Source organism: Lithobates pipiens, unplaced genomic scaffold (genome assembly GCF_037356315.1).
Source record: "Lithobates pipiens isolate NorthernLeopardFrog02 unplaced genomic scaffold, aLitPip1_a1.2 Scaffold_16, whole genome shotgun sequence".
In the NCBI taxonomy this organism is placed as follows: domain Eukaryota; kingdom Metazoa; phylum Chordata; class Amphibia; order Anura; family Ranidae; genus Lithobates; species Lithobates pipiens.
The window spans coordinates 8,239,045-8,383,223 of record NW_027507748.1 but is presented as its reverse complement, the minus strand read 5'-3'; the positions used below and the strand labels follow the sequence as shown (position 1 = coordinate 8,383,223).

The window sequence follows — 144,179 nt, the reverse complement described above, 5'->3', positions numbered from 1 at the left end:
CTGGAGTGGGGTCCGTGATGGAGTGGGGTTTGTGATGGAGTGGGGTCTGCAATGGAGTGGGGTCCGTGTGGGAGAATGTTACCAAGTCCAAGGATGTCACCAAATGCCAAGTGGGAAAGGTCAAAGGTACAAAGGTCACACAAGTACCTCACCCCTCATGGACATAGGGAGTGGGTGCGGACATTTGCAGCCAGACAATATGGTGGGTCACACCTATGATAGAATGCCAATATATAAATAAAATTAGGGACATATACTCAACATGAGAACGCAGGGTGTATATACGGCATAAAACTATTGTCATACCTATAATCTATGTATATAGAGGATAACCACACTTAGGTGTTTAAGTATATCTGTATAATTATTTCAAAAGGAAAGAGGAAAACGACGCTCACAGACTCAGGTTTTTGATTGAGAAAAAAAAAAAGGAAGAAAAAAGCCCCACAAACTGTGCACTTGAAAAGAAAAAAAAGGAAAAAACAAATAAAAAATGAATGAATCAATAAATAAATCAGTGAGAGAAAAAACAACGAGAATATGTGAGAAAAGGGACGCTGTGTGAAAAAAGTGCCAGTGAGGAGGTGACTAGTGTATATGAAGCAACAAAACTATATGTATGCTAAGATGAATAAATGTGAGAACTGTACAAATAATGTGAAAGACAAATAGGTGGCAGAGGTGCCTAATGCCGCGTACACACGATCAAACAAGTGGGTGGAAAAGTCTGGCAAACTGAAGTCCGCCAGACAATCCCCCTCAGACAAGGGTCTGATGTGGACTTGGGGGGAACCCCACGCCGTTTTTTTTCGGCGTTGGGGTTCCCATTTAAGTCCATACCAGGCAGCGGGACCAGCGAGGTCTCCTTCGCGGGCCCCGCCTACCTGGAGACGCGCTCGAAATGAGCGGACTTTACTCCGCGTGTGTGGGCGAGTCCCTTCATTTCAAAAGTAGGGCGGATAGTACGGCGGACTTAGTACGCCGTATTAGTCCGCTGAAAAAGTGCCGTGTGTGGGCAAGTAGCCCGTTCGGAAAGTCCGAAGGACAGTCTGGCGGGAAGTCCGCCAGTGTAAGTCCGTCGGATAGACGGCTACGTGTGTACGCGGCATAAGAGGAACCAGGTGTGTGTTAATAGACGTAATGCTGACTTGTACGTAAAAATTATGTAGAAAGAAAGAAAGAGTGCTATAAAGGTAAATAACTGAAACGAACACCAACAAAAACCATGGTGGACATGCTAACCTAATTAGGTGAACAAAATCCATAATAAAAAACTGAATGAATAGGAATGGTAAAGGGTGCCCGAATGGGAAAGGGGGGGACTGTGACCAAGAACCTAGCCCAGGATAGGTAACAGACGCAGTCGCTGACTCAAATATATAGAGTCACCCAATCTATAATTTAATAAATAAATCGAGATATTATTATACAGAATTTTCAAAATAATGCATAAATATAGTGAAGGAGTAGATACGGATAAAGAAAGAAAATAGCCATGCATACCGTCCAAGAGCTAGGGGTTCCTTAGTCCTTCCTCATGTAAGAATATATGAGTGTTCACTTCTTATTGACATGAGTATTTATACTGAACCCTGGGGTTCCTCGCAGGTGTCATCCACCTGTCTAATGGCCGGTAATTGCCCCATTCTGCATGGCTGCCTAAACAGGCAAGCCGCGTGTGGCCGCCCCGGCGTCCCGGGAGGCAGCGAGCGGCCCTGAAATGACGTCACTTCCGTCGCAACTGCGTGATGTCAGTACGTCACGCGCATCCGCTAGGACGCGGGTGCGCATGAGGTACGCATCCGGAAGTGTCCAAGGCTGCCGCCGGCATGGGAATAGATGTCCCTCATGACTGGGTGGTAAGAACCCGCCCATATGACAAAGGGAGACAAATGGAGGGGCTCATGTAAACAAACAAAACCCCTCCTACCCTTGCCGGGAAGTCACGACAAGGCACCTACCTCCCTTAAAGCAAATGGCGACAGGACCATGATAGTGGGGAATGGCATTCCCCCGAGGGGGAAGAGACATGTGGTGCTGATGCTGCGGCATGCAGCATCAGTCCGCATCCCCACCATGCCCAGAAAAGGTTGGGTAGGACGGGGAGTGTGGGAGTGAAGGGATGGGGGAAAAAAAACAAAGGGGCATAGGGGGAGGACATAAACGCAACGCCAAAGCATAGCACCACATTAACGCACATTTGTTTCACCGGTCATATTATGTCACTTCATATTAATCGAATTGATTCACATATATATCATGCATTTATTGGCATGCAGATGCATGCATTACATAGAGCGCGACCACAATGAATATACAACCACAATGAATATGTAACAGCAAGGTAAATAATATTTATAAGAGATTAGCCGTATAAGGTGCAATATCTAAAAATTAGCCATATAGGGTGCAATGTCTAGAACCCAAATAAGATAACAATGGCTAAAGTGTTTCCAATGATTTAAAGAGGCATGGCCAGGAAGTATCACTAGGGGAATACTTAAAAGTGAGAGGAAGAAAGGGAACAAACGGGGAATAGCTCAACAGGTGGTCTCTACTGTGTCCTTCCAGAGGTAAACCCCTTTAAAAAAGGAGCAAAGGAGACCGACTCGTTGAGTCCTGGGAAAGAGGTGGCATCCAATTTATGTATCCACCTCTGTTCGTGTTGGAGTAGAGTCTTATTCCAGTCACCCCCCCCCCCCCCGAGCTGCAATATGTATTCGATCCAGGGCCGTGAATGTAATCTTGGGCATTCTGTAGTTGTGTACTGTCCTATTGGCAAATAATAATTGCCAATTTCCATGCTGTAGACATGTTTGGACATTCGACGATGGAATTCTTGTTTGGTTTTACCAACATAGTATGCCCCACATTCACACTCGAAGAGATGATATACCACACCCCGTGTTTGGCAATTTACCAAATGGATAGGTCGAAAAATAACCCCGTTCGGTAAACAAAACATCTTATCACATCTGATGTATTTGCAGCAAGAGCAGTGATTGCAAGGAAACGAACCGACGACCGAACAGCGTTTAGATCTTTTCATTTCATTTTTGTATTCACTATGGACCAACCTATCATATAATGAAGAGGCCCTTTTATAAGAAATGGGAGGGCATGCAGGAACAAGGCATCCAATTTTAGGGTCATCCTTTAAGATAGGCCAGTGTTTCTGAATAATGTTGCGAATGATATTATGTTGTTTAGAGAAACGCAGAGTGATCCTGGGTGGATCCAAGCTAGGGTCACCAAGCTCCTTTTTGGCGAACAGGAGATCCCGGCGAGGCAATACCACCACTTTGTTACAAGCTCTACGCAGACATGAACGACTATAACCTCGTGCGAGGAATCTAGTCTGTAACTTATAGGCCTCTTCTCTGAAAAGGCTATCGTTTGAACAATTTCTACGGAGACGCAAGTATTGACCATAAGGTATGGACCGCTTTAAGGCAATGGGGTGAAAGCTATCCGCGTGCAATACTGTGTTGCCCGCAGTACTCTTACGGTACAATGAGGTAAAAATTAGGTTCTCTGAGGTACGGCCAATCACAACGTCCAAAAACGTAATGCTCTGAGTATCATGTGTCACAGTGAACTTCAAATTGTACTTATTTATATTAATGCGGGATTTGAATTCCAATAGGGATGCCTCCGATCCCTCCCAGATGATGAGGACATCGTCGATGTACCGCCGCCACATAGAGATGTGGCGCGTGTACTCAACGAGATCCCCTTCACCCAGGAGGGACTGCTCTCACTCCCCCAGGTACAGATCGGCGTAGGCCAGAGCACAACAAGTGCCCATGGCCACGCCCTGCACCTGGAGGTAGTGGGAGTTATTGAATAGGAAAAAATTGTGGTGTAAAATATAATTCAATCCATCCACTATGAATTTGTTTACTTCATGTTTGTATCTCTTACTCTTGTTGGAGTAGACTTCGTATTACCTCGGCCCCCTTGATAAGAGGGATCGAGCTATAGAGTGCCTCCACATTGATAGCCACCAGAATCGAGTTTTCTGTCAATGTACAGTTTTCAATTGTCTGTAGTAAATGTGTAGTATCCTTCACATAGGAAGGCATACACGTAACAAATGGTTGTAGTAGTGAGTCAATGACTTTGCTGAGATTCTCAGCTATTCCTCCTTTCCCTGAAACGGCCTGGGGGTCGGGATTGGCACTTATGGATCTTCGGTAAGCTATAAAAGGTGGCTGCCCTTGGGTATTTGGTTCCAATAAAGACATACTGATCCTTTGTAATGCCACCATTAACAAAGGCTGTATCTATTAAAGCATAGAATTTATTATAAAAAGTCTGTATTGATTTGCTCGGGATGGTCTTATACCACTCTTTGTTGTCTAGTATGTCTTGACACATACGTACCTAGTCCGTGTTGTCCATAAGGACCCCCTTATCGGAGGGTTTTATTGTGATGGTAACATTTTTCATTAAAGTGTCAAAACCTTTGGTTTCATCGACACTTAAATTGTCAGGATGGAACTTCCTACATGACAACTTACGGATGTCCCTCAAAATTTGTTTTACGAATATTTCAATATTTGAATTAAGACTCAAGGGTGGAAATTTACCAGAGGGTTTTTTAAAGACAGACAGAGGAGTGCATGTGGATTTATTTGCATTGTCCAATAGCATCTCCAGATCTATCTAATCTATCAGATCCAAAGTGTTGTTTTCTTCGTATAAGAGTGTCAAATCCCGCAAGGCCTTGAATTCTCTCATACTAAACCTAGACCAATCGGTGGCATCGATATAAGTGGTATTATTTGTATGCAGGCTCTTTAGTAAGAGCCTACGTGCAAAAAGTTGTATGTCTGTAATTACCCCAAAGGCGTCAAAATTCTCCCGTGGGCAGAATGTTAGGCCGCGCGCTAGAACCTTGGTTTCGGCCGGGGACAAAGTATAGGACGAAAGGTTAATCACACTGAGGGATTCACTTGAATCCGTGTAACGAATGCGTCCAAATTTCCTACTCCCCTGTTCGATCGGGGTGAGGAAAATCCCTGCCTCGGGTTTAAAGAATTTGGACATGTTTCCAAACGAGGCACTGCATTTTCCCTTTCTATCTCAGTACGTATACCATTTCCAGGGGTGGCACAAGCCATCCCATTAGAGCGCATGTTTGAAAGATCATCCGATATGGTCACACTATGTGGATCTACCTGCGAATCCTTATGATTGTCGGGTCTCTCTGCTATGTCACTATCAGTGATACGTTTCTTAGTATTACCCTCCGGGGAGTCCTTGCTAGTGCGGTTTCTTTTGAACTTCCTGAAATTTCTGCGCTTGGGTGGATTTTACATTAGAATTAGGCGTGGCCTTAGATTTGGTTATATTTTTAGTGGTGGAATACTGTTTCCCATTGATGTTCTTCTGGGATTGTGTATTAGTATTTCATTTATATGCAGTGGGAAAAACAAAGAAAAAATTGCGCTACTGTCTATAGATACAGGGAAATTGAATCCTGTGAAATGCTGCAGTTCTATTATATAACCCAAAAATTATATATAAAAAATATTTCAAACCAAGAAGAACCACGCTCTCTAAATACACACACTTCCCACGTGATACCAATAATACAACAAATAGATTGTGCTAATAAATATATAAAAAATACAAAAAAAATAGGATTTTTATATACAGCTTACCTGTAAAATCCTTTTCTTGAGAGTACATCACGGGACACAGGAGCTTCATTACATAGTGGGTTATATAGGCACCTCTGGTGATTGGACACTGGTTGACCCAATTAAAGAGAATTCCTCCCCTATATAACCCCTCCCATTAGGGAGGCACCTCAGTTTTGTAGCAAAGCAATAAGAAACCACGTAAAACCCAAGAGGGGCGGGAGCCCTGTGTCCCGTGATGTACTCTCAAGAAAAGGATTTTACAGGTAAGCTGTATATAAAAATCCTATTTTCTTGATCATACATCACGGGACACAGGAGCTTCATTACATAGTGGGATGTCCCATAGCAATGCTCAGGTTGAGGGGAGGGAGACACAGATCATAATTCAAGACCGCCAGGGACCTGAGGACCTAAACTGCAGCCTGCAGAACACTACGCCCAAAGGCGATATCCTCCTGCCCTCTGACATCCACCTGATAGAATCTGGTGAATGTGTGGACTGATGACCAAGTCGCAGCCTTACAGATCTGAGCCAGGGAGGCCTGGTGATGCACTGCCCAAGAAGCACTTACCGCCCTAGTAGAGTGCGCTTTCACCTGAAAAGGAGGAATCTTCCCCTTTAAGTCATAGGCCTGAGAAATAACCTGTCTGATCCACCTCGAGAGAGTGGACTTTGACGCTGCCTGACCCCTCTTAGGGCCTTCTGGCAGAATAAATAAACAGTCAGTTTTCCTTATCTGAGCAGTTGCTTGAAGATAAAGACTGATTGCTCTAACCACATCTAAAGTGTGTAAGGATTCTTCCTCTGTGGACTGAGGGTTTGGAAAAAAGGATGGTAGGATTACATCCTGATTCAGGTGAAAACCTGAAACTACCTTAGGTAGAAAGGACCCGTTGGGACGCATGACCACTCGGTCCTTATGGATAATTAAATAGGGCTCTTTACAGGAAAGAGCTGCCAATTCTGATACCCTTCTAGCCGTGGATATGGCTACTAGGAACACCAGCTTCTTTGTCAGGAGAGTTAAAGAAGCCAGATGCAGAGGTTCAAATGGTTGGGCTTCTAAGGCCGAGAGAACCAAATTCAGATCCCAAGGGCATACCGGAGGTTTGACTGGCGGTCTCATCCGCATAGCCCCCTGGATAAAAGCCCGTACTAGGGAATGTGATGCAAGCGATCTTTGAAAAAAGACCGATAGGGCCGAAATCTGCACCTTGATGGTGCTTATGGCCAAATTCATTTGAAGGCCTGATTGGAGAAAGGCCAAGATTCTGCTAATGACATACCTTCTAGGATGCCATCTCCTGGGTTCACACCAGGAAACATATGCCCTCCATATCTTGTAATAGATACGCCTGGAGGCCGGTTTTCTGGCATTGACCAGAGTGGAGAGGACTGGCCCCGAAAGACCACGGCCTCTCAAAATGTGGGTCTCAGCAGCCAGACCGTCAAATTCAGACTGTGTAAAGCAGGGTGGTAAATTGGACCCTGTGAGAGCAGGTCTGGCCGGAGAGGGAGGGTCCATGACCTGCCCACTGCCAACTTCATGATTTCTGCGAACCATGGTCGCCTGGGCCAAGCCGCGGCCACTAGAAGGACCGGCTTCGTCTCCCTCTTGACCCTTCCCAAGAACCTTGATAACAGCGGGCTCGGGGGGAAGGCATAGATCAGATTGTACTGATCCCAGGGAACTGTCAGAGCATCTGACCCCTGAGCAAGTGCATCTCTTGTCCTTGACACAAAGTTGTCCAGTTTCTTGTTGAATCTGGACGCAAACAGATCTGGAGTGCCCCACTTGTGACATATGTCTTGAAACACATCGGGGTGCAGAGCCCATTCTCCTGGGCACAACTGCTGGCGGCTGAGATAATCTGCCTGCCAATTCTCCACTCCTGGGATGAAGACTGCAGAGAGGCACGGAACATGCTCTTCTGCCCAGACAAGTATGCGATTCACCTCCTTTTGGGCCACCAGACTTCTGGTACCGCCCTGGTGATTGATGTAAGCCACTGCGGTGGCATTGTCGGACTGAATCCGAACTGGGAAACCTCGCAGTCTGTGAGACCACTCTATGAGAGCCATGTAAACTGCCCGAATCTCCAAGATATTTATGGGCAGCAGACTTTCGGTCGCAGACCATTTTCCCTGCGAGCATGTTTCCTGCAACACGGCTCCCCAGCCTGTCAGGCTGGCATCCGTGGTGACAATCTTCCATGAGAGGGGAAGAAAGAGGCGACCATCTTTCCCAACAGTCTCATGTACAACCGAATGGAGGAAGATCTTCTGCCCAGAATCAGGCGCACTAGATCTCCAATGTCCAAGGCCTTTGGCTTTGGAAGGAACACCCTGCCTAGAGTGGTGTCGATAATTAGACCCAGGTAATCCAACCTGGTGGTCGGTTGTAAAGACGACTTTTCTAGGTTTATAATCCAACCTAGGCGGCCCAGATGTTCTAGCGTTTTGGTGACGCTGCGACTTAGGCATGTTGCAGTTCTCTCTACGAGAAGCAAGTCGTCTAGGTAAGCCATGACGGCTATGCCCTGAACTCTTAAGATTGCTAAGAGAGGGTCTAGAATCTTCGTGAAGACTCGAGGGGCCGTGGCTAGGCCAAACGGCAGGGCCACAAATTGAAAATGGCGCTGCTCTACCGCGAACCTCAGAAACTTCTGGTGTGCGGGAAATATTGGCACATGGAGATATGCGTCTTTGATATCTATTGATGCCATGAATTCTCCTCCTTGCAGGGAGGAGACCACAGTGCGTATTGACTGCATCCGGAAGGTCTGGATGTGTAGAAACCGGTTTAAGTCTCTCAGATCCAAGATAGGTCTGACACTTCCGTTTGGTTTTGGAACGGTGAAGAGATTCGAATAGAAACCTGAGCCCTGATCTTTCGGGCTCACTTCTACTATCACACCCTGGGATAGTAATTGATCTAAGGCCAGAAATAGCGGTTTCTGCTTTATCGGATCCCTGGGGATCCTTGACCTTAGAAAACGGGAAGGTGGAATCTCCTGAAACTCTAGCTTGTAGCCCAGAGACACTGAAGAGATCACCCATTTGTCCTGAATCTCTTCCCGCCAGGCGCCTGCAAACCGCAGGAGCCTTCCCCCCACTCGGCCGAGCGGGGGCACCCCTTCACAAGGATGTCTTGGAGGTCTGCTTGGCAGGCTTCCGCCCCCAAGTCTTCTTCTGTCCCTGGGCTCGGCCCTGAGGCTTTCCAGCTGAGGAGGGCTGAGAAGGCCGTCGCCACTGTTTAGAGCTTGACGCCTCGGGAGAGAGAGTACGCCTGAATGAAGGACGTTTACTCTTCTTGACTGGAAGGAGTGTAGATTTACCTCCCGAAATATTTTGGACGAATTTATCTAATTCCTCTCCAAACAACCGTTCCCCTTTAAATGGGAACCCAGCCAAATGCTTCTTGCATGACATCTCAGCAGCCCAATTTTTTAGCCATAGAGCCCTACGCATGTGTACCAACATGAGGGATAAACGTGATGCTTGTTGGACAGAATCCAAAATCGCATCAATTATGAAACATAGGATGTGAGGCATCTCTGCATATTTCTCTACTTCCTCACTGGGAAGGAGTTCAAACATCTGTTTAACCTGTTCCTTAAGGAACTGACACAACCCCACGGCTGCGACTGTAGGTTGCACCACAGCGCCGGCCATGGAAAAGGAGGCTTTTAACAAGGTTTCCAGCCTTTTGTCAGCTGGATCCTTAAATACCTGCGCATTATCCAAAGGACAAGTTAGGTTTTTATTCACACAAGAGATAGCCGCATCCACAGATGGGGCCCCCCATTTCTTGGTGAAACTTTCCTCCACGGGATAATACATAGAAAACCTCTTGGGAGGAGTAAACAGTTTATCGGGATGTCCCCAGTCCTTATACATCAAGTCAGCCATTAAAGGATGAATTGGGAAGGAACAAGCAGTCTGTGGGGCTTTCCTGACTCCCAGGGAAGAGACAGAGGATGTGGCGACTTCAGCAGCTGGCATTCTGAACGTGGTACGCACCAATTCAGTGTAATACTGCACCTGCTTTCTGAGTGCCTGGGAGGAGGGGACTGACTCCTCATCCTCTGACTGATCCGACTGCTCATGATCCCTTTCCAAAGATAGGGATCTCTCCTCATTTTCAGAGCAGCTGTCTGAGAGAGGGATTTCAGCAGAGGGAGGGGATCTACCCCTTTTCTTGCTATCTTTTAGGGAAGCAGAAATAAAATTCATTATCCTCCCTTCAAAACTCTCCAATGAAGCCCTAAGGGAGTCCTCAGTGACATAGACCGGGGCTGCGACATTTGGAGAGGCTGCAAAGCCTGAAAGGGGCACTGACTCGTCTTGAGATGCAGGCTCCACTCTTGCAGAGGGGGATGGTAATCTGCATGCACTCTTGGAACCCCTGGACCCAGGCGGTGGCCTGCCAGTGCTTTTGTTACCTGCCCCTGAAACCCTCTTACGAGGAGACATAGTACTGAGCTACAAAGCAGAGTTACTAGTGTAAAATGCAATCACTTTGTTGTGCTTAAAGTCTCACAATAAATCAAAATAAGCTTAACTGCACAATATGATGCCGAGTAGGTGTCTTAAGGTTCGCCTGGATCCAATCCCACGGATGCTTACAGCCCACAGCTCCTGTGTCTCACCTTACAGTCCCCTGACGCTCTGGGCTTTTTAAAAACGGCCGTTTTGGCGCCTGCATTGCAGTCTGGAGCACTTGATTGTGCACAGCTGGCAACCACACCCCCCCCCTTTCCCTATTAGGCCGGGAGCGCGCCCGGCGCGCGTGCACGCGCCCGCGCGCGTGCACGAGGACCGCGGGATCCGGGGGGGGGGGGGGAACCCAAAAGGAGTGACCTGGGACCCCCTGATCTGCGTGGGACCCCTCCTTTTTACTTATATTGTGGCAGGGACTGCAAGGAAACGTGAATAGCTGGGAGAACCAGGCATTTCACTGAGCGTGTTTGTTTGAAAGGCATGTAAGTATGCATCAGGCTTGCTCTTACTCCCTCAAGTGGTGGAAACCAGGTAAGACATACAACTACTCACAATGAAGAAATCCATTCATATATTAAATATATAGGATGACTTCCCATACCTGTTCCCCGCCGCAGGAATTGCTGATTTCAGACCAATTCCAGCCTTCACCCATCACGGCAGGTATTGTTAGCCAACCTTCAGGCGTATCTGGGGTTCTTACGAAAAGATCCTCCTACCTGGGCCTTGTAAAAAACTCTGCCAGAAACTTACGGGCGCATGAGTAAACAGTACCCAAAGTCTGGTTGTCCCAGAGTCCAGTCTTCCAATGGAGAGGACTTACAGGCAAAACCTCGTGTCTTCGGCAGACGAGGCCCGGGTACCATACCATCTTGGGAGTCAATTATCGGCCCGAGGTATGGATCCGGTTTGTTGTAGCCCTTCGGCCCTCGCCGGGACCCGCATAGAGCTAAGTTTTACGTGACCATCGACCAGACACTGGCGAAAAAACTGAGGTGCCTCCCTAATGGGAGGGGTTATATAGGGGAGGAATTCTCTTTAATTGGGACAACCAGTGTCCAATCACCAGAGGTGCCTATATAACCCACTATGTAATGAAGCTCCTGTGTCCCGTGATGTATGATCAAGAAAATATTGTGCACAAGTGTTTTTAAATAATCATAGTGAACATAATTACCATTAACCCATGAATACAATTATGAATCACATATAAACTTGCATATTGATAGTCTAAAAGCTAAAATTGAAAAAGATGCATATATGAGAAATGAATCAAAAAAAGATCCTCCTTAACGGCTGAGTATATCCTCATATGATAGTCCTCAAAAAACAAGTCTGACTTGTGAAGTCAATTATTGACAAATAAAAAAAAACACGTGTTGGTTATAGTGACCAAAAATTCTGATTCCTTGCTTCATAAACCGTGAGACATGACGTAGTGCACCACCACCAAATCAAGATGGGCTCCTTACCAGATGTCAAAAAATGATTCACACATCAAAGGATCAGATCCTGCTACACATGTTCCTCAGTTCTCCAGAACTCCACCCTCTTCCGAGATCATGGTACAAAAAGGTCATACACATGTTTCTGTAGTCCTTATGCCCCAGACACACTATCAGTTTTTCTGTTGAGTTTTTCCATCAGGTTTACCAAAACCATGTAGTACAAGGGCCTGCCTGATTGCATACATGTGGTGTTTTATTTGTCAAGAATTGACTTCACAAGTCAGACTTGTTTTTTGAGGACTATCATATGAGGATATACTCAGCCGTTAAGGAGGATCTTTTTTCGATTAATTTCTCATATATGCATCTTTTTCAATTTTAGCTTTTAGACTATCAATATGCAAGTTTATATGTGATTCATAATTGTATTCATGGGTTAATGGTAATTATGTTCACTATGATTATTTAAAAAACACTTGTGCACAATATTTTTTTGTATTTTTTATATATTTATTAGCACGATCTATTTGTTGGATTATTGGTATCACGTGGGAAGTGTGTGTATTTAGAGAGCGCGGTTCTTCTTGGTTTGAAACATTTATATGCAGTGACCCAGGAAGATCACTTTCTCTTGGCAGTATTGTAGCTTATCTTTGCTAACTTTGTTGTTACTGTTGTAGAGAAACATGAGAAGGCTTAGGGCCGGTTCACACTGCAGGCGATGCGAGGCGACACCGACTTGCCTCGCCGCGACCTGCCGAGACCTCAGCGGCGACTTGCAGATGACTTCTGTAGAAAGGGAAAAAAAGGCGCCCCGAGGTCGCCCGAAAGTAGTACAGGAACCTTTTTTCTGAGTCGGAGCGACTCGAGTCGCTCCTCTCAGAACGGTTCCATTGTACAGAACGGCGGCGACTTGTCAGATCGAGGCGAGGCAAGTCGTGTCGCCTCGCATCGCCCACAGTGTGAACCGGCTCTTACTGTTTCTCTGCTACAAATGTCTTTTGTATCAGAACAAATAAGCAAATTGTCTATGTACTGAAGCAAGACTGTGTTTGGGGGTGAGGGGGACCATTGGTCCAATACCTGCTTTAACGCAGTATTATATTCAGAGGGGCTACTCACACAGCCTTGGGGCAATCTTGTCCAAGCTAATTTTTGGGCATCATTGGTAAAAGAAAAAATATGCCAGCAATCTGGGTGCAGGGGCACCAAAAAGAAAGCATTTGCAAGATCAATCACTGTAAAGCAGGTGCTGGAGGCAGGTATTCCACTTAGTAAAGTGTGGGAATTGGGCACAATCGGGGTATCTGCCTCAATTATATTGTTAATGGCTCTCAAATCATGCGCCATGCGGTATGTCACCTGCCCACCCTTCTTGTCTGGCTTCTTTACAATTGGGAACAGGGGTGTATTGACTTGGGACTTAATTGGTACAAAAACCCATTGCTGCTTTCAGCTGAGTGATTTGATCCTTTATCCCCTCAATCTGAGCAATACTCAGTGGGTACTGTTTAATCTGAGGGAGATGGGCTCCTGGTTTAATTTTTATCATGACTGGGGTGCAATCCAGCAGACCTACATCATATTTGCTGGTGGCCCATAATTCAGCAGGAATCACTTTCAATTCTGGTGGAAATGGCAGAGTGGAGTCTTGAATTAAAAATACTCCACACGCAGTATTTAAAACTTCTCCTGACAGACTACTGACCACTTGGACTCCTGTAGGAGTGTAGTCTATGTTTGCTAAAATTTGGTTCAAAATGTCAGCTCCTAAAAGATTTACACTTTAGTGACAATTTCTGTTTGCTGTCCTAGCCTGAGGTTAAGTGGCTTGGACTCAACCAAATCAGTAGAGGTCCCGGGTTAGGCCAACACCAGAGATAACATTTGTAGATAATAATCCTGGAGGTAAGTCCTCTATATTAAAAACACTTCGGCTTGCACCAGTATCTATTAAACAGGTTAATTCTGTTTCTCCTCCAGGATAGGGGAGTTCTCCTAAAAATACTTTTACTCTGGCCTCGGGACCATTGTCTCCCCTATTTAACATGATTGATACTGGCATGCCATTTTCCTATGTCTGATCCACTGCTTTTGGCAGAGAACTGGGATCAGCATGAGGTGCCTCTAAAGCCCCGTACACACTATCAGATTGTCTGCTGAGTTTTTCCTTCAGATTTATCAAAACCATATAATATGAGGTCAAACCTTAGGAGTTTCAATGTGTATGCAATCAGGCAGGCCCTTCTACTACATGGTTTTGGTAAATCTGAAGGAAAAACTCAGCAGACAAGCTGATAGTGTGTACGGTGCTTAAGCTCTTTTCCAGTCTACGGTCAGGAAGATGGCAGAATTTGGCTATGTGTCCTTCCCCATCACAATTGTAGCATATGATTGGTCCCCGATTGCCACGATTTCTGAAATTGCCTTTGCCTCTTCCTCTACCTCTACCTCTCTGCTTCCCCACATACATAACCTTGGGTTTGCTGTCTTTTTGGTTAATCCTGTTTTCTATGGATAACAGGATAGGCAGGACGTCTCGAATAGACATACTGCCTGCCTCAGGCCTTGCTGTGAACAACTTTTCTTTCAACTGGGGTATTAAACCATCAAGAAACCTTTGTTTCACCAGTTGTGTAGATGGACTTGCAATTTCTCCCACCTTCTCTTCCTCCATTTTAGTGCCTGCTTCCTCAGCCATATCACTTAACCTCCTCCAATAAGCCCCTGATGCCTCCTCTTTCCCTTGCTTAGCATTCATAAATTCAGCATGTCTGGTTTGTCCATATATTTGGGGCAATTTTTCCTTCAATTTCTCACAAACCTCCCATCCACTAACCATCTTACCTAGATTTTTGATGTCTACACCACATTCTTTAAGTATATAACCAGACATGTTACTTCCCACTGCTTTAATAAGAAGCTGATGAATGTCAGTAGCAGAAGCCTCATATGCTTCCTGTGCAGCGCTAAGTTTGTTTGCAAACCCAATTGGATTCTTTCTAGGGTCTCCCAATCCCTCTAATATGGATTTCATATCTTAGGAACTAAAAGGTACATGCCATTTGATTTGAGACTTACTGTCAACAGCATTACCTTCAAAAACTAATTGGGTTCTGACAGGATAAACTGCAACAGATTGATCTATGACCGGGGCAGAAGGGGTGGCATCTCCCTTCTTTCTCTCTTCATCTTTCTGCCAAATTTGAAAATGATGGTTTGCTCTGGAAGTTCAGACTCTATCTCTCTTTCTCTGGTCAAAGCCTTAAGTTCAGAGAGATCTAGTTTTGCATATGTGCCTTTGGATTTATGCCAATCATCTGTTTCTAGGATATGAGCCAAATCCCTCTTTGTAGGTTGATATGGGGCTGTTAAACCTCTGCTCTCTACTATATTGCCCAGCTCATCTTTTGTGTGTTCCATGTAATCTAATTCTTTTTCTTTTGTGCGTGGACCCCTTAAAGCCAAACTGGCAGCCACATAAGGTGGGGGGTCCTCCTCCATAGAGTCTTCTGGCCAAACGTAGTAAATTTGTGCAGTACTTTTATTAAACATCTCCACAGGACTGGTGCAAGGATTTTGGACGCCCTAGGCGAAACCTCATTTTGTTGCCCCACCCCTGACCTCACCCCCTTTGCCCTGCCCATATGACAGGAGGTGGTGCTTTACAGGAAGCATCGGCTCTGCTGCCTCTAGCGCTGGCTCCAGTGCTGCACCACTAATTACACTACTGGTCGGACAGAGCAGCTGCCTGAGACTGATTTAGTTACATGCTGCAGCCTGAAGAGCATGCAGAAACACAGAGGGAAACCAGTGGCCGGGAGCCCCTAGGCAGCAGTGCACCCTAGGCGGTTGCCTAGTTTGCCTAGTGGTAGCACCGGCCCTGCATCTCCATCAAGCCAGTTTGATTTGCTACTTTAGCTTCTGTCTCCCATGTGCAAGCTATTCTCCACGTTCCTTCACTGTACAGTAGTGGGCCATAATTGTGCAGAAAAGTTTGCTATACTTGTAAATCAAAAGTCCCTTCAGATTTTAAAGGTTTAGCTGTTCCCTTTGTCCATTCTTCCCATTTATCTAGGGGCTCAGTATAGGCGGAACCGTACCTTCGGTTCATATATTCTCTAGCGCTCATCTTGCGCTGGGCATTTTCTGAAGGCCTCTCTCCCTTCATTCCCTTAATTAATTTAATGCCCATAATGACTGGCCAGTCTTCTCTACGTGTGCCTATACACTGTTGCCTCTAAAACAAATAGTACAGCAAATCTGCAGATTTACAAGAAAAGTCTCCACTTATCTATGTGGATAGAAGAGGTTTATGACAATAGACAAAACACTCATTAAGAGATCCTCCTCGTCTCTTCTCTTCTCTGTGAGTTTTATCTGACCCTACCATGCGCCTCTGACCCATATTGCCGACAAGGAGTCAACGCAGGGAACTGCAGAGGATTCTCCCTATCCACACACAGTCCAACCCGTGAAGGGGGACACAAACACATTCACACACACACATTACCCAACCAGAAAGGTCAGAGAGTGGTCTGGTTTCCTTGAGAACCGACAGATAGGATACATAGGAAAGGCAGAAATATAGCAAGCTTTAAGGACAGCTTACCTAGCCGGCATTTAGATGTCTGCGTTCCCGTTGATCCCGATCAAAGCGCGGTTCCTTCTGGAAACTCTGCCAAACTCCTGGCTGGCTCGCCAAAATGTTATGACTGATTTCTGATTGGGACTCTAAAACAAAGTTAATACTGCAGCTGCAGGAACAGATTCACAGGACTCAATCTCTGTGTTTAAAATGTCCGTTCAGTGACGAAATTTATTATTACATGTTATTTTATACATAGATAAGAAAGGGGTGGTGTGAGATGTTATTAAAAACTAACAAATAGAAATATATTATTAAAAGCTAACTAATAGAAATATATTATTAAAAGCTAGCGAATAGAACAATTGCAAAGGTAAAACATTGAGAAGGGAGGGGGGAGTAGAGAGCGTTTAGTAGAAGATGTGTCTGTGTGTTAGGTGAAGGTTACAGAACACATTTCAGCAGCGAGGACAAAATGGAGTCTCTTGTGCTTAAATGAACAGTACAGTGAACGTCCATGTCACTAACAAATGTCATACTTGCAAAATTGTGTTTAAGCATTAAGATTTGTTTTAGCTTTAGGTGTGAAGGGGTATAAATGTAAGGCCATATGGTCCTAAGTATTGTATATATTTATAATAATAAAAATGTATATATTTTTATATTTTGGTCTCCGTGTGGCACCAGTAAACTCCACCTCAAAAATTCTGGTTGATAAGGTAATGTGATCATACTGCCAGAGTTGTGGGTGCTGTTCAGTAAATGTTTCTTCAGCAGGGACAGGGAAGCTGATCAGAGTTGATTAAAAAATGGATGGAGACAAATACAGGACAATCTTAGAAGAGAACGTCTGTTTGATGACGAAACACGTCTGGGAGGACGTGCAGTGACGTCACTGCATTGTCTAGGAAGGAGGAAGGGCTCCTTGAATGCCAGCCTGCGTTTTGTTTTTAATGTTCGCTTACATTTGATACATTGTGAGTATTATTTTAATTTTAATAAAATTTGTTTTCAGTACGGTATCACGCTGTGGTCCTCTGTTTTATCTATATGGTCCATGCTGCTACGTACTACATGAATTATTGAAACCAAGGTCTTATACCTACCGTGAGGAGGCTGCCGTGAAGGTTCCTTTTTCCTGTGGTTGACGAACCTTGGCTGGGCGCAAATGAATGTTATTTCCATCTGGTAAGTGGCTTTTGTATCGGTGACGGGATTCACTATTTGTGTGGAGCACAGCGCTGGTCCAATAAGGACATTGGCATATGAAGAGTTTGTTCGTTCAAGCTCCACATCACCTTCCTTTTACACTTATGAACTGAAATTATTATAGTGGAATCATTATTTATTGTTTATTGTTTATTTCAATACTAACAAGTTACTAACATTTTCACTGGACTGCACAGGATTCATTTCTACATGTACACAATTTTTGAGTATTTGTATCTATCACTATTTTGTTAGTTTTTTTGTGGTGCAGTTTTCTTTGTTGCTATTTCCTCTGTGTTTATCCCACAATTCTGCTGCCTATTTTTATTTTTTATTTTATTTTATTACTATTATTTTTTTGCTAAGATCATCTCCTTTGGTCAGTGCGTTTGTTTTTTCTATAATATATTAGAAGAAAACCTGTTACAGTCTGCAAAAGACTTGAGACCGGGGCGGAGGTTCACCTTCCAGCAGGACAACGACCCGAAACATCCAGCCAGAGCTACAATGGAATGGTTTACATCAAAGCATATTCATGTGTTAGAATGGCCCAGTCACAGTCCAGACCTAAATCCCATTGAGAATCTGTGGCAAGACTTGAAAATTTGCTGATCACAGACGCTCTCCATCCAATCTGACAGAGCTTGAGATATTTAGCAAAGAAGAAGAATGGGCAGAAATGTCCTCTCTAGATGGGCAAAGCTGGTAGAGACACCCCCAAAAAGTAGAGAAAGGGGGTTCTACAAAGTATTGACTCCGGGGGGCACCATACAAATGCCCCTCCCCCCACACTTTTCACATCTTTATTTGTATCATTTATCATTTTCCTTCCATTTCACAATTATGTGACACTTTGTGTTGGTCCATCACATAAAATCGCAATAAAATACATTTACGTTTTTAGCACTAACCCCCGAAGGAGCTGCTGGTTTGATTGGGCTTTCCGTTACCTTCTTCTCCTCGATTTATGTCTATGGGTTTCGCGTGGTAGATGGCCCAGTAACTTTAGAGACTGACGACAGATCCACATAAAGGGATTTTTATTTGCAAAAACGTAGACAATGAACAGTCTTATAAAATGGGATCTGAGGGTTAGGAGGGAAGTTCAGGTACTCTTATGCCGCGTACACATGGGCGGACTTTTCGAGGGATTAAGTCTGAGGCCGCGTACACACGCGCGGACTGTTCGCCCAACTTTGTCCGTCCAACAGTTTGGGCGGACAGTCCGCTCAAACTTAGCATGGGCGGACAAGCCCACACACGACGAACGAACAGTTTGCTGAAACCGTGCGCGATGACGTTTCGACGCGTACGACGGGACGAAAATTTCGACGTACAATACACTTCAATGCAACTTTCCGACGTGGAAATCCGTTCTGAGCATGCGCGGGACTTAGTTTGTCGAACAAGCCTACACACGGGCGGACTGTTCGCTCAAACAAGGTTTCAGCGGACAGTTTTTCGGAATTTCCGAAAAACCTTGTTCGTCCAACTGTCCGCTGAAACTGTCCGCTGAAGCCCCACACACGAGCGGACTGTCCGCCCAAACACTGTTCAGCGGACAAAGTTGGGCGAACAGTCCGCCCGTGTGTACGCGGCCTGTCAGACTTCCGACGGAGTTCTGCCGGAGTTCCGACAGAGTTCTGACGGACTTTTCGAATGAGCAGACTTGGCCACACACAATCACACCAAACTCCGACGGATTCGAACGTGATGACGTACGACTGGACTCGAATAAGGAAGTTCATAGCCAGTAGCCAATAGCTGCCCTAGCGTCGGTTTTAGTCCGTCGGAATAGCATACACACGAGCGAACTTTTCGTTAGGAACTGGGTCCGGCGGAGTTCCGTCGGAAAAATTTGAAGCATGTTCCATTTTCTAAAGTCCGTCAGACTTTTGCGAATCAAAAGTCCGTTGCAGCCCCACACACGATCGAATAGTCTGAAGGAATCATTCCGTCGGACTTTGGATGTTGAAAAGTCCGCTCGTGTGTACGGGGCTTTAGTGTCAAAGTCAATAATGAAGAACTTGCTTACTTTGACTGCGTCCAGAGAATAGCCAATCACAACTGGATGATCACTCAAATTGGACAGTCCTTCTCTCACAAGGCCTAGCAGCCAACAAAGTGCTTAACTCAGGAACAAGTCTCTGCCACAGATGTTGTTGTAGAACTTCAGGAAACTAACACTTGTGGAACACTCGTGTGATACCTGGATCTTTCAGCCAGTTCGGCGATACCCACGAGACCGGATTCACTTAGGTACTTCAGCCCCTCCAGGCTCTTGCTAAGAAGCCAACCCGTACGTGGCCTTCTTCTGAAGAGTCCTCTCCTGGATAGCTACGAAGTTGCTGGGCCTCTCCAACTACTGGAGACGACACCGGACCACCTCAGAATCCTTCTTTAGTTTCCTTGCCTCGGGCTAGCCAGCCCCGAGACAATAAGTTGGGTGGATCTGCACCCCATGCCATAGCCTTCCTGGGGGCTGGTCAGGAGGACCAGGACCATGGAGTCAGAACATACTTCTGGACCGGAATCCCAAACCATGTGACATCCGCATCTTAAGTACCCTCTCCCAGAAATCACAGCAAGAGAGACACTCCCACTGGGCGGCTCAGAGAGAGAGAGAAGCGTCCAACCAGACTGTAGTTCCACGCCTGCCAGAAGATACAGTGCCCCTTGTGGCCAGGCTGAACATCCTATAGTCCAGTCAGACTGATGCTGAGATCCCAATTTAGAACAATTGTACCCAAACCAAACTGCAGTTCAGGTGTAACCGTAACATTAAAAAAAAAAAACAGCGCGTGCCCTTCAGGAGCCGGCGCTACACGTTTTTGGTTGTAACGTGACAACATGTGGGGAATTTCAAGGGGTATGAATACTTTTTCAGAGCTGTGCCAAGAGCACGTGCCCTGCACGCTCCTGTCACAGTTATCGGCCGCAAAGCTCCTGGTCTCTACTTGCGATTGGGAGCTTCCCGATCCTGTGACAGCCAATCATACGATCAGAAACCCTGCCAAACAAATCTTTTTTTGTGTGTATAATTCTCCTTTAAGGGGGTGTGGCGGGGCGTGTCCTATGCCTACATACTTTTGCCAATATTGTCCCTCATTCCCATCTCAAAACGTTGGGAGGTGTGTTGGTCCTCCAGCAGCTCTGTCTGCTCCTTCTTCCTCCGCGTGACCCCTTAGCAAGCCAGGTGCACACATCCTCCTGAGCTGGGCTCTGTGCGATCATAGACGCACACAGTGCTGCTAAGCCACTCCCCTGTTTCCTCCATTACAGCAGTTTGACTAAGAGCAGTGGGAGCCTATGGATCCCATTGCCCTCCGTGTCTTCTGCGAGAGCGGGACTTTAGAGGAGCGGTGCTGCAGCTGGGAAAGTGCCGGAATGGTGAGATGTGCAGGTAAGTGTTTAAGGGTGTAGGTAGGATAGGTAGTGGGGCATTTTTTACCTTCTCATAGAATAAATAAGAGCTTTTAAAGCATTGCTTATGGAAAACTTTGGGCACTAAGCTTGTTGCCGTTCAACGGCACATGCAATTTACACTACTTCCCACTTGGCCTATAGTCAAAAGATGGCCGAGCAGGAGCACTGTTATTCCAGAAGGACACCCTATGATACCCTCCCAGTCATGTGCCTCATACGCCCTAGGGGCCACACTGCGGCATGATCTGTCACTGTCACCCATAATGTAATATCAAACAGTGCCTTCCAGGACAGTATATGCAATAAACCTACATACACTTTATTGTCAAAAGTATTGGGACACCTGCCTTTACATTAACTTTAATGAGATCCCAGTCTTAGTCCCGTAGGGCTCAATATTCGGTTGGCCCACTCTTTGAATCTATAACAGCTTCACCTCTTCTGGGAAGGCCGTCCACAAGGTTTAGGAGTGTTTCTATGGGAATGTTTGACCATTCTTCCAGAAGAGCATTTGTGAGGTCAGGCACTGATGTTGGATTAGGAGGCCTGGCTCGCAGAAAAGTGTCCCTTTAGTTCCAGTGAAGGGAACTCTTAAGGCGTCAGCATTCCAAGACATTTTGGACAATTTCATGCTCCCAACTTTGTGTGAACAGTTTGGTGATGGCTCCTTCCTGTTCCAACATGACTGCTCACCAGAGAACAAAGCAAGGTCCATAAAGACATGGATGAGATATGGGAATATCCTTGATAACTAGATTAGATAATTACTAATGGACAAAACTCAATTCCTCTAGGGTTGGCGATTCTTCTTCTTCTTCTTCTCCATCTTCTTCTTCTCCATCTTCTTCTTCTTCTCCATCTTCTTCTTCTTCTCCATCTTCTTCTTCTTCTCCATCTTCTTCTTCTTCTTCTTCTTCTTCTCCATCTTCTTCTTCTCCATCTTCTTCTTCTTCTCCATCTTCTTCTTCTTCTCCATCTTCTTCTTCCTCTCCATCTTCTTCTTCCTCTCCATCTTCTCCTTTTGGTGTGTTTCACACTATAATGTTTTCACCATGGATCATACCTTGAAGCCTATAGGGCTAGAACCAAATGTAAACCAGGCTGTTTCCAGGCCACCTAGGGAGAGCCGAGATTCTGCTAAACTGAACAATATCGAGGACTAACCAAAGGCTTAGCAGGTACCTCTGTTTTTCACACCTTCATAACAGAAGGTAGGGCGTCCCCGCTTCTACCGATGCAGCTAGACCCAAAGAGGGTGAAGGGATCTCACCGCTCCAGGAGCACACATGCAGGCTGTAAACTGTTCTCTTCGGCAGGTGCTGGCTATTACCACTAGAAACAGACGAAAAACAAGCTCTGGACTGCAGCACTCTTCAGAAGACCACTTTCTTTAATTGGAAAATCCCATCACAGCTCAACAAACACAGTGAACAATTTAAAATTGAATTCATAGAATAAGCACTACAACTAGTGTGAAACATCAGCAATTTTTCCTTGTTAGTTGTGTTTGTTGAGCTGTGATGTGATTTTCCAATTAAAGAAAGTGGTCTTCTGAAGAGTGCTGCAGTCCAGAGCTTGTTTTTCGTCTGTTTCTAGTGGTAATAGCCAGCACCTGCCGAAGAGAACAGTTTACAGCCTGCGTGTGTGCTCCTGGAGCGGCGAGATCCCTTCACCCTCTTTGGGTCTAGAGTGTGGCAGTCCAGTGCTTGTTTTTAGACCCAAAGAGGGTGTTGGTGGTCGAGAGCCCACATCTCTCCCCAAATGCATTTCTCGCATTTCTGACTTGAATGTACTTTTAATGTTATCCGAATTTACTGTATTTTTTTTTTTTTTCTATCTGGAAATCAATAAAATACTTTGACATAAGACATGAATGAGAAAGTTTGGGGTGGAAGAACTTGGCTGACCTGCACAGAGTCCTGACCTCAACCCGATCCCAAACACCTTTGGGATAAATTATAGCAAAGACTGCCAGGCCTTCTTGTCCAACATCAGTGCCTGACCTCAAAAGCTGAAAATTTGGCCTGGGCAGGAAGGGGGTGAAAGTGCCCGGTAAGCAAGTGGTTAATTATACGTGATTCTGCACAGAACGGTCGCCCAGCAGCAGTAAATTTGCTTCAGGACGGTCTTTAGCTGGTTAAATAATATACACAGATTTGGGTTATTTTCACCAAAGAAATGTAGCGGAATACATGTTGTCCTAAATTTATGAATAAGGGCCGGTTCACACTGCAGGCGAGGCGAGGCGACTCCGACTTGCCTCGCCGCGACCTGCCGCGACCTCAGCGGCAACTTGCAGATGACTTCTGTATAGAAGTCAATGCAAGTCGCCCCCGAAGTCGCCCAAAAGTAGTACAGGAACCTTTTTTCTGAGTCGGAGCGACTCGAGTCGCTCCTCTCAGAACGGATCCATTGTACAGAACGGGGGCGACTTGCGAGAGCGAGGCGAGGCGAGTCGTGTCGCCTCGCATCGCCCGCTGTGCGAACCGGCTCTAAAGATCATTTGCAAAATTTTATTACAGAAACTAAGAAAATGTGTTTCTCTCAAAAATGTTTTTTTTTTTTGTTTTATATACCGAAAAAATAAAACCCCCCAGTGGTGATTAAATACCCCCAAAAGAAAGCTCTATTTGTGTGAAGAAAAAATAAATATTAAAATATTATTCAAGTATAGTGTTACAAAACCGAGTAATTGTCATTCAAAATGTGAAAGTGACCAAAAGCTGAAAATTAGCCTGGGCAGGAAGGGGGTGTTTAGAATTGAAGTGGTTAAGGCATATCGGGGAATCTGTTTACTCAGCACAACCTCATCTCTTATACCCCCCCCAAAAAAAAAAAAATAGATAATAATATCATGTTTGTGTGTATTAAAACTAACCTTAATTGTTTTTTTTCTTTACTGAAAATTTGAGCTTGATAAACCAATGCGCTAATATTGTGCCACATAGAAAATTGAAACGGCTACCATTTTATTCTCCAAAGTATTTGTTTTCAGATATATAAAATTTAGTGAATTTAACTAATCTTAAGGCCTAATTTTATTTTATTTTTTTAACATATGTGCCAAAAAAAAAATTATTTGGTTTTTGGATGCACATCTGCTTAAAAAAAAAATGTACTAACTGGTTATTAACATAGCATAATACAATGAAAAACAAAAAAAAATCAGAGATCAAACAATGAAACAACAGATCAGCAACACAGATACAATGTAACACAAATGGCAGATTTCACACAGCAATGGTAAAAAAAAGTGTCAAATAATGAAAGCTCCGACGCCCCTCACTATACAGGACCAGGGGAGGGCAACCTCTGATCTCCTTATATCACCCTGTGTCTTATTTCCAGTTGTCTTTTCTAATCACCAGAACACTAGAAGAAAGGAAAAAATAAAATTCATTAAATAAATAAACATTGATGTTTATCACCTTAGAGAGTATTTATATGTAAAAAAAAATTGAAGTACATAAAAATCCTACTAAATATGCTGGAATATTGCTTGCAGAAGTGAGATTTTACTAAATGGAAAATAATATTATAGGGAGAAAAAGGCACAGAGACACAGAAGATTATAAGGAGGAAAAGGTTTAGAAACTCAAGGGGTTATAGGGAGGAAAAGGCTAAGAATCTCAAGTGGTTATAAGGAGGAAAGGCTCAGAAACACAAGGGGTTATAGGGAGGAAAGGGTTTAGAAACTCAAGGGGTCAGAGGGAGCAAAGGCTCAGAAACTCAAGGGGTTATAGGGAGGAAAAGGTTCAGAATCTCAAGGGGTTAAACGGAGGAAAGGATTTAGAAACGCAAGGGGTTATAGGGGGGAAAGGCTCAGAATCTCAAGGGGTTATTGGGAGGAAAGGTTCAGAAACTTAAGGAGTTATAGGGAGGAAAAGGCTTGGAAACTCAAGGGGTTATAGGGAGGAAAAGGCTCAGAAATGCAAGGGGTTATAGGGAGGAAAGGGTTTAGAATCTCAAGGGGTTATAGGGAGGAAAGGCTCAGAAACTTAAGGGGTTATAGGGAGGAAAGGCTCAGAAACGTAAGGGGTTATAGGGAGGAAAGGCTCAGAAACTCAAGGGGTTATAGGGAGGAAAAGGTTTAGAAACGCAAGGGGTTATAGGGAGGAAAAGGCTCAGAAACGTAAGGGGTTATAGGGAGGAAAAGGTTTAGAAACTCAAGGGGTTATAGGGAGGAAAGGCTCAGAAACGCAAGAGGTTATAGGGAGGAAAAGGCTCAGAAACGTAAGGGGTTATAGGGAGGAAAGGCTCAGAAACTCAAGGGGCTATAGGGAGGAAAGGCTCAGAAACTCAAGGGGTTATAGGGAGGAAAGGCTCAGAAACTCAAGGGGTTATAGGGAGGAAAAGGCTCGGAAACTCAAGGGGTTATAGGGAGGAAAACGCTAAGAATCTCAAGGGGTTATAGGGAGGAAAAGGCTCAGAAATGCAAGGGGTTATAGGGAGGAAAGGGTTTAGAATCTCAAGGGGTTATAGGGAGGAAAGGCTCAGAAACTTAAGGGGTTATAGGGAGGAAAGGCTCAGAAACGTAAGGGGTTATAGGGAGGAAAGGCTCAAAAACTCAAGGGGTTATAGGGAGGAAAAGGTTTAGAAACGCAAGGGGTTATAGGGAGGAAAAGGCTCAGAAACATACGGGGTTATAGGGAGGAAAAGGTTTAGAAACTCAAGGGGTTATAGGGAGGAAAGGCTCAGAAACGCAAGAGGTTATAGGGAGGAAAAGGCTCAGAAACGTAAGGGGTTATAGGGAGGAAAGGCTCAGAAACTCAAGGGGTTATAGGGAGGAAAGGCTCAGAAACTCAAGGGGTCATAGGGAGCAAAGGCTCAGAAACTCAAGGGGTTATAGGGAGGAAAAGGTTCAGAATCTCAAGGGGTTATAGGGAGGAAAGGCTCAGAAACTCAAGGGGTTAAACGGAGGAAAGGATTTAGAAACGCAAGGGGTTATAGGGAGGAAAGGGTTTAGAATCTCAAGGGGTTATAGGGAGGAAAAGGCTCAGAAACGTAAGGGGTTATAGGGAGGAAAACGCTAAGAATCTCAAGGGGTTATAGGGAGGAAAAGGCTCAGAAATGCAAGGGGTTATAGGGAGGAAAGGGTTTAGAATCTCAAGGGGTTATAGGGAGGAAAGGCTCAGAAACTTAAGGGGTTATAGGGAGGAAAGGCTCAGAAACTCAAGGGGTTATAGGGAGGAAAGGCTCAGAAACTTAAGGGGTTATAGGGAGGAAAGGCTCAGAAACTTAAGGGGTTATAGGGAGGAAAAGGTTTAGAAATGCAAGGGGTTATAGGGAGGAAAAGGCTCATAAACGTAAGGGGTTATAGGGAGGAAAAGGTATAGAAACTCAAGGGGTGATTGACGAAGTGCAGCGTGTGAGCCCGGAACCATGGCGGACAAACCTGTAGTACCCAGCGATTTATTCCCTCATATACTGCGCTTTCTGCGGGACAACCAGTTCGTAGGCGCCGCCAAAGAGTTCAGCAAGGCCACAGGACTGAAAGATAAGGACAACAGCCCCGCCAGTCTTGTGGATATATACAGCGATTGGCTAAAATCCCCTGCTCCTAAGAAAAGAAAACTTCTTGCTAATAGCTTGCCCACTAAAAAACCTGCTAAGGAATCCAGCAGCGAAGACAGTTCTAGTGAAGATGAAGAGCCACCTGCTAAAAAAAAACAATACCGGCAGCAGCCAAAAAGCCAGTGACTAAAGTGCCTCCACAAAAGAAAGCGGAAAGCAGCAGTGAAGATTCTGACTCTGAAGAGGAAACAAAGCCACCTCCTAAAAAGACTACACCCCTGGCAAAGGTGGCAAATGTGAAAGCTCCACCTCAAAAGAAAGCTACAAAAGATTCAAGTTCAGACTCCAGCAGTTCAGAAGATGAACCTCCCAAGAAAAAACAGGCTCTTCCTGCCAAGTCCCCTGTGGCAAAGTCCCCAGCACAGCCGTCAAAAACAACTCCAGCAGCAAAAACTACTCCAGCCTCAAAAACCCGGAAATCGGATACCAGTAGCAGTGAAGAGTCAGATGACAGCACACCAGCAAAGTCTATTATAAAAACTCCTCCTGCCAAAGCTGCTGCTGCTCCTGCAGTGAAATCCCCTGCAGTGTCCAAACCTGCAGTGAAGAAGTTGGCAGGCAGCAAGGAAAAAGGCTCCAGCAGTGATGACTCTTCAGACAGTTCTGAGGATGAGAAACCCACAGCAAAACCTAAACCAAAGCCAGGTGCATACAGTGCTGTACCTCCGCCTGCATTCCACAAGAAAGTGGCCACTCCAAAGGCTACTCCCAAGACACAAGCTAAAAAAGCAGAAGGCAGCAGTGATTCCTCAGATAGTGAGGAGGAACAGTCGGCAAAAAAAGCCAAGGTCACTCCAGGAAAGGCCCCTACATCATCTAAACCTGTGGCAAATAAAGCCAAAGCAGAGTCCAGTGATTCAGATTCGAGTGATGATGAGGGTGAGAAGACCACTAAACCAGGAGTGAAAACCCCAGCTGGCAAGACTACTACAGTGAAAAAAACTGTACCTCCTAAGGGTGCTGTTAAAGCGAAAAAGGATTCCAGCTCTTCTGACAGTTCTGACTCAAGTGATGATGAGAAAAAGACCCCGGCTAAACCCCCAGCAAAAACGCCGCCAACAAAACCTGCTGCCAAAGAGACACCATCCAAAACTCCCAAACCGGCACCAGCCAAAGCTGCTGCTGCCAAAAAGGATGCTAGTAGTTCTGACAGTTCCGAATCCAGTGATGATGAACAGGAGAAAAAGACACCAGCTAAACCATCAGTGAAAACTCCACCTTCAAAGCCTGCCGCAAAAGCGGCCCCCGCAACCAAAAAGGACAGCAGCTCTGACAGTTCTGACTCTGACAGCGAGGAAGATTCCACTAAGAAGACTGCCAGTAAGCCCACTCCAAAACAAGCTGCTGCAGCAAAACCAGCACCGGCTAAGCAGATAGAGGCTGCTAAAAAGACCCCAACTAAAGCTTTGACCCCGAAGTCTACAGGAGCAGTAAAAAACAAGGTAGCTAAACAGAGCAGCTCCGATTCTGACAGCTCAAGCAGCGAAGAGGAAAAAAATGCTAAAACGGTTAAGTCACTGGCAGTTACACCATCTGCCAAGAAACCGATTCCTGTGAATAAAACAAAAGCCAGTAGCAGCTCTTCATCAGACAGCTCCAGCGATGAAGAGGAGAAACCTAAACAAGCAGCTGTGAAAAAAGGAACAAAGTCCGTCCCAAAGAAAAAAGAAAGTAGCTCTGAAGAGAGCAGCTCAGAAGAGGATAACTCTAAGAAATCTGCTACCTCAAAGTCCCCTTCAGCAGCTAAACCTGCCACCACTCCAAAGAGTGCAAAGTCCACACCAAAATCTTCAGCCAAGAAAGGCGAAGAGAGTTCAGAGGAAAGCTCCTCCAGTGAGGAAGAAGTTAAAGTGAATGGTAATTCTGGAAAAAGGAAAAGGGAAGGTGATCAGGGGCTGACACCAGACAATAAAAAAATTCAAGTGAAAACTCCAAATACGTTCCCCAAGGCTAACAAGAAGGATGGTCAGAAAAATGTTCCATTCCGAAGAGTAGTTGAAGAGGAAGTTGAAGTTGACCCTCGAGTTTGTAATAATTCATTTGAAGCAAAGAAAGGAGCACAAGGAGACTGGGGTGAGCGAGCCAATAACGTTTTAAAATTCACTAAAGGAAAATCTTTTCGTCATGAAAAGACTAAGAAAAAGCGGGGCAGTTATTGCGGTGGTGCCATTTCTACAACTGTGAACTCCATCAAGTTTGACAGTGAATGAACTTTTTTTTTTTTTTTTTTTTTCAAACCATGAACTTCTTTCCAGATGCCTGTAGTTTAGAACTTTTTGTGCAGTACTTGACTTCGTCAGCGTGCGAGTTTATCTGCCCAGGATTTGTCGACGACCGAATGATCATTTTCTGTGTATCTTTAAGAAAAGCAGAACTTTTTTTTATGCCATTCAAGAAAAGAAAATACATTTTAGGAAGATGCTTTGTTCTTATTTTTGCAGAATTTAAGATTAAATTGCCATGTTTTGTTTTTACAACTTTATTTTTAAACGTTTCATCCTGATGTTTAGATTCAAAATTGAGAATTTGAGGATAACCATCTTAAAAAGTGGACCTGCCAAGACAGCTTAAATGTAGTCAGTATAGATATAGTATCAAAGGACATTTGTTAATATAAAAAGATGACTTGTTCAGAGGCAGTATTGAAGCTGCTATTGTAGACCTTTTTTTGTAAATACTTATTGCTGATCTATAGATTCGGTGGATATGGTACTCATTCTTTGACCCAGAGTAAGTATATGCAGCAGATCAGTGTTCTGACTCACCCTTTTGCTTGAGCATCAGTAAAGTCAGTGTTGACCTCTTAAAAAAAAAAAAAAAAAAAAAAAAGAAACTCAAGAGGTTATAGGGAGGAAAAGGCTCAGAAACGTAAGGGGTTATAGGGAGGAAAGGCTCAGAAACGTAAGGGGTTATAGGGAGGAAAGGCTCAGAAACGTAAGGGGTTATAGGGAGGAAAGGCTCAGAAACGTAAGGGGTTATAGGGAGGAAAGGCTCAGAAATGTAAGGGGTTATAGGGAGGAAAGGCTCAGAAACTCAAGGGGTTATAGGGAGGAAAGGCTCAGAAACTCAAGGGGTTATAGGGAGGAAAGGCTCAGAAACTCAAGGGGTTATAGGGAGGAAAAGGTTTATAAACTCAAAGAGTTGCAGGGTATCAAAAAATCTGCTCTTTGGTGATCTGTGAAATGTGGCGAGAAACTCATTTTAAAATCGCCTATTGAGCGGATCTCCCGTTTCGCCACAGTGAAATTGTCTCCTCTCTCTCCGCACGCCCTTAGTGCACAACTCCTAGACCATCCTTTTTCCACAGATTATGGACCTGTCAAGCAATCTCCACCTTTTGGGACCAGGTGTTGAAATACATTGATAATTCTCAGCATACTTCTACCTAAGGACCCTTTCTTATGCCTTTTTCAGCTGTGATACCTTGCAGGCTTCCTCGTCAATGCCTACCTGTGACTCTTCCCCCTCAATGGGTCCATACAGTACCTGTCCGCAGTAATGTGTTTCTAGCGCTGGTTCTCGGCGACAGGTTACTGTACATCACGCGCTGGCTGCAATAGGAAAAACACATTTTCCTATCGCAGCGAGCACAAGAGGAAAGTCCCCTCCAAGAGCATACCAGGCCATTAGGTCTGATATGGATTTGAAGGGAAGCCCCCTACACCAAAAAAAGGCATGGGGGTTCCCCCCAAAATCCATACCAGACCCTTATCTGAGTACGCAGCCTGGCCGGTCAGGAAGGGGGGTGGGGACAAGCGAGTGCCCCCTTCTGAACCGTACCAGGCCGCATGCCCTCAACATGGGAGGGTGGGTGCTTTGAGGAAGGGGGAGCCCTGCGACCCCCCCACCCCAAAGCACCTTGTCCCCATGTTGATGAGGACAAGGGCCTCTTCCCGACAACCCCGGCCGTTGGTTGTCAGGGTCTGCGGGCGGGGGCTTATCGGAATCTGGGAGCCCCCTTTAATGAGGGGGCCCCCAGATCCTGGCCCCCCACCTTATGTGAATGAGTATGGGGTACATCGTACCCCTACCCATTCACCTGGGGGGAAAGTGTCAATAAAAATACACACTAGACAGGTTTTTAAAGTAATTTGTTAGGCAGTTCCAGGGGTCTTCTTAGGATTTCGGGGGTCTCTTCCAACTTCTCCTCCTTCTCCGGGTTCTTCTCCCAGTGTCTGGTTCTTCTCCTGCTCTCCAGCCTCTTCTCCAGGTCTCCGCTTCTTCTCCCGGGCTCCTCGGCTATCTTCTGCTCTTTTGCTAGCGGTGGCCCGGTCTTCTCCGTCGTCTTGAACCCTCTTCTCTTCTTCCGATGTTGACATGACGCTCTCTCCCGCTGTAATTCCATGTGCGAGGTGCGCAACGAATTATATAAGCATGGGGCGTGGTCACTGGGTGATGTCACCCGGTGACCCCACCCCTAATGACATCACAGTCCCAGGGCAGTACTCCTTTAAAACGAAGGCCGCATGCACGCAGTTGGAATTTCCGCCAGCAAAAGTCCAATGTGAGCTTTTTGGCGGAAATTCCGACCATATGTAGGCTCCATTGGACTTTTGCTGTCGGAATTTCCACCAGCAAAAGATTGAGAGCTGGTTCTCAATTTTTCAGACGGAAAAAAATTCCTATCGGAAAATCTGATTGTCTGTAGCAATTCCAATGCGCAAATCCGACGCATGCTCGGAAACAATTTGACGCATGCTCGGAAACAATTCAACGCATGCTCGGAAGCGTTGAACTTCATTTTCCCGGCTCAACGTAGTGTTGTACGTCACCACGTTCTTGACGGACGAAAGTTCAGAGAACTTTTGTGTGACCGTGTGTATGCCAACCAAGCTAGAGCGGAATCCCGTCGGAAAAACCATCCAGGGCTTTTCCGATGAGAATTCCGATCGTGTGTGTACGCGCCATAAGAGAAGGTAAAATCCAAAAGGAAGACCTACAGACCAAGAGAAACAAATCAGTGTTGAGCTGGCGCCCATCTGACTACAGCTCAGGGAAATCAGGGATATCGGATAATATTTTATTCATCTTACCGACTCCTGTAGGTGGTGGTACACATGGAAGAACATCGGGCTTAGTAATAATATAATGAGCAGAAGAACCCGAACAGGAAACAACTGCTGGTATAGGAAGATCCCGGGATCTGTGTGAGAAACTGACAGTACAGGGAAATATGAATACTTTTTTCTTTTAAATATCACCAACATATTCTGTAGTGCTGTACAGAGAACACTGAGCCAGTCACATCGGTCTCTGTACCAGAGGAGCTTACACTCTAATGTTCCCTCCCCCACAGTCACATCGGTCTCTGTACCAGAGGGGCTTACACTCTAATGTTCCCTCCCCCACAGTCACATCGGTCTCTGTACCAGAGGAGCTTACACTCTAATGTTCCCTCCCCCACAGTCACATCAGTCTCTGTACCAGAGGAGCTTACACTCTAATGTCCCCTCCCCCCACAGTCACATCGGTCTCTGTACCAGAGGAGCTTATACTCTAATGTTCCCTCCCCCACAGTCACATCAGTCTCTGTACCAGAGGAGCTTACACTCTAATGTCCCCTCCCCCCACAGTCACATCGGTCTCTGTACCAGAGGGGCTTACATTCTAATGTCCCCTCCCCCCATAGTCACATCAGTCTCTGTACCAGAGGGGCTTACATTCTAATGTCCCCTCCCCCCATAGTCACATCGGTCTCTGTACCAGAGGAGTTTACATTCTAATGTTCCCTCCCCCACAGTCACATCAGTCTCTGTACAGAGGAGCTTACACTCTAATGTCCCCTCCCCCCACAGTCACATCAGTCTCTGTACCAGAGGGGCTTACACTCTAATGTCCCCTCCCCCCACAGTCACATCAGTCTCTGTACCAGAGGGGCTTACACTCTAATGTCCCCTCCCCCACAGTCACATCAGTCTCTGTATCAGAGGGGCTTACACTCTAATGTTCCCTCCCCCACAGTCACATCGATCTCTGTACAGAGGAGCTTACACTCTAATTTTCCCTCCCCCACAGTCACATCGGTCTCTGTACAGAGGAGCTTACACTCTAATGTTCCCTCCCCCACAGTCACATCAGTCTCTGTACCAGAGGAGCTTACACTCTAATGTCCCCTCCCCTACAGTCACATCAGTCTCTGTACAGAGGGGCTTACACTCTAATGTCCCCTCCCCCCACAGTCACATCAGTCTCTGTACAGAGGAGCTTACACTCTAATGTTCCCTCCCCCACAGTCACATCGGTCTCTATACCAGAGGAGCTTACACTCTAATGTTCCCTCCCCCACAGTCACATCGGTCTCTGTACCAGAGGAGCTTACACTCTAATGTTCCCTCCCCCACAGTCACATCAGTCTCTGTACAGAGGGGCTTACACTCTAATGTCCCCTCCCCCCACAGTCACATCAGTCTCTGTACCAGAGGAGCTTACACTCTAATGTTCCCTCCCCCACAGTCACATCAGTCTCTGTACCAGAGGAGCTTACACTCTAATGTCCCCTCCCCCCACAGTCACATCGGTCTCTGTACAGAGGAGCTTACAGTCTAATGTTCCCTCCCCCACAGTCACATCAGTCTCTGTACAGAGGAGCTTACACTCTAATGTCCCTTCCCCCACAGTCACATCGGTCTCTGTACCAGAGGAGCTTACACTCTAATGTCCCCTCCCCCCACAGTCACATCAGTCTCTGTACCAGAGGAGCTTACACTCTAATGTCCCCTCCCCCCACAGTCACATCGGTCTCTGTACCAGAGGGGCTTACAATCTAATGTTCCCTCCCCCACAACTTCACATCGGTCTCTGTACTAGAGGAGCTTACACTCTAATGTCCCCTCCCCCACAGTCACATCGGTCTCTGTACCAGAGGAGCTTACACTCTAATGTCCCCTCCCCCCACAGTCACATCAGTCCCTGTACCAGAGGGGCTTACACTCTAATGTCCCCTCCCCCCACAGTCACATCAGTCTCTGTACAGAGGAGCTTACACTCTAATGTCCCCTCCCCCCACAGTCACATCAGTCTCTGTACCAGAGGAGCTTACACTCTAATGTCCCCTCCCCCCACAGTCACATCAGTCTCTGTACCAGAGGAGCTTACACTCTAATGTCCCCTCCCCCACAGTCACACACTAGATTTATATAGCTCTGACATATACCGCAGTGTGCAGGCTTCTCTCCTGGACTGAAATTACATACTCTACTTTAACTGCACACTGTGAGCTCTCTTGAGGCGCATTGTCAGATAGAGCCCACCTCATTTCCTGGCTGGAGGATGTCCAGCATCATCTAGCCATTTCCTCCCCAGAGAGGGTCTGATAAGGAGCTGAGGAGCTTGGGAGTGTTCCATTGTAACTAGCAGACCCCCCTGGAGCTTATATGCATGTTATTGGCCATAAAAGGGTCATGGGGGTCCAGGTACTACCCTGGGGGACATGTATCAATGATTTTTTTTATTTTTTTTTTATTTTTAACGATCGTTTTTAAAAGAGCCGTGAATTTAATGATGCTTAAAGTGAAGCAATAAAAATGAAAAATCTGCTTACATATAGTGCCTGGGGGTCCCCTTAGTCTGCCTGTAAAGTGGCACATCTGTACCCTGTATAGAACCTGCTGCAGCAAAACTGACATATATAAAGACATTTCAGGAAATACAAAAATGTTAAAAACGGTGGTTGTGGGGGTCTGCGGGCAGGGGAATTACCATAATCTGGATACCCCCTTTTAACAAGGGGGCCTCCAGATTCGCCCCCCCCCATGTGAATGAGTATAGGGGAACATTGTACCCCTACTCATTCACAAGAAAAAGTGTAAAAAATAAAATCACACACACAGTTTTTGACAATTATTTTATAAAAAAAAATAAAACAAAAAAAGTCCCGATGTAGATCCATCATCAATCGTGACACCCTGCACCCGAAAAAAAAAAATCTCTGCCTGCCACCTGCCTGTTCCACGATCTGACAATTCTTAAAGAGGAACTGCTCACATAATTTGTAATTAAAACATCTTTGCCATTCTGAAGCTTCTCTCCAACCATTTTGCATACTATTTTATATATACTGTGATTTTGTACTGGCCAAATATGCTGCAGAAATCTCCCTCCACTGAGTCTGGCTGCAGCCATTTTAACTGTGGGCAGCTGAAGCTGCTGCCTTTTCACTTCCTGGATTTACACAGACACACAGAGGCCAACCTCCAGCTCTGCAGCCCCGCAGCTCTCATTAGCCCTTTTAGGACTTATCCCCCTCCCTTCCTGGCAAACTCTCAGGATAGTGAGAGAGAGAGAGAGAGCTGAGCATGATGTCATAAGCCTAGGCTAATGACCAGACAAGAAACAGGAAGTGGGCTGTATAAGGGATTTACTGGGCGAAAAAAAAAAGGTTTTACTATACAAAGTTAAAACAACAACAACAAGGGCAGAAGATTTAATAGATGGAAAGATGAAAAAATTACAGAAGTTCCACTTTAATGTGTAAGGGGCGGGGCCACCCGGAGACATCACCTGGTTGCACTGCCCCCCTTGTGACATCATCGACCCAGCATGCATCGGCATGAATTTGTTTCCAGCTTGATTGCTGCGATTGCTGTGGTACTTTATATCTGAGGAAGCCTGTCGCGGGTGAAACATGTCAAGATTGCTACACCATGATGATCTACAGGAGAGCTGCTTTTGGGGATACTCTGATTTCAAAGTAGTTTTATGAATAATGTTTTTATGTAATTTTATTAGAGTATTTTAATGTTGATATGGAATAAATACAATTCATCAGTTTTTATCTTGTGTTGTAATACATTTATTGGCACCTTAACCACTTCAGCCCCGGACCAATTGTCAGCCTAAGGACCAGAGGTATTTTTACAATTTCGCACTGCACTGCTTTAACTGGTAATTGCGCGGTCATGCAATGTTGTACCCAAACGAAATTTGCGTCCTTTTCTTCCCACAAATAGAGCTTTCTTTTGATGGTATTTGATTGCCTCTGCGATATTTATTTTTTACGCTATAAAAGGAAAAAGACTGAAAATTAAAAAAAATGATATTTTCTACTTTTTGTTATACGAAAAATCGAATAAACTAAATTTTAGTCATACATTGAGGGCAAAATTTATTCAGCCACATGTCTTTAGTAAAAAAAAATGTCAATAAGCGTATATTTATTGGTTTGCGCAAAAGTTATAGCGTCTACAAACTAGAGTACATTTTCTGGAATTTACACAGCTTTTAATTTATGACTGCTTATCTCATTTCTTGAGGTGCTAAAATGGCAGAGCAGTACAAACCCCCCAAATGACCCCATTTTGGAAAGTAGACACCCCAAGGAAATTGCTGAGGGGCATGTTGAGCCCATTGAATATTTTTTTTTTTTTGTCCCAAGTGATTGAATAATGACACAAAAAAAAAAAAAGTTTACAAAAAGTTGTCACTAAATGATATATTGCTCACACATGCCATGGTTATATGTGGAATTGCACCCCAAAATACATTCTGCTGCTTCTCCTGAGTACGGGGATACCACATGTGTGGGACTTTTTGGGAGTCTAGCCACGTACGGCACCCCAAAAACCAATCACTGCCTTCAGGATTTCTAAGGGTGCAAATTTTTGATTTCACTCGTCACTACCTATCACAGTTTCGAAGGCCATACAATGCCAAAATAGCACAAACCCCCCCCAAATTACCCCATTTTGGAAAGTAGACACCCCAAGCTATTTACTGAGAGGCATGTTGAGTCCATGAAATATTTTATATTTTGCCACAAGGTGCAGGAATATTACAATTTTTTTTTTTGCACAAAGTTGTCACTAAATGATATATTGCTCACACATGCTATGGGCATAAGTGAAATTACACCCCAAAATAAATTCTGCTGCTTCTCCTGAGTACGGGGATACCACATGTGGGGGACTTTTTGGGAGCCTAGCCACGTACGTGACCCCGAAAACCAAGCACTGCCTTCCGGATTTAAATATAAAATGCTACCAAAAAAAACTGTTAGCGATGGCAGGGATCAGGCCTGACTCTGCGATCGCTGCAGTTATGTGTTTAGTGTTTTGTAAGTGACAGTGATCGATCGATACTGCACTTGGGTGGGCTGGGCGGAGGGGCATAACGCAGGTGCCAGCAGGTATCTGGACTGATCCCGCTAACAATGCGTTTTTTTGGAACCCTAAACTGCTGGGGACGCTAGTATAGATCTGATCAGATAAGATATTGATCTGTTCAGATTCTATACCACTACGGGAGGTTTATGCTTTGCGTGTGGGTGTTAGCGGTACTGGCACTAACCTAGCGCTGCCTGGGGCGACGCAGACCCTGACCCTAAAACCTAATTGATATCACCCGCCGGGTGATCAGGGGGTTAAAACTTTATTGGGTAATAAATGGTGGGTGCCCTGATGCTATAAAAAGCAAACTAACCAGAGTCACCTGTAACACTTATACGGTGATCACTGGTGAAAGGGTTGAGTAGGGGCAATCAGGGGGTTAAAATTTTTATTAGGTAGTATATGGGGGTCCCTGGCGCTATATAAAAACCTGACGGGGAACCTAAATAACTAACTGGCTAACCAGCGTCACCAGTGACACTTATACTGTGATCGCTGGTGAAAGGGTTAACTAGAGGCAATCAGGGGGTTAAAACCATTATTGGGTAGTATATCGGGGTACCTAGCGCTATAAAAACCTGGCGGTGAACCTAAAAAAATAACTAGCTACCTAGTGACACTAGCGACACTAATGCAGCGATCAGAAAAATGATCGCTTAGTGACACTGGCAAAAGGGGGTGAAAGGGTTAACTCTAGGGGCAATAAGGGGGTTAAACCTTTATTGGGGGGTAGGGGGCTACCCTGGACCTAACACTAACTGCCCTGACACTTTTTACTGTCACAACTGACACTAAATGCAGTGATCAGTAAATAAATGATCACTGCAATCAGTGACACTGTGACTGGGAGGGGGGGGGGGGGGGGCGGGGGGGGATTTGTGTGCCTACATGTCAGTGTAGTGTTTGGTGCACTTACTATCTCTGCTCTCCTCGTAGTCCGGTCAAAAAGACCGCCCGAGGAGAATGACGTCACTTCCTCCCTGCCTGTGTATACAATACACAGCGGGGGAAGCTTCTCATTGGCCAGGATCGATCGAGGGGGGATGGCCAGAAACCAACGGCCATCCCCTCATCCCGGATCGCTCCTGCAGCGAAACGGACCGCCGAATCCAGTGGGAGGGGGTCCGATCGGACCCCCCACTCACTGGAAGGCAAGCACGTACATGTACGTGCTTGTGCCTGTCGGTGCCATTGTGCCGACGTACATTGCCATACGGCGGTCCTTAAGTGGTTAAAAACCCCAGCTCTGTGGAGTATTTCTTCCTATGTTTTAATATACAGTGAATACTTCACCACCGGTGAATGTTTGGTAAGCGGTTGATTTACAAGTACTGCACAGTGCACACCCACAGCGCAATTTCCTGTATTTTGTACCTTTTATGCCTTTATGTTGGCAGTCAGATGGTTACTCGGATGTGGTGAAGGGCTGAGCTGAGGTAACCCATAGAAAGAGTTTATTTTTTTTCGCACTTATGTTTCTGCAGATTAGTACATTGAACCATTTTCTCTCTTTTATTTTATTTTTTTTGCTGCCAGGTTCCCTTTAACCAAAAACAAAAGTTGGGCTTTTGCTAAAGTGGTTTGTATTTTGGGGTTTTCATTTATTCTGGGGGTGTACTGCATTGGTTATTATTTTATGTTGATGGGGGTCTTTATTGTAGGTTAAACTTCTTTTTTTTTTAATGCAAGGCTTCCCTTTAAAAAAAGTGGTCTTTGTTTCAGAGGTGTTTTATTTTTTATTTTTTGTTTTTTATTTCTGTTACCCCTGTTTCCCCAAAAATAAGACCTAGCGTGATTGTCGGGGATGGCTGCAATATAAGCCCTACCCCCCCCCAAATAAGCCCTAGTTAAAGTCTTTGTAGGTCTTATTTTCAGGGTAGGGCTTATTTTCAGGGAAACATGGTAGGGCTTATTTTTTGGGGGTGGGGCATATATTGCAGCCATCACCGACAATCACGCTAGGTCTTATTTTCGGGGAAACAGGGTATGTTTTATTTATGTTAATGAGGCTTTTTTTTTTTTTAAGTGGTATTAAAGAGTTACTAAACCCAGGAGCCTCCATCCACGGTACACAGAACACGGAAATGCAATTATTTTAGTAAATATAAACTGCTAAATTCCTTTTCTCATCAGCAGTGTATAGCCATCTTGTGACTTCTATTGGTGTCTGGTTAAAGCTTGTAGGAGGAGTTTTCATTCCCTTCTGGCTGTCCTATGAGGCTGCATGACCCCTGATTTTCTGTATGGACAGTGCTGATTGGCCCTGTGCTGATCACATGCTCCCTCCCAAGAAGAAAAAAAAACAAGAAAAAAAAAAACTCTCCAGCAATACACGCCAAACTGAGCATGTGCAGAGTGCCCCCCAAGGCTTTGTTCTATCAGCAGATTGATCAGGGACTGTGGAAGAAAGAGAGGTATCAGAGAAGACAGGATCAAACAGCATTTTTATACAATGCGGACAGTGCATTGGAAACCCTGATTGGCTGAAGCAATGAAAGCTTTGCCCAAACATCACTGTCAGAGCCATGATTGGATGCTGTCATTATTATTATTATTATACAGGATTTATATAGCGCCAACAGTTTACGCAGCGCTTTACAATATAAAAAGGGAGACAGTACAGTTATAATCCAATAAAATACAAGAGGATTAAGAAGGCCCCGCTCAGAAGAGCTTACGATCTAATAGGGTGGGGCGGGTGTTACAAAAGGTTGTAACTGTGGGCAGGGCGGGACAAGGGGTGGGCAGAAGGGACGGCTGCCCTGGGCACTGTGGTACCATGTGAGGTGAAGGGGGCACCGCAAGGAGATGGGGGGGGGGGGATTTTTGTTGGAAGGGGGAACTTGGAGGGTGGCAGAGGGTAAGTATTGTTCTAGGAGGGGAAATTTGTGGGGGTATGCTAAGAATGTTAATTTAGGGGGCTTTGTGTGGGGAAGGGGAATGAGAGAAAAGGATTTGTGCTGGGGGGGAGGGATTTCCAGTGGGGGGAGAGAGATGATGTATACTGGGAAGGGAAATTAGGAATTTTTAGGGTTAGAGAATTTGTGCTAGGAGAGGTGATTTTTTTTGGGGGGGGGGCATTTGTGCTGGGGGGATTTGGGGGATTGGGGGGGGGGGCAAAGATTTGTGCTGGGAGGGGGGATTTCAGAAGGGGGGTGATTTGTACTGGGAGGAGGGAAAATTATGCTTGGGGGAGTGAAAAGGATTAGTGCTCAGTTTTTTTGTTGAGGAGGATTATTGTTGCCACATAATACTCATACATCTTGGGGGGGGGGGGGGGGGCACAGTTTGACATGTTCGCCTTGGGCTCTAGAAGACCTTGTCCCAGCACTGACTGTGGGGAATGAGCTGATGGAAGTGGTAGGAGATTAGTTGGAGACGTGATCGGCTTCCCTGAAGAGATGAGTTTTCAGGGATTACCTGAAGGTAGCGAGAGTAGGGGGATAGCTGGACAGGTGGAGGTAGCGAGTTCCAGAGGATGGGAGAGGCTCTGGAGAAATCCTGGAGACGAGTATGGGAGGAGGAGATGAGAGAGCTTGAGAGTAGGAGGTCCTGAGAAGAGCGGAGAGGCCGATTTGGGTGATATCTTATATTATCATGTTGGCTCTATCCAATCATGGCTCATTGCTCTTAGTCCAGTTGTATTTGTAGTGTGATATGGGTACTAGACAGTTAAGCCTCGTACACACGGTTCGATTGTTGGCAGGGGATTGTCTGCTGACAGACTGTTGTCCTAAAATCTTACCGTTAGTACTCTCCTTTTGACAATCGTCCAACTTTCGGCCAACAAATGTTGGATGGCAGGCTAGTAAATTCTCAGTGGACAGCGGTTTGTAACGTCAGATTTTCGTAGTACACAAATCCGTCACACAAAAGACGAAAGCACAAACGCACATGCTCGGAATCACGAAATTAGCAGAAGGGGCCCAAAGGGTGGCGCTCAAGAGCTGAAATCCCTCGTAGTACGTCACTACGTTCGCGTTTGTGGCGCGACAGTTGTGTGCCGTTAGTATGCAAGACAAGATCCTGGAACACGCCCTTTTGACAAAAATCAGACGCTCGGTTGGCCAACAATCGCACCGTACGTGTGTACGAGGCTTGAGTGTGCCCTTCTATTGTCAGTGTAGAATATTATTTTAGTGTTTATCTAGGCCCTTGTACACGCGGTCGGAGATTCCGACAACCAAATCCGTCGGATTTTGTCCGAAACTGTTGCATACACACGGTCGGACGAAGTTGTCGGAAAATCCGAGCGTGCAGAACGTGATGACGTTATTTTGTTACGACGGGACTACGTTCAGGCTAGTAGCCAATAGCTTTGATGTAGGAATTTGATCTGAGCATGCGTGGCACTTTGTCCAATCGGAATTCTCTACACATGATCGGAGTATGTCCGATCGGAGCATTTTGTTGGAAAATATTTCCGGCAAGTTGGAAAATTTGGTCCGACGGATATTCCGCCGGAAACAGTCCGATGCAGACAACACACAGGCGTAATATCCGACAAAACGCTCCGATCGGACACATTCCGTCTGAATCTCCGATCGTGTGTACAAGGGCTAGAAGTAGTTCAGTGTGAGTGTAGTGCGACCGTCCTTTTTTACTTTAGTGTCATTTTATTTTGCCAGGGCAGGTTTCCTGCAGTATATTTCAATGCGTCATTGCGGGTTTACCACAGCATATTGTAGTGCGTTAGTGCACATTTAACGCAGTATATTGTGGTGCGTCAGTGAAGTGTGTCTGTGTCATTGCGGGTTTACCACAGCATATTGTAGTGCGTTAGTGCACATTTAACGCAGTATATTGTGGTGTGTCAGTGAAGTGTGTCTGTGTCATCGCGGGTTTACCACAGCATATTGTAGTGCGTTAGTGCACATTTAACGCAGTATATTGTGGTGCGTCAGTGAAGTGTGTCTGTGTCATCGCGGGTTTACCACAGCATATTGTAGTGCGTTAGTGCACATTTAACGCAGTATATTGTGGTGCGTCAGTGAAGTGTGTCTGTGTCATCGCGGGTTTACCACAGCATATTGTAGTGCGTTAATGCACATTTAACGCAGTATATTGTGGTGCGTCAGTGAAGTGTGTCTGTGTCATCGCGGGTTTACCACAGCATATTGTAGTGCGTTAGTGCACATTTAACGCAGTATATTGTGGTGCGTCAGTGAAGTGTGTCTGTGTCATCGCGGGTTTACCACAGCATATTGTAGTGCGTTAGTGCACATTTAACGCAGTATATTGTGGTGCGTCAGTGAAGTGTGTCTGTGTCATCGCGGGTTTACCACAGCATATTGTAGTGCGTTAGTGCACATTTAACGCAGTATATTGTGGTGCGTCAGTGAAGTGTGTCTGTGTCATTGCGGGTTTACCACAGCATATTGTAGTGCGTTAGTGCACATTTAACGCAGTATATTGTGGTGCGTCAGTGAAGTGTGTCTGTGTCATTGCGGGTTTACCACAGCATATTGTAGTGCGTTAGTGCACATTTAACGCAGTATATTGTGGTGCGTCAGTGGAGTGTGTCTGTGTCATCGCGGGTTTACCACAGCATATTGTAGTGCGTTAGTGCACATTTAACGCAGTATATTGTGGTGCGTCAGTGGAGTGTGTCTGTGTAGTGTGAGTGCTCAAGGTAAAGGTCACCAAACACCACTTTACATTGATTAAAGTGCATCTACGTACGTACACATTTCCACATCTTTATTACATTTTGTTAGTAAGGCCCCCCACCCCCCCATCATGTCTGGGAGGTCAACAAGGAGGAGCAGACATTCCCTTGGCACTGTGAGGGGGTCAGCAGCGTAGGTGTCCACAGGCAAAGGTGGACGTGGTAGTCAGTCCTCATTCAGGGCATCATTTGCTTTGTTTAATGATGTTGCCCGTGCTATCCAGCCACAGCATGCAGAGGAGGTGGTGGACTGGCTTACTAAACCTTCCTCATCCTCCTCATCCTCCTCATCCTCTATCACGCAAGCAGAGACAAGTGTGCTGTCCCCTTGCAGCTGCCAGAGTGGAAAAACTTGCCTCCTTGTCCACATCTATTCCTGCCATAGCCCCACCATCAGGCATGGAGGAGTCAGCTGAGTTATTTGACCACAGTGCCAGCCACTTCCTCCTTGATGATGCCCGGCCATTACTTCATTCACCAACTCTATAGGGTTATGGTGTGAAGGCCCCACCAACACCCAAAGACCAATTTTTCCCGCACCTGTTACTTCTATCTAAAGCAGGGGGGTCTCAAACCGGCGGCCCTCCAGCTGTTGCGAAAACTACAAGTCCCATGAGGCATTGCAAGGCTGACAGTTACATGCATAACTTCCCATAGGCAGAGGCACGATGGGACTTGTAGTTTCGCAACAGCTGGAGGGGTCGCCAGTTTGAGACCCCCTGATCTAATGCCTGTGAAATACACACCAGAATGTATCCAAAAAAATCTCTAATCTTGTTCTCCGTGTATTACATCGTGGCCTCATCATACAGACTGGCTACAAAATAAAGAAAGCTTGCAGTGAAAATTGTATTTTTTATTTTTTTGGACTTTATAAATGCAATTATTGCTGCAGCAGCTTCTATACACATTACAGATGTACTACATTGCAGGCAGACTAAGGGGACCCCCCAGGCACTATATTGAAAGGAATTTTCATTTTAATTGTTATTTCTCATTTTTATGGTTTCACTTTAAGCATCCATAAATCACTGCTCATTTAAAAAAAAAAAACTTTTTTTCATTGATACATGTCCCCCAGGGCAGTACCCGGACCCCCATAGCCATTGCATGCCCAACTTCTTGCATATAAGCCTTTAAAGTGGGGTGCCCCTAAAAAAAAAAAAAAAAAATTAAAGTCAGCAGCTACAAATACTGCAGCTGCTGACTTTTAATAAATCGGACACTCACCTGTCCCGGGGTCCAGCGATGCGGGGGAACGAAGCCCCCCCCCCCCCCCTCGTTCCCCGCTCCGCTCGCGGCGCCGTCATTCGTACTGTGGGCACCCGGCCGTGCCTGCACAGCCGGGCACCCACTGCGGATGCGCGAGTGGCGCAGGGCGCCGTGATACGCCCGCACAGACACCTGGGACACGTGACAGGTCCCAGATGACTGTGCGGCCTGAGGGGAAGTGATGTCACCAGCCCGGGCAAGGAAGAAGGCAGACTACGAGGGACCCCCTAGCAACAGGTATGTAGAGGTGAGTAAAAATGATATTTTTTTGATTTTTTTTAAAGAATTTTAAACAATTTTTGATTTTTTGGTGGCAACACCACTTTAAAATGGACACTTTTTGATTTTTCCAGTTCGGGCCCCATAGACTTGAATGGGATTCATTATTCGGTTCTGAACTTTTCCGATGTTTGAAAGTTCTGCCGCAAACCGAACCAGTGGTTGTTCGGCTCATGTCTACTCAAAACATGTCAAGCTACATCGCGCTAATGTGATATAGGTCAAGTCAATTTTGGTTTGCGGTTTGCGTTTCCCAGCTGTTACATTGGGGTCCGCCCGGCCCATGCTAAACTAATAATCGCAAGCTTGATGTTTGTTCATCATTTTAACCACATGCCGACCCCGCCCGCCTTCGAATTGACGGTGGCTGAATGGCACTCCTGCGTGAATCGCCGTAGCTGTACGGCAGGCGCTTTAGGGAGTATAGGGGGCTGATGCGCGCCACATCGCTAAGGGGGCGATGCGCGCGCCCGGCGGTCGCTCCTGAGAGCGAGAACGTGGATTTGTGTCGCCGTTCTGTCAGGGGTGAGGATACAGATCTGTTGTTCCTAATTCTTAGGAACAACAATCAGTCTCCTCCCCCAGTCAGTGCCCCCCCCCCCCCCCCACAGTTAGAATCACTCCCTAGGAAACACATTTATGAGAATAAGGGGGAATTGGGACTTTAAATGAAGCACAATTAAGTGCCTCCATCCCGGTAATAGGTAGATACAAAAGGTAGATTGGGACTTTAACCGGATCCCGACCAGCGCACGCCGATGTACATTGGCAGAATGGCACGGGCAGGCAAATGGGCGTACCTGTAAGTCCCTTTAAATTTGCTGCCCTGCCATCGCGAGCGCGCTGCCAGCGGCGCGCATGCGTGCTGGTCGGGACCCCCGTGAGTTCGGTCGCGGGTCCTGCGGACTCGATCGCCGCGGGCATACCTGCGAACGTCTCACGGGGCGGCTGAACGGAGAAATACCATTGTAAACAGCATCTCCCCGTTCTGCCTAGCAACTAGTGACACTGATTTCTGCTCCATGTGATTGGAGCAGAGATCAGTGTTCACTAAATGAAAGCCCAGCCCCCAATAGTTAGTAACACACCCCTAGGAACACTTAACCCCTACACTGCCACCCACTGGTTAACCCCTTCACTGCCAGTGTCATTTACACAGGAATCACTGCATTTATATAGCACTGATTGCTGTATAAATGACAATGGTCCCAAAAATGTGTTAAAATTGTCCGATGGGTCCCCCACAATGTCGCAGTCACAATAAAAATCGCTGATTGCCGCCATTACTAGTAAAAAAAAAATTATTAATAAAAATGCCATAAAACTATCCCCTATTTTGTAAACGCTATAACTTTTGCGCAAACCAATCAATAATCGCTTATTGTGATTTTTTTTTATACCAAAAATATGTAGAAGAATACGTATCGACCTAAACTGAGGGAAAAATTTTATTTTTTTTATATTTTTGGGGGATATTTATTATAACAAAAAGTAAAAAAGAATGCGTTTTTTTCAAAATTGTCGCATTATTTTTGTTTATAGCGCAAAAAATAAAAACCGCAGAGGTGATCAAATACCACCAAAAGAAAGCTCTATTTGTGGGAAAAAAAGGACGTCAATTGTGTTTGGGAGCCACGTCACACGACCGCGCAATTGTCAGTTAAAGCGACGCAGTGCCGAATCGCAAAAAGTGGTCCAGCAAAATGGTCCGGGGCTGAAGTGGTTAAATGAAGCAATTGGATAGTGGAGGTAAATTTAACCATGTTTAGATTTCAACATGGAATGTTTAATTGTTGACATGAATATACAGACAGTAAAAAAATTTATTTTAATTTCATGTACATATAAGAAGTGTGCACAAGGCAATGTCAAAAAAAAATGTCATATATAGCAGTACGTGATTCTGATGGTAAATAGATTGAATAGTATAGCATGGAAATGGCAACGGCAATACCGGTACCGACAAATGTACCCACGCGGTAAGTACGCATCCACTGAATATTATCGAAGTAGCATAATTGAGTATATTAGACAGGAGTTGGATAAGTATGATTCTGTATAACATGTAGCTGGGGCATCAAAACAAAGCTCGACGCGTTTCGTGGATGTGTCCACTCATCAGGAGCCGATGCGACCAAAATTCCAACTCAGACAGAGAGTGCAGTGCGCAGTGGTGGGCGCAAAGTGGGCTAGGAGCATGACCTCTCCATGGGAGCTGAGGCGGCATATATATATATATATATATATATATATATATATATATATATGGATGCGACACCGGACAGATTGGGGAAGTTAAAAAAATGTGTGACGGAGGTCTCCGTAAACAAAAGTAAAGCGTAGTTCTCAAAGCAGGCGTATCCTAAAGTCGCACCAAAGCAAGACATGTAGCTGGTGTGCGGTAACCCCAGAAGGAGACTAGCCGTGTACAGAGCTTGCTCCAAGTAGGGGGGGGGAGGGGGTGTAGATATATGCCCCCAATGCCACATGAGTGAACCAATGGAGGAAGGAGAACCGCACCTGAACTGAGCGTGTACTCAGCAACTGGCGCAAATTTTTGTGTCTATGCCTTGTGCACACTTCTTATGTACATGAAATTTATTTTTTTACAGTCTCTATATTCATGTCAACAATTAAACATTCCATGGTGAAATCTAAACATGGTTTAATCTTCCTTTTGTATCTAAGAAACACATTTAGCCCCTTGATCGCCCCTACTGTTAACCCCTTCCCTGCCAGTGACATTTATACAGTTACCAGTGGCTATTTTTAGCTCCGATCGCCGTATAAATGTCAATGGTCGCAAAAATGTGTCAAAAGCGTCCGATGTGTCCACCGCAGTGTCGCAGTCCCGATGAAGATCGCAGATCGCCACCATTACTAGTAAAAAAATTGAAAAAAATAATAAAAATGACATAAATGACCTATTTTGTAGACACTATGGGGGGGGGTTATTTACGAAAAAGGCAAATCCACTTGCAAGTGCACTTGGACGTGCGGTCGCTGTAGATCTGAGGGGTAGATCTGAAATGAGGGGAAGCTCTGCTGATTTTAATCATCCAATCATGTGCAAGCTAAAATTATGTTTTTTTTTTATTTTCCTAGCATGTCCCCTTCAGATCTACAGCGACTTTCCTTCCAAGTGCACTTGCAGTGCAAAACGGATTTTCCTTTAGTAAATAACCCCCTATAACTTTTGCGCAAACCAAATCAATATACGCTTATTGGGTTTTTTTTTACAAAAAATATGTAGAAGAATAGATATCGGCCTAAACTGATGAAGAAATATATATATTTTTTTTTTTAGAATTTTTTTTTAGAAAATTTGTGGATATTTAGTATAGCAAAAAGTAAAAAAAAAAATATTTTTTTTTTCAAAATCGTCGCTCTTCTTTTGTTTATAATGCAAAAAAAATTATAACCGCAGAGGTGATCAAATACCACCAAAAGAAAGCTCTATTTGTGGGAAAAAAAGGACGCAAATTTTGTTTGGGTACAACGTCAGTTAAAGCGACGCAGTGCCGTATCGCAAAAAAAATAAAAATAAATGGCCTGGTCATTAAGGGGGTAAATCCTTCCGGGGCTGAAGTGGTTAATATTGTTTTATCTTAGTATGTTTTTACATACAATTTGTTATAAAAAAAATTATATTTATTTTTAACTTATCTGGGGCGATTAATGCCTTAAACGTCCATGCTTTCCAATCGCTCGTTTTTATTCTGGCAATTACTAGTGTAGCGATACCTCTAAAGGACCCGCCGGATTTCGGGCCTATTTCCCCCGTTCACCACCCACTGCCAGGCAAATGTCATTTTTACATGCTCCCAGATGGCTCAATAAACAGTTTAGGTTGGGATGAGGAATGGGGGTGCATGGGATACCCCAAACTGAAGAAATACTGTAGAACTATGTACATAGAGTTGAGGACCTGCTCAGTCTCCGGCTACTCTAATTCAGGAAGACAGATGTGGGTGTAGTAGTGCAAAAGCAGTAGTAGTAGCAGCTCCAAAAAAAGCTGTATTGAAGACACAGCACCTGGCTGTATTGCAGGGCACCTGGCTGCTCTAGTCCCAAGGTTGGAGAAATGCTTGACTCCTGGCTGTCTGGCTCTGCGCTTGAGCTACACTCTGCCCTAGACACGTGAGATATTGCACTTCACTGTCCCCTCCCTCCCTTAGGGTTAATGGCTGGTTTGTTACTCACTCCCCTGAGGATCCTCATAGGGAACTCCCAGGATCCCTGCTGTCTAATGCCGTGTACACACGATCGGAATTCTCGTCGGAAAAAGCTCTGATGGTTTTCCCGTTGGAATTCTCGTCGGAAAAAGTTCTGATGGTTTTCCCATTGCAATTCCGTCGGAAAAAGCTCTGATGGTTTTCCCGTTGCAATTCTCGTCAGAAAAAATTCTGATGGTTTTCCCGTTGGGAATCCCGTCAGAAAAAGCTCTGCTGGTTTTCCGTTGGAATTCTCGTCTGAAAAAGTTCTTATGGTTTTCCCGTTGGAATTCCATCAGAAAAAGCTATGATGGTTTTCCCCGTTGGAATTCCGTCAGAAAAAGCTCTGATGGTTTTCCCGTTTGGAAAAAGCTCCGACGGTTTTCCCGTTGGAATTCCGTCGGAAAAAGTTCTGATGGTTTTCCCATTGAGCAATTCCGTTGGAAAAAGCTCTGATGGTTTTCCCGTTGGAATTCCGTCGGAAAAAGCTCTGATGGTTTTCCCGTTGGAATTCCGTCAGAAAAAGCTCTGATGGTTTTCCCGTTGGAATTCCGTCAGAAAAAGCTCTGATGGTTTTCCCGTTGGAATTCCGTCGGAAAAAGCTCTGATGGTTTTCCCGTTGGAATTCCGTCGAAAAAAGCTATGATGGTTTTCCCGTTGGAATTCCGTCAGAAAAAGCTCTGATGGTTTTCCCGTTGGAAAAATCTCCGATGGGTTTCCCGTTGGAAAAATCTCCGATGGTTTTCCCGTTGGAATTCCGTCGGAAAAAACTCTGATAGTTTTTCCGTTGGAATTTCCGACAGAATTCGGCTCAAGCTGTCTTGCCCACACATGGTCGCACCAAATTCCGATAGTTTAGAACGCAATTGACGTACAACACGTACGGCAGGACTAGAAAAAGGAAGTTCAATAGCCAGTAGCAAATAGCTTCTGTCTTCCGTAGTTAAATCTGAGCAATGCGTGATTTTTGGCGTGTCAGAATTGCATACACGCGATCGTAATTTCCGACAGAAGTTTTTCCGTCGGGGCAAATTGAGAACATGCTATCAAATTTTTGGCTTGTGGAAATTCGGACAGCTAAATTCCCGATGGAGCGTACACATGGTCGCATTTTCCAATGCAAAAGCTCTCCTCTGTCTTTTACTGGCCAGAATTCCGATCGGGTGTACGCGGCATTAGCCTCCACTGGACAGGCTGCTTCTGGCTTGGCTGTGAGTCATAGGCTTAGCTGAGACCTAAGCTGGATAAATTCCTGGAGCTCTACTGTTCCTCTTCTCTCTCTTTGCTTCTTCTCCTCTCTGCCCCAGCCCACGGATCCCTCCAAATGAGTGGACTCGGCTCCCAGACTGCCAGGCTTCAGCATATTTATGGGCTGCTTCCCCACCTTCTGGGCTCTGCTCCCAGACTACCAGGCTTCAGCATATTTATGGGTTGCTTCCCCACCTTCTGGGCTCTGCTCCCAGACTACCAGGCTTCAGCATATTTATGGGTTGCTTCCCCACCTTCTGGGCCCACCACATCAAGGGATTGGTGCAAGTCCCATGGATATTCAGGCCACAGCTTCTGTTCCCCCCCACCCACTATGTTCTGGAAACCTCCAGTGAGTTTCAGAATGCAAGGGGGGGGGGGTAACAAAACCACAGCCTGTGGAGCACTGCACAGCTTCCTAACCAATGAAACCTGCCTATGGAGGAGCCAAACTAAACTTGCCTACACTCCAGCATCCTAGGAAGGTGCTACAATAGCTAAAAGAGGACTTGTTTCTGTCTAATAAACCTTCGTCGCGCCATGACTCTATTCTCAAAACCCATCCTAACGGGAGCCAATTACTTCTCACCTTTGTTATTGTTTTAGTTGCAATTCTCCACCTGACTTTAATCTATTTAATAAATCATACAGTATATCAGAAGCATAATAATTCAGGCTAAAGCAGAAAAAGTAGGGCGCAGAAACTTTCTACCTTATGTGACTTCATCAAAACACTGGAGTTCACTACCAACTTTCCCATCAGCCATGGAGCAATACCAATGCTTCCCACAACAGCAGGAGAGTGAGTGGCTATCTCACAGACCACTCATGGATAAGAGACCAGCAATTAGGCAACTGTCCCCTTATGCTACGCCTCTGATGACGTCAACTGTGACGAAACGCGCAAGCTGGGACCTCCGACGTATGACGTCAGAGCACGCTGGATGCTGCGGCCATCTTAATGGTTGGAAACAAATGGGTTTTACTTTTGCGACATGTTAGTTGAATACTTTAATAAAGAGATTTTTTTTTTTTTTCATGTTCAAATAAAATCAAACACAGGAGTTCTCACGTAAAAAACCCATACTCCTCCTCTATTGATAGCTAGCCACAATAAACCGCTATCCCAAATCCAAATGTTTTATCACCAACCGAGCAACAGGCCCAATAAAGTGTTAGCTGCACAGCCTAATCATCAATGGTGCAGTGGTCCAGGGAATTTGAAAGCCACGGCCATCTTCTAGGATGGGTCAGAGTAATTCCAATTGGTCACATGCTTCCCCTTCTTTCCTGACCAAAGAAAAGAAGGGGAAGAGTACCAGGGCTTTCAAATCCCCGGACCACTTCACCGGCTGAACGGGCAGAGAAGGGAGCGGGGGCATGGCTTTACTGGTGCTGTGTGTGTCTATAGATGAACGCAGCCCGGCTTGAGAGAGCATGTTCCCAAGTCCCGCTACAAATCAAAGGGAGATCGAAGATTTGCAGTCCAAGGACCACAGCTATGGAATGCTCTACCCACTAACATCCGCATGGAAGAAAACCATCGGGCCTTCAGAAAGAAAACTCAAGACCCACCTCTTCTAGAGAAGCAGGACAACACAGGATGGATCAAGGAGGTGATTCCTCCCCTCCTCTCTCTCTCTCTCTTCTTCCTCTCTCTCTCTCTCCCTCCCCTCTTCTCTCTCCCTCCCCTCCTTTCTCTATCTTCCCCTCCTCTCTCTATCTCTCCTTCCCCTCCTCTCTCCCCTCCCCTTTCTCTCTCCCCCTCCCCTCCTCTCTCATACTCCCCTCCTCTCTCTCCCCTCCCCCTCTCTCTCTCTCCCCCTCCTCTCTCTCTACTCCCCTCTTCTCTTCTCTGTCTCCTCCCCATCCTCTCTCTCTCTCCTTCCCCTTCTCCTCTCTCCTTCCTCCCCCTCTCTCTCTCCCCTCTCTTCTCACCCCCTCTTTTTTTTTCCTTCCATCTGTCCTCCCCCTCTTCTCTCTCTACCCCTCTTCTCTATCCTCCCCCTCTTCTCTCTCCTCCCTCTTCTCTCTCTTTCTCTTTCTCCCTCCCCTTCTCTCTCTCTTTCCCTCCCCTCCTCTCTCTCTCTCCCTCCCCTCCTCTCTCTCTCTCCCTCCCCTCTCTCTCTCCCTCCCCTCCTCTTTCTTTCTCCCTCCGCTCCTCTTTCTTTCTCCCTCCCCTCCTCTCTCTCCTCCCCCTCTTCTCTCTCTCCCCCTCTTCTCTCTCCTCCCCCTCTTCTCTCTCCTCCCCTCTTCTCTCTCCTCCCCCTCTTCTCTCTCCTCCTCTCTCTCCCTCCCCTCCTCTCTCTCTTTCCCTCCCCTCCTCTCTCTCTCTCCCTCCCCTCCTCTATCTCTCCCCTCCTCTCTATCTTCCCCTCCTCTGTCTATCTCTCCTTCACCTCCTCTCTCCCCTCCCCTTTCTCTCTCTCCCCTCCCCCCTCTCTCTCCCCCTCCTCTCTCTCTACTCCCATCTTCTCTCTCTCTACTCCCCTCTCTCTCTCTCTCTCTCTCCCTCCCCTCTCTCTTCTCTCTTTCTCTCCCCCTCCTCTCTCTCCTTCCCCTCCTCTCTCTCTCTCCCCTCCTCTCTCTCACCCCCTATTCTCTTTCCTTCCTCTCTTCTCTCTCTTTCCCCTCCTCTCTCTCCCTCCCCTCCTCTCTTCTCTCTCCTCCCCCTCTTCTCTCTCCCTCCCCTACTCTCTCTCTTTCCCTCCCCTCCTCTCTCTCTTTCCCTCCCCTCCTCTCTCTCTTTCCCTCCCCTCCTCTCTCTTTCTCCCTCCGCTCCTCTCTCTCCCTCCCCTCCTCTCTCTCCCTCCCCTCCTCTCTCTCCCTCCCCTCCTCTCTCTCTTTCTCCCTCCCCTCCCCTCTCTCTCCCTCCCCCCTCTCTCACTCTCCCTCCCCCTCTCTCTCTTTCTCCCTCCCCCTCTCTCTCTCCCTACCCCCTCCCCCCTCTCTCTCTCTCTCCCTCCCTCCCCCTCTCTCTCTCTCTCTCCCTCCCCCCCTCTCTCTCTTCCTCTCCCTCCCCCTCTCTCTCTTCCTCCCTCCCCCTCTCTCTCTCCCTCCCCCTCTCTCTCTCCCCTCCCCCTCTCTCCCTCCCTCCCCCATCCCCCCTCTCTATCTCCCTCTCTCTCTGATCCCTCCACTCTACTTCCTCTGTGGATGTGGAGCCACTCAGTGACATCCCCCCCACCATTCTCCCAAGACACAGGAAATTCTTAGAGGGGTTGCCACCTTGCTGGGTCCCAGATGTTTTATTGGCTGCATATGTCTGATGGGCGTGAGTGGGGCCTCATGTGTAAGTTTCGCCTAAGGCCTCACAAAGCCTAGAGCCGCCTCTGTGCCCGGGGGCCTCCTTAACACCCAGAATGCTAAAGGAAGGAGGAGAGGACAGAGCTTGCAAGGGGACTGCCAGATAATGATGGAAGTAACCTTTCTGAACAAAGGCCGTCCTCATCTTTTCAGGCTCTTCCATCAGGTACGTGACATATTCTCCCACCACATAGACTTTACTGATCATCAGAATATGATTTGGTACTTTAGGTTTAGAGATCCCATTTACTTTGCACCTCTTCATACAACCTGGAAAACGCATCATACAGATAAATCTGTGTTTTTACCTACTATGTCTTTATTTGCCCCCTCTCCGTTGCGGTAGGGCGTGGTGCTCAGTGTGGTGTGATTCACATTGCAAGCCACCATCTGTCCTTGCATGGTCTCTGTGAGGGTCAGTTTAGACATCTTGGTGAAGGTTCCATCTTGGTTCTCGGTCAGTTCTTCTTTAACCTGGTCGGTGCTCGGGGAGATGCTCCAGTAAATGTCCAAATCTTGAGGATAAAACCTCTCTGCTTTACAGATTAGGAGATAATGCTGAGTGTCCTCCACCAGGGTCACCACAGGACTCGCTGGGAAATACATAAATAATCTGTTAATGAAGACAAAGGGAGAAATAACCTGGACAGTCACACTCCAAAATAAATGTTGCCTTTTTATTGAAAAATCAGGATCACTGCATACAAGCTACAGCAAAGCGACGCGTTTCACACTACAACCAGTGCTTACTCATAGCTAAGATAAACCATCTGTTAATGCAGGAGATGGGCACTCTACAAAGAAGTGGTCAAAAACAGTGGTGGCCCCCCCATCGTTACTGCTCAAACCAGCTGCGCTTTTACCACCAGTCGCCAGTGCTCAAACCAGAAGTGCTCTTACCACCAGTCGCCACTGCTCAAACCAGCAGCTCTCTTACCACCAGTCACCACTGCTCAAACCAGCAGCGCTCTTACCTCCAGTCGCCACTGCTCAACCCAGCAGCGCTCTTACCACCAGTCGCCACTGCTCCAACCAGCAGCTCTCTTACCACCAGTCACCACTGCTCAAACCAGCAGCTCTCTTACCACCAGTCACCACTGCTCAAACCAGCAGCGCTCTTACCACCAGTCGCCACTGCTCAAACCAGCAGCGCTCTTACCACCAGTCGCCACTGCTCCAACCAGCAGCTCTCTTACCACCAGTCACCACTGCTCAAACCAGCAGCTCTCTTACCTCCAGTCGCCACTGCTCCACCAGCAGCTCTCTTACCACCAGTCACCACTGCTCAAACCAGCAGCTCTCCTACCACCAGTCGCCACTGCTCAAACCAGCAGCTCTCTTACCTCCAGTCGCCACTGCTCCAACCAGCAGCTCTCTTACCACCAGTCACCACTGCTCAACCAGCAGCTCTCCTACCACCAGTCGCCACTGCTCAAACCAGCAGCTCTCTTACCTCCAGTCGCCACTGCTCCAACCAGCAGCTCTCTTACCACCAGTCACCACTGCTCAAACCAGCAGCTCTCCTACCACCAGGTCGCCACTGCTCAAACCAGCAGCGCTCTTACCACCAGTCGCCACTGCTCAAACCAGCAGCGCTCTTACCACCAGTCGCCACTGCTCAAACCAGCAGTTCTCTTACCACCAATCGCGACTGCTCAAACCAGCAGCGCTCTTACCACCAGTCGCCACTGCTCAAACCAGCAGCTCTCTTACCACCAGTCACCACTTCTCAAACCAGCAGCTCTCCTACCACCAGTCGCCACTGCTCAAACCAGAAGTGCTCTTACCACCAGTCGCCACTGCTCAAACCAGCAGCGCTCTTACCACCAGTCGCCAGTGCTCAAACCAGCAGGTCTCTTACCACCAGTCACCACTGCTCAAACCAGCAGCGCTCTTACCACCAGTCGCCACTGCTCAAACCAGCAGTGCTCTTACCACCAGTCACCACTTCTCAAACCAGCAGCTCTCCTACCACCAGTCGCCACTGCTCAAACCAGAAGTGCTCTTACCACCAGTCGCCACTGCTCAAACCAGCAGCGCTCTTACCACCAGTCGCCAGTGCTCAAACCAGCAGGTCTCTTACCACCAGTCGCCACTGCTCAAACCAGCAGCGCTCTTACCACCAGTCGCCACTGCTCAAACCAGCAGTGCTCTTACCACCAGTCGCCACTGCTCAAACCAGCAGTGCTCTTACCAACCAGTCGCCACTGCTCAAACCAGCAGAGCTCATACCATCAGTCGCCACTGCTGAAACCAGCAGCTCTCTTACCACCAGTTGCCACTGCTCAAGCCAGCAGCTCTCTTACCACCAGTCGCCACTGCTCAAGCCAGCAGCTCTCCTACCACCAGTCGCCACTGCTCAAACCAGCAGCGCTCTTACCACCAGTCACCACTGCTCAAACCAGCAACGCTCTAACCACCAGTCGCCACTGCTCAAACCAGCAGCGCTCTTACCATCAGTCACCACTGCTCAAACCAGCAGCGCTCTTACCACCAGTCGCCACTGCTCAAAACAAAGAGAGCAATTTTTTTATTGATATGTTGTATGTAGCGCTGAAAAATCTGCATAATGTAAGCTCACCTTTCACACCAGCCTCTTCCTCCAAGGAGTTTACAATCTAGTAGGTAAACTTAATCTAGAATTTTGTTTCATTTCAGATAAACAAATTCCAAAACAAAATAACAAATTTATGTAGCCAAGCCTCTCCAGGCTTAATAGTGACCTCCAGAGTTAGGGACAGCTGACATCCTTCTGTGTAGAGTGGGTTAGGAGGCATGGTGGGTGTAATGTAAGGACGATTAATGGGCACCATTAATGCAAAGAGATTTATTTTCTCTTAACAGAACTGTGGGAGAAGGTTAGGGCCAGGACACCCTTTCGTAGTTTCAATGTTAATTAGCAGACTCCAAGACTTCTACAGGTAGACAGCCATGCAGAGAAAGACATCCAGCCAGACACCACATCTGCATGTGTAGACACGCTGTCGCCTATGGCAACAATCTTGAACAGTTTCTGACAAAGGTTGTAATGAACTCTTTCACTTCCTCCACAATCTCCTTCTTAGATCTTCACTCAACTGAGCTCCCAGTCTATCACCCAGACCCACTGATCTACTGAGCCACTGCCACTGATCCACTGAGCCACTGCCACTGATCCACTGAGCCACTGCCACTGATCCACTGAGCCACTGCCACTGATCCACTGAGCCACTGCCACTGGATCTCCTGAGCTCTTCCAATCTTCTCACTGAGTATCTTCCTCAAGTGTCACTCCCGCATCCCTGATTGATCCCTGGCTTGGCACTCACAGATACTCCTCAAGCGTCACCCCGCTGGCCTGCTAGGTCCCCTGGCTTGACACACCAGGCTGCTCTGAATATAAACATCCCTTGTAATAGGAATATGACATGACAGGACCTATTTACAGTGAGATATGGGGGTAAATAAGATCTCACATCTCTCCTCTAGGCTGGGAAGCCTAAAATAAAAAAAAAAACAAAAAAAAAAAACAATCATGGCTTCCCAGCTGAGGCGGTGCCATTTTTTTTTAATGCAAAGGCTGGGCGTGACCTCATAACATTGCACCTGGCCTCCGACGATCATAGAGACTCCAGCAACCATCTGGACCACCAAAAATCTGTATGGTGGACATCCTGGGCCGGTAGATCCATTCTCCGACTCAGCGATCACAGAGGTGAGTCGGTAGAAGCACTGGAGGGCAGCGGGAGGGGTCCATCCGTAAGAACAATCTGGCCAGCCACTATGATCCTTCTTATGGTGTAGGAAATCGCTGGCTGAAAACACTGATATCTGAATGATGCCTGTAGCTTCAGGCATCCTTCAGATATACCACCACAAAGCCCAGGACGTCCATGGACGTCCAGCCGTCGAAAAGTGGTGAACAGTACTGTATATAAAAAAGGAGATACACTCACAAACATATTCAAGTTGAAAGTATCTCACAGTCCATAGTAGACTCACAACAACCAGGTCACTGAGACCATTCCCAACAGGTCAGAGGACCTTCCAGAAGGCTGACAAGATCACCCCTCGAAATGTGTCAGTCTTCTGGAAGGTCCTCCGACCTGTTGGGAACAGTCTCAGTGACCTGGCTGTTGTGAGTCTACTATGGACTGTGAGATACTTTCAACTTGAATATGTTTGTGAGTATATCTCCTTTTTCATATACTATTAAAGATACCACTTGGGTAGTGCACAAGTTTGGTGCGCCCTCTTTTCTTTGTTTTACAGTGGTTCCATTGGGTTCTTCCCCCCCAACCCATAGAGGGCAGCAAATCCTGTGCATTTTTGGTGAATTACCAAGAACCTGCTACATATTCATTTCAATTACACCACCCTCGAGTGTAGGAGAATACTATTGTACTGCATCAAGTTGATGCCAGTGACACAAGCTCAAAGCCCCTCCACACAGGCCCTTAGATCTCACACTGCAGACATGCAACTATAAGGCTACAGAACATGCTTGCCGAGGCACAATCACATACCAGGAAAAGCTCAGCTATTTTTCAGAAGGAATTCAAAGCAAAAGGTTGACATTCAAGGTACTGCTTAAGCTCAGTTAACAAATTTTCAATTTTTGAGTTCAGTGCGACTTAAATGGGCCCCTTAGTGATCAATGCTTTGTGCAGTGGCGTAACTAGAATCTTCAAGCCCCCCGGTATAACCATGAAAGGCCCCCCTAACCCCTGGCTGGGGCCCTTCACACTAAGCCCGGTAGCAGAATGCCAGAGCCGGTTGCAAATTCAACCTTTGTGACCCTGGTAGTTACGCCACTGGTGTCAGTCGTAGGGCCTTGCAAGAGATTTCAGAGGTCCAAACAGACCTCTGCTGTTCGACCCTTGAGACAGAGAAAGGAGATGAAAGACACAGCCCTCAATCTCCAGCTCTGCAGCCTCAGCTGCACATAATGAATGAACAGGAGCAGCTCTGTATAGAGCTTCCTGCCCCTTCACAAACTGGAATATAGGAAACACAGTTTACTGTGTTTCAGTTATGAATGGACAGAGGCAGTGACCGATACGGCCCGCTGACTCTATTCATTCAGACAAGGAAGGGGCCATGGAACGCCTGCGAGAGGGATAGGAGGAGAAGCGGGCAGTAGACATGGGCACCATCAATAAATTTGCTTCGTTCTGTTCCGTTACGGTTCGTATTAAAATAAATTCGTACTTCGTATTTCGTGTCCGAAATTCAATTTCAATTCGTACGAAATACGAATTGTCGTTAGGTTCGTTAACTTGTACGAATGTTCTTTACGATGAATTTAAAGGCAAAAATATACCTCAATATGACAGTCGATGCTGATGGAAGTTTGGTTTTTATCCGAAATACGAAATTCTGTTGAAGAATTTCCGATCTGAAATACCAATTTTCGTTAGATGAGGGGCTCCCACCATCCCTGTGCTGTGTTGACTTCCTCCTGGGGATTCGTAAACAAAAGTTTGTATATCGTACAAAATTCGGACGCATGGCAATTCGTATTTCGGATCCTCCCGAACGTACGAATTTAGGGAAATTCGTACGAATTTGAGATTCGTACGAAACAAAATCGCACATGTCTAGCGGGCAGCATATTCTGCAGGAGGTAAATGAAGAAATCTGGTCCACTATATGCAGCTGCCCCCACCGCTCCTCCTATCAAGGTGTACAGGGGTACCACACAGGCCCCCTGTAGCAGGGCCGGGACAAGGGGTGGGCAGGAGGGACGGCTGCCCCTGGCGCAATAGTTTATTCCAGGGGTAGGGGGCACCCTGACCCTAACCCTAAGGGAAAGGGGAGAGCAGTTTGGCGTCTTTGCCCTGGGCTCTGGGTGACCTTGTCCCAGCACTGCCCTGGAGCATAGGGCCGGGTCACAATTGCATCCCCTGCGACCGGTGTAGACATGCCCCTGGCTCTGTGTGTTTTTTTATAAACTCTTCTATAGGGACTCACCTGTTGCATTGAACACCTATCATTTCCAACTCATTGTTTAACACAAACTTTGAGTTGGGTATTGTATGGTGGTTTATACCTCACCTGTGACTGATATATAAGTCTCATTCCCATTATATGGATGGAGGTACTTGTCCCGCACTGAGCAAATGTAAAGGCCGGTGTCCTTAGGGGTGACAGAGGAGATGATGAGAGAGTTCGGGGTGATGGTCACCCGGGAGGAATTCTCTAGAGGACTCCCGAGTCCATTGATATACCTATGCCAGTATTGCTGCTCAATCTCTCCAGCCGTGACATTCCTGACATCACAGGACATCCGCGCAGTGTCACCGGCAGACAGGTTAATGAACGGAGGATCCTGGATTACCGTCATTGTGCCAACAGCAACAGAAAACACTGAATAACAGAGAAAAACAGAAACACAATCAGGACTCATACATGAAATGTCTGACAGAGGTCTGTGTTTCTTTCTACCAACCAATTATTGTCTTCCGTAAAAATGTCCCAGTCTTCCCAGCAATATGGCCAATTCACAGGCTCACCATACTCTCGTCTAATCTTTTTAAAATTTTTTATTTTAAGATTTGTCCTACGTAGGAGTCACTCCTTAACACTTCAATACGAAGGGCATCATATGATGCCCTTGACATTGAGTGGGGATATCTGAATGATGCCTGCAGCTACAGGCATCATTCAGATATCATTCTTTCCAGCCGGCAATTCTGTGCAGTTCTGCCGCTTGATGGTTCTTATAGGCGATGGGAGGGGACGTCCTGCTTCTCCGGGCTCTCCCGTGCCATCAGGGGCCCGGAGGAAGAATCGCCCGCTGCCGGATGAGGAGCATAGAGATTTCCGGTGACCAAATGGTCACCAGTCATCTCTATGACAGTCAGAGGCCCGGGCGCTACGTTATGACGTCACGCCCGGGTTCCTGGAAGTAAACAAAGCCGTGATCGCGGCTGTCAGCATGAGATCGGTGAATTTTTTTTCCCCGATCTCATGCTTTCCAGCCTGGAGGAGAGATGTGGGGTCTTATTGACCCCACATATCTCCATAAAGAGGACCTGTCACACACCATTCCTATTACAAGGGATGTTTACATTCCTTGTAATAGGAATAAAAGTGATCAAAATAATTTTTTTTTTTAAAGTGCAAAAATAAAAGAAAAATAAGTAAAAAAAAAATATATATATTTAAAATACTGCTCTCCCCGGTAGCTTGCGTTCAGAAGGAGCATCAGGTAGGAACTTCTGCTGGAGGTGCCTGGCAAGCTGGAATTGGGTTTTGAGTCTCACAGGGAGTGTGGTGTTCCATGCAGGGATTCTGTGCTGCAAAATCCAAGGGTCTACAGCAGAGATATGCAATTAGCGGACCTCCAGCTGTTGCAGAACTACAAGTCCCATGAGGCATAGCAAGACTGACAGCCACAAGCATGAAACCCAGAGGCAGAGGCATGATGGGTCTTGCAGTTTTGCAACAGCTGGAGGTCCGCTAATTGCATATCCCTGGTCTACAGGCTCCCCATAATATATCTTAGGGGAAGAAGAGTAAACACATTGAACTACAAATCGATTGAAAGGCAACCCTATTTTCAGTATACAGTGTAGGAAATACATCAAACTTAAAGTGACGCCAATGGGTCCCAATATGCATGTCTGTGGTTCTGCGATTTATCCATACTGATCAGATTTTCCTTGGTTGCTTTCTCTTTAGGCTCTTCATACTCTATCCCTGGGCACCTATCTGGCCATATTTGCTATGCTCTCTGGCCACCATACATTGCTCCATAGGCATATTATAAGTTTTACTACATTTCATGTTTTTATACATATTTTTATATGTGATTATTACTTTTTAATACTATTAAACTTAAAGAAAAAAAAATGAATTATTGTTTCACAATCTGTGCCTTTAAAGTCACACCATGAGGGGAAAAAGATATTACCGCTAAAGAAGAGGAGACGCAGGGGAAGCTTCCAAGGAGGAGGAGATGCAGGGGGAAGCCTCCAAGGAGGAGGAGATGCAGGGGGAAGCCTCCAAGGAGGAGAAGATGCAAGGGGAAGCCTCCAAGGAGGAGGAGACACACAGAGAAGCTGCCAATGAGGAGGACACGCAGGGGGAAGCCTCCAAGGAGGAGAAGATACAGGGGGAAGCCTCCAAGGAGGAGGAGATGCAGGGGGAAGCCTCCAAGGAGGAGGAGATGCAGGGGGAAGCCTCCAAGGAGGAGGAGATGCAGGGGGAAGCCTCCAAGGAGGAGGAGATGCAAGGGGAAGCCTCCAAGGAGGAGGAGATGCAGGGGGAAGCCTCCAAGGAGGAGAAGATGCAGGGGGAAGCCTCCAAGGAGGAGGAGACGCAGGGGGAAGCCTCCAAGGAGGAGGAGATGCAGGGGGAAGCCTCCAAGGAGGAAAAGATGCAGGTTGAAGCCTCCAAGGAGGAGGAGATGCAGGGGGAAGCCTCCAAGGAGGAGGAGAAGCTGGGGAAGCCTCCAAGGAGGAGAAGATGCAGGGGGAAGCCTCCAAGGAGGAGGAGATGCAGGGGAAAGCCTCCAAGGAGGAGGAGAAGCAGGGGAAGCCTCCAAGGAGGAGAAGATGCAGGGGGAAGCCTCCAAGGAGGAGGAGATGCAGGGGAAGCCTCCAAGGAGGAGAAGATGCAGGGGGAAGCCTCCAAGGAGGAGAAGATGTAGGGGGAAGCCTCCAAGGAGGAGGAGATGCAGGGGGAAGCCTCCAAGGAGGAGAAGATGCAGGGGGAAGCCTCCAAGGAGGAGGAGATGCAGGGGGAAGCCTCCAAGGAGAAGGAGATGCAGGGGGAAGTCTCCAAGGAGGAGGAGATGCAGGGGGAAGCCTCCAAGGAGGAGAAGATATAGGGGGAAGCCTCCAAGGAGGAGGAAATGCAAGGGGAAGCCTCCAAGGAGGAGAAGATATAGGGAGAAGCCTCCAAGGAGGATGAAATGCAAGGGGAAGCCTCCAAGGAGGAGGAGAAGCAGGGGAAGCCTCCAAGGAGGAGGAGAAGCAGGGGAAGCCTCCAAGGAGGAGGAGAAGCAGGGGAAGCCTCCAAGGAGAAGGAGAAGCAGGGGAAGCCTCCAAGGAGAAGGAGAAGCAGGGGAAGCCTCCAAGGAGGAGGAGATGCAGAGGGAATCCTCCAAGGAGGAGAGGAAGCAGGGGAAGCCTCCAAGGAGATGGAGATGCAGAGGGAAGCCGCCAAGGAGGGAGATACACACAGAGAAGCTGCCAAGGAGGAGGAGACTGTTAGAAAAGTTTTAAATGTTTATTGTGTGACTATTAGAAAAGTTATTATAAAAACAATAACCCCGAGCCTGATTTTTAAAATGACTTCTGAGCACGTTGTTGTATTAACTTGCTATATCGTTTGCTTTAACTAACTCTACAGTAAGTTGTAGGATGATTAAGCCTAACTATATATGGTAGCATAAGATTGTACAGGAAACACAAATTAGCCAAATAAAGTACCATCTTGTACCAGGCACTAGTGATGGCCGAACGGTTCGCCCGGTGGTCGTTTCGCGGCGAATTTCGGCTGTTCGCGGTCCCACCCGATCGGCGGACTATTGCTGCCGTTCGCCCGGCGGACTTCCGTGTTTTCTGTGTAAAAGAACTTTGACCTATGATGACACATCCATCATGGGGTACAGGACAGCCAATTGAGACATTACAGCACATGGACACTTGGACATTCCCCCTAACTTATAAATACACCCGATCCGACGGCCATTTTACATTCTTTCTTCTGTCACTATAGGGAGAGGTTGCTGTGTGGAGCAGGGAGAGATTACAGTGACCCAAATCGCTAGCTATTTGGTACACAAAAGTTCTTTTCAGGACTGGTATAGGTGTTAGGTGTAGTTCAGGATATAGGTTTGAGGCAGTGCTGTACTAGTGATTGTTGCAGCAGCCTGAGTGTCTTTTGTCAGTTTAGAGAAAGGGACAGGACGGGGTGTGCTGCAGGGACAGTCAGTTTAGTCGTCATCATCATCATCATCATCATCATTAGCTGTTACTATCAGGTCCACAAAAGTGCTATCCCAGTTATTGTTCCAGCAGCCTCTGTTTTGTCAGTTTATATAGGGACAGGCAGGAAGCAGTGTGTGAGGCAGTGAGGGTCAGTTTAATCAGTAGCTGTTACTATATTAGGTCCACCAAGGTTCTTTTCAGGACTGGTATCAGTGGTACGGTAATAGGCTTGTACACGTATAATATTCTTTCTTCCAAATATAGAAAGAATATTATACTTGACTGCTGCCCTTCTGCTGCAGTCTGCTAATCATTCACAACCTACTTGTTCCACAAAGCTCCTTATAAGGACTGGTAACCTGGTGTAGGGTGCTACAGTACATAGGCTTGAGTGAGGTACAGTTTGCTATTCTATAAGGACTGGTATAGGTCCACAATACATAGGGTTGAGGTGCACTACTGCTGACCGCTGCCCTATACTGCAGCAGTCCTTCATCAGTATAGGGACTGAGGTACAGTCTGCTAATCAGTCACAACCTACTAGTTCCACAAAGGTCCTTATAAGGACTGGTAAGGTATAGGGTACTACAGTACATAGGGTTGAGTGAGGTACAGTCTGCTATTCTGTAAGGACTGGTATAGGTTCACAATATATAGGGTTGAGGTGCACTACTGCTGACTGCTGCCCTTCTGCTCCTTAAGGACTGGTATAGGTGTACTATTTGGTGTGCAGTATATAGTTGTGTAATACACGTATAAAGTACTTGCACATACTTGACTTCCTCCTGGGGCTGCTTATTATGAGGGGCTCCCACCATCCCTGTGCTGTGCTGACTTCCTCCTGGGGCTGCTTATTAAGAGGGGCTCCCACCATCCCTGTGCTGTGCTGACTTCCTCCTGGGGCTGTACCTCTGCTGTGCATATTATGAGGGGCTGCCACCATCCCTGTGCTATGCTCATTATGAGGGGATCCCACCATCCCTGTGCTATGCTCATTATGAGGGGCTCCCACCATCCCTGTGCTGTGCTGACTTCCTCCTGGGTAGGGTTGCCACCTGTCCGGGATTCACCCGGACAGTACGGGTTTTGAAACATGTGCCCGGGTCTCTGACCACCTGAGACCCGGGCACATTATTCATTTCAGATCTGCCAGTGTCATTAGTGCAGTGGCGGCCGTGCCTCCTCGATTTCGGGTCCGCTCGGGCGCAGCACTGCTTGATTTATGCCAGTGCTCAGCTCTCTGAGTGCGGGACAGGAGTCAGGAGGCAGAGGTGGAGCCTCCATGGTGCTCTCCACGAATCTTCTGGCCGGCTGCAGAAGGGACAAGGAGGTGGGCGGAGCCTCCATGGTGCTCCCCTCCAATCCTCTGGCTGGCTGCAGAAGGGACAAGGAGGTGGGCGGAGCCTCCATGGTGCTCCCCTCCAATCCTCTGGCTGGCTGCAGAAGGGACAAGGAGGTGGGCGGAGCCACCCCATTCCCTGCTGCTCTGGAATGTATGCAGAGATCGCGCTGGGACTGCAGCCCAGCTTGTAAGGTAAGTTTTTTCCATGTCAGGATTACAAAGTACTCTCACCTCTGCTCCCCCCACCATACACTATACAACCCCTCTCCCCCACCATACACCATATATACACCCCCATACACTATATATACACCCCCCACCATACACTATACAACCCCTCTCCCCCACCATACACCATATATACACCCCCATACACTATATATACACCCCCCACCATACACTATACACCCCCCTCCCCCCCACCATACACTATACAACCCCTGTCCCCCCACCATACACCCCCCTCCCCCAGCATACACTATACATACACCCCCATACACTATATATACACCCCCCACCATACACTATACACCCCCCTCCCCCCCACCATACACTATACAACCCCTGGCCCCCCACCATACACCCCCCCTCCCCAGCATACACTATACATACACCCCCATACACTATATATACACCCCCCACCATACACCCCCCTCCCCCCACCATACACTATACAAACCCCTCTCCCCCCACCATACACCCCCCCTCCCCCACCATACACTATATATACACCCCCATACACTATATATAACTCCCCCCCCCACCATACACCCCCTCCCCCACCATACACCATATATACACCCCCATACACTATATATACACCCCCCACCATACACTATACACCCCCCTCCCCCCCCACCATACACTATACAACCCCTGTCCCCCCACCATACACCCCCCTCCCCCAGCATACACTATACATACACCCCCATACACTATATATACACCCCCCACCACACCCCCCTCCCCCAGCATACACTATACAACCCCTCTCCCCCCACCATACACCCCCCTCCCCCACCATACACTATATATACACCCCCATACACTATATATACACCCCCCCCCACCATACACCCCCTCCCCCACCATACACCATATATACACCCCCATACACTATATATACACCCCCCACCATACACTATACACCCCCCTCCCCCCACCATACACCCCCCTCCCCCCACCATACACTATACAACCCCTCTCCCCCCACCATACACCATATATACACCCCCATACACTATATATACACCCCCCACCATACACTATACACCCCCCTCCCCCCCACCATACACTATACAACCCCTCTCCCCCCACCATACACCATATATACACCCCCCACCATACACTATACACCCCCCTCCCCCCACCATACACTATACACCCCCCTCCCCCCCACCATACACTATACAACCCCTGTCCCCCCACCATACACCCCCCTCCCCCAGCATACACTATACATACACCCCCATACACTATATATACACCCCCCACCATACACTATACAACCCCTCTCCCCCCACCATACACCCCCCTCCCCCACCATACACTATATATACACCCCCATACACTATATATACACCCCCCACCATACACTATACACCCCCCTCCCCCCCACCATACACCATACACTATACAACCCCTCTCCCCCCACCATACACCATATATACACCCCCATACACTATATATACACCCCCCACCATACACTATACACCCCCCTCCCCCCCACCATACACTATACAACCCCTGTCCCCCCACCATACACCCCCCTCCCCCAGCATACACTATACATACACCCCCATACACTATATATACACCCCCCACCATACACCCCCCCCCCACCATACACTATACAACCCCTCTCCCCCCACCATACACCCCCCTCCCCCACCATACACTATATATACACCCCCATACACTATATATACACCCCCCCACCATACACCCCCCTCCCCCACCATACACCATATATACACCCCCATACACTATATACACCCCCCACCATACACTATACACCCCCCTCCCCCCACCATACACTATACAACCCCTCTCCCCCCACCATACACCATATATACACCCCCATACACTATATATACACCCCCCACCATACACTATACACCCCCCTCCCCCCCACCATACACTATACAACCCCTCTCCCCCCACCATACACCATATATACACCCCACACCATACACTATACACCCCCCTCCCCCCCACCATACACTATACACCCCCCTCCCCCCCACCATACACTATACAACCGCCTGTCCCCCCACCATACACCCCCCTCCCCCAGCATACACTATACATACACCCCCATACACTATATATACACCCCCCACCATACACTATACAACCCCTCTCCCCCCACCATACACCCCCCTCCCCCACCATACACTATATATACACCCCCATACACTATATATACACCCCCCACCATACACTATACACCCCCCTCCCCCCACCATACACCATACACTATACAACCCCTCTCCCCCCACCATACACCATATATACACCCCCATACACTATATATACACCCCCCACCATACACTATACACCCCCCTCCCCCCCACCATACACTATACAACCCCTGTCCCCCCACCATACACCCCCCCCCCCACCATACACTATACAACCCCTCTCCCCCCACCATACACCCCCCTCCCCCACCATACACTATATATACACCCCCATACACTATATATACACCCCCCACCATACACTATACACCCCCCCCCACCATACACCCCCCTCCCCCACCATACACCATATATACACCCCCATACACTATATATACACCCCCCACCATACACTATACACCCCCCTCCCCCCCACCATACACTATACAACCCCTCTCCCCCCACCATACACCCCCCTCCCCCACCATACACTATATATACACCCCCATACACTATATATACACCCCCCACCATACACTATACACCCCCCTCCCCCCACCATACACTATACAACCCCTCTCCCCCCACCATACACCCCCCTCCCCCACCATACACTATATATACACCCCCATACACTATATATACACACCCCACCATACACTATACACCCCCCCCCCCACCATACACCCCCCTCCCCCACCATACACTATATATACACCCCCATACACTATATATACACCCCCATACACTATATATACACCCCCCACCATACACTATACACCCCCCTCCCCCCCACCATACACTATACAACCCCTCTCCCCCCACCATACACCCCCCTCCCCCACCATACACTATATATACACCCCCCACCATACACTATACACCCCCCCCCACCATACACCCCCCTCCCCCCACCATACACTATACAACCCCTCTCCCCGCACCATACACCCCCCTCCCGCACCATACACTATATATACACCCCCCTCCCCCACCATACACTATAAATACACCCCCCCTCCCAATACACCATCCATATGTACAGTTCTCACTGGGTGACACCATCCACTGCCCTACCGACACCGTCCTCTGCCCTACCGACACCATCCTCTGCCCTACCGACACCGTCCTCTGCCCTACCGACACCGTCCTCTGCCCTACCGACACCGTCCTCTGCCCTACCGACACCGTCCTCTGCCCTACCGACACCGTCCTCTGCCCTACCGACACCGTCCACTGCTCTACCGACACCATCCACTGCTCTACTGACACCATCCACTGCCCTACCGACACCATCCACTGCTCTACTGACACCGTCCACTGCCCTACTGACACCGTCCACTGCTCTACTGACACCGTCCACTTCCTACTGACACCATCCACTGCCCTACTGACACCATCCACTGCTCTACTGACACCCACCACTGCCCTACTGACACCGTCCACTGTCCTACTGACACCATCATCTGCTCTACTGACACCATCATCTGCTCTACTGACACCGTCCACTTCTCTACTGACACCATATACTGCCCTACTGACACCATCCACTGCTCTACTGACACCATCCACTGCCCTACTGACACCATCCACTGCCCTACTGACACCATCCACTGCCCTACTGACACCATCCACTGCTCTACTGACACCATCCACTGCTCTACTGACACCATCATCTGCTTTACTGACACCATCATCTGCTTTACTGACACCATCCACTGATTTACTGACCCCATCCACTGCTCTACTGACACCATCATCTGCCCTACTGACACTGTCCAATGCTCTACTGACACCATCATCTGCTCTACTGACACCATATACTGCCCTACTGACACTGTCCACTGCCCTACTGACACCATTATCTGCCCTACTGACACCATCCACTGCTCTACTGACACCATCATCTGCCCTACTGACACCATCCACTGCTCTACCGACACCATCATCTGCCCTACCGACACCATCATCTGCCCTACCGACACCATCATCTGCCCTACCGACACCATCATCTGCCCTACCGACACCATCATCTGCCCTACCGACACCATCATCTGCTCTACTGACACCGTTCTCTTTACTGACACCATATACTGCCCTACTGACACCATATACTGCCCTACTGACACCATCCACTGCCCTACTGACACCATTCACTGCCCTATCTACAACGTCCACTGCCCTGCTGACACCGTCCACTTCTCTACTGACTCCATATACTGCCCTACTGACACCGTCCACTGCTCCACTGACTCCATTCACTGCCCTACTGACACTGTCCATTGCTCTACTGACACCATCCACTGCTCTACTGACACCATCCACTGCTCTACTGACACCATCCACTGCTCTACTGACACCATCCACTGCTCTACTGACTCCATGATCTGCTCTACTGACAACGTTTACTGCTCCACTGACACCGTCCACTTCTCTACTGACACCATATACTACCCTACTGACACCATCCACTGCTCTACTGGACACCAACATTTGCTCTACTGACACCGTCCACGTCTCAACTGACACCATATACTGCCCTACTGACACCATATACTACCCTACTGACATCATCCACTGCCCTACCGACACCATCATCTGCTCTACTGACACCATCATCTGCTCTACCGACACCATCATCTGCTCTAACGACACCATATACTGCCCTACTGACACCATAGACTGCTCTACTGACACCGTCCACTGCTCTACTGACACCGTCCACTGCTCTACTGACACCGTCCACTGCTCTACTGACACCGTCCACTGCTCTACTGACACCGTCCACTGCTCTACTGACACCGCCCACTGATCTACTGACACCGCCCACTGATCTACTGACACCGCCCACTGATCTACTGACACCGCCCACTGATCTACTGACACCGTCCACTGATCTACTGACACCACCCACTGCTCTACTGACACCATCATCTGCCCTACTGACACCATCATCTGCCCTACTGACACCATCATCTGCCCTACTGACACCTTCCACTGATCTACTGACACCGCCCACTGATCTACTGACACCGCCCACTGATCTACTGACACCGTCCACTGATCTACTGACACCGTCCACTGATCTACTGACACTGTCCACTGCTCTACTGACACCACCCACTGCTCTACTGACACCATCATCTGCCCTACTGACACCATCATCTGCCCTACTGACACCGTCCACGGCTCTACTGACACCTTCCACTGATCTACTGACACCGCCCACTGCTCTACTGACACCGCCCACTGCTCTACTGACACCGCCCACTGCTCTACTGACACCGCCCACTGCTCTACTGACACCGCCCACTGCTCTACTGACACCGTCCACGGCTCTACTGACACCGTCCACGGCTCTACTGACACCGTCCACGGCTCTACTGACACCGTCCACTGCTCTACTGACACCACCCACTGCTCTACTGACACCATCATCTGCCCTACTGACACCATCATCTGCCCTACTGACACCGTCCACGGCTCTACTGACACCGCCCACTGCTCTACTGACACCGCCCACTGCTCTACTGACACCGCCCACTGCTCTACTGACACCGCCCACTGCTCTACTGACACCGCCCACTGCTCTACTGACACCGCCCACTGCTCTACTGACACCGTCCACGGCTCTACTGACACCGTCCACGGCTCTACTGACACCGTCCACGGCTCTACTGACACCGTCCACTGATCTACTGACACCGTCCACTGCTCTACTGACACCACCCACTGCTCTACTGACACCATCATCTGCCCTACTGACACCATCATCTGCCCTACTGACACCGTCCACGGCTCTACTGACACCGCCCACTGCTCTACTGACACCGCCCACTGCTCTACTGACACCGCCCACTGCTCTACTGACACCGCCCACTGCTCTACTGACACCGCCCACTGCTCTACTGACACCGCCCACTGCTCTACTGACACCGCCCACTGCTCTACTGACACCGCCCACTGCTCTACTGACACCGTCCACGGCTCTACTGACACCGTCCACGGCTCTACTGACACCGTCCACTGATCTACTGACACCGTCCACTGATCTACTGACACCGTCCACTGCTCTACTGACACCATCCACTGCTCTACTGACACCATCATCTGCCCTACTGACACTGTCCACTGCCCTACTGACTCCATCCACTGTTCTACTAGCCGACAGTGTCCACTTTTAAGGTAAGCTATTTTCACTGACAGTTCTTTTATTAATAAAATCATATTTTATGGATACACCAATGCTTTTGTTTTATTTAACCATGCCCCTTCAGGTCCCCCCCCCCCCCCCCACTGTTAATGCAATTTGGCCACAGCCACTGTTAACCGTAGTACACCTTATTACTACTCTTTTTGGGTAACGGCAGGTATTTTACAATCCTATAACGTGTACTGCAAAAAAAATTGCTGTACGCCGCGAAAATGTTCGGGTTTGGCTTGAAGAAAAGGTGGCAACCCTACTCCTGGGGCTGCTTATTATGAGGGGCTCCCACCATCCCTGTGCTGTGCTGACTTCCTCCTGGGGCTGCTTATTATGAGGGGCTCCCACCATCCCTGTGCTATGCTGACATCCTCCTGGGGCTGCTTATTATGAGGGGCTCCCACCATCCCTGTGCTATGCTGACATCCTCCTGGGGCTGCTTATTATGAGGGGCTCCCACCATCCCTGTGCTGTGCTGACTTCCTCCTGGGGCTGTACCTCTGCTGTGCATATTATGAGGTGCTCCCACCATCCCTGTGCTATGCTCATTATGAGGGGCTTCCACCATCCCTGTGCTATGCTCATTATGAGGGGCTCCCACCATCCCTGTGCTATGCTGACTTCCTCCTGGGGCTGCTTACAGTGCAGGTGTCAGGGCTGTATATCACGGTGCTGATGTCAGTACTCTCTATCACGGTGCTGCTGTCAGTGCTGTATATCACGGTGCTGGTGTTAGTGCTTTATGTCACGCTGCTGATGTCAGTGCTCTCTATCACGGTGCTGCTGTCAGATGACTCTATCATGACGCAGGTGTCATTGCTGTATGTCACGCTGCTGATGTCAGTGCTGTATATCACGGTGCTGGTGTTAGTGCTGTATATCACGGTGCTGGTGTTAGTGCTGTATATCACGGTGCAGGTGTCATTGCTGTATGTCACGCTGCTGGTGATCATCTCCTGCACCCTCTTCTTTGCCTACCCTGACCTTCCCTCGCCTCCATTGTCTCAAGAGTCCTGAATTGTCAGAATTTCACATATAAAAAAAGAATGCTTGTAGTTGTCGATACCAGATTCACCTCATACATGTGTTATGTCATTGGCCATGTGGTGGGACTATGTTTGCACAGCTATTAATTATTTTGTGGCTGCAAATTTGACCTGTAGGTTTGCAAAGTTCGCCTCCCATTGAAGTCAATGGGGCCCGCTGTGAACGTTGCGGTTCGCGAAACGTCCCGTCGGAAGTTCGTCCATCACTAACTATAACTGCAGAACCCCTCTAGGTTATAAAGAATAGAAGAGGGGTGGGGTTCTTTAGTTCTATTTTGCTTCCGTTGCCCTGATAAAGAAAGGGGAGTGAGCAGGAAGTTTGTTAATGGCTTGATATAAATCAAGGGGGAAAGAAGCCTAAAAACATGTGATCTGCAATATGTTACATTTTTGGTTTTAGGTTTGATACACGGAGAGGTTGTGAAAAGAAACCTTTACTAATAAGTTATTGGCATGTTTTTAAAGACATCTTTGCGCAAAATAGAAAAAAGATAATAACATATATTATTATAATAATAATAATAATAAAAAATACTTTCTATCCCCATAGCCTGGACGGTGCTGTTTGGACCTACCTGAGATCACCCCCAGGAGGAGGATTCTGGGCTCCATGCCGTCTCCAGGTAGGTGAACAAATTTCTGATACAATGTGACTGATAACTCAAACTAAACTCTACATTACAAGACAGGAAACTCAACCTACTTCACAGCCACAAAACCACTGACCGGATAGAACCTTCACCTTCATGTACCCTTTATTCAGTTCTCTAATGCAGTTCAATCTTTCACTCAAGTTCCCTGTCCCAGACACATGCTACTATTATTATAATATACCTGGATATATATATATATATATATATATATATATATATATATATATATATATATATATATATATATACTGTATATACACTGCTCAAAAAAATCCAAGGAACACTTTTTACCCACTTCAATACCACTTCGAAGAGCTTTAATGGATCACCCTACTTGGAGTAAACCACGGGGATAAGTGAGACAACAGACTGCAAACTCTGCTAAGCTGTTGTAGAAGGACGCTCTCTGATAGGTAGTATATATATATATATATATATATATATATATATATATATTATACTGTATGTCTATATGTGTACAAGTGGTTGGAAGGGGTTAACAATTTAAACATAATACATTATATAGCACATATTTTAAATAATTTTAGCAAATATACTTTCTTATTAATCTGCAAAGGAAGTCATAATGTGCTAGTAACATTGTTTATAAACATTGATCAGACAGGAGATAGAGAGATACAAAGTAACATTGTTAAAAAACATTGATCAGACGGGAGATAGAGAGATACAAAGCATCATCAATGTTGTCAGTGAGAGGAATAGTGCTCCATCATTGGTGTCAGTGGGAGGAATAGTGCCCCATCATTAGTGTCAGTGGGAGGAATAGTGCTCCATCATTAGTGTCAGTTGGGGGAATAGTGCCCCATCATTGGTGTCAGTGGGAGGAATAGTGCCTCATCATTGGTGTCAGTGGGAGGAATAGTGCCCCATCATTGGTGTCAGTGGGAGGAATAGTGCCCCATCATTGGTGTCAGTGGGAGGAATAGTGCCCCACCCATCATTGGAGCACAGGTGTGTCAGGTGGAAGGTTTCTCTGCAGCTCCTCCAGGTGATCGGTGTGAGAGGGGAGTGGTGGTGAAATCTCTCCCAGCTCTCCTGGTCCCTTTCTGGGGAAACCATGGAGGCCAGCAGGGCATCTCCTGCTGGAGGTTCTCAGCCATCTCCTGGGCCGTCGGGTGACATGCCTTGGGGTTGTTGCCTATGCGGACAATGTGTCAGTGATTGTCACTGGGGCAGATGAAGCAGAGGAGGTGGTCTCTCTGACATCACGGTATTCTGAAGCATCAGGCTCCAAGATCAATCAGGAAAAGAGTGAAGTTTTCTGGATAGGAAAGGAAGGTGAGGGGTTTGATCTCCCGGACACCTTTTCAGTGCCCCAGGAAAGAATTACGATTCTAGGCATTGAATTTGGACCCGGCGATTATGGCCTCAAAAACTGGGAAGGCAGACTGGAAATTTCCAATACTAAGGTGGTCAGCTGGAAGAGATGGAAGTTATCTCTGAGGGAAAGGGTTGATCTGATTAAGACTTACCTGATTCCGATCTTCTTGTATGTCAGCTTTGTCTGCATCTTGCCAGTTTCTCTCTATGCTAGGGTCAGTAGAGTGTTCTTCCAGATGCTGTGGGGGAACAGACTGAACCCCATCAAGAAGAATGTCACCTATCTATCCAGGAGGGAAGGTGGCTTAGGTATGGTCAACCCAGTTCTTTTCTTTTCACTGCTATTTCTCAAATGTAACATTGGTAATATGCTTGCAGTGGAACCTCCTGGATGGGTAGGCATATTTAGATCTTGGTTTAGGCCTTTTCTACGACTTTGGGAAGAAGGTGGCCAAGTGAAGAATCTCAGGGGTCATCGTGGTCAGCTACCAGCCTATGTTGCTCCGTGCCTGAAGTTACTGCGGCAGTGGCGATTGTCGGCTGAAGATCTCAGATCAGTTCCGAGGAAAGTCCTTATGAGTCGAGTCTTGAGCGAAGTCTTTCATGACCCACTGGCCTTAAGGGATTGCCCAGGCCCAGTTTTGAGGGTGGGGTTAAGATTGATCAATTTGGACAGAGTACCCCTTAAATTTAGGGATCTGGCCTGGCTGTGCTTCCATGGGAGGCTCTATGTTCGGGGCAATTTGAAATTCCGCAGTGGGGTGGATCGTAGTTGTCCTCGGGAGGAGTGTGCAGGTGAGGAGGAGACTATGGACCATTTTCTGCTTCATTGCCCCTTTAACATAGAGGTGTACAAACAGGTGGGGCGGGCCCTCGGTGTCCCTTTCCTCTCCAGGCTGGGTTATGCTGAGTGGGTGTACGGAGCATTCAATACTGGGGGTGTTTTTTGTTTGGATACACTTTTTCTAGTTAGCCTAGTAGTCCGTTATTTCACCTGGAACGCACGGTGTCAGGTCAGCATTCGGCATAAAATCCTTCCTGTTGAGGTGGTGGTGTATGACATTCTGCATGAGGTGGAGAAGATTCGGGTGCTTGAGAGAGACAAGCGGAGTCGGGGGGCTGGAGAGAGACAAGCGGAGTCGGGGGGCTTGGGTGAAGGTGTGGAGGGGTTTCAAGCCTCCCTGACTGCCAGGAGTCTCTTTCCCGGGTGTGGCTGTCTGTCTCTTATCACCCGAGATTTTATAACGTATCATTCATTTTTGATAAATGGCTGTGTACATAGGTGATGGGTTGTGCCTCTTAGGCCCTCTCTGCTGCTTTATGTAAATAGTTTTCTAAACATGTTTTGCTAATGGACTATGTATATATTGTATATATTCTGGACGTTGATGTGTATTCCTTTGTTTTCTGTTATAGTTTTATAATATGGCTTTGTTTTTTACTTTTGTATAAAATTGGTCGCTTGATTCTTTTTAATAAAAGATCAATAGTGCCCCATCATTGGTATCAGTGGGAGGAATAGTGTCCCATCATTGGTGTCAGTGGGAGGAATAGTGCCCCATCATTGGTATCAGTGGGAGGAATAGTGTCCCATCATTGGTGTCAGTGGGAGGAATAGTGTCCCATCATTGGTGTCAGTGGGAGGAATAGTGCCCCATCATTGGTATCAGTGGGAGGAATAGTGTCCCATCATTGGTGTCAGTGGGAGGAATAGTGCCCCATCATTGGTATCAGTGGGAGGAATAGTGTCCCATCATTGGTGTCAGTGGGAGGAATAGTGTCCCATCATTGGTGTCAGTGGGAGGAATAGTGCCCCATCATTGGGATCAGTGGGAGGAATAGTGCCCCATAATTGTTGTCAGTGGGAGGAATAGTGTCCCATCATTGGTGTCAGTGGGAGGAATAGTGTCCCATCATTGGTGTCAGTGGGAGGAATAGTGTCCCATCATTGGTGTCAGTGGGAGGAATAGTGTCCCATCATTGGTGTCAGTGGGAGGAATAGTGCCCCATCATTGGTGTCAGTGGGAAGAATAGTGTCCCATCATTGGTGTCAGTGGGAGGAATAGTGCCCCATCATTGGTGTCAGTGGGAGGAATAGTGTCCCATCATTGGTGTCAGTGGGAGGAATAGTGCCCCATCATTGGTGTCAGTGGGAGGAATAGTGCCTCATCATTGGTATCAGTGGGAGGAATAGTGTCCCATCATTGGTGTCAGTGGGGGGAATAGTGTCCCATCATTGGTGTCAGTGGGAGGAATAGTGTCCCATCATTGGTATCAGTGGGAGGAATAGTGTCCCATCATTGGTGTCAGTGGGAGGAATAGTGCCTCATCATTGGTATCAGTGGGAGGAATAGTCCCCATCATTGGTATCAGTGGGAGGAATAGTGTCCCATCATTGGTGTCAGTGGGAGGAATAGTGCCTCATCGTTGGTATCAGTGGGAGGAATAGTGCCTCATCATTGGTATCAGTGGGAGGAATAGTGCCTCATCATTGGTATCAGTGGGAGGAATAGTGCCTCATCATTGGTATCAGTGGGAGGAATAGTGTCCCATCATTGGTGTCAGTGGGAGGAATAGTGTCCCATCATTGGTGTCAGTGGGAGGAATAGTGTCCCATCATTGGTGTCAGTGGGAGGAATAGTGCCTCATCGTTGGTATCAGTGGGAGGAATAGTGCCTCATCATTGGTGTCAGTGTCCCAGTGCCCCATCATTGGTGTTGGTCTCATTAAATAATATCAAAATAATGAAGGGGGAAAAGTCCAGCAACAAAAGAGTATAAAAAAGGTCCACATATGTTCTTTTGATGGAACCATCAGATGTATACAGGTGTTAGAAATCCATGGCTGTTCACCGTCTGTGTCTCCACAATGAAGATCTTGGCAGGCGGTGTGAGAAGAAGACGGGGCACTGAAGTATGAGATGATTCTCATGGGAACGAGGTGAGAATGGCCTGGAGGAGATCAGCTGAATAACATCATTATAAGCGCCCAATGAATACTGGGATTATAAGGTCATAGCACCAGTAGGACTACAAGATCCAGCGTGGCACCGCTCCAGGAGACAATTAAAAACGTTTATCATATTTGGTGGTAATAAAGTGAATTGTGCAGTACATGGGGGGACATTTAGTTATAAAGCAATGAGGGGAAAAAAAGGTGCAACTGGAGGACAACGAGGTCCAGAAGACACCTGGTGAAATGTGACCACGTTGCCAGTCCTCATACCAGAGTCATCCCGGATTGTTTTTTTTCAGCCAGCAATTGGCTTTTTTTTGTGGCCTTAAAGCTGCCCGATCACTTTTACAAATTCTAAAAATGCTCCGGAAGGCAAGTAGTTAAAATAAACACATTTTTCCAAAAATAATATATACACAAACTGATAAAACCAGGAATCATGTGACACTATTACCAAAAGTATTGGGACGGCTGTTTTTACACACACATAAACTTCATAAAAAAAATTTTTTTTCTTCTCACCTTCTCACCAAAGTCATAATTAGGGATGAGCCAAACACCCCCTGGTTCAGTTCACACCAGAACTTTCGAACGGATCGGAAATTTGTGCGAACTTTAGAACCCCATTGAAGTCTATGGGACTCAAACATTCAAAATAAAAAGTGCTAATTTTAATGGCTAATATGCAAGATACTGTCCTAAAAAGGGTTTGGGGACCTGGCTCCTGCCCCAGGGGACATGGGTCAATGCCTAAAATGTTTTTAAAAATGGCCGTTTTGGCGGGAGCACTGATTTTAATGACGATTAAAGTGGAAATATTCCTTTAAATATCGTGCCTGGGGGGTGTCTGTAGTATGCCTGTGAAGTGCCACGTGTTTCCCGTGTTTAGAATAGTCCCTGCACAAAATGACATTTAACGGAAAAAAAGTCATTTAAAACTGCTTGCGGTTTTAATGTTATATCTGGTTTCTGCAATATGGATGAAAATCATTGAGAAAAATGGCATGGGTAGCCCTCCCTGCCCATTACCAGCCCCTTGTGGTCTTGTACGGATATTAAGGGGAACCCCGTACCCATATTTAAAAAAAAAGGAAAGACGTGGGGCCCCCAGGCCCTATATACTCAGAACAGCAGTATACAGGCGGTGCAAACAAGACAGGGACTGTGTAGGTTTGTTGTGTTAAGTAGAATCTGTTTGTAATTTTGAACTGGTACATTATTAAAGTGTAGCTCCAGTCAAAAAATCTATTTTTAAGCTTTTAGGAAAACATAGGGAAGGGTTATCACCCCTGTATAATTTTTTTGGCCGTCTGTCTTTTTTCATCTCACTTCCTGTTGTCTCCTTCCGTTTGCAAGTAGGAAATGTTTGTAAGTTGGATGTTTGAAAGTAGGGGCCTGCCCTATATGCTCTGCAGAAATGGGGGCCTAAGGTGTTGGTGTTGCCACAACATTGTAAGCCCTCAAAGTGGCTCTTGGTGGGTGCTGGAGTGCCCTGCTGTGAACGATTATATCAAAAATTGTAATTACATGCCATTGATGAACAGTGGTAGAAAAATTGGGCCTTTGGTGGTTGTGGGGGTGGTGCCACAACACTATAAGTCCTCACAGTTACTCTCGGTGGGTGCAGGAACGGGCCCTGCTATGAAATATTATATCAAGAATTGTAATTACATGCTCCTGTTAATTTTCCAGGGGCTGAAAAATTGGGCCTTAGGCACTGCTTGCTGGTGCCACGACACTGCAACCTCTCCCATATACTCTAGTTGGAGTGCAGGAATGAGCCCTGCTGCAAAGCATTGCATCCACAATTGTATTACATTCCCCTGTTAAACAGGGGCTGAAAAATTGGGCTGGTGGCATAACCCAGAACCAAAAATGTTCTTCCAAGCTATCAGCAGGATCATTGAGGAGGAAGAGGATAGTCAGTCAACATAACAGGACAGTCACTCAGCATCAGCATAGGCAGTCTTGAAGGGATGTGAAATTAAAAAAAAAAAATGATTCGGTTAAATCAGCTTCAGGTGCTTGGTAGCTGGTGGTGATCCAAGACTAGTTCATCTTTATGAAGGTCAGTCGATCAACCGAGTCGGTGAACAGGCGCACCCTGTGATCGGTTACAAAGCCTCCAGCAGCACTGAAGGTGCGTTCCGAAAGAACGCTGGATGGTATGCAGGACAGGCCAGTAGCTCAATTGCATACTGTGCAAGCTCTGGCCAGTGATCCATCCTCAAGACCCAGTAAGCCAGAGAATTTTCAGTGGGAAAGGTGTCCAAGTCTGACCTTGCCCCTAGGTATTCCTGCACCAGGTAAATCAGACGCTGGCGATGGTTTCTGGAACCGATCATACCTTGGGGCTGCGGACTAAAAAATTGTCATACCTTGGGGCTGCGGACTAAATGCATCGGTCAGGTGGCCACCTTCTCCACCGCGCTCTCTGACCGATGCCTCAGCAACATGTTGTCCAGGACCAGGAGTTTGGAACCTCCCAGTCTCTGGGAACACGTTGCACAGACCTTTCTGCAAGGCCTCCCAGAGATGTCTCATCCTCCGCTCCCTCTGCGACGGCAAGATAAGGTCCGCAACCTTACCCTTGTACCATGGATCAAGGAGAGTGGCCAGCCAGTAATGATCCCTCTCCTTGATCCGAAGAATACGAGGATCCTTCCATAGGCTTTGCAGGATCAGGGAGGCCATGCAACGTAGGTTAGCTGAGGCATTCGGTCCGGAGTCCTCTGGGTCACTAAGGACAACATGAGCCGCAGCTACCTCCTCCCAGCCACGTACAAGTCCACGGGTTTCTTGGGACGGTAAATCATCCCTACAAAACTGCTGCTGCTGCTGATGCTGAGTGCCAGCCTCCACCTCCATGCTGACACAATCATCCTCCTCCTCCTCCTCATCCTCTTCCTGTGTGATGGGTGGCACAGGCTTTGCAGGATCAGGGAGGCCATGCAACGTAGGTTAGCTGAGGCATTCGGTCCGGAGTCCTCTGGGTCACTAAGGACAACATGATCCGCAGCCATCTCCTCCCAGCCACGTACAAGTCCACATGTTTCTTGGGACTGTAAATCATCCCTAAAAGACTGTTGCTGCTGATTCTGAGTGCCAGGCTCCACCTCCATGCTGACACAAGCCACCTCCTCCTCCTCTTCCTGTGTGATGGGTGGGACAGCAGGAAGACTGTCTGGATAAAGGGGGCCTTGAGAGCAAAGGAAGTCCTCCTCTTCCTGCCTCTGTTCTGCTTAAAGTGCCCTGTCCATTATTCCACGGAGCGTATGCTCCAAGAGGTGGACAAGAGGTACAGTGTCACTGATGCATGCACTGTCACTGCTCACCATCTTCGTGGCCTCCTCAAATGGTGACAGGACAGTGCATGCATCCCTGATCATGCCCCACTGGCGTGGTGAAAAAAAAACAAGCCTCCCTGACCCTGTCCTGGTGCCGTAGTCGCACAGGTACTTATTGATGTCCCTCTGCTGCGTGTGCAGCCGCTGCAGCATGGCCAACGTTGAATTCCACCTGGTGGGCATGTTACATATAAGGCGGTTCTTGGGCAGGTTCAACTCCTTTTGGAGCTCAGCCAGCCGAGCACAGGCATTAAATGATCGGCGGAAATGCACACAGACTTTCCTGGCCTGCTTCAGGACATCCTGTAAGCCCGGGTACTTGCCCAAGAACCGCTGCACCACCAGGTTAAGGACGTGAGCCACACAGGGCACATGGGTCAGTTGTCCCTGTCGGAGGGCAGAGAGGAGGTTGGTGCCATTGTCGTAAACCACCATTCCTGGCTTAAGCTGGCATGGCGTCAACCACCTCTCGGCCTGCCCCTGCAGAGCTGCCAAAAATAAGGACAAGCGTGTCCCATGGCCACGTGCTGATGATGATGCACCGCGTCCATGACAAGCACTGTTGTCTCTAGACACAGAGCATGCTTGCCCTCTTTTATTGGCTCGTGACTGTCTGCCTCTCCTTGTTGGCCTTCCAGACATAGTAATGGCATTGCAGGGAGATGGGAAAACCAGCAATTAGGTAGTTTATATTGTGCTGGAGGCACACAACACCCACTGTAAATGCTGCAGATGCCTGTATTAGAGAACACCAGCAATAAAGTGTAGATACAGGTGTATACTGTGCTGGAGGCACACAACACCCACTAACTCCTGCAGATGCCTGTATTAGAGAACACCAGCAATAAAGGGTATTTACGGGTGTATACTGTGCTGGAGGCACACAGCACCCACTTTAACTCCTGCAGCTGCCTGTATTAGAGAACACCAGCAATAAAGGGTAGATACAGGTGTATACTGTGCTGGAGGCACACAACACCCACTTTAACTCCTGCAGATGCCTGTATTAGAGAACACCAGCAATAAAGGGTAGATACAGGTGTATACTGTGCTGGAGGCACACAACACCCACTTTAACTCCTGCAGATGCCTGAGAAAAGAACACACTGTCCCTGCCTATCCTTCTCTCCCTGCATGCCGGAACACACTATGCAAGGTCGCCACGCTGGCGGCCTTATATAGTGTGGGGCTTGTACTAAACCCCCTGAGCTATAATTGGCCACAGGCAGGATGCTCTCCTCGCTGCCAGCGCTGTGATTGGCCAAGCATGCAGGGTCACAGTGCATGCTTGGACAATCATGAGCCAGCAATGCACTGCGATGGCGCAGCGCATTGTAGGCTGTGAGTGCCACACGAATTTGGCGCGAAGGGCCCATAAGGTTCGGTATTCACTGAATGTGCAAACAGCCGGTGTTCGAGTTGAACATGCGTTCGACTCGAACACCAAGCTCATCCCTAGTCATAATGTGCTAGTATGCACCTCATGCTAGCACATTATGTGAAACTTGCCTTAAAACAAAGTTCTTTCCTGCACCAAGATGTCGGCACTGTAGGGGCTCCCATCTTCACCTGTCTTTTTTCCGGGTTTGTGGACTGCACCTCTGTGACTGGCCAGAGCCACGATGACATCACTCCTGTGCATGCGTGCGGGATCAGCCAATTACGGCACAGGGCTTTGAAGGAATGGCCACTAGTGTCACCGGCTGCATGTAATGTAAATATCTCTTGAACGGTGCCTGTTTAGGAGGTATTTACATTACCTATAGGTAAGAGTTAGTGATCGAACTTCAATTCCACTTTATGTCTATGGGAATGTTTGACCATTCTTCCAGAAGAGCATTTGTGAGGTCAAGTACTGATGTTGGATGAGAAGGCCTGGCTCTAATTCATCCCAAAGGTTTTCTATGGGGTTGAGGTCAGGACAGGCAAGTTCCCCCACCCCAAACTCGCTCATCCATGTCTTTATAGACCTCGCTTTGTGCTCTGGTGCGCAGTCATGTTGTAACAGGAAGGGGCCGTCCCCAAACTGTTCCCACAAAGTTGGGAGCATGAAATTGTCCAAAATGTCTTGGTATGCGGACGCCTTAAGTGTTCCCTTCACTTGAACTAAGAGGCCAAGCCCAACCCCTGAAAAACAACCCCATACCATAATCCCCCCCCCCCCACACACATACCATAATACCCCCCTTCACCCCCCACACCATAATCCCCCCCCCCCTCCACCAAATGGTTTGGACCAGTGCACAAAGCAAGGTCCATAAAGACATGGATGAGTAAGTTTGGGGTGGAGGAACTTGACTGGCCTGCACAGAGTCCTGACCTCAACCCGATAGAACACCTTTGCAATCAATTACAGCAGAGACTGCGAGTCAGGCCTTCTTGTCCAACATCAATACTTGACCTCACAAATGCTCTTCTGAAAGAATGGTCAAACATTCCCATAGACACCCTCCTAAACCTTGTGGACGGTCCTTCCCAGAAGAGTTGAAGCTGTTATAGCTGCAAAGGGCGGAGCCAACTCAATACTGAACTCTACGGACTAAGACTGGGATGCCATTAGAGTTCATGTGCGTGTAAAGGCCGGTGTCACAATACTTTTGGTAATATAGTGTGTATACCCCCCCCCCCCCCTCCCCACACTTTTTTAGACACCTTACTTTAGCTGTTATAAAAATATTACACGTGTTCTGTGTATCTCTCCTTGTAGCGTCATATGATTCCCATTGTATCAGTCTGTGTAAATATTATCTTTGAACGCTGTGTTGTTTATTTATTTTTTATCTTAGGTTTCAGCAGGCACATTCTATAGAGCTTATTGTCCTGCAGGCGCTGCGCTTGTGTGCATCCATTGTAACGAGGGCGCCACATACTAATTTAAGAGAAGAAGAAGCGATTAAAAAAATTACTTTTAACCACTTCAGCTCCGGACCAATAAACACCTTAAGGACCAGAGGTCTTTTTCCAATTTCGCACTGCGCTGCTTTAACTGGTAATTGCGCGGTCATGCAATATTGCACCCAAACGAAATTTGCGTCCTTTTCTTCCCACAAATAGAGCTTTCTTTTGATGGTATTTGATTGCCTCTGCGATTTTTTTTTTTTGCGATATAAATGGAAAAAGAGCGAAAATTTTGAAAAAAAAAGATATTTTCTTCTTTTTGTTATAAGAAAAATCAAATAAACTCAATTTTAGTCATACATTGAGGGCAAAATTTATTTAGCCACATGTCTTTAGTAAAAAAAATGTCAATAAGCGTATATTTTTTGGTTTGCGCAAAAGTTATAGCGTCTACAAACTAGAGTACATTTTCTGGAATTTACACAGCTTTTAATTTATGACTGCCGATCTCATTTCTTGAGGTGCTAAAATGGCAGGGCAGTGCAAATCCCCCCCAAATGACCCCATTTTGGAAAGTAGACACCCCAAGGAAATTGCTGATGGGTATGTTGAGCCCATTGAATATTTTTTTTTTTGTCCTAAGGGATTGAATAATGACAAAAAAAAAAAAAAAAAATTTTTTTTACAAAAAGTTGTCACTAAATGATATATTGCTCACACATGCCATGGTTATATGTGGAATTGCACCCCAAAATATATTCCGCTACTTCTCCCGAGTATGGCGATACCACGTGTGTGGGACTTTTTGGGAGTCTAGTCGCGCACGGCACCCCGAAAACCAATCACCACCTTCAGGATTTCTAAGGGTGCAAATTTTTGATTTAACTCCTCACTACCTATCACAGTTTCGAAGGCCATAAAATGCCAAAATAGCACAAAACCCCCCCAAATGACCCCATTTTGGAAAGTAGACACCCCAAGCTATTTACTGAGAGGCATGTTGAGTCCATGGAATATTTTATATTTTGCCAAAAGTTGCGGGAATATTACAAACTTTTTTTTTTTTTGCACAAAGTTGTCACTAAATGATATATTGCTCACACATGCTATGTGCAGAAGTCAAATTACACCCCAAAATAAATTCTGCTGCTTCTCCCGAGTACGGGGATACCACATGTGGGGGACTTTTTGGGAGCCTAGCCACGTACGGGACCCCGAAAACCAAGCACTGCCTTCCGGATTTGAATATAAAATGCTATAAAAAACAAACTAACCAGAGTCACCCGTAACACTTATACGGTGATCAGTGGTGAAAGGGTTAACTAGGGGCAATCAGGGGGTTCACATTTTTATTAGGTAGTATATGGGGGTCCCTGGCGCTATATAAAAACCTGATGGGGAACCTAAATAACTAACTGGCTAACCAGCGTCACCAGTGACACTTATACTGTGATCGCTGGTGAAAGGGGGTGAAAGGGTTAACTAGCAGCAATCAGGGGGTTAAAACCATTATTGGGTAGTATATCGGGGTACCTAGCGCTATAAAAACCTGGCGGTGAACCTAAAAAAATAACTAGCTACCTAGCGACACATGCAGCGATCAGAAAAATGATCGCTTAGTGACACTGGCAAAAGGATCGGGGGGGGTTTGTGTGCCTGTGTGTACCTACATGTCAGTGTAGTGTTGGTGCACACTTACTTTTACTGTTCTCCTCGTAGTCCGGTCAAAAAGACCGCCCCGAGGAGAATGACATCACTTCCTCCTTCCTGTGTAAACAATACACAGGGGAGGAAGCTTCTCATTGGCCAGGAGCGATCCAGAGGGGGTGGCCGAAAACCAACGGCCATCCCCTCATCACGGAGCGCTCCTGGACCGAATCGGACCGCCGTAACCAGCGGGAGGGGGTCCGATCGGACCCCCCACCCGCTGGAAGGCAATCACGTGGATGTACGTGATTATGCCTGCCTGTGCCATTGTGCTGACGTACATTGGCAATATGGCGGTCCTCAAGTGGTTAAGTCACCCAAATAACTGAATGGTAAAAAAAAAAAAAAATACATTGTTTTATTTGTACTAAACACTAAACCACTTGAAGACCCAGCGTAATACAACACTTTTTTTACGTTCAAAAATATGTATTTTTTGCTAGAAGAATGCTTAGAGCCCCCAAACATTATAATATATATATATATATATACAAAATTGCATTTGAAAAATTGCTGCATAAATACAGTGTGACATAAAACATTGCAACAACCACCAATTTATTCTCTAGGGCCTCGGCTAAATAAAATAAAAAAAATTATATATATATATACATACAGTGCCTTGCGAAAGTATTCGGCCCCCTTGAACTTTTCAACCTTTTGCCACATTTCAGGCTTCAAACATAAAGATATAAAATTTTAATTTTTTGTTTAGAATCACCAACAAGTGGGACACAATTGTGAAGTGGAACGAAATCTATTGGATATTTTAAACTTTTTTAGCAAATAAAAAACTGAAAAGTGGTGCGTGCAAAATTATTCGGCCCCTTTACTTTCAGTGCAGCAAACTCACTCCAGAAGTTCAGCGAGGATCTCTGAATGATCCAATGTTGTCCTAAATGACTGATGGTGATAAATAGAATCCACCTGTGTGTAATCAAGTCTCTGTATAAATGCACCTGCTCTGTGATAGTCTCAGGGTTCTGTTGAAAGCACAGAGAGCATCATGAAGACCAAGGAACACACCAGGCAGGTCCGTAATACTGTTGTGGAGAAGTTTAAAGCCGGATTTGGATACAAAAAGATTTCCCAAGCTTTAAACATCCCAAGGAGCACTGTGCAAGCGATCATTTTGAAATGGAAGGAGTATCAGACCACTGCAAATCTACCAAGACCTGGCCGTCCCTCTAAACTTTCAGCTCAGACAAGGAGAAGACTGATCAGAGATGCAGCCAAGAGGCCCATGATCACTCTGGATGAACTGCAGAGAACTACAGCTGAGGTGGGAGAGTCTGTCCATAGGACAACAATCAGTCGTACACTGCACAAATCTGGCCTTTATGGAAGAGTGGCAAGAAGAAAGCCATTTCTCAAAGATATCCATAAAAAGTCTTGTCTAAAGTTTGCCACAAGCCACCTGGGAGACACACCAAACATGTGGAAGAAGGTGCTCTGGTCAGATGAAACCAAAATCACACTTTTTGCCCACAATGCAAAACGATATGTTTGGCGTAAAAGCAACACAGCTCATCACCCTCAACACACCATCCCCACTGTCACACATGGTGGTGGCAGCATCATGGTTTGGGCCTGCTTTTCTTCAGCAGGGACAGGGAAGATGGTTAAAATTGAGGGGAAGATGGATGCAGCCAAATACAGGACCATTCTGGATGAAAACCTGTTGGAGTCTGCAAAAGACCTGAAACTGGGACAGAGATTTATCTTCCAACAAGACAATGATCCCAAACATACAGCAAAATCTACAAAGGAATGGTTCACAAATAAACGTATCCAGGTGTTAGAATGGCCAAGTCAAAGTCCAGACCTGAATCCAATCGAGAATCTGTGGAAAGAGCTGAAAACTGCTGTTCACAAACGCTCTCCATCCAACCTCACTGAGCTCCAGCTGTTTTGCAAGGAAGAATGGGCAAGAATTTCAGTCTCTCGATGTGCAAAACTGATAGAGACACCCCAAGAGACTTGCAGCTGTAATCGCAGCAAAAGGTGGCTCTACAAAGTATTAACACAAGGGGGCAGAATAATTTTGCACGCCCCACTTTTCATTTTTTTATTAGTTAAAAAACTTTAAAAAATCCAATAGATTTCGTTCCACTTCACAATTGTGTCCCACTTGTTGGTGATTCTTCACAGAAAATAAATTTTTTATATCTTTATGTTTGAAGCCTGAAATGTGGCAAAAGGTTGAAAAGTTCAAGGGGGCCGAATACTTTCACAAGGCACTGTGTATATATATATATATATATAATTTTTTTTTTTTTTTTTTAGCCGAGGCCCTAGAGAATAAATTGGTGGTTGTTGCAATGTTTTATGCAGCAACTTTTCAAATGCAATTTTTTGGGGAGAAAATACACTTTAACCACTTCAGCTCCAGAAGGTTTAACGCCAAACCCCCCCACTTCATGACCAGGCCATTTTTTTGCGCGGTGCCCAAATATTATTGATGTCCTTTTTGTTTCCACAAATAGAGATTTCTTTTGGCGGCATTTGATCACCTCTGTGGTTTTTATTTTTTGTGCTATAAACAAAAAAAAGATTGAACCATTTTGAAAAAGTAAACTACATTTTTTACTTTCTGCTAAAAACATCCAATAAAATAAATTAATAAAAATAGAATTTCTTCATCAATTTAGGCCAATATGTATTCTGCTATGTGTTTTTGTTAAAAAAAAAAAAAAAAAAAAAAAAATCCCAATAAGCGTATATAAGCGAGTTTCTTTCAACAGCGAACAGATCCCAGTCAGTAATCAGTTTTCATGTGTTGCTGGCTGCTGGGAGGGTATTTAGGTCCTCCCCTATAAATCCCCTATAAGTCCCTCCTGCTCCAATGTTTTGCTTGCTGCCAGATGCTGCTAGCGGTGATCCTGCTCCGGCTCTTGCCCTGCATCCTATACCCCGAAGTCTCTTTCTTGTCCCCCATGGCATCTGATGCCAGTTTCTGATGCCCCATTGCCAATCAGTGCCCAGGCATCTGCCAATCAGTGCCCAGGCATCTGCCAATCAGTGGCCAGGCAGCTTCCAATCAGTGCCCATCCCCAATACTTGCCAGTGCCAACAGTAAAGCCTATCAGTTCCATCTATCAGTGCTGAATATCAGTGCCCATCACTGCCCAGCACTTATCAGTGCTACCCATAAGTACCCATCAGTGCAGCCTTTCAGTGCCACCTATCAATGCCCATCAGTGTTGCATATCAGTGCCACCCATCAGTGTCGCCTACCAGTGCCACTTATCAGCGCCCATCATCAGTGCCCATCAGTGCCACCTCATTGGTGCCATCTCATCTGTGCCACCTTATCAGTGCCCATCAGCGAAGGAGAAATCTTACTTAATTACAAAATTTTATAACAGAAACAAAAGAAAAACATTTTTTTTTTTTTTTTCTGTCCTTTTTTATTTGTTTAGCAAAAAAAATAAAAACGGCCAGAGGTGATCAAATACCACCAAAAGAAAGCTCTACTTGTGGGAACAAAATGACAAAAATGTCTGTTTTGGGTACAGCGTAGCACGACCGCGCAATTGTCATTTAAACAGCAACAGCGTTGAAAGCTGAAAATGGGCCTGGGCAGGAAGGTGGGGGGGGGGGGGTGCAAGTGCCCGGTCTTGAGGTGGTTAAAGCATAGACAGTCTGGTCCAAGTTTCCTGAGTGTAGCCACGCGGATCTGGCCACCCCTGCTTCCCGATTCCTGACACCGGTGGGGGTAATAGTGCCGTCGCCTCCAATGGGGAAGCAGTTGTTGCTTCGTTACCATACAAACCCCCCCACTGTGCTATTCACGTCTTATTAACACCACACATGCAGAAATTTATTCATTGTTTCCCGGAGAAGCTCCATGCTGGACCTTGTAGTCCACCTAGCACTGTGTCCTTATAATCCTGTTATTCACTGTGCAGCCAGAAAGGGGCGTAACGGCTCTGAAACGCATTGACGCCACCCCTCCCCCCCTCCTTGCCTTGATATGTTTATTCTGGTTGATCCCCTCCAGGCTGTTATCTCTCAGTTGAGTCATCAGACCCTCCAGGGCACCAGTACCCATGCCCCCTCCCGCTGCCCGCCAGTCTGAAGATCTGGGCTGTGATCTCTCTGCATTGAGACTCAAGACTAAGGCTGGCGACATCCTGAAGCTTCATTTCTCCGGCTTTTATCAAGTTTTACATGTGAGTGGATTATGTCTTCTATCTGTTATTTCATGTTGTTTGGATATCATTAACCCCCTTCTACACCCTGTTTGGTGGTGGTTTGGTCTATATTGGGCATTTTTTGGGGCACTGGGGAGGCACGGGTGCAGCGTACACGCCGATGCCCTCGGCCTGTCACAAGGTGGTTGCCCGTGGCTCCGAGCATTATGTACATTCAATGCCACGTGTGTGATGTATGCCCAAACTGCAGGAATGCCACATTCGGAGCATAATTCCCGGGAACCAATACAGCTCAAAACACAAGCGCCACTCAGGAACAGCGCACAGCCAAGTATTTCAGCCTGTCATTAATTTTGACAGGATGCTGTGCTCTGCACTAGGGATGTGCTGTGGGGTTTGGTCCAAATGCCTGTTTAACCAAACCTGGAAGCAGGGCCGGGACAAGGGCTGGGCAGGAGGGGAAGCTGCCTTGGGTGCAGTGAAGCAAATTGGCAAAGAATGGGCACAGGGTGGAACACCCATTCTATGGCATGTATTACCCTGGGCTCTGGACAACCCTGTCCCAGTACTGCCTGGAAGAAAGCTGTTAGTGACAGTCTCCAGCCCTTCCCCCAACAAACTACCTCCTGCTACAGCCAAATATTTCACATTTTGACTCATCAGTCCAGAGTACCTGCTGCCATTTTTCTGCACCCCAGTTCCTATGTTTTCCTGCAATGTCCAGCCTTGTTTCCACGTCAGAGGTTTGGCTTTTTGGCTTCCTCCAGACTTCAACAATAGATGGGTGTACCTGGGTCCCACTGGGTCCCACTGGTTTCCTCCAAACTTCTCCAGTCGGACAGTAGATGGGTGTACCTAGGGTACCTGGGTCCACTGGTTTCCTCCAGACTTCTCCAGACAGTAGATAGGGGTACCTGGGTTCCACTGGTGTCCCCCAGACTTCTTTGGACAGTAGATGGGGGTACCTGGGTCCCACTAGTTTCCTCCAGACTTCTCCAGATAGTAGATAGGGGTACCTGGGTTCCAATGGTTTCCTCCAGACTTCTTTGGACAGTAGATGGGGGTACCTGGGTTCCACTGGTTTGCTCCAGACTTCTCCAGACAGTAGATGGGTGTACCTGGGTCCCACTGGTTTCCTCCAGACTTCTCCAGTCGGACAGTAGATGGGTGTACCTGGGGTACCTGGGTCTCACTGGTTTCCTCCAGACTTCTCCAGACAGTAGATAGGGGTACCTGGGTTCCACTGGTGTCCTCCAGACTTCTTTGGACAGTAGATGGGGGTACCTGGGTCCCACTAGTTTCCTCCAGACTTCTCCAGATAGTAGATAGGGGTACCTGGGTTCCAATGGTTTCCTCCAGACTTCTTTGGACAGTAGATGGGGGTACCTGGGTTCCACTGGTTTGCTCCAGACTTCTCCAGACAGTAGATGGGTGTACCTGGGGTACCTGGGTCTCACTGGTTTCCTCCAGACTTCTCCAGACAGTAGATAGGGGTACCTGGGTCCCACTGGTTTCATCCAGACTTCTCCAAACAATAGATGGGTGTACCTGGGTCTCACTGGTTTTCTCCAGACTTCGTCAAACAATAGATAGGTGTGCTTGGGTCCCATGGGTTTCCTCCAGACTTCTCCAGACGGACAGAAGATGGGTGTACCTGGGTTCCACTGGTTTCCTCCAGACTTCTTTGGACAGTAGATGGGTCTACTTGGGTCCCACTGGTTTACCCCCCTCTTCTCGGAACAGTAGATGGGTGTACCTGGGTCCCATTGGTTTCATGCAGACTTCTCCAGATGGACAGTAGATGGGTGTACCTGGGTCCCACTGGTTTCCTCCAGACTTCATCAAACAATAGATGGGTGTACCTGGGTCCCACTGGTTTCCTCAAGACATCTACAGACAGTAGATGGGTGCACCTGGGTTCCACTGGTTTCCTTCAGACATCTACGAACAGTACATAGGTGTACCTGGGTCCCACTGGTTTCCTCCAGGCTTCATCAAACAATAGATGGGGTACCTGGGTCCCACTGGTTTCCTCCAGACTTCTCCAAACAATAGATGGGGTACCTGGGTCCCACTGGTTTCCTCCAGACTTCTCCAAACAGTAGATGGGGTACCTGGGTCCCACTGGTTTCCTCCAGACTTTTCCAAACAGTAGATGGGGTACCTGGGTCCCACTGGTTTCCTTCAGACTTCTCCAAATGGTGAATGGATGTACCTGGGTCCCACTGGTTTCCTCCAGACTTCTCCAAACAGTAGATGGGGTACCTGGGTCCCACTGGTTTCCTTCAGACTTCTCCAAATGGTGAATGGATGTACCTGGGTCCCACTGGTTTCTTCCAGACTTCTCCAAACATTAGATGGGTGTACCTGGGTCCCACTGGTTTCCTCCAGACTTCTCTGCACAGTAGATGGATGTACCTGGGTCCCACTAGTTTCCTCCAGACTTCTCTGGACAGTAGATGGATGTACCTGGGTCCGACTGGCTTCCTCCAGACTTCTCCAAACAATAGATGGATGTACCTGGGTCCCACTAGTTTCCTCCAGACTTCTCTAAACAATAGATGGGTGTACCTGGGTCCCACCGGTTTCCTCCAGACTTCTCTGCACAGTAGATGGATGTACCTGGGTCCCACTAGTTTCCTCCAGACTTCTCTGGACAGTAGATGGATGTACCTGGGTCCGACTGGCTTCCTCCAGACTTCTCCAAACAATAGATGGGTGTACCTGGGTCCCACCGGTTTCCTCCAGACTTCCCTGGACAGAAGATGGGTGTACCTGGAGAGACCCAGTTCTGTGCTGATGGCATTGCTGGACATCTTCAGATGTGGAAGGGAGTTAATCATGATGTGTCTTTCATCTGCTGCATTAAGTTTCATTGGCTGTTCCCTGCTTCTACATTCCTTAACTGCTTAGCGACCTCCCACCATAAATGTACTGATTTACTGCGGCAGGGCGGCCACTCTGCGCCAGATCACGTACCTGGTACATGACCTGACAGGTCCGGGTCTGGGCGTGTGCGGCCGGCGACCCACTCTTGCTATGATTGGACACAGCAGGCGCGAATCAGCGGGTCTGGCGGACGCAATGTCCACCGGAACCCAACGATCATTCGCGAGAAAGGCAAAACGGCAGTCTGTGAGAGGGAAATGTGCTGATCTTGTGTTCCTGCTAAGCAGAAACACGGATCTTTACATTCCCCCCAGTCAGAGCACCTCCCCCACAGCTAGCAATCACTCCTAGGGAACACATTTAACCCTTTGCTCGCCCCTGATGTTAACCCCTTCCCTGACAGTGTCGTTAGTACAGTGACAGTGCAAATTTCTAGCACTGATCACTGTATTAGTGTCACTGGTCCCCAAAAAGTGTCAAAAGTGTCAGTTAGGTGTCCGATTTGTCCGGCTATAAGTCTCTGATTGTCGCCGTTACTAGTATAAAAAATTTAAAATAAAAAAAATGAATAAAAATATCCAATAGTTTGTAGACAATATAACTTTTGAACAAAGCAATAAATATACGTATTGGGATTTTTTTCTTTTTTACCAAAAACATGTAGCAGAATACATATTGGCCTAAACTGATGAAGAAATTAGATTTTTTTTTTTATTGGATGTGTTTTTAGCAGAAAGTAAAAAAAAAAAAAAATGTGTGTATGTATATGTATGTATATATATATATATATATATATATATATATATATTACAAAATATATATGTATATAAATATATATGTAAATATATATATATTATATTTTTACAAAATTGTTGGCTTGTTTCTGTATATAGCGCAAAAAATAAAAACCGCAGAGGTGATCAAATACCACCAAAATATTTTTTTTGGGTACAGTGTCGCACACCCACGCAATTGTCAGTTAAAGTAATGCAGTCCTGTATGGCAAAAAATGGCCTGGTCATGAAGGGGGGTAAGCCTCCTGGAGCTGAAGGGGTTCAAGTTTCCCGTTTCTTTGTGCTTTTCCAAAGGAGGTTGAACACCACATCTTGAGCCCCCAATCTGCTCTGAAATCTTTGCCTGGGAGAGACCTCGCTGATGAACTGCCTTGTGTCTTGTTGCTGTGCTCAGCCTTGCCATGGTGTGTGACCTGTGACATGCAAACCTCAGTAGCAGAGTTTGGCTGTTCCTCACCCAGTTTTAACCACTTCAACCTCTGAAGATTTTACCCCCCTTCCTGACCAGAGCACTTTTTACAATTTGGCACTGCGTCAATTTAGCGGACAATTGCTCGGACGTTTGACGCTGTACCCAAAAAAAAAAATTCCCCACAATAGAGCATCAATTTTGGAAAAAAAAAAACATTATTTTTTTTTTTACTTTCTGCTATAATAAATATCCCCAAATAAAAAAAAAAACTATTTTCTTCATCAGTTTAGGCCAATATATATTCTTCTATATATTTTTGGTAAAAAAATGCAATAAGCGTATATTGATTGGTTTGTGCAAAAGTTATAGTGTCTACAGACTATGGGAAAGATTTAAGGCATTTTTATGATTTTGTTATTTTTTTTTTTTTTTTACTAGTAATGGCGGTGATATGTGATTTTTTTTTTTTCTTTTTTTAGTGGTACTGCGAAATTGCAACAGACAGATTAGACACCTTTGACACTTTTTTTGGGACCATTGGAATTTATACAGTGCTCTGATTACTGTGTAAATGTCACTGGCAGGGAAGGGATTAGGGGGAGATCAAGGGGTTAAATGTGTGTTCCCTCAGCGTGTTCTAACTGTATGTGCATAGGATGGACTAGGAGAGGAGACATAGCGTTTTTCCTACTTAGTAGGAACAAACGATATGGCTCCTCTTCTCTGACAGCACAGGAATTTGTGTGTTTACACACACAAATCCCCAAGCTGGTGCACGGCCAGTGACGACCATGCCCTCCGTCATTGGGTTACATAGTTAGTAAGGTTGAATAAAGACACCAGTCCAACCCGAGTGAGTGTCTACAATTGTCCCTATCCCTGTACATCGCACACTCACATCAGTCCCTACCCTCAAGGAGCCCACAATCCAAGGTCCCCATTCATATACTAGGGGACAATTTTTGGACAGAGGCCAATTAACCTACCTGCATGTCTTTGGAGTGTAAGAGGAAACCGGAGTACCCGGAGGAAACCCACGCAGGCACAGGGAGAGCATGCAAACTCCAGGCAGGTAGTGTCGTGGTTAGGATTTGGACCCTTCTTACTGCTAGGTGAGAGTGCTAACCACTACACCACTACACCACTGTGCCGCCCTTATACCTCTGTGCCGCCCTTGGCTGCTAAAGGAATGAACGTACCCATACGGGATTTTGCCAAGGGGAGCCATTGTGCCGCAGTATATCTGCGTGAGCCGGTCGAGAACCAGTGAAGCTTAACGTGGAAGTTCAGCCTAAAACAAACCAACGTATTTATCGGCGTATAACACGCACCCCAAGTTTAGGAGGGAATTTAAAAGAAACTTTTAGGAGGGAAGTTTAAGGAAAAAAAACTTACATTTCAATGCCCATCAATGCAGCCTTATCAGTGTCCATCTGCAGCCTTGCATTGCAGCCTTGTCAGTGTCCATCTGCAGCCTTGCATTGCAGCCTTGTCAGTGTCCATCTGCAGCCTTGCATTGCAGCCTTGTCAGTGTCCATCTGCAGCCTTGCATTGCAGCCTTGTCAGTGTCCATCTGCAGCCTTGCATTGCAGCCTTGTCAGTGTCCATCTGCAGCCTTGCATTGCAGCCTTGTCAGTGTCCATCTACAGCCTTGCAATGCAGCCTTGTCAGTGTCCATCTGCAGCCTTGTCAGTCGTTTGCAGCCTTGTCAGTTATTTGCATGCTTGTCAGTGTCTTTGCCATTTTAAAAATGGCGCTGCCGAGATACAGAGCGGATGTCCTGTGTATCATCTCTTCGTGTGCCACTCAAGCTCGGTTGATGTGAGGTGTAAGTTGGAGTTCCTCCACATCAGTTGCTGGCAGTGCTGGCAGGGGATGGAGCCCCTCCCGGGCCCCTGCAACGGCTCAAGAAAGAAAAGGGGTAAACCCTAATGCCGCACATCAATGAAATCGCTGTAGAGGTAAACAGAATGTCAACCTCTGCCTGGAATCCTACCAGGCCATGCCCCTAACGCGTTTCGCTTCCCCCCCTGGAGGTTAGTCATGGGGATCATGGAAAGTCATGGGAAGCAATTATTCTAGCCCTAGACCTCCTCTGTAACTCTAAACTTGTAACCTGTAAACATTTTTAAAGCAGCACCTATGGCAATTTTTAAATATCGAAATTTGTCGCCATTCCACGAGCGTACACAATTTTAAAATGTTAGGTATTCATTTACTCGGTGTAACATAATTCTATATTTTACCGAAAAATTACTTATGCATTGTGTTTTTTGCATTAACCGGTTCCTGACCAGCGCGCGCCAATGTAGGTCGGCAGAATGGCACGGACAGGCAAATGGGCGTACAGGTATGTCCCTTTAAATTTTGCCGCTGTGCCATCATGCACACGCTGGCTGGGACCTCCGTGAGTTGTGTCGCAGGTCCCGCGGACTCGATTGCTGCAGGGATACTCGCGATCATCTCACGGGAGGAAGAACGGGGAGATGCCGATGTAAACAAGCATCTCCCTGTTCTGCCTAGTGACAGTGTCACTGATCTCTGATCCCTGTGATTGGGAGCGCTGATCAGTGATGTGTCACATGTAGCCACGCCCCCCACAGTTAGACACACTTAACCCACACACTGCCACCTAGTGGTTAACCCCTTCACTGCCAGTGTCATTTACACAGGAATCACTGCATTTATATAGCACTGATTGCTGTATAAATGACAATGGACCCAAAAATTTCTCAAAAATGTCCGATGTGTCCGCAACAATGTCGCAGTCACGATAAAAATCGCAGATCGCCGCCATTACCAGTAAGAAAAAAAATGATTGATAAAAATGCCATCAAACTATCCCCTATTTTGTAGACGCTATAACTTTTGCGCAAACCAATCAATAAACGCTTATTGCGATTTTTATTTTTTACCAAAAATATGTAGAAGAATATGAATCAGATCTAAACTGAGAAAAAAAAATGTTTTTTTTATATATTTTTTTTTTTGGGGGGGGGGGGGGGTATTTATTATAGCAAAAAGTAAAAAAAAATTTTTTTTTTTTCAAAATCTACGCTCTTTTTTTGTTTATAGCGCAAAAAATAAAAACCGCAGAGGTGATCAAATACCACCAAAAGAAAGCTCTATTTGTGAGGAAAAAAAGACGTAAACTTTTTATTTGGGAGCCACGTCGCATCGCCGCGCAATTGTCAGTTAAAGCGATGCAGTGCCAAATCGCAAAAAGTGCTCTGGTCAGGAAGGGGAAGGGGGTAAAATCTTTCCAGGGCTGAAGCGGTTAAAATTCATTAAAGTGTATTTTTCTGTAAAGAAATTGCGCTTGGAAAACCGTTATATTGCAACCGACATAAAATGTTGCAATATAATTTTCTAGCAAAAAAAATACCGATTTTAAAATTTGTTAAAAAAAGAAAAAAAAAAAAAAAGTGCCGTAAAAGGCCTGATACGCAAGTGGACAAATACCGTACACGAAATTATAAAATGCAACATAGAAAACATGAAACAAAACAACAAATATGAAAGAGTGAGTCACGCCAAAAAAACGATCTTCTGATAAATGGAATGACAATATCCGAATACGAGATTCACTAAAACATTTCCTGTGAGAGATTGCGGCGCGCCCAGAAAAGGATAAAAATGCGTATTTACAGTCGCCGCTTTGTGCGCCCGCGGTGCAGAGTCGTTGTTATGCCAGAAATTAAACCACATTCTCTGAATGGCTTCCCTGTGTGGGAAAAATAGCTGAAATAGAGGAACTAATCCAGATAGCAGGAGACTCCTCCTTCCAAAATTCTCCCGGACCTGGGCCTGCTGGACCCACTTCTGTACCACAGGGAGATATGCCTCCTCCATGGCCTGAAAAAAGTTCGGAACCCTCCAATAGTTAATTGAGACGCCCCAATTGGCACTTTCTAGAAGAATACTCTTCTAATACGGCGCACAAAACCCTTCGCTTTCACTCAAAGGTCGATCCCGGGAGGAGACCTCTCCTAAGAGGGATCCTCTGACGAGCCCCTACGTGCATGGTGCGACCTGTGGAGACCGAGGTGATACTCTCGGAACTTCATCTCGCCCCCCCCCCCCCCCCCCCGATTTTTTTCCCCCTCCTCCTTGATCCTTTTTTTCCCCTTCCCTTCCCCTCTTTTCTTGCCTTTTACCACCCCACCGGCCCCTTCCCCCGCTGTCCCCCTTCCCCCGCCATTTCCCCCCTCTTCTGCTCTTGCCCCACCTGCCCGGACGATACCATCTCACATACACACCTTCATCTATACATTAGCCCTGGTGATCGACTGTTACCCCTACTTTCTACACCAAACTAAATGGCCAAGATGACCCCCCCCCACACACACATACACACACATACAACCTCACCCCACTTTAAGGACCCAACCCTTCCTTACTACTCAGATATAGACAGATATATACAGGTAAGCCAAGAGTTACCTCTACAATAACACCTCATAGGCTGTACAACCTCACCCCACTTTAAGGACCTAACCCTTCCTTACTACTCAGATATAGACAGATATATATAGGTAAGCCAAGAGTTACCTCTACAATAAGCCCCACACCTCATAGGCTGTGATGAGGGTGACTGTGCCCTGTTTATTTCTACTCGCAGACCCCCTGGTGACTGTGGGGATTCCTGAAATTTTGGTAATTTTATCTGTTTTGCTATGTTCTTAAAAAGGTAAAAGGTAAAGTAAAAGTAAAGTAATTCTGTATATGTTCATGATGTCCAATCACTTTCTGTTTGTATAAAAATTGCGTATTAACACTTTACTCTTAATAAAAACTTCATATGAGAAAAAAAAAAAAAAATAAATAAAAAACACATGATACATTGTATCAATATCCCCCTCCATGCACTGTGTACAGACTGCGCTGCTGTTATATAAATAGAAGATTTCTGTCCCTGGGGGTCCCTCTAGTGTCTGATGTGTGTACTGACACTGTACTGACACTGTACTGACACTGCTCCATCCTCAATGCAGAATAGAGAATCCATGGAGGAAAACACTAATGGCATGGCAGGAAATTCACTCCCCCCGCCTCTCTCTTACTGTAATGAAGTGTATGTTCAACATATTTGCACATTATAGCATGCATACAGAATCTCACAAAAGTTAGTACACCCCGCAGTCACATTTTTTGTAAATCTTTTCTTCTCTCTTTTCATGTGACAACACTGAAGAAATGACACTTGTCTACAATGTAAAGTAGTGAGTGTACAGCTTGTATAACAGTGTAAATTTCCTGTCCCCTCAAAATAACTCAACACACAGCCGTTAACCACTTAAAGTGATTATAAAGCTTTGTTTGTGTGTTTTTTTTATTTATTTTTATTTTTTAACCACTTGCTTACTGGGCACTTAACCCCCCTCCTGCCCAGACCAATTTTCAGCTTTCAACGCTGATGCACTTTGAATGACAATTACGCGGTCATGCAACACTGTACCCAAATGACATTTTTATCATTTTTTCCCCACAAATAAAGCTTTCTTTTGGTGGTGTTTAATTACAAAAAAAAGATGCAAAAAAAAAAAATCATGTTTAATAGTTTGTTATAAAATTTTGCAAACAGGTAATTTTTTTCCTTAATTTTTTCCTTCATTGAAATGCGCTGATGAGGCGGCACTGGTGGGCACTGATAGGCACAGTTAAGGCGGCACTAATAGGCACAGATAAGGTGGCACCGATAGGCACAAATAAGGCAGTACTGATGGGCAGATAAGGCGGCACTGATGGGCAAAGATGGGCACAGATAAGATGGTACTGATGGGTGGCACGGATGGGCACTGATAGGTACCACTGATAGATGGGACTGATGGGCACTGATAGGTGGCACTGCTGGGCACTGATGGGCGTCACTGATGGGCACTGGTACATGACACTGATGGGCACGGATATGTGGCACTGAGGTGCAGCACTGTGTGTGCGAGGAAGATTGTGGGCACTGATAGGTGGCACTGATGGGTGGCACTGTGGGCACTAATGGGTGGCACTATGGGCACTGATGGGTGTCACTTTTTACCATATTTTAGGTGGCACTGGCAGGGGGCAGGTGGGCACTGATGAGCTGTCCCCAGCTTACCGTGATCGGGACTGATGTCCCTCTCACGGCCGCCGGTGATCAACTTTTTTTTTTTTCTCCTTGCACTGTCAGCGCGAGGAGGAAAAATAGCCGATTACCGGCTCTGTTGTGATCACATGATCAGCTGTCATTGGCTGACAGCTGATCACGTGGTAAGGGGTCGGGATCGACCCTTTGCTCCGATCTGTGACTAGGCGAGTCTCATAGACTAGCTGATCACAGAACGTGCCGCGCGCGCCCCTCAGGGGGGGCGCGCAGGCCGCTTGTGCAACGGGACGACGTCAATAGACGTTGTCCCGGCAAAGCAAATCCGCAATGTAGCCGTCGTTCGGCTATAGCGCGGATCTCAAGAAGTTAAATAACACACGTGTCCTGTCGTTTTTGGCCCAATCGTCTTCTGGGGTCCCCGGCGGCTCTTGTGGCTCCTCCCAACATTGTATAACCCCCAAAGAGAAGCGTTCTCTCTGGGTTGTTACCTTGCGGGCGCGCTCCCGAGTCCAGCATTTGCGTCTATAGACACAGAATGCTGGACTCACCCCCCCCCCCCGTGCCGCATCATTGGATTTGATTGACAGCAGCGGGAGGCAATAGCTGCGCTGCTATCAATCCATCCAATGAAGAGCCGAGAACTCCGTGCATCCCCGCCGTGGGAAGTTCCAAGGTCAGGTAAATAAAAGGGGGGGGGGGGGGTCACTAGAAGTTTTTTTCACCTTAATGCATAGGATGTTTACAATCCCTTTAACCACTTCAGCCCGGAAGATTTTACCCCCTTTCTGACCAGAGGTCTTTTTACAATTTGGCACTGCGCTGATTTAACTGGTAATTGCGCAGTCATGCAATGTTGTACCCAAACAAAATTTGCGTCCTTTTCTTCCCACAAATAGAGCTTTCTTTTGGTGGGAGTTGATCACCTCTGCGGTTTTTATTTTTTGCAATATAAATGAGAAAATTTTGAAAAAAAAAAAAGAAAGATATTTTCTAATTTTGTTTAAAAAATCCAATAAACTCAATTTTAGCCATACATTTAGGCCAAAATGTATTCAGCCACAATGTCCTTGGTAAAAAAAAAAAATGTCAATAAGCGTATATTTATTGGTTTGCGCAAAAGTTATAGCGTCTACAAACTAGAGTACATTTTCTGGAATTTACACAGCTTTTAGTTTATGACTGCCTATCTCATTTCTTAAGGTGCTAAAATGACAGGGCAGTACAACCCCCCTCCCCCAAATGACCCCATTTTGGAAAGTAGACACCCCAAGGAAATTACTAAGGGGCATGTTGAGCCCATTGAATATTTTATTTTATTTTATTTTTGTCACAAGTGATTGAAAAATGACAAAATATATATATACACACAAACTTGTCATTGAAATGATATATTGCTCACACATGACATGGGTATATGTAAAATTATACCCCAACATAAATTCTGCTGCTTCTCCTGAGTACGGGGATATCACATGTGGGGGACTTTTTGGGAGCCTAGCCACGTACGGGACCCCGAAAACCAATCACTGCCTTCAGGATTTCTAAGGGCGTAAAATGGTGATTTCACTCCTCACTACCTATCACAGTTTCGGAGGCCATGGAATGCCCAGATGGCACAAAACCCCCCAAATGACCCCATTTTTTTTCCCGCAAAGTTGTCACTAAATGATATATTGCTCACACATGGTTATATGTGGAATTACGCCCCAAAATGCATTCTGCTTCTTCTCCTGAGTACGGGGATACCACATGTGGGGGACCTTTTGGGGACCTTTTGGGAGCTTAGCTGGGTACGGGACCCCAAAGACGATATTCCTTGCCTCAGTATTCTGAGCCATGTTTTTATTCTTTAAAACCTTGAATTGAATACATTTGTTTGCATTTTTATCAGTCTCTAATATTGCCGTTGTTGCCTGGGTAGCCACTTTTCTTTTAGGGTCCCCTCATCTGAGGTCTCCCTTATGCCGTGTACACACGACCGGACTTTTCGACAGCAAAGGTCCGACAGAACCAATCCATTCAATTTGATCGTGTGTGGGCTTCATTGGACCTTTTCTGTCAAAAAAATCTGACGGACAGAAATAAAACATGTTTCAAATCTCCGGGAACCAGTTCCTATCGAGAAAACCGCTCGCCTGTATGCAGGTCCAACGGACCAACAACGATGCTAGGGCAGCTATTGGCTACTGAACTTCCTTTTTCTAGTCCCGTCGTACGTCATTGCGTTAAACAATCAGACTTGGGTGTGATCGTGTGTAGGCAAGTCCGTTTTAGCGGAACTCCATTGCAACACCATTGAAAAGTCAGTCGAAAAGTCTTACAGTTATTATTATTACTATTACTACATTCCTCCAGCCCCCGAAGAACTCTTGGGTCAGAGTGTAACCAGACCAAAAAAGACTTGGTGAGTTTTCTAACTGCAGTAGTCCGCACTGATTTGAAGTTGCCACTTCCTGAGTCTGCATCTCTGAAGGTGCCACCCCTGGGTTCATGGCAGCCACCACAAGGTTCTCAGTCGTCCCCTGTATGCCTTCATCTCAAGGATTTGGTGTATGCGGATTGGGCTCATACCTCTAAAATGTACATAACCAAAGTCTCTAACCAGCCTCTGTTGCCTTCCAGATGGCTTTGCCAGCAGATTGTTTAGGCATGTGCTGGATAAAATATCCAAAACCCTCGTGGTTGGGTAATGCTCTAACCATCCATGGTCATACCACTCTCTAGATCAGTAATTCTCAACCAGGGTTCCGTGGAATCCTAAGGTTCCTCCAGAGGTTGCTAGGGGTTCATTCAGCATTGGGCAATTTCTGTCTCTCAGATAAGTTCCCACCGACACCATTGATCTTTTTAGCTATCTGTAAGGAGGTAATTCTTCCCAATGACCACAAGTGTGAGGACCATTCTCCCCAATGACCACAAGTGTAAGGACCATTCTTCCCACTGACCACAAGTGTAAGGACCGTTCTTCCCAATGACACAAGTGTGAGGACCGTTCTTCCCAATGACCACAATTGTAAGGACCATTCTTCCCAATGACCACAAGTGTAAGGACCATTCTTCCCAATGACCACAAGTGTAAGGACCGTCCTTCCCAATGACCACAAGTGTAAGGACCTTTCTTCCCAATGACCACAAGTGTAAGGACCGTTCTTCCCACTGACCACAAGTGTAAGGACCATTCATCCCAATGACCACAAGTGTAAGGACCATTCTTCCCACTGACCACAAGTGTAAGGACCATTCTTCCCAATGACCACAAGTGTAAGGGACCATTCATCCCCAATGACCACAAGTGTAAGGACCATTCTTCCCAATGACCACAAGTGTAAGGACCATTCTTCCCAATGACCACAAGTGTGAGGACCATTCTTCCCAATGACCACAAGTGTGAGGACCATTCTTCCCAATGACCACAAGTGTAAGGACCATTCTTCCCAATGACCACAAGTGTAAGGACCATTCTTCCCAATGACCACAAGTGTGAGGACCATTCTTCCCAATGACCACAAGTGTAAGGACCATTCTTCCCAATGACCACAAGTGTAAGGACCGTTCTTCCCAATGACCACAAGTGTGAGGACCATTCTTCCCAATGACCACAAGTGTAAGGACCATTCTTCCCAATGACCACAAGTGTAAGGACCATTCTTCCCAATGACCACAAGTGTGAGGACCATTCTTCCCAATGACCACAAGTGTGAGGACCATTCTTCCCAATGACCACAAGTGTAAGGACCATTCTTCCCAATGACCACAAGTGTAAGGACCATTCTTCCCAATGACCACAAGTGTAAGGACCGTCCTTGGATGGATGGATGGATGGATGGATAGAAGGAGAGATAGATGGATGGATGGATGGATGGATGGAAGGAGAGATAGATGGATGTATATATATATATATATATATATATATATATATATATATATATATATACGATAGATAGATAGATAGATAGATAGATAGATAGATAGATAGATAGATGGGATAGAAGGAGAGATGGATAGAAGGAGAGATAGATGGATGGATGGATAGAAGGAGAGATGGATGGATGGATAGAAGGAGAGATGGATGGATGGATAGATGGAGAGATAGATGGATGGATGGATGGATGGATGGATAGAAGGAGAGATAGATGGATGGATAGAAGGAGAGATAGATGGATGCATGGATGGATAGAAGGAGAGATAGATGGATGGATGGATAGAAGGAGAGATAGATGGATGGATGGATGGATGGATAGAAGGAGAGATGGATGGATGGATGGATGGATGTATGGATGGATAGAAGGAGAGATGGATGGATGGATGGATGGATGGATGGATAGAAGGAGAGATGGATGGATGGATGGATGGATGGATGGATGGATGGATGAAGGATAGATAGGATGGATAGATGGAGAGGATGGATGGATGGATAGAAGGAGAGATGGATGGATGGATAGAAGGGAGAGATAGATGGATGGATAGAAGGAGGATGATGGATGGATGGATGGATGGATGGATGGAGGATGGAAGGAAGGAGAGGATGGATGGGATGGATGGATGGATGGAGGAGGATGATGTGGATGATGGATGGATGGTCTAGAAGGATAGATAGGATGGATAGAAGGAGAGATGGATGGAATGGATAGAAGGATAGATAGATGGATAGTCGAAGGAGAGATGGATGGATAGAAGGAGAGATAGATGGATGGATGGATGGATGGATGGATGGATAGAAGGAGAGATAGATGGATAGAAGGAGAGATGGATGGATGGATAGAAGGAGAGATAGATGGATGGATGGATGGATGGATGGAAGGAGAGATAGATGGATGGATGGATAGAAGGAGAGATAGATGGATGGATAGAAGGAGAGATAGATGGATGGATGGATGGATGGAAGGAGAGATAGATGGATGGATGGATAGAAGGAGAGATAGATGGATGGATGGATAGAAGGATAGATAGATGGATAGAAGGAGAGATGGATGGATGGATAGAAGGAGAGATAGATGGATGGATGGATGGATGGATGGATGGATGGATGGATGGATGGATGGAAGGAGAGATAGATGGATAGAAGGAGAGATGGATGGATGGATAGAAGGAGAGATAGATGGATGGATGGATGGATGGATGGATGGATGGATGGAAGGAGAGATAGATGGATGGATGGATAGAAGGAGAGATAGATGGATGGATAGAAGGAGAGATAGATGGATGGATGGATGGAAGGAGAGATAGATGGATGGATGGATAGAAGGAGAGATAGATGGATGGATGGATAGAAGGATAGATAGATGGATAGAAGGAGAGATGGATGGATGGATAGAAGGAGAGATAGATGGATGGATGGATAGAAGGAGAGATAGATGGATGGATAGAAGGAGAGATAGATGGATGGATGGATGGATGGATGGATGGATGGATGGATGGAAGGAGAGATAGATGGATGGATGGATAGAAGGAGAGATAGATGGATGGATGGATGGATGGATGGATGGAAGGAGAGATAGATGGATGGATGGATAGAAGGAGAGATAGATGGATGGATAGAAGGAGAGATGGATGGATGGATGGATGGATGGATGGATGGATGGATGGATGGATAGAAGGAGAGATAGATGGATAGAAGGAGAGATGGATGGATGGATAGAAGGAGAGATAGGTGGATGGATGGATGGAAGGAGAGATAGATGGATGGATGGATAGAAGGAGAGATAGATGGATGGATAGAAGGAGAGATAGATGGATGGATGGATGGATGGATGGATGGATGGATGGATGGATGGATGGAAGGAGAGATAGATGGATGGATGGATAGAAGGAGAGATAGATGGATGGATGGATGGATAGAAGGAGAGAGAGATGGATGGATGGATAGAAGGAGAGATAGATGGATGGATGGATAGAAGGAGAGATAGATGGATGGATGGATAGAAGGAGAGATAGATGGATGGATGGATAGAGGAGAGATGGATGGATGGATGGATAGAAGGAGAGATGGATGGATGGATGGATGGATAGAAGGAGAGATGGATGGATGGATGGATAGAAGGAGAGATGGATGGATGGATAGAAGGATAGATAGATGGATAGAAGGAGAGGTGGATGGATGGATAGAAGGAGAGATAGATGGATGGATAGAAGGAGAGATAGATGGATGGATAGATGGATGGATGGATGGATGGATGGATGGATGGATGGAAGGAGAGATGGATGGATGGATAGAAGGAGAGATAGATGGATGGATAGAAGGAGAGATGGATGGATGGATGGGTGGATAGAAGGAGAGATAGATGGATGGATGGATAGAAGGAGAGATAGATGGATGGATAGAAGGAGAGATAGATGGATGGATGGATGGATGGATGGATGGATAGAAGGAGAGATAGATGGATGGATGGATGGATAGAAGGAGAGATAGGATGGATGGATGGATGGATGGATGGATAGAAGGAGAGATGGATGGATGGATGGATGGATAGAAGGATAGATAGATGGATGGATGGATGGATGGATAGAAGGAGAGATGGATGGATGGATGGATGGATGTATGGATGGATAGAAGGAGAGATGGATGGATGGATGGATGGATGGATAGAAGGAGGATGGATGGATGGATGGATGGATGGATAGAAGGATAGATAGATGGATAGAAGGAGAGATGGATGGATGGATAGAAGGAGAGATAGATGGATGGATAGAAGGAGAGATAGATGGATGGATAGATGGATGGATGGATGGATGGATGGATGGATGGATGGATGGATGGAAGGAGAGATGGATGGATGGATGGATGGATGGATGGATGGATAGAAGGAGAGATGGATGGATGGATGGATGGATGGATAGAAGGATAGATAGATGGATAGAAGGAGAGATGGATGGATGGATAGAAGGAGAGATAGATGGATGGATGGATAGAAGGAGAGATAGATGGATGGATAGAAGGAGAGATAGATGGATGGATGGATGGATGGGTGGATAGAAGGAGAGATAGATGGATGGATGGATAGAAGGAGAGATAGATGGATGGATGGATGGATGGATGGATGGATAGAAGGAGAGATAGATGGATGGATGGATGGATGGATGGATGGATGGATGGATAGAAGGAGAGATGGATGGATGGATAGAAGGAGAGATGGATGGATGGATGGATGGATGGATGGATGGATGGATAGAAGGATAGATAGATGGATAGAAGGAGAGATGGATGGATAGAAGGAGAGATAGATGGATGGATGGATGGATAGAAGGAGAGATAGATGGATAGAAGGAGAGATGGATGGATGGATAGAAGGAGAGATAGATGGATGGATGGATGGATGGATGGATGGATGGAAGGAGAGATAGATGGATGGATGGATAGAAGGAGAGATAGATGGATGGATAGAAGGAGAGATAGATGGATGGATGGATGGATGGATGGATGGATGGATGGAAGGAGAGATAGATGGATGGATGGATAGAAGGAGAGATAGATGGATGGATGGATAGAAGGATAGATAGATGGATAGAAGGAGAGATGGATGGATGGATAGAAGGAGAGATAGATGGATGGATGGATGGATGGATGGATGGAAGGAGAGATAGATGGATGGGTGGATAGAAGGAGAGATAGATGGATGGATAGAAGGAGAGATAGATGGATGGATGGATGGAAGGAGAGATAGATGGATGGATGGATAGAAGGAGAGATAGATGGATGGATGGATAGAAGGATAGATAGATGGATAGAAGGAGAGATGGATGGATGGATAGAAGGAGAGATAGATGGATGGATGGATGGATGGATGGATAGAAGGAGAGATAGATGGATGGATAGAAGGAGAGATAGATGGATGGATGGATGGATGGATGGATGGATGGATGGATGGAAGGAGAGATAGATGGATGGATGGATAGAAGGAGAGATAGATGGATGGATAGAAGGAGAGATAGATGGATGGATGGATGGATGGATGGATGGATGGAAGGAGAGATAGATGGATGGATGGATAGAAGGAGAGATAGATGGATGGATAGAAGGAGAGATAGATGGATGGATGGATGGATGGATGGATAGAAGGAGAGATAGATGGATAGAAGGAGAGATGGATGGATGGATAGAAGGAGAGATAGGTGGATGGATGGATGGAAGGAGAGATAGATGGATGGATGGATGGATAGAAGGAGAGATAGATGGATGGATAGAAGGAGAGATAGATGGATGGATGGTGATGGATGGATGGAAGGAGAGATAGATGGATGGATGGATAGAAGGAGAGATAGATGGATGGATGGATAGAAGGAGAGAGAGATGGATGGATGGATAGAAGGAGAGATAGATGGATGGATGGATGGATGGATAGAAGGAGAGATAGATGGATGGATGGATAGAAGGAGAGATAGATGGATGGATGGATAGAAGGAGAGATGGATGGATGGATGGATAGAAGGAGAGATGGATGGATGGATGGATAGAAGGAGAGATGGATGGATGGATGGATAGAAGGAGAGATGGATGGATGGATAGAAGGATAGATAGATGGATAGAAGGAGAGATGGATGGATGGATAGAAGGAGAGATAGATGGATGGATAGAAGGAGAGATAGATGGATGGATAGATGGATGGATGGATGGATGGATGGATGGATGGATGGAGAGATGGATGGATGGATAGAAGGAGAGATAGATGGATGGATAGAAGGAGAGATGGATGGATGGATGGATGGGTGGATAGAAGGAGAGATAGATGGATGGATGGATAGAAGGAGAGATAGATGGATGGATAGAAGGAGAGATAGATGGATGGATGGATGGATGGATGGATGGATAGAAGGAGAGATAGATGGATGGATGGATGGATAGAAGGAGAGATAGGATGGATGGATGGATGGATGGATGGATGGATGGATAGAAGGAGAGATGGATGGATGGATGGATGGATGGATGGATGGATAGAAGGATAGATAGATGGATAGAAGGAGAGATGGATGGATGGATAGAAGGAGAGATAGATGGATGGATGGATGGATGGATGGATGGATAGAAGGAGAGATAGATAGATAGATAGAGATAGATAAGGATAGATAGATAGATAGATAGATAGATAGATAGATAGATAGATAGATAGATAGATAGATAGATAGATAGATAAGGATAGATAGATAGATAGATAGATAGATAGATAGATAGATAGATAGATAGATAGATAGATAGATAGATAGATAGATAGATAGATAGATAGATAAAGATAGATAAGGATAGATGAATGGATGGGATGACGGCTATGAATATCACATATGCATCATATGGCTTGCCGACCCTAAACCACAGGGAGGTCACACCCCATCCACCCCAAACACCATACACACTCTATCTTTTTTACAGTTTTTAGTTCCTGTATCCTAGGCAAAAATAACAAAGGCGATATCTCATGCATGCGCAGACACACGCTGTGAGTCTATAGATCCTGTCAGAGACCCATGGTGTGTCTGTGCATGCATGAACTCACAAAAAAAAAACAATACATGAAGAAGGTCTCTGCCGGTCCATGGGATGTGACAGAGATCCATGGAGTATCTGACCATGTGTGGGCAGGTAGGTGGATTTCACACATGCACAGGCACGCCTCGGATCTCTTGCCAAGTCTTGTAGACCTGAAAGAGACCCGCGGCTGGTCTGAGCATGCATGGGAGATCCAAGATGGCAGCATGGAAACTGAGCCACCGAGAAGAACTCTGGCCAGGAAGGACATCACTGGACTCCACGGAGTAGTATATGGATATTTTCATTTACATACAGGAACAGTTACTAGGAAGTAAAACTAAAAGTGTAGCTGGGTGGGGTGGAGTGTCCCTTTGAGAGTCATGTTAGGCCAACAATGTGCAGATTAGCATGTGTGTACAATTTTCAGTAGGGTAAAGAAATGTTGATGAAGGTGTTGAAGGTGATGGTGATGAAAGTGAAGGTGATGGTGATGAAGGTGTTGAAGGTGATGGTGATAAAGGTGATGAAGGTGTTGAAGGTGATGGTGATGAAGGTGTTGAAGGTGATGGTGATGAAGGTGTTGAAGGTGAAGGTGATGGTAATGAAGGTGATGGTGATGAAGGTGTTGAAGGTGATGGTGATGAAGGTGATGGTGATGAAGGTGTTGAAGGTGAAGGTAATGAAGGTGATGGTGATGAAGGTGTTGAAGGTAATGGTGATGAAAGTGAAGGTGATGGTGATGAAGGTGTTGAAGGTGAAGGTGATGGTGATGAAGGTGTTGAAGGTGATGGTGATAAAGTTGATGAAGGTGTTGAAGTTGATGGTGATGAAGGTGTTGAAGGTGATGGTGATGAAGGTGTTGAAGGTGATGGTGATGAAGGTGATGGTGATGAAGGTGTTGAAGGTGAAGGTGATGGTAATGAAGGTGATGGTGATGAAGGTGTTGAAGGTGATGGTGATGAAGGTGATGGTGATGAAGGTGAAGGTGATGGTAATGAAGGTGATGGTGATGAAGGTGTTGAAGGTGAAGGTGATGGTGATAAAGGTGATGAAGGTGTTGAAGGTGATGGTGATGAAGGTGATGGTGATGAAGGTGATGGTGATGAAGGTGATGGTGATGGTGATGAAGGTGATGAAGGTATTGAAGGTGATGGTGATGAAGGTGATGATGGTGATGGTGGTGAAGGTGATGGTAATGAAGGTGATGGTAATGAAGGTGATGGTGATGAAGGTGTTGAAGGTGAAGGTGTTGAAGGTGTTGAAGGTGAAGGTGTTGAAGGTGTTGAAGGTGAAGGTGATGGTGGTGAAGGTGATGGTGATGAAGGTATTGAAGGTGAAGGTGATGGTAATGAAGGTGATGGTGATGAAGGTGTTGAAGGTGAAGGTGATGGTGATGAAGGCTTTGAAGGTGAAGGTGATGGTGATAAAGGTGATGAAGGTGTTGAAGGTGATGGTGATGAAGGTGATGGCGATGAAGGTGATGGCGATGAAGGTGATGGCGTTGATGATGGCGATGAAGGTATTGAAGGTGATGGTGATGAAGGTGATGGCGTTGGTGGCGATGAAGGTGATGGCGATGAAGGTGATGGCGTTGATGATGGCGATGAAGGTATTGAAGGTGATGGTGATGAAGGTGATGGCGTTGGTGGTGATGAAGGTGATGGCGATGAAGGTGATGGCGTTGATGATGGCGATGAAGGTATTGAAGGTGATGGTGATGAAGGTGATGAAGGTGATGGCGTTGAAGGTGATGGCGATGAAGGTGATGGCGTTGATGATGGCGATGAAGGTATTGAAGGTGATGGTGATGAAGGTGATGGCGTTGATGGTGATGAAGGTGTTGATATGGAAATATTACAGGGAGGTCACACTGTAGCTCTGCCCGGTGAACTCGGGACAAACTCAGATATTTTCCGGAGGGAGGGAGAGGTCTCATTGTTTAGATGATCTTGGCTCAGAAAGGACGAGTAGTGATAGAACTTTGGGTGAAAAAGGAATTTATGTCCATTATATGACCCCTCCCATCATTCCTAACCCCTCCCATCATCCCTAACCCCTCCCATCATTCCTAACCCCTCCCATCATTCCTAACCCCTTCCATAATTCAGCTTTTTTTAGTGACCCCCCTCCACAAATATACTTAATTTTTGTCACTGACTCACCATGTCATCATGTGACTCCCAGGCAACCTCCAGTCTGGTTAGATTGTAAGCTCTAATGAGCAAGGCCTCTGACTCCTCCTGTATTGTACTGTCTGCCCGGATGTTGTAAAGTGCTGTGCAAACTGTTGGCGCCATAAAAACCCTGATTAATAATAATAATTCCTGGACTTGTCATGATTGGTTTATCAGATCATTCATGATAAGTATTGTGCTATGAATATTATTGTTATACAGCATTGTCATCATCCTACAGGGACCAGCTGAACATCCCCATGTAAACTTTTACATTATATGTATCCATAATATAAGAATAATAATAATTGATGATAATAACAATAATAATGATAATAATACAACACAATAAAAATAGATACTACTACCCCCAGGGCTGGGGTGGGCAGAAGGAGCACCTGCCCTGGGTGCAATGGCTTACTGTAAGGATGGGGGCACCTTCATTCTGTTACAAGAAGTAGCAGTTTGGCATATTTGCCCTGGACAATGAATGACCTTGTCTCAGCACTGACTACTACTACTTCTACTACTGCCACTACTACTGCCACTACTGCTATTACTACTACTGTCTGCCACTACTACTACTACTGGCACTACTACTACTGCTATTACTACCACTGCTACTGCTACTACTAGTGCTACTAATTATACTACTACTGCTAATAATTATACTACTACTATTACTACTGCTACTACTACTACTGCTGCTACTATTACTACTGCTTCTACTGCTACTAATACTACTGCTGCTGCTACTACTACTACTACTACTACTACTGCTGCTACTACTACTACTGCTACTACTACTTCTACTGCTACTACTGCTACTATTACTATTACTAATAATAATACTATTATTTATAATAGTATAACACAATGAAAAATAAATACTATGACTACTGCTAATAATAATAATAATAATAATAATAATAAATACACAATACAAATAAATACAACTACTACTTGCTAATAATAACAAGGCTGCATTGATGAGCACTGATGAGGCGGCACTTATGGGCACTGATAGGCTGCGCTGATGGGCACTCATAGGCTGCACTGATGGGCACTGATAGGCTGCACTGATGAGGCAGCACTGATGAGCACTGATGAGGCGGCACTGATGGGCATAGATGAGGTGGCACAGATAGGCACTGATAGGCTGTGCTGATGGGCACTGGTAGGCTGTACTGATGGGCACTGATGAGGCTATACTGATGGGCACTGATAGGCAGTACTGATGGGCACTGGTAGGCAGCACTGATGGGCACTGATGAGGCTGTACTGATGGGCACTGATGAGGCTGTACTGATGGGCACTGATGAGGCTGTACAGGTGGGCACTGATAGGCTGCACTGATGAGGCAGCACTTATGAGCACTGATGAGGCAGCACTGATGGGCATAGATGAGGTGGCACAGATGGGCACTCATGAGGTGGCACTGATGGGCACTGATAGGCTGTACTGATGGGCACTGATAGGCTGTACTGATGGGCACTGATGTGGCTGTACTGATGTCCCAGAACAAGGGCTTCCCCGCTCCACCGTGATTTGTCTATACGACGGTCGGGAAGAGGTTAATATGTTTTTTTACTGAAATGTTGTTTTTCGTAGACATTTGTGGTAATTATTGTGTGACATAAAACAAATGGAACTACCGCTATTTTATTCTCTAGGGCATCTGCTTTCAGAACATATATAATGTTTTTTTTTTTTTTTTTGTGGGGGGGGGGGAGGGGGGGGTTATGTAATCTTCAGGGCTAAATAGATTTTATAAACGTGTACAAAACACGTATAAATGTCAGACAGTGATAGAGATGAAGGAGGAGTTCCCCTTCCGGAAGATATTACTTTTCTACCCCATAAGATTGGTTATTTAAAAAAAAAAAAAAAAGCCTTGAGCTCTGCAGAAACAAGTAACAGAAGTAATATATATATATAAGGATACATTGTATGTGAATAGGAATCCTCTGTAGTATATATATATATATATATAAGGATACATTGTATGTGAATAGTAATCCTCTGCAGTATATATATATATATATAAGGATACATTGTATGTGAATAGTAATCCTCTGCAGTATATATATATATATATAAGGATACATTGTATGTGAATAGTAATCCTCTGCAGTATATATATATATATATATAAGGATACATTGTATGTGAATAGTAATCATCTGCAGTATATATATATATATATATATATAAGGATACATTGTATGTGAATAGGAATCCTCTGCAGTATATATATATATATATAAGGATACATTGTATGTGAATAGGAATCCTCTGCAGTATATATATATAAGGATACATTGTATGTGAATAGGAATCCTCTGCAGTATATATATATATATATATAAGGATACATTGTATGTGAATAGGAATCCTCTGCAGTATATACAGTATATATATATATAAGGATACATTGTATGTGAATAGGAATCCTCTGCAGGGCCATTGCCTTGTATGGCGGTCGGGTCTCTGGGAGGGCAGAGAGGACAATGACCCCCCGTGTGCAGACCGCCGACCTCCTCATATACACCAAGACTTTGGACGGGAGAGTCGCCGGGACGGTGAGTGGAGCACAATGACCACAGACATCCCATAATTATCACTGGCACAAATCCCGCAGAGGGGTATTAACCCTTCACAGCTCCGTCACCCCCCCCCATGGAGGGGGCTCTGGGGTGACCCGAGTGTAATCACCCCAGTGGTCACCAACCCCTGTCCTCAGGAGGACCCACTAACAGGCCAGGCTGGCAGAATACCTGAAATCCATCCCAGGTGATACCATGTGCTGCCGGATTCCAGTCTGCATCTCCCCCAGGGTAATACATAAAACCTGCCCTGTTAGAGGGTCCTGAGGACAGGGTGAGGACCACTGATATACAGGAACCCCGGAGGGTCCTTCATTATAATCACAGGTGTGGCCCCAAAACCCAAACATATTTGTGTGTGTGCATGTATAATCAGAGCCGTGGATGGTGCCAGCAGGGGCAGAGATTGGTGTCAGTTTTGCAGAGATTGGTGTCAGCGGGGCAGATATTGGTGTCAGCGGGGCAGAGATTGGTGTCAGCGGGGCAGAGATTGGTGTCAGCGGGGCAGATATTGCTGTCAGCAGGGCAGACATTGGTGTCAGCGGGGCAGATACTGCTGTCAGCGGGGCAGATATTGGTGTCAGCAGGGCAGATATTGGTGTCAGCAGGGCAGAGATTGGTGTCAGTGGGGCAGATATTGCTGTCAGCGGGGCAGATATTGGTGTCAGCGGGGCAGAGATTGGTGTCAGCGGGGCAGAGATTGGTATCAGCGGGGCAGAGAGCGGGGCAGAGATTGGTGTCAGCGGGGCAGATATTGCTGTCAGCGGAGCAGATATTGCTGTCAGCGGGGCAGATACTGCTGTCAGCGGGGCAGAGATTGGTGTCAGCAGGGCAGATATTGGTGTCAGCAGGGCAGAGATTGGTGTCAGTGGGGCAGAGATTGGCTTCAGCGGGGCAGAGATTGGCTTCAGCGGGGCAGAGATTGGTGTCAGTGGGACAGATATTGGTGTCAGCGGGGCAGAGATTGGTGTCAGCGGGGCAGAGATTGGTGTCAGCGGGGCAGATATTGCTGTCAGCGGGGCAGAGATTGGTGTCAGTGGGGCAGAGATTGGTGTCAGCGGGGCAGAGATTGGCGTCAGTGGGGCAGAGATTGGTGTCAGCGGGGCAGATATTGCTGTCAGCGGGGCAGAGATTGGTGTCAGCGGGGCAGATATTGCTGTCAGCGGGGCAGATATTGCTGTCAGCGGGGCAGAGATTGGTGTCAGCGGGGCAGAGATTGCTGTCAGCGGGGCAGATATTGCTGTCAGCGGGGCAGAGATTGGTGTCAGCGGGGCAGAGATTGCTGTCAGCGGGGCAGGAACAGTGGACGGTGTCAGTAGTTTTTATTTTTATAATTTTTTTGCAAGTTTTTTTAGGACCCCCGTTAGGGGGCTTTGGTGAAATATCAGGGGTCTAAACAGGGGGAATCGGCATTACACAGGGGGATTAGGGTGTGCCCAGGCACACCTGTCACGCCCTGTGCGCACGCCCATGATTATAATTATGGGGCACAGTGAATTGCCAGGGTTTTCGGGGTGCTGGAGGGACATAGAGACACAGAGGAGGTCGGAGTCATTGTCACACTTTATGTACAATGTCTCCAATAATCAGAGCGCCACCCAGAGGAGGAAGTCTTCATATCATTTATTATTTGTGTCTGTAAAGTAGACTTTGTGTGTGTTTCTGGGGATCTACAGGGACCCCTTCACCATACAGGGACCCCTCCACCATACAGGGACCCCTCCACCATACAGGGACCCCTTCATCATACAGAGACCCCTTCATCATACAGAGACCCTTCCATCATACAGAGACCCCTCCATCATACAGGAACCCCTCCACTATACAGAGACCCCTCCACCATACAGGGACCCCTTCATCATACAGGGACCCCTCCACCATACAGAGACCCCTCCATCATACAGGAACCCCTCCACTATACAGAGACCCCTCCACCATACAGGGACCCCTCCACCATACAGGAACCCCTCCACTATACAGAGACCCCTCCACCATACAGGGACCCCTTCATCATACAGGGACCCCTCCACCATACAGAGACCCCTCCATCATACAGGAACCCCTCCACTATACAGAGACCCCTCCACCATACAGGGACCCCTCCACCATACAGGGACCCCTCCACCATACAGAGACCCCTCCATCATACAGGAACCCCTCCACTATACAGAGACCCCTCCACCATACAGGGACCCCTCCACCATACAGGGACCCCTTCATCATACAGAGACCCTTCCATCATACAGAGACCCCTCCATCATACAGGGACCCCTCCACTATACAGAGACCCCTCCACCATACAGGGACCCCTTCATCATACAGGGACCCCTCCACCATACAGAGACCCCTCCATCATACAGGAACCCCTCCACTATACAGAGACCCCTCCACCATACAGGGACCCCTCCACCATACAGGGACCCCTTGATCATACAGAGACCCTTCCATCATACAGAGACCCCTCCATCATACAGGAACCCCTCCACTATACAGAGACCCCTCCACCATACAGGGACCCCTCCACCATACAGGGACCCCTTCATCATACAGAGACCCTTCCATCATACAGAGACCCCTCCATCATACAGGAACCCCTCCACTATACAGAGACCCCTCCACCATACAGGGACCCCTTCATCATACAGGGACCCCTCCACCATACAGAGACCCCTCCATCATACAGAGACCCTTCCATCATACAGAGACCCCTCCATCATACAGGGACCCCTCCACTATACAGAGACCCCTCCACCATACAGGGACCCCTCCACTATACAGAGACCCCTCCACCATACAGGGACCCCTCCATCATACAGGAACCCCTCCATCATACAGGGACCCCTCCACCATACAGGGACCCCTCCACTATACAGGGACCCCTCCACTATACAGAGACCCCTCCACCATACAGGGACCCCTCCACCATACAGGGACCCCTCCACCATACAGGGACCCCTTCATCATACAGAGACCCTTCCATCATACAGAGACCCCTCCATCATACAGGAACCCCTCCACTATACAGAGACCCCTCCACCATACAGGGACCCCTCCATCATACAGGAACCCCTCCATCATACAGGGACCCCTCCACCATACAGGGACCCCTCCACTATACAGAGACCCCTCCACCATACAGGGACCCCTCCACTATACAGAGACCCCTCCACCATACAGGGACCCCTCCACTATACAGAGACCCCTCCACCATACAGGGACCCCTCCACTATACAGAGACCCCTCCACCATACAGGGACCCCTCCACTATACAGAGACCCCTCCACCATACAGGGACCCCTCCACTATACAGAGACCCCTCCACCATACAGGGACCCCTCCACTATACAGAGACCCCTCCACCATACAGGGACCCCTCCACTATACAGAGACCCCTCCACCATACAGGGACCCCTCCACTATACAGAGACCCCTCCACCATACAGGGACCCCTCCACTATACAGAGACCCCTCCACCATACAGGGACCCCTCCACTATACAGAGACCCCTCCACCATACAGGGACCCCTTCATCATACAGGGACCCCTCCACCATACAGAGACCCCTCCATCATACAGGAACCCCTCCACTATACAGAGACCCCTCCACCATACAGGGACCCCTCCACCATACAGGGACCCCTCCACCATACAGAGACCCCTCCATCATACAGGAACCCCTCCACTATACAGAGACCCCTCCACCATACAGGGACCCCTCCACCATACAGGGACCCCTCCATCATACAGGGACCCCTTCATCATACAGGGACCCCTTCATCATACAGAGACCCTTCCATCATACAGAGACCCCTCCATCATACAGGAAGCCCTCCACTATACAGAGACCCCTCCACCATACAGGGACCCCTCCATCATACAGGAACCCCTCCATCATACAGGGACCCCTCCACCATACAGGGACCCCTCCACTATACAGAGACCCCTCCACCATACAGGGACCCCTCCACTATACAGAGACCCCTCCACCATACAGGGACCCCTCCACTATACAGAGACCCCTCCACCATACAGGGACCCCTCCACTATACAGAGACCCCTCCACCATACAGGGACCCCTCCACTATACAGAGACCCCTCCACCATATAGGGGCCCCTCCACTATACATAGAACCTCCACCATACAGGGACCCCTCCACCATACAGGGACCCCTAGACCCTACAGGGACCCCTAGACCATACAGGGACCCCTCCACCATACAGGGACCAATAGACCATACAGAGACCCCTCCACCATTCAGGGACCCCTCCACCATACAGGGACCCCTCCACCATACAGGGACACCTCCAACATACAGAGACCCCTCCACCATACAGGGACCCCTAGACCATACAGGGACCCCTCCACCATACAGAGACCCCTCCACCATATAGAGACCCCTTCACCATTCAGGGACCCCTCCACCATTCAGGGACCCCTCCATCATTCAGAGACCCCTCCATCATACAGGGACCCCTCCATCATACAGGGACCCCTCCACCATTCAGGGACCCCTCCATCATACAGGGACCCCTCCACCATAAAGGGACCCCTCTTCCATTCAGGGACACCTCCACCATACAGGGACCCCTCCACCATGCAGGTACCCCATCCACCATTCAGGGACTCCTCCACCATACAGGGACCCCTAGACCATACAGGGACCCCTCCACCATACAGGGACCCCTCCACCATACAGAGACCCCTCCACCATACAGAGACCCCTCCACCATATAGAGACCCCTCTACCATACAGGGACCCCTCTACTATACAGGGACCCCTCTACCATACAGGGACCCCTCCACCATATAGGGAACCCTCCACCATTCAGGGACCCCTCCACTATACAGGGACCCCTCCACCATACAGAGACCCCTAGACCATAGAGGGACCCCTCCACCATTCAGGGGCCCCTTCCCCATACAGGGACCCCTCCATTCTACAGGGACCCCTCCACCAAACAGGGACCATGCCTTCATACAGGGACCCCTCCACTATTTAGGGACCCCTCCATTGTACAGAGACCCCTTCATTGTTTAGTAAGCCCTCTATTATACAGAGATTCCTTCACAATACAGGGACCCCCCATCATGCAGAGATTAATTATACAGGGACTTCTCCATCATACAGAGACACTTCTACCATACAAGGAACCCTCCATTCTATAGTGAGCCCTCTATTATACAGGGGCCCCTCCATCATATAAGGATCTGTCCATTGTACAGGGATCCCCCACCATGCAGGGACCCCTCCACCATGCAGGGACCCCTCCACCATGCAGGGACCCCTCCACCATACAGGGATCCCCCCACCATTCAGGGACCCTTCCACCATTCAGGGATCCCTCCACCATGCAGGGACTTTTCCATCGTACATGGAATTCACCACCATACAGGGACCCCTCCATTATACAGGGATTCTTTTTTTTTAAATAGGGACCCCTCCACCATACAAGGACCCTTCCACCATACAGGGACCCCTACACCATTCAGGGATCCTTTCTATCATACAGGGATCACTCCACCATACAGGGTCCCTTCCATCATACCGGGATCACTCGCCCACACAAGGACCCCTCCATCATTCAGGGACCCTTTCCACCATGCAGGGATCAATCCATCATACAAGGACCCTTCCTTCATACAGGGAGCTCTCCACCATTCAGGGGCTTCTCTGTCATAGAGAGACCCATTCATTATACAGGGATCCTTTTTTTAAAATAGGAATCCCTACACCATACACAGAACCCTCTATTATACATCAAGCCCTCCACCATACAGGGACCCCTCCACCATACAGGGACCCCTCCACCATACAAGGACCCTTCCTTCATACAGGGACCCATACTTTATATAGGAATCCCTCCTATAGAATGAAGGGGTATGGTGAATGAGTCCCTATATGGTGGAGGTGTCCCTATATGGTGGAGGTGTCGCTATATGGTGGAGGTGTCCCTGAATGGTGGAGGTGTCCCTGAATGGTGGAGGGGTCCCTGAATGTTGGAGGGGTCCCTGAATGGTGGAGGGCTCCTTGTTTGGTGGAGGACTCCCTGAATGGTGGAGGGCTCCCTATATTATGGAAGGGTCCTCGTATTGTGGAGGGTTCCCAGTAGTGCGAGGGGTCCTATATGATGATGGGGTATGGTGGAGGTGTCCCTATATGGTGGAGGTGTCCCTATATGGTGGAGGTGTCCCTGAATGGTGGAGGGGTCCCTGAATGTTGGAGGGGTCCCTGAATGTTGGAGGGGTCCCTGAATGGTGGAGGGCTCCTTGTTTGGTGGAGGACTCCCTGAATGGTGGAGGGCTCCCTATATTATGGAAGGGTCCTCGTATTGTGGAGGGTTCCCAGTAGTGTGAGGGGTCCTATATGATGATGGGGTATGGTGAAGGTGTCCCTCTATGGTGGAGGTGTAGGGGATCAATTCATTATACAGGCACACCTCCATCATTCAGGGACCCCTCCAGCATACAAGGACCCCATCCACCATACAAGGGACCCCTCCATCATGCATTGACCCCTCCATCATACAGGGACCCCTCCATCATACAGGGACCCCTCCATCATACAGGGACCCCTCTACCATTCAGGGACCCTTTCCATCATACAGGGATCACTTCACCATACAGGGACCCTTCCATCATACAGGGATCACTCCACCATACAAGGACCCCTCCACCATTCAGGGACCCTTCCACCATACAGGGACCCCTCCACTATACAGGGACCCCTCCATCATACAGGGACACCTCCACCATTCAGGGACCCTTTCCACCATACAGGGATCCTTTCCACCATACAGGGACCCCTCCACCAGACAGGGACCCCTCCACCATACAGGGACCCTTCCACCATACAGGGATCCCTCTCCCATACAAGGACCCCTCCACCATTCAGGGATCTTTTCCATCCTACAAGGACCCCTCCTTCATACAGGGATCACTCCACCATTCAGGGACCCCCTCCACCATACAGGGACCCCTCCACCATACAGGGACCCCTCCATCATACAGGAATCACTCTCCCATAGAAGGACCCCTCCTTCATACAAGGACCCTTCCTTCATACAGGTATCCATCCACCATTCAGGGACACCTCCACCATACAGGGACCCATACTTTATATAGGAATTCCTCCTATAGAATGGAGGGGTATGGTGGAGGTGTCCCTGAATGGTGGAGGTGTCCCTGAATGGTGGAGGTGTCCCTGTTTGGTGGAGGGGTCCCTGAATGGTGGAGGGCTCCCTATATTATGGAAGGGTCCTCATATTGTGGAGGGCTCCCAGTAGTGTGAGGGGTCCTATATGATGATGGGGTATGGTGAAGGTTTCCCTCTATGGCGGAGGTGTAGGGAATCAATTCATTATACAAGCACACCTCCATTATTCAGGGACCCCTCCACCATGCGGGGACACCTCCATCATACAGGGACCCCTCCACCATACAAGGACCCCATCCACCATTCAGGGACCCCTCCACCATTCAGGGACCCCTCCACCATGCAGGGACCCCTCCATCATACAGGGACCCCTCCATCATACAGGGACCCCTCCATCATACAGAAACCCCTCTATCATACAGGGACCCCTCCACCATACAAGGACCCCATCCCCCATTCAGGGACGCCTCCATCATACAGGGACCCCTCCACCATACAGGGACCCATCCATCATACAGGGACCCCTCCATCATACATGGACCCCTCCACCATACAAGGACCCCATCCACCATTCAGGGACCCCTCCATCATGCAGGGACCCCTCCATCATACAGGGACCCCTCCACCATACAGGGACACTTCCATCATACAGGGACAATTCCATCATACAGGGACCCCTCCACCATACAGGGACACTTCCATCATACAGGGACACTTCCATCATACAGGGACCCCTCCACCATACAGGGATACTTCCATCATACAGGGACACTTCCATCATACAGGGACCCCTCCACCATACAGGGACACTTCCATCATACAGGGACCCCTCCACCATACAAGGACCCCATCCACCATTCAGGGACCCTTTCCATCATGCAGGGATCAATCCAAAAAAGATGAAAGACTCTATTTGGAGTGGGGATTGGGATCCAGAGAATAGATGAGTGCCGCTCAGTATTAAAGGGTTCTTCTCTCTTCAGGATATTCCAGTTAGTAGAGTAGGAGGCAGTCTGTTTCCAGGTATTTACTAAGATTTCCTCCCAGTGGAGGACACTGGGCCCGTCCCGGAGGGAGGGGTGACCTGTGCGGACGGTCACCGGACTTTGCCCGGGAGGAGCAGTCTTAGGCGTCTCCATTATTTTAGGCAGCAAAACAAACTCTTCCAGCCAGGTAATGTTTAACGTAACAACATTTTCACCAACTTCTCCACAATTTCGGTTTAACCTTTTCATGCCCAGAAGTCATTGAAGTCCAGATGACCGGCTTCCATATTCATCACTTTACATGACTTTCATTCTAGGACTAAACTGCCCATTGAAACACTTTTAAAGCGTTTGTAAAGGCTGAAGGTTTTTACATTCTATGCATGAAGGTAAAAAGCCTTCTGTGAGCCCCCCCCCCCCCCAATACTCACCTGAGCTCCCTGTTGATCCAGTGATATGCACGAGAGCCTCGGCTGTCCCGTGACTCCCTTTCCTCATTGGCTGAGACAGCAGCAGGAGCCATGGGCTCCCACTGCTGTCAATCACAGATAGTTAAACAATGAAGAGAGATTGGGGGGGGGGGGGCAAGGCCGAGCTGCAGCTCTATGTGTCTTATGGACGCACAGAGCAGGGCTCAGGAGCAAGCAGCCAAATGTTTGACCATTCTTCCAGAAGTGCATTTGTGAGGTCAGGCACTGATGTTGGACGAGAAGGCCTGGCTCACAGTCTCCAATCTAATTCATCCCAAAGGTGTTCTATTGGGTTGAGGTCAGGACTCTGTGCAGGCCAGTCAAGTTCCTCCACCCCAAACTCGCTCATCCATGTCTTTATGGACCTTGCTTTGTGCACTGGTGGGCAGTCATGTTGCAACAGGAAGGGGCCATCCCCAAACTGCTCCTACAAAGTTGGGAGGATGAAATTGTCCAAAATGTCTTGGTATGCTGACGCCTTAAGATTTCCCTTCACTGGAACTAAGGGGCCAACCCCTGAAAAACAACCCCCACACCATAATCCCCCCTTCACCTAATGGTCTGGACCAGCGCACAAAGCAAGGTCCACAAAGACATGGATGAGCGAGTTTGGGGTGGAGGAACTTGACTGGCCTGCACAGAGTCCTGACCTCAACCCGATAGAACACCTTTGGGAGAGACAGTAAGAGAGATGGCTGCTGAGTTGCTGCACATGCTTCCACTTGTGACTACTGCGGACCATCTGCTAAATGTGATTGGCTGTGTAATGTCAGGTGACTCCAGAAGGTACAGTGTGTCCCTGTGATGTGATTGTTGTGCCATTTCCTAATTTTCATCAGCAAAATGCAGCGAATGTATTTTTATGTGTGAACATTCCTTCCTTCGGGATATAAAGGGCAACGGCTGGGAATTTCGTGTGGAGTCCTCAGGCATGGAATGGGGCACAAGATGGTGGAGAGTTCGGTCTGAACAGCGGGGACAATGTTCTAGCAGAACAAGATCGGGGGGTAGAGACTTGCGCTTTCGCCACCAAATTTTTGCCAACCTTGAAGCCCCTCTTACACACTGGAGAACCCAGGAAAGGCAGCAGGCGGTGGAAGTACTAAGGGCCTCCCTTCCACACCCTGTAAAAACGATTGGGTGGTTGTAGAGCCATATGGATCACTTCTACAGGAAAGCCCATCAAATTCTGATACCAGGACCTGATATAACCTTCCACTCAAAGATGTGTATGTCCTAAGGGCATGAAGTGGTTAATAAAGTACCTAGAAGAAACTAGCTGTTCTATGACCAAATCATTGTTGGCCAGTGTTATCAGAAACTCAGAAACTCTGTTTCTGTGGTATGGACGGGTCACGGGAGAGCAGAGCTTCCCCATTTGTGTCCTTCATGCTGAGTCATAGAGGGGTCAGGAAATGCCTATCTATCTGTGTGATGCAGATCTACTGCCTATCACTCTCTGAATTGTGTGCTTTTTTTCTAGGTGAAGAGTTTCCAGCTGCCCGGTGACACCATGCCGAAGATCTTGGTAAGTTCTAAACGGGGACTAGTTGAAGATATCAATGGACCTCAGTAGCATTTCCTCAGTCTCTTGATGAGATTTATGATGATGATATCATGAGATTGATGATGAGTAGGGATGAGCCGAACACCCCCCGGTTCGGTTCGCACCAGAACTTTTCGAACGGACCGTAAATTCGTACGAACGTTAGAACCCCATTGAAGTCTATGGGACTCGAACGTTCGAAATTAAAAGTGCTAATTTTAACGGCTAATATGCAAGATACTGTCCTAAAAAGGGTTTGGGGACCTGGCTCCTGCCCCAGGGGACATGGGTCAATGCCTAAAATGTTTTTAAAAACGGCCAATTTGGCGGGAGCACTGATTTTAATGATGATTAAAGTGAAAAAAAAAAGTGAAATATTCCTTTAAAAATGGTGCCTGGGGGGTGTCTGTAGTATGCCTGGGAAGTGCCACGTGTTTCCCGTGTTTAGAACAGTCCCTGCACAAAATGACATTTAACGGAAATAACATCATTTAAAACTGCTTGCGGTTTTAATGTTATATCTGGTTCCTGCAATATGGATGAAAATCATTGAGAAAAATGGCATGGGTAGCCCTCCCTGCCCATTACCAGCCTATTTGGGTCTTGTACGGATATTAAGGGGAACCCCGTACTCATATTAAAAAAAGGAAATACGTGTGGCCCCCAGGCCCTATATACTCAGAACAGCAGTATACAGGCGGTGCAAACAAGACAGGGACTGTGTAGGTTTGTTGTGTTAAGTTGAATCTGTTTGTAATTTTCAACTGGTACATTTTTAAAGTGTAGCTCCAGTCAAAAAATCTATTTTTAAGCTTTTAGGAAAACATAGGGAAGGGTTATCACCCCTGTATAATTTGTTTTGTCGTCCATCTTTTTTCATCTCACTTCCTGTTGTCTTCTTCCGTTTGCAAGTAGGAGACGTTTGTAAGTTGGATGTTTGAAAGTAGGGGCCTGCCCTATATGCTCTGCAGAAATGGCGGAACAAGGTGTTGGTGTTGCCACAACACTGTAACCCCTTAAAGTGACTCTTGGTGGGCGCTGGAGCGCCCTGCTGTCAACGATTATATCAAGAATTGTAATTACATGCCATTGTTGAACAGTGGTAGAAAAATAGGGCCTTTGGTGGTTGTGGTGGTGGTAGTGGTGCTGGTGCCACAACACTGTAAGTCCTCACAGTTACTCTAAGTGGGTGCAGGAGTGGGCCCTGCTGTGAAATATTATATCAAGAATTGTAATTACATGCCCCTGTTAAACAGGGGCTGAAAAATTGGGCCTTAGGCACTGCTTGCTGGTGCCACAACACTGCAACCTCTCCCAGATACTCTAGTTGGAGTGCAGGAATGAGCCCTGCTGCAAAGCATTGCTTGAAAAATTGTAATTACACGCCCCTGTTAAACAGGGGCTGAAAAAAAGGGCCTTAGGCACTGGTGCTGGTGCCACGACACTGCAACCTCTCCCACATACTCTATTTGTAGTGCAGGAATGAGCCCTGCTGCAAAGCATTGCATCAACAATTTTAATTACACGCCCCTGTTAAACAGGGGCTGAAAAATTGGGTTGGTGGCACTGGTGCTGGTGCCACGCCACTGCAACCTCTCCCATATACTCTATTTGTAGTGCAGGAATGAGCCCTGCTGCAAAAGCATTGCATCAAAAATTGTAATTACACGCCCCTGTTAAACAGGGGCTGAGAAATTGGGCTGGTGGCACTGGTGCTGGTGCCACGACACTGCAACCTCTCCCATATACTCTAGTTGGAGTGCGGGAATGAGTCCTGCTGCAAAGCATTGCATCAAAAATTGTAATTACACGCCCCTGTTAAACAGGGGCTGAAAAATTGGGCTGGTGGCATCACCCAGAACCAAAAATGTTCTTCCAAGATATCAGCGGAGGAGGAAGAGGATAGACAGTCAACATAACAGAACAGTCACTCAGCATCAGCATAGGCAGTCTTGAAGGGATGTGATATTTCAAAAAAATTATTCGGTTACATCAGCTTCAGGTGCTTGGTAGCTGGTGGTGATCCAAGACTGATTCATCTTTATGAAGGTCAGTCGATCAACCGAGTCGGTGGACAGGCGCACCCTGTGATCGGTTACAAAGCCACCGGCAGGACTGAAGGTGCGTTCCGAAAGAACGCTGGATGCAGGACAGGCCAGTAGCTCAATTGCATACTGTGCAAGCTCTGGCCAGTGATCCATCCTCAAGACCCAGTAAGCCAGAGGATTTTCGGTGGGAAAGGTGTCCAAGTCTGACCTTGCCCCTAGGTATTCCTGCACGATGTAAATCAGACGCTGGCGATGGTTGCTGGAACCGATCATACCTTGGGGCTGCGGACTAAAAAATTGTCTGAACCCATCAGTCAGGCGGCCACCTTCTCCACCACTCCTTCTGACCGATGCCTCAGCAACACGTTGTCCAGGACCAGGAGTTTGTAACCTCCCAGTCTCTGGGAACGCGTTGCACAGACCTTTCTGCAAGGCCTCCTGGAGATGTCTCATCCTCTGCTCCCTCTGCGATGGCAAGATAAGGTCGGCAACCTTACCCTTGTACCGTGGATCAAGGAGAGTGGCCAGCCAGTAATGGTCCCTCTCCTTGATCCAAAGAATACAAGGATCCTTCCGCAGGCTTTGCAGGATCAGGGAGGCCATGCAGCGTAGGTTAGCTGAGGCATTTGGCCCGGAGTCCTCTGGGTCACTAAGGATAACATGATCCACAGCTACCTCCTCCCAGCCGCGTACAAGTCCACGGGTTTCTTGGGACTGTAAATCATCCCTACAAGACTGCTGATGCTGAGTGCCAGGCTCCACCTCCATGCTGACACAATCATCCTCCTCCTCCTGCTCCTCCTTGTCCTCTTCCTGTGTGATGGGTGGGACAGCAGGAACACTGTCTGGATAAAGGGGGCCTTGAGAGGCAAGGAAGTCCTCCTCTTCCTGTCTCTGTTCTGCCTCAAGTGTCCTGTTCATTATTCCACCCAGTGTATGCTCCAAGAGGTGGACAAGAGGTACAGTGTCACTGATGCATGCACTGTCACTGCTCACCATCCTTGTGGCCTCCTCAAACAGTGACAGGACAGTGCATGCATCCCTGATCATGCCCCACTGGCGTGGTGAGAAAAACCAAGCTCCCCTGACCCTGTCCTGGTGCCGTAGTCGCACAGGTACTCATTGATGGCCCTCTGCTGCATGTGCAGCCGCTGCAACATGGCCAACGTTGAGTTCCACCTGGTGGGCATGTCACATATAAGGCGGTTCTTGGGCAGGTTCAACTCCTTTTGGAGCTCAGCCAGCCGAGCACAGGCATTAAATGATCGGCGGAAATGCACACAGACTTTCCTGGCCTGCTTCAGGACATCCTGTAAGCCCGGGTACCTGCTCAAGGACCGCTGCACCACCAGGTTAAGGACGTGAGCCACACAGGGCACATGGGTCAGTTGTCCCTGTCGGAGGGCGGAGAGGAGGTTGGTGCCATTGTCACAAACCACCATTCCTGGCTTAAGCTGGCGTGGCGTCAACCACCTCTCGGCCTGCCCCTGCAGAGCTGACAAAATATTTGCCCCAGTGTGGCTCCTGTCCCCCAAACAAACCAGCACAAGCACGGCATGGCATCGTTTTGCCTGCGTACTTGCATAGCCCCTTGAACGCCTACGGAGCACCACTGGTTCCGAGGACAGAGCACTGGAAGGCCATGGAGGAGGAAGAAGAGAAGGGGGTGGAGGAGAGAGGTGTGTCACAACCAGTAGTAGCATTTTGGAGGCGTGGTGGTGGAACAACCTCCAACATTACTGCACCTTGTCCTGCATCCTTCCCAGCTGCCAGAAGAGTGACTCAATGGGCCGTGAAAGACAGGTAACGTCCCTGTCCATGCCTGCTGGACCATGAGTCAGTGGTAATATGCACCTTACCACTGACCGCCCTGTCCAGCGAGGCAAGGACATTGCCTTCCACATGCCGGTAGAGAACCGAAATCGCCTTCCGTGAGAAAAAGGCGTTTGGGGACCTGCCACAGAGGAACCGCACATTGTACAAACTCACGGAAGGGGGCCGAGTCTACCAACTGAAAAGGCAGCAGTTGAAGTGCTAGCAATTTAGCCAAGCTAGCATTCAACCGCTGGGCATGTGGATGGCTGGGAGTGAACTTCTTTCGCCGGTCCAGCAGCTGGGGCAGGGACATTTGCCTGCTATAATCGGACGTGGGTGTACTGCTAGCAGAGTGCCCGGAAGCACTTGGCTGTGACAACCCTAATTCTACACCTTCATTCCTCTCAGAGCAGGTTTCAGAGAGGACTGAAGGTCTAGTGGGGTTGGAGATGCCAGCTGATGAGGAGCAAGGAGAGGTCCGCTTTGTTCTTTGGTGGGGGTCTTTGAGGTACGCTTGTCAACGAGCTGCATGGCAGGTCAACATATGTCTGGTCAAGCATGTGGTGCCCAAGCGGCTGATGTTTTGGCCACAAGAGATACGCTTGAGACATATGTTGCAAACAGCAGCGGTGCGATCTGATGCACTCGTCTCAAAAAAGGCCCACACCAAAGAACTTTTAGAATAACACACAGAGGCAGCGCCCTGCACAGGCGGAGCTCTGCGGTGTGATTCAGTCGGTGTGCTGCCCCTAAGCTGGCCCCCGGAGGGCATCCTGCCTCGTTGGAGATGTGCCTCCTTCTCCTCCTCTCTCCTACCAGGCACCCACGTGGAGTCAGTGCCCTCATCATCCCCTCCCTCTTCATCACTGGAACAAACCTGGCAGTATGCTGCAGCTTGTGGAACATGACTGCCAGATTGCTGTCCTTCTTGAGCATCCCCTCTCTCTGCACTCACGCTACTGCCTTCCTCTAGCTGAGTATCATCATCAGAGCCTTCAAAACACTGGGCATCCTCCTGGAGCATGTACCCAACACTGTGCTCAAAGAGTTCAGGAGACTCCTCAGGAGGACGTGGTGGGTCTAGGGAAGGAGTCACTGATGATGACATTGAGAGGAGGGAAGACGATGCGTTGGCAGCTGCTTTGCTAGTACCCTGAGCCTGGGTGAGAGAGGATGAGGAGGATGAAGAGGGCTTGGTCATCCACTCTACCAAGTCTTTGGCATGTTGCGGCTCAACATGTCCAGCTGCCGAAAATAAGGACAAGCGTGTCCCATGGCCACGTGCTGATGACAATGCACCGCGTCTACGACCAGCACTGTTGTCTCTAGACACAGAGCCTGCTTGCCCTCTTTTATTGGCTCGTGACTGTCTGCCTCTCCTTGTTGGCCTTCCAGACATGGTAATGGCCTGCAGGGAGATGGGAAAACCAGCAATTGGGTAGTGTATATTGTGCTGGAGGCACACAACACCCACTAACTCCTGCAGATGCCTTTATTATAAAACACCAGCAATAAAGGGTAGATATAGGTGTATACTGTGCTGTGCTGGAGGCACACAACACCCACTAACTCCTGCAGGTGGCTCAATTAGAGAAGAGCAATATAGGTAGCTACAGGTGTATACTGCGCTGGAGGCACACAACACAAACTAACTCCTGCAGATGGCAGATGGCTCAATTAGAGAACAGCAACGAAGGGTAGATACAGGTGTATTTTGCGGTGCAGGCACACAGACAACACCCAGTCGCCCACTAACTCCTGCAGATGGCAGATGGCTCAATTAGAGAACAGCAACAATGGGTAGATACAGGTGTATTCTGCAGTGCAGGCACACAGACAACACCCAGTCGCTCACTAACTCCTGCAGATTGCTGATGGCTCAATTAGAGAACACTCAGAACAGCAATGAAGGATAGATACAGATGTATTGTGCGGTGAAGGCACACAGACAACATCCACTAACTCCTGCAGATGCCGGAACACTACACAAGGCCGCCGCGCTGGCGGCCTTATATAGTGTGGGGCGTGTACTACACAGCCTGAGCTATAATTGGCCACAGGCATCCTGCTAGTGGCCAATCATGGCTCTCCTCGCTGCCGGCGCTGTGATTGGCCAAGCATGGGGGTCACAGTGCATGCTTGGCCAATCATGAGCCAGCAATGCACTGCGATGGCGCAGTGCATTGTGGGCCGTGAGCGCCACGTGAATTTGGCGCGAACGGCCCACAGAGTTCTGGCTTCGCCGAACGGGTGGACAGCCGGTGTTGGAGTCGAACATGCGTTCGACTCAAACACCAAGCTCATCCCTAATGATGAGATTGATGATGAGATATATGATGAGATGATGACGAGATAATGAGATGATGAGATGATGAGATTGATGATGAGATCATGAGATTGATGATGAGATCATGAGACTGATGATGAGATTGATGATGAGATTGATGATGAGATTGATGATGAGATCATGAGACTGATGATGAGATTGATGATGAGATTGATGATGAGATTGATGATGAGACTGATGATGAGATTGATGATGAGATTGATGATGAGATTGATGATAAGATGAAATTCATGATGAGATTGATGATGAGATTGATGATGAGATGATGAGATGATGAGATGATGAGATTGATGATGAGATTGATGATGAGATGATGAGATTTATGATGAGATTGATGATGAGATGATGAGATTTATGATGAGATGATGAGATTTATAATGAGATGATGAGATTGATGATGAGATGATGAGATGATGAGATTGATGATGAGATTGATGATGAGATGATGAGATGATGAGATGATGAGATTTATGATGAGATGATGAGATTTATAATGAGATGATGAGATTGATGATGAGATTTATGATGAGATTTATGATGAGATGATGAGATTTATGATGAGATGATGAGATTTATAATGAGATGATGAGATTGATGATGAGATTTATGATGAGATTTATGATGAGATGATGAGATTTATGATGAGATGATGAGATTTATGATGAGATGATGAGATTTATGATGAGATTTATGATGAGATGATGAGATTTATGATGAGATTGATAATGAGATTGATGATGAGATTTATGATGAGATGATGAGTTTATGATGAGATTGATGATGAGATGATGAGATTGATGATGAGATTTATGATGAGATTTATGATGAGATGATGAGATTTATGATGAGATGATGAGATTTATGATGAGATTTATGATGAGATTTATGATGAGATGATGAGATTTATGATGAGATTGATAATGAGATTTATGATGAGATTGATGATGAGATTTATGATGAGATTGATGATGAGATTTATGATGAGATTTATGATGAGATGATGAGTTTATGATGAGATTTAAGATGAGATTGATTATGAGATGATGAGATTTATGATGAGATTTATGATGAGATTTATGATGAGATGATGAGATTTATGATGAGATTTATGATGAGATGATGAGATTTATAATGAGATGATGAGATTGATGATGAGATGATGAGATGATGAGATTGATGATGAGATTTATGATGAGATGATGAGATTTATAATGAGATGATGAGATTGATGATGAGATTTATGATGAGATTTATGATGAGATGATGAGATTTATGATGAGATGATGAGATTTATAATGAGATGATGAGATTGATGATGAGATTAATGATGAGATTTATGATGAGATGATGAGATTTATGATGAGATGATGAGATTTATGATGAGATTTATGATGAGATGATGAGATTTATGATGAGATTGATAATGAGATTGATGATGAGATTTATGATGAGATGATGAGATTTATGATGAGATGATGAGATTTATGATGAGATGATGAGTTTATGATGAGATTGATGATGAGATGATGAGATTGATGATGAGATTTATGATGAGATTTATGATGAGATGATGAGATTTATGATGAGATGATGAGATTTATGATGAGATTTATGATGAGATGATGAGATTTATGATGAGATTGATAATGAGATTTATGATGAGATTGATGATGAGATTTATGATGAGATTTATGATGAGATGATGAGTTTATGATGAGATTTAAGATGAGATTGATTATGAGATGATGAGATTTATGATGAGATTTATGATGAGATTTATGATGAGATGATGAGATTTATGATGAGATTTATGATGAGATGATGAGATTTATGATGAGATTTATGATGAGATTTATGATGAGATGATGAGATTTATGATGAGATGATGAGATGATGAGATTTTTGATGAGATTTATGATGAGATTTAGGATGAGATTGATGACGAGATTGATGATGAGATTGATGATGAGATTATGAGATTGATGATGAGATGATGAGATTGATGACGAGATTGATGATGAGATGATGAGATTGATGATGAGATTGATGAGATTGATGATGAGATTGATGATGAGATTGATGACGAGATGATGAGATGATGAGATTGATGATGAGATGATGAGATTTATGATGAGATTGATGACGAGATGATGAGATGATGAAATTGATGATGAGATGATGAGATTTATGATGAGATGATGAGATTTATGATGAGATGATGAGATTGATGATGAGATGATGAGATTGATGATGAGATGATGAGATTGATGATGAGATTGATGAGATTGATGATGAGATTGATGATGAGATGATGAGATTGATGATGAGATGATGAGATTGATGATGAGATTGATGAGATTGATGATGAGATTGATGACGAGATTGATGATGAGATGATGAGATTGATGATGAGATGATGAGATTGATGATGAGATGATGAGATTGATGACGAGATTGATGATGAGATGATGAGATTGATGATGAGATTGATGAGATTGATGACGAGATGATGAGATTGATGACGAGATTGATGATGAGATGACGAGATTGATGATGAGATGATGAGATTGATGATGAGATTGATGACGAGATGATGAGATTGATGATGAGATGATGAGATTTATGATGAGATTTATGATGAGATTGATGATGAGATGATGAGATGATGAGATTGATGATGAGATTGATGGTGAGATGATGAGATTGATGATGAGATTGATGATGAGATTGATGACGAGATTGATGATGAGATGATGAGATTGATGATGAGATTGATGATGAGATTGATGACGAGATGATGAGATGATGAGATTGATGATGAGATGATGAGATTTATGATGAGATGATGAGATTTATGATGAGATGATGAGATTGATGATGAGATTGATGATGAGATGATGAGATTGATGATGAGATGATGAGATTGATGACGAGATTTATGATGAGATGATGAGATTGATGATGAGATTGATGAGATTGATGACGAGATGATGAGATTGATGACGAGATTGATGATGAGATGACGAGATTGATGATGAGATTGATGACGAGATGATGAGATTGATGATGAGATGATGAGATTTATGATGAGATTTATGATGAGATTGATGATGAGATGATGAGATGATGAGATTGATGATGAGATTGATGGTGAGATGATGAGATTGATGATGAGATTGATGACGAGATTGATGATGAGATGACGAGATTGATGATGAGATTGATGACGAGATGATGAGATTGATGATGAGATGATGAGATTTATGATGAGATTTATGATGAGATTGATGATGAGATGATGAGATGATGAGATTGATGATGAGATTGATGGTGAGATGATGAGATTGATGATGAGATTGATGATGAGATGATGAGATGATGAGATTGATAATGAGATTGATGATGAGATTGATGATGAGATGATGAGATTTATAATGAGATGACGAGATTTATGATGAGATTTATGATGAGATTGATGACGAGATGATGAGATTTATGATGAGATTGATGATGAGATGATGAGATTTATGATGAGATGATGAGATTTATGATGAGATTTATGATGAGATTTATGATGAGATTGATAATGAGATTGATGATGAGATTTATGATGAGATGATGAGATGATGAGATGATGATGAGATTTATGATGAGATGATGAGATGATGAGATGATGATGAGATTTATGATGAGATGATGAGATGATGAGATGATGATGAGATTTATGATGAGATGATGAGATGATGAGATGATGATGAGATTTATGATGAGATGATGAGATGATGAGATGATGAGATGATGAGATTTATGATGAGATGATGAGATGATGAGATGATGAGATGATGAGATGATGATGAGATTTAAGATGAGATGATGAGATTTATGATGAGATGATGAGATGATGAGATGATGAGATGATGAGATGATGATGAGATTTAAGATGAGATGATGAGATTTATGATGAGATTTATGATGAGATGATGAGATTTATGATGAGATTTATGATGAGATGATGAGGTTTATGATGAGATTTATGATGAGATGATGAGATGATGATGAGATTTATGATGAGATTTATGATGAGATGATGAGATGATGATGAGATTGATGATGAGATTGATGATGAGATGATGAGATGATGAGTAGGGATGAGCCGAACACCCCCCTGTTCAGTTCGCATCCAGAACATGTGAACAGGCAAAAAATTAGTTCAAACACGCAAACACCGTTAAAGTCTATGGGACACGAACATGAAAAATCAAAAGTGCTCATTTTAAAGGCTAATATGCAAGTTATTGTCGTAAAAAGTGTTTGGGGACCCGGGTCCTGCCCCAGGGGACATGGATCAATGCAAAAAAAAAGTTTTAAAAACTGCAGTTTTTTCGGGAGAAGTGATTTTACTAATGCTTAAAGTGAAACAATAAAAGTGAAATATTCCTTTAAATTTCATACCTGGGGGGTGTCTATAGTATGCCTGTGAAGGGGCTCATGTTTCTGGTGTTTAGAACAGTCCGAGAGCAAAATTAAATTTCTAAAGGAAAAAAAAGTAATTTGTAAGTGCTAGCGCTAGTGTCGGCTATAATGAATTGTCGGTCCCGACAATACACATAAAAGTCATTGAAAGTCATTAAAAAATAAAAATGACGTGGGGCTCCCCCAAAAATCCATACCAGACCCTTATCCAAGCATGCAACCTAGCAGGCCACATGAAAAGAGGGGGAGGGACGAGAGAGCGCCCCCTCTTCTTAACCGTACCAGGCCACATGCCCTCAACATGGGTTGTGGGGGTCTGCAGGCGGGGAGCTTATCAGAATCTGGAAGCCCCCTTTAACAAGAGGACACCCAGATCCTGGCTCCCCCATGTGAATTGGTAAGGGGTACACACGGGGGGGGGGGGGCGGCATCTCCCCAGCCAACAATGTATCCTGTCCAGGGGCAGGTCAAGGGGTGGGCAGGAGGGGACTGGGCACAGTGGGGATTTGGGGTATTTTGTTAGGAGTGACTTGGAGGGGCAATTTGTGTTAGGAGGGTGATTGGGGATTTGTGCTTGGAGTGGTGATTTGGGGTGATTAGTGCTAGGAAAATAGAATTTGGAGAGGGGAGGATTTGAGCTGGGAGGAGGGATTGTGGGAGGGAGAGGATTTGAGCTGGGTGGAGGGATTGTGGGAGGGAGAGGATTTGAGCTGGGTGGGGGGATTGGTGGGAGGGAGAGGATTTGAGCTGGGTGGAGGGATTGGTGGGAGGGAGAGGATTTGAGCTGGGAGGAGGGATTGGTGGGAGGGAGAGGATTTGAGCTGGGTGGAGGGATTGTGGGAGGGAGAGGATTTGAGCTGGGTGGGGGGATTGGTGGGAGGGAGAGGATTTGAGCTAGGTGGAGGGATTGTGGGAGGGAGAGGATTTGAGCTGGGTGGGGGGATTGGTGGGAGGGAGAGGATTTGAGCTGGGTGGAGGGATTGGTGGGAGGGAGAGGATTTGAGCTGGGTGGGGGGATTGGTGGGAGGTAGAGGATTTGAGCTGGGTGGAGGGATTGTGGGAGGGAGAGGATTTGAGCTGGGTGGGGGGATTGGTGGGAGGGAGAGGATTTGAGCTGGGTGGAGGGATTGTGGGAGGGAGAGGATTTGAGCTGGGTGGAGGGATTGTGGGAGGGAGAGGATTTGAGCTGGGTGGGGGGATTGTGGGAGGGAGAGGATTTGAGCTGGGTGGGGGGATTGGTGGGAGGGAGAGGATTTGAGCTGGGTGGGGGGATTTGTATTGGAAGAAGGGGAATGTTTGGGAGAATTTTGGCTTACAAAAGGCATTTATGCTTAGGGGGTAAGCGTGAAGAGTAGTGCATACATTTGGGGGGGGGGGGGGGCAACTGATCTAATTAAGATCTTTATACAGACTGTGTATTACACAATTGTTCTGATCATCTTTTGTTTCCAGATTCTGGGCTTGCTCTGTACAGGATTCATGATTCCCTCTTCATCAGGTAGGTGCCATGAGTTTCCAAACAAGTGTTTTAAAATCCCAACGAGACCCTTCTAAAACACACAGATGGCCAGTCTTCGCCTACTAAGAGACTGTATAGAGGTTTTGTACTTTGATGCACTTTTGTTTTGTACCAGCAGGTGGTGCTGCAGGCTCATTTTTACATGTTTTCCAGTATTGTTTTGACTACTCTGGTCTGAAGTGGAGGTAAACCACTAAAATTGGCCAACAAGGAGGGTCTTTTGGTAGAAGAAAATTGATATGTCTCTTCTGCCAAAAACTATTTTACTTACCTGCTATCATTTGTTTTACAATCGGTACACTGACTGCAGTGCATGCGCAGTACAATGTATTAGCTCATTCAACTGGTGTCAGTTGAAGGGCCTGCTCCTCCAACTGACACCAACAATGGGGCACTATTTCACCCTACTGACACCAATGATGGGGCACTATTCATCCCACTGACACCAATGATGGGGCAGTATTCCTCCCACTGACACCAATGATGGGGCACTATTCCTCCCACTGACACCAATGATGGGGCACTATTCCTCCCACTGACACCAATGATGGGGCACTATTCCTCCCACTGACACCAACGATGGGACACTATTCCTCCCACTGACATCAATGATGGGGCACTATTCCTCCCACTGATACCAATGATGGGGCACTATTCCTCCCACTGACATCAATGATGGGGCACTATTCCTCCCACTGACACCAATGATGGGGCACTATTCCTCCCACTGACACCAATGATGGGGCACTTTTCCTCCTACTGACACCAATGATGGGGCACTTTTCCTCCTACTGACACCAACGATGGGGCACTATTCCTCCCACTGACACCAATGATGTGTCACTATTCCTCCCACTGACACCAATGATGGGGCAGTATTCCTCCCACTGACACCAATGATGGGGCACTATTCCTCCCACTGACACCAATGATGGGGCACTATTCCTCCCACTGACACCAATGATGGGGCACTATTCTTCCCACTGACACCAATGATGGGGCACTATTCCTCCCACTGACACCAATGATGGGGCACTATTCCTCCCACTGACACCAATGATGGGACACTATTCCTCCCATTGACACCAATGATGGGGCACTATTCCTCCCACTGACACCAACGATGGGGCACTATTCCTCCCACTGACACCAATGATGGGGCACTATCCCCTCCACTGATACCAATGATGGGGCACTATTCCTCCCACTGGTATCAATGATGGGACACAGAAATGTCCCTTTAGTAGCTATGGGCGGAAGTGACGTTTTGACATCGCTTCCACCCTGCAATGGTATGGAGATGGTCACTCGTCTCCATACCCAGGAAGGAGAAGGATCTGATCACCTCCGCCGCTACCAACAGCTCTGGTAAGTGGCGAAGAGCACCAGAGAGCAAGGTGGGGGGGGGCCTTTTCCACCGCTGATAAAAGGGATCTTGCGGTGAATCCGCCGCAGAGACCACAATTATCAGAAACCAGATCACCCGCTGAAGAAGAGGATACCGGGGTTAGGGCAGCTAGCTGCTGCCATAACAACAATATTCCTCTTCAAAGGGAGGATGTATATCGGCGTGTGGCGGGCCCGGAAGTGGTTAAGAAAAAAATCTGCTGTCAGCGGGATTCAGAGTCCACACCAGGCCCTTCAGGTCATTCACCAAAAAAAAATGTTAAAAGTAAATAAAAACACCAATACCATATTTGAAAAGAATTTTATAAAAATATATATATATATTCCCCGCAATATATACATCCTTACCTGTCATTTGGCGTGTCTCTCCACGGGACACGTCACTCGCCGAATTAGATGATCATTGGAAGAAAGCAAAGCCTCGTGTTTAAAGGGGAACATCAGGGACATTAGATTTTATATTAGTGAAATGTAAAAAAAAAAAAAAATGAATTAAAGTGGAGAACTTAGTGACCTTTTTCTGAAAAGATCCACAATGAAAGCTCAGATCTGATTAGTTGTTGTGGATAACATGAGTCCGTTTTTATAAAATAAAAAAATAAGAGCTGTAGCGCCGGCTCCTGAAGAGCACGCTCTATATGTGTTTTGAAATTTAATGTTACACCTGAACTGCAGTTTGGTTTGGGGTATAATTATTCCAAATTTTGACCTCAGCATCAGTCTGACTGGACTATAGGATGTTCAGCCTGGCCACCGGGGGCGCTGTCTCTTCTGGCAGGCATGGAAACACAGTCTGGTTGGGTGCTTTAAGGTTACTCTCTCTCGGAGCCCGCCCAATGTCACTCTTGCTGGGCTTTCTGGGAGAGGGTCCTTAAGATGCGGACGTCACGTGGTTCATTGTTCCGGTCCAGAAGGATGTTCTGACTCCATGGTCCTGGTCCTCCTGACCAGCCCCCAGGAAGGCTATGGCCTGGGGTGCGGATCCACCCGACTTTATGTCTCGGGGCTGGCTATCCCGAGGCAGGGAATCTCAGGAAAGGATTCGGAGGTGGTCTGGTGGCGTCTCCGGTTGTGGAGAGGCCCAGCGACTTCGTAGCTATCCGGGGGAGGACTCTTCAGAAGAAGGCCATGTACGGGTTGGGTTCTTAGCAAGAGCCTGGAGGGGCTGACGGACCTGGGGTGTGGATCCACCCAGCTTTATGTCTCGGGGCTGGCTATCCCGAGGCAGGGAAACTGAGGAAAGGATTCGGAGGTGGTCCGGTGGCGTCTCCAGTTGTGGAGAGGCCCAGCGACTTCGTAGCTATCCGGGGGAGGAATCTTCAGAAGAAGGCCATGTATGGGTTGGGTTCTTAGCAAGAGCCTGGAGGGGCTGAAGGACCTGGGGTGTGGATCCACCCGACTTTATGTCTCGGGGCTGGCTATCCCGAGGCAGGGAAACTGAGGAAAGGATTCGGAGGTGGTCCGGTGCCGTCTCCGGTTGTGGAGAGGCCCAGCAACTTCATAGCTATCCAGGGGAGGACTCTTCAGAAGAAGGTCATGTACGGGTTGGGTTCTTAGCAAGAGCCTGGAGGGGCTGAAGGACCTGGGGTGTGGATCCACCCGACTTTATGTCTCGGGGCTGGCTATCCCGAGGCAGGGAAACTGAGGAAAGGATTTGGAGGTGATCCGGTGGCATCTCCGGTTGTGGAGAGGCCCAGCGACTTTGTAGCTATCCGGGGGAGGACTCTTCAGAAGAAGGCCACGTATGGGTTGGGTTCTTAGCAAGAGCCTGGAGGGGCTGAAGGACCTGGGGTGCAGATCCACCCAGCTTTATGTCTCGGGGCTGGCTATCCCGAGGCAGGGAAACTGAGGAAAGGATTCGGAGGTGGTCCGGTGGCGTCTCCGGTTGTGGAGAGGCCCAGCAACTTCATAGCTATCCAGGGGAGGACTCTTCAGAAGAAGGCCACGTACGGGTTGGGTTCTTAGCAAGAGCCTGGAGGGGCTGAAGGACCTGAGTGAATCCAATCTTGTGTGGTAACGCCGAACCGGCTGAAAGATACCGGTACCACACGAGTGTTCTACAAGTCCTAGTTTCCTACGCGTTCTACAACAGAGTCTGTGGCAGAGACTTGTTCCTGATTTGAGCACCCTGTTGGCTGCTCGGCCTTGTAAGAGAGGGACTATCCAACTAGAGTGATCATCCAGCTGTGAATGGCTATTCTCTGGATTTATTCAAAGTAAGAGAGTTCTTTATTATTGACTTTGACACTAAGAGTACCTGGACTTTTCTCCTAACCCTCTGATCCTATACTAAGAGACTGTTCGTTACCTACGGTTTTTGCAAATAAAAGTCCCTTTAAGCGGATCTGTCGTCAGTCTCTAAAGTTTCTGGGCCATCTACCACAGGAACCCCCTAGACGTAAATCGAGGTGAAGAAGGTAACGCTAAGCCCAATCAAACCAGCAGCTCCTTCGGGGGTCAGTGCTACATATATATATCTGTGTGATGTGATGTTCTTACGTTTTTTTTACAGAGCAAGTCCTGAAGCCCACCATCCATGACCGTAGTACCAAGGAGCAGCTCATCCTGGACTGTGTGTCTTCTATCACTAATGTGACCTATGAATGGGTGGACAGTAAGGGGAGATCTTTATCCACCCAACAGAGATACATTGTACCCAGACCCAAAGAGGACCTGACCCTGACCTGCATTTTGGCCAGCAGACTGTCTAAGGAAAGCCAAAATATTACAATTTCCTACAGTCCGGGTGAGTGACACTCAACATGCAATGGCCACACAACGACCACCATTATCAATTGGACTGACACCCAACCCCACCTATATAAAGCATGTCAGTGAGAATTGACTAGAAGTCAGCAATATTAAGAGTTTTCAATCTGTTGAAACTCATTGAAGTCAATGAAGAAGAAGAAAAAGAAAAATTAAGGGTTTTTTTAAGGGTTCAGTAGACTCTACATGGCTCCAAGGGATTATGAGAGCTTCCTAATCACCCTTAACTGTTCTTGTGTCCAATATTTTTACCTGCTTGAAACATGGGAGGCCTAATGCTATCTCTAACCCTAATGCCAAGGCTGGCCCAAACGTTATCCTAAACACAAAATGCTTATCCTAAAGCTGTCCCCAACCTTAATGCTTACCCTAGCTTTTTTTTGCATTGATCCATGTCCCCTGGGGCAGGACCCGGGTCCCCAAACACTTTTTAGGACAATAACTTGCATATTAGCCTTTAAAATGAGCACTTTAGATTGTGAACGTTCGAGTCCCATAGACTTTAATAGGGTTCTAAAGTTCACACAAAGTTTAGGTCTGTTCGCAGGTTCTGGTGCAAACCGAACAGGGGGGTGTTCGTCTCATCCCTACTCACGGAGTGTACATATATTTCTAACACCGTGAGCTTCTTTTAATGGGTACCTGGTAAATTGATTATACAGGTATGTGTGTATGTTTACTTATGTATGAGTTAGGGGTGCGCATCTTTACTGGCCTCACAATTGGATTTGATTACGATTATCCTGTCCACGATTCAATTCGATTCCGTGATGCATCACGATTACTGTGCACGGTTTTCATCCAAAAAATTCAACCTTTCAGAAGAACTCAATTTTTAAAATTATATCTGTTCTTAAAAAATGACTACAGGAGATGGTCAGAGACTGCAGACATGATACAGAAGAAGGTCAGAGACTGCAGACATGATACAGGAGATGGTCAGAGACTGCAGACATGATACAGAAGAAGGTCAGAGACTACAGACATGATACAGGAGATGGTCAGAGACTGCAGAAGTGATACAGGAGATGGTCAGAGACTGCAGACATGATACAGGAGATGGTCAGAGACTGCAGACATGATACAGGAGATGGTCAGAGACTGCAGACGTGATACAGGAGATGGTCAGAGACTGCAGACATGATACAGGAGATGGTCAGAGACTGCAGACATGATACAGGAGATGGTCAGAGACTGCAGACATGATACAGGAGATGGTCAGAGACTGCAGACATGATACAGAAGAAGGTCACAGACTGCAGACATGATACAGGAGATGGTCAGAGACTGCAGAAGTGATACAGGAGATGGTCAGAGACTGCAGACATGATACAGGAGATGGTCAGAGACTGCAGACATGATACAGGAGATGGTCAGAGACTGCAGACGTGATACAGGAGATGGTCAGAGACTGCAGACATGATACAGGAGATGGTCAGAGACTGCAGACATGATACAGGAGATGGTCAGAGACTGCAGACATGATACAGGAGATGGTCAGAGACTGCAGACATGATACAGAAGAAGGTCACAGACTGCAGACATGATACAGGAGATGGTCAGAGACTGCAGAAGTGATACAGGAGATGGTCAGAGACTGCAGACATGATACAGGAGATGGTCAGAGACTGCAGACATCATACAGGAGATGGTCAGAGACTGCAGACGTGATACAGGAGATGGTCAGAGACTGCAGACATGATACAGGAGATGGTCAGAGACTGCAGACATGATACAGGAGATGGTCAGAGACTGCAGACGTGATACAGGAGATGGTCAGAGACTGCAGACATGATACAGAAGAAGGTCAGAGACTGCAGATATAGTACAGGACATGATCAGAGACTGCAGACATGATACAGGAGATGGTCAGAGACTGCAGACCTGATGATACAGGAGAATTCCAAGATGGACCCTACTCCAACGTAACCCTAATGCCATACCTAGCTCTAATGCTAACTCTATCCCTAATGCCACACCTAACACTAACCTAAATACTAACCCTATCCCTAACACCATACCTAACTGGAATGCTAAACCTATCCCTAATGCCAATCATCATGCTAACCTTGGCCCTGACCAACCCTAACACTAACTCCACCCCTAACCCTAAAACTAACCTTACCCCTAAATAACCCTAATGCCACACCTAACACTAACCCAAATTCTAACCCAATTGCTAATATCATACCTAGCCCTAACGCTGATCCTAATCCCTAATGCCATCGCTGTCTTCACCCAGGCTGGTTCTTTACTGTTCTACGGACGCCCAGTGCCACTATCTTGACTGTGGGAAGCTGGCTGCGGCTTCATGGTGTTTTTACAGCTGGTGGCTCCCCACTGCACATGTGGGAGATGCGTTACACTTTTAAACTGGTCCCCAAGCCTCCGGGGACATGTTATAAAGCCCAGGCGGTTGCAGGCGGGGGTTGGGTGGTGAACTTCTTGCCTAGAAAAGAAATGTGGAAGTAGGTTAGTGTACCTGTCAGAAAAAGGTACCCCTGCTCCAGTGGTGGCCCGTGCATTGTGGGCGCACAGGCGCCGCCCACCCTGTACCTGCTGCTGCCTCCCTATCCATGCGTCTGGCCCCTTTCAAGGTCAAAGACTGCAGACATGATACAGAAGAAGGTCAGGGACTGCAGACATGATACAGGAGATTTTTAGGGACTGAAGACATACTACAGGAGATGGTCAGAGACTGCAGACATGATACAGGAGATGGTCAGAGACTGCAGACATGATACAGAAGAAGGTCAGAGACTGCAGACATGATACAGAAGAAGGTCAGAGACTGCAGACGTGATACAAGAGATGGTCAGAGACTGCAGACATACTACCGAAGATGGTCAGAGACTGCAGACATGATACAGGAGATGATCAGAGACTGCAGACATACTACCGAAGATGGTCAGAGACTGCAGACATGATACAGGAGATGGTCAGAGACTGCAGACATGATACAGAAGAAGGTCAGAGACTGCAGACATGATACAGAAGAAGGTCAGAGACTGCAGACGTGATACAGGAGATGGTCAGAGACTGCAGACATACTACCGAAGATGGTCAGAGACTGCAGACATGATACAGGAGATGATCACAGACTGCAGACATCATACAAAAGAAGGTCAGAGACTGCAGACATGATACAGAAGAAGGTCAGAGACTGCAGGCATGATACAGGAGATGGTCAGAGACTGCAGACATACTACCGGAGATGGTCAGAGACTGCAGACATGATACAGAAAGAAGGTCAGAGACTGCAGACGTGATACAGGAGATGGTCAGAGACTGCAGACATACTACCGGAGATGGTCAGAGACTGCAGACATGATACAGAAGAAGGTCAGAGACTGCAGACATGATACAGGAGATGGTCAGAGACTGCAGACATGATACAGAAGAAGGTCAGAGACTACAGACATGATACAGGAGATGGTCAGAGACTGCAGAAGTGATACAGGAGATGGTCAGAGACTGCAGACATGATACAGGAGATGGTCAGAGACTGCAGACATGATACAGGAGATGGTCAGAGACTGCAGACGTGATACAGGAGATGGTCAGAGACTGCAGACATGATACAGGAGATGGTCAGAGACTGCAGACATGATACAGGAGATGGTCAGAGACTGCAGACATGATACAGGAGATGGTCAGAGACTGCAGACATGATACAGAAGAAGGTCACAGACTGCAGACATGATACAGGAGATGGTCAGAGACTGCAGAAGTGATACAGGAGATGGTCAGAGACTGCAGACATGATACAGGAGATGGTCAGAGACTGCAGAAGTGATACAGGAGAGGGTCAGAGACTGCAGACATGATACAGGAGATGGTCAGAGACTGCAGACATGATACAGGAGATGGTCAGAGACTGCAGACGTGATACAGGAGATGGTCAGAGACTGCAGACATGATACAGGAGATGGTCAGAGACTGCAGACATGATACAGGAGATGGTCAGAGACTGCAGACATGATACAGGAGATGGTCAGAGACTGCAGACATGATACAGAAGAAGGTCACAGACTGCAGACATGATACAGGAGATGGTCAGAGACTGCAGAAGTGATACAGGAGATGGTCAGAGACTGCAGACATGATACAGGAGATGGTCAGAGACTGCAGACATCATACAGGAGATGGTCAGAGACTGCAGACGTGATACAGGAGATGGTCAGAGACTGCAGACATGATACAGGAGATGGTCAGAGACTGCAGACATGATACAGGAGATGGTCAGAGACTGCAGACGTGATACAGGAGATGGTCAGAGACTGCAGACATGATACAGAAGAAGGTCAGAGACTGCAGATATAGTACAGGACATGATCAGAGACTGCAGACATGATACAGGAGATGGTCAGAGACTGCAGACCTGATGATACAGGAGAATTCCAAGATGGACCCTACTCCAACGTAACCCTAATGCCATACCTAGCTCTAATGCTAACTCTATCCCTAATGCCACACCTAACACTAACCTAAATACTAACCCTATCCCTAACACCATACCTAACTGGAATGCTAAACCTATCCCTAATGCCAATCATCATGCTAACCTTGGCCCTGACCAACCCTAACACTAACTCCACCCCTAACCCTAAAACTAACCTTACCCCTAAATAACCCTAATGCCACACCTAACACTAACCCAAATTCTAACCCAATTGCTAATATCATACCTAGCCCTAACGCTGATCCTAATCCCTAATGCCATCGCTGTCTTCACCCAGGCTGGTTCTTTACTGTTCTACGGACGCCCAGTGCCACTATCTTGACTGTGGGAAGCTGGCTGCGGCTTCATGGTGTTTTTACAGCTG

At 46.8% G+C, this 144,179-nt stretch overlaps 3 protein-coding genes across 3 annotated transcripts in view; 2 read left to right on the top strand and 1 right to left on the bottom strand.

Annotated features, from left to right (window-relative positions):
* Positions 1-23,692: 23,692 nt before the first annotated feature.
* On the bottom strand, positions 23,693-72,038 carry LOC143981577 (uncharacterized). The gene is made up of 5 exons (XM_077479544.1): positions 71,980-72,038; positions 58,527-58,838; positions 52,799-53,083; positions 31,434-31,555; positions 23,693-24,198 (listed from the first exon to the last, which is right to left on the bottom strand). Exons 1-5 carry the CDS (start codon positions 72,014-72,016, stop codon positions 24,184-24,186), a joined length of 771 nt encoding a protein of 256 aa, XP_077335670.1. The 5' UTR covers positions 72,017-72,038; the 3' UTR covers positions 23,693-24,183.
* Positions 26,156-28,882, top strand: LOC143981576 (uncharacterized). Its single transcript, XM_077479541.1, is given in 2 exon segments — positions 26,156-26,487; positions 26,490-28,882. Coding segments are annotated over 2 exon segments (2,400 nt in total). The 5' UTR covers positions 26,156-26,208; the 3' UTR covers positions 28,611-28,882.
* Positions 72,039-112,702: 40,664 nt separating the features above from the next.
* LOC143981578 (uncharacterized) overlaps positions 112,703-144,179 on the top strand; it is a 67,058-nt gene continuing 35,581 nt past the window's right edge. The window contains exons 1-4 of the mRNA XM_077479545.1: positions 112,703-112,795; positions 122,913-122,957; positions 135,111-135,156; positions 139,097-139,330. Of these exons, the coding sequence (XP_077335671.1) occupies positions 112,724-112,795; positions 122,913-122,957; positions 135,111-135,156; positions 139,097-139,330 (397 nt within the window). The 5' untranslated portion in view covers positions 112,703-112,723. The remainder of the gene's footprint in view (positions 112,796-122,912; positions 122,958-135,110; positions 135,157-139,096; positions 139,331-144,179) is intronic.

Excerpts from the sequence above, each read along its gene's own strand:
- LOC143981577 (XM_077479544.1), bottom strand. The coding sequence starts at position 72,016 with ATGGAGCCCAGAATCCTCCTCCTGGGGGTGATCTCAG. Across the intron at positions 58,839-71,979 it reads CCTCCTGGGGGTGATCTCAG|TGTTTTCTGTTGCTGTTGGC; the intron begins GTAGGTCCAAAC and ends TCTGTTATTCAG. Across the intron at positions 53,084-58,526 it reads GACTTATATATCAGTCACAG|CGAGTCCTGTGGTGACCCTG; the intron begins GTGAGGTATAAA and ends TGTATTTCCCAG.